Genomic DNA, 144179 nt, shown 5'->3' with positions numbered 1-144179 from the left:
TCATTCAATAGTTGAAAAAGTAACAATATTCATTTTTTTCTCTTTTAACTCATTTGTCCGTTTTATTTTCACTGGAGAATTTAGTCTTAATTTAAATATCTTATGATCAAGAATCTTAATGTTCACATTATCATAGTTCTATGATAATTTTTAAATTAATGTTAAAAACAGTCTATGACCATAAAGTTCTATGTCTTAAGTTTTTTCTTCAGGATTGAGTCATCATTGTGATTAGTATTAGTACATGTTTTAACAAAAGACTGAAAATACATTTCAAATTTTGATAACAAAATGTAACATAAAAGTAAAATTTCATTGTAAATTCAACCTTTAATGAGATATAAGGTACTCTCTTCCAATATAGATCATGTAACCAAGGGTGAATATTTTTTTTGGCCAGAATGAGAAGGGTTTTAATACCAATCAATTCCTGACTTTTTAAAATAATAATCACTGACAAACTTTGTTCACATAAAAATGTAGATGAGATTGGAAGGAGTTTCATAATAGCAATATAACATGACTCTCTGAACTACTTGTGAGTTACATGCCCCAAATTGCAGTAATCCATTATCAAAAATTATGTTCAGTGATCTAAAAGCTGACAACTCAATTAGTTCTCTTTTAATTTTGTTGAAAAGGAGTAATTAGAAAACACTGTACTTGCAGAAAGATTTATTTTCTAGTCATTAGTGACATTTACCTTCTCAACATCAACATTGATATTTTAAATTATCTCTGTATTTGGCATCCTGGGGGATTGCACATGGCAGTGATGCTGGGCCATTGTTAGACAAGGCCTAGTTATGTGAACTAGAAAAAGACCCAGTATAAGTGGGAATGTGGTAAAAGAAAACCAGAATAACCCAAGTACATTTTCAGGCAGATTAGTTTTAGGAATAGCACTCGTGGAAATTGAAAATTTGGAAATTGATTCACTTAGAACTATTTGAGCCCCTACCCTTCTTTGGCAAATCTTTATGTGCCTCCAGAGATATATATACCTTTTTTTTTTTTTAAAGCTCATAACCTTGGATAGTAGCTAAAAATGAACAGGTTTAAAACCTAACCTCAGAGATTATAATTCATAGGTCTACTATGAGGCCAGGAATCTGTTTTTTTATTTTTTTAACAAAGTCACCCCGGTTGATTCAGATGCATGTTATCCATAGAGTGTTTTCCAAAAAATATTGTGTGGAGAAAGTAAATACTTAAACAAGAACAGTAGATAACGTTATTAATTGCTTTGTCCCGAGAACTGTTGTATGTTACATATTACAAATATTTATTCATAAAATCCTTTCAATACTGATGCAGGTATTACTAGTGTTCCCATTTTAAATTTGGATAAATTGAGTTAATGAGAAATTAAATCACTTGTGTAAGATACACATCATGAGAAATGGGAGGGAACATTAATTAACATGAGGCTGGTGAAGACCAGGGCGCAGATAGTCTAGAATTCCAGGCTGAGAAGTAGCAGCGTTGTTGGGAAGCACTGGGAATCTATGGAAGGACTTTATACAGGTAAAGATATACTCAGACTAGTCTGATAGAAAGAGGCCAGGGGCAGAATGCTGGAACACCAATATTTAAGGAACAGAAAAAGGAAGAGAAACCTGGATAGACACAGAAAGGATCGATTAGAGAGAGAGAATGATATAGCCAAAGCAAGCCTTCCAAAAGAATGAAGTAAGTCATAATGTCACATGGTAGAGACTAAGAAACAAAAGAACACAAAATTGTCCACTGAATTTAGCAAAAAAAGAGATCACTGTTGAAAATGATTTAATTGGTGTCATAGAGACAGAAGCTAGATGGCAGCAGTTTGAAGAAAATAGAGAAAGAAGAAAATTGAAGAATGCATACAACTCTTGCAAGAGACTTAACTGTGAAGAAGAAAAAGATTTGTTGCTACTGCAAGGTTGAGGGCATAAGAGTATTTTTATATTTTGAAGAAAAAACACATATGAGGAAATTAATGATAAGGAGTTGATAAATAAGTAATTCAAGAAAATAGAAAGGTAGAAACAGCAGGAAGTTAACCCTATAACTATTAAATTAATATAGGATACAGATTAAGAGTTGGGTTAAAGGAAAAGATGGTTGGTGCTAAAATTTTGCTCAATAGGTAAGTGTCAGCCGGTCAGTAGATGACAGTGATTAAGAGAAATAGAAGGGAAAAAAAAAAGAGAAATAGAAGGTGATGTTTCTGGATTACATAATCCTCAAACGATCAAGGATTTTTACAAGCGTGTTCAAAGAGCATGCTTGAAAAGTAGCACTGAGGAGCTATGACAATGATAAGCCAGAGCTACAAGAAATAACTGAATTAAAAAGTATCCCTTGAGTCAGCCATTTAACAAGTCAACTGAGTGCTTTCTCTTCACTGGGAATTATGCTAAGGACTCAAGTAATAAATAAGGATATTTCAGTACATCTCAACCAATGATACTACTCAAGGGAAAGGTGTTCACAAAAATTGCTAAAGAATTTACAGAAGGCTTAGAATTTTATATATATATATATACATATATATATATATCTACACACACACACACATACACACACACACACACACACACACACACATATATATATATATATATATATATATATCTCCTTTTTGGGAAAAAATAAAGCAGTTTTTGTTGTGTTCATTTTGATAGCACCAGATTTCTTTATGCAAGTGATTAGTGGTAATTAGCTACGAAAGGTTGGAAGAAAGCACAATCTGTCTGATACATGGACAAGATGCCATATCATAAAATAACTACAAAGAAATAAAAATGTCTAATAGAAATCTATAAAAATGCTATCGGAACAGAGAGTGGGCATGTTCACAATGCCTAAATGTAGAGAAGATGGGAAAGTTACATGTAGGAGGAAACATCTATGCTGAGTCTCATCCAATGTACTTTCTAGGTTTAGAAAAGGGGGAGCAGTTCATGTAGGCAACTGTGAAAGTCATGAAGTCACAAAAATTGCTGAATTCATATTTTGGAAGATATTGCATGGATGTTATTTGTACTTATCTGTACAAGAAATTCTGGGAGGTGAGGGTGGAGATTGGGAGATGTTAAACAAAGGAGAAAATGAGATAAAGAATAAAGAAGTTTACCTTTGAATATGGCAACCTCTGCAGCAGTGTAAAGGATCAGTTTTTTGAGGGGAAACTGGAGTGAAGAACACATGTTAATACGTTATTGAAATTATTTAGCGTAGAGCTGAAAAAAGCCAAAATAGAGCAGAGGCCATGGATGTGGGGAGGGGTGCAAGGATTTGGGAATGACTTGGAATATACAGTGTAAATGTTTCAAGTAGGGCAAGAGTCTAGAAGGACTCCATGATCCTTAACATAAACAACTGAACAGATAGAAGGTGGTGACATTGACCAAGGTAAGAGAGTCCAAAGAAGAAATAAATTCTTCAAGGTACCATATGCTAAATCAAACCACATGTATAAAGTAAAATAATGCCAATATAAGAAATTCTATATTTTTTTGGCTACACACTTAGACAATTGAATATTCCACATAAAAGTTAAAGCCATATGCCTGACTTGCTGACAAAGCATGCTGTTTTTGTTTTCAAAGAAGCTAAGCTGCAAAGGAAGTGAGACATTCCCTAGCTCTCTTTCCATACAGTCTAAATCATAAATTGCACAGTCTGTCAGTGGAGTTCTGGAAAATATGGATATAAAAGGACTCTTCCTTCTTCCTTTTTCCCTCTCCACCTCTGTCTGCCTAAGTTATGAAGATGGATCAGACATTCACAGAAGCAACTGTCAAGGTCTTATTCACTGCAGTGTGAGGGTGATTGCCATGCTGCTCCAACAAAAGCAAACTGGCAGCATTTACATCAACTGACACATCAGATCTCCACAGTGGTTCTTTACAAATAATACATTCATCAGGGGATAAACAAGGTATTGTCACCCTGACAAAATTTTAGAGGATTGCATCAGAGAAATTTCCTGAAATTACTCCTCTTGAATACAAACCAGGGCCTGATATTTTCCAAAAGCACAATGATTTCAGAAATCATAGGCTGTTTCTTTTTTAATCCTTCTACAGAAGAACACTTTCTTGATTAGTGATCTGATTCTACAGAATATGTTGAGTCTCATCCAATGTATTTTCTAGGTTTAGAAAGGGGGAGCCGTCCCCGTTATGAGGCTTTCTGGAAATAGGAGTGTTAGGTAATATCTGAAGGCATTTTTCCCCCAGCAGTGACTTTTATGTTGGTGAATTTTTAGAGCATTCTTTAAACATTCTTTATTCTACTTTCACTGCCCTTTTACACTGGGTCCTCATTGTGTTCTACGTTACAGTTTACTAAATGGTTACCTTCGCTCCAATTCTTTCCTTCCTTCATTCTTTCTTGTACAACATGCCCCAATTTAATTTTGTATGTGTCACATGACCATCCAAAAACCTTAGATGACTTTACCTTTCTCTAGCATATATTCTCATCTTTGCTTGGCCTCAACAGTCTCTAAAATCTATTACTAAGCTGACTCACAAGCTTTGTCATCCACTGCTAAATACCCATGTCCTCTAGCTAATGGCATACTTTGTGCCTTCCCATGCCTACATTTTTTAAAAATAAATTTATTTATTTTATTTACTTATTTTTGGCTGTGTTGGGTCTTCATTGCTGCATGCGGGCTTTCTCTAGTTGCGGCGAGCGGGGGCTACTCTTCGTTGTGGTGCGTGGGCTTCCCATTGCGGTGGCTTCTCTTGCTGTGGAGCACAGGCTCTGGGCTCACGGGCTTCAGTAGTTGTGGCACACAGGCTCAGTAGTTGTGGCTCATGTGCTCTAGAGAGCAGGCTCAGTAGTTGTAACACACAGGCTTAGTTGCTCCACAGCACGTGAGATCTTCCTGGACCAGGGATGGAATCCATGTCCCTTGCATTGGCAGGCAGATTCTTAACCACTGTGCCACCAGGGAAGTCCCCATGCCTACATTCTGAATTCTTACCTCTTTTAAAATTCAGTTCCGTTGTTATCTCTTTGATGAATCTGTTCCCATTATTCACCTGAAATTACCTCTGCCTTTAAATATTATTTTTAAAGTATATATTTATTTCATTTTACTTGTAAAATAAATGTATTTCTTGTTCGACCCCCTTGTAGTAGTCCATATTGCCATGTGGAAGTAAGCATGTTGAGGTTGGACTTAATGTATTTTTTTAGAGGCAGAAGGGGTAGTTATTCAGGGGAAAAGGAGGGCTTAACAGATTTGGTGAAGTTTATATTTGACCTGTAAGACAAAGGAGAACTTCAAGAAGAGCTCCTTGTGAGCTTGGAGTGTACGAGGAAATCTGATATTAATTTTCATCAAGTATCTCCGTCTCCGTGTCACCTATCTCACTATTTCTCTGCCCTTCAGTTTTCTACTCTGCCTTTCCCCTGGTGGAGGCGCCTCCTCTGACACAGATACCTCTGTTTGCATTTTGCTGAGCTAGAGATACATTTAACTTTTCATAAATTGTTATTATGAAGAGAAATATGAATCAAACAACAAATGTGAGCTAATCAACATATATCTGCCAATAGCGCCAGATCTTTATGACCCAATATAATTATTTTAAGCTGGAGTTCCATAAACTTGCAAGAATCATCCCAGGATATGGTCAGCAATGAAGATTCTCAGATCCTACCTCAGGCCCAATGAATTAGGTCCTTGTCAGCATAGTAAGACCAGGAAGAAAAATCAAGATTGCAAAGAAAGAAATACACTTTCATTATTCACAAGTATTATTGTCACTTTAGAATACTGTAAAAGAATTTTTAGATTAGTACTTGGCATTTAACAAGGGAGATTAGTAAGATTTATTGACACAAGGTCAAATACAGAGATCAGTTTCATTTTTCTGTAACAAACAGAAAAATGAAATGTTTAAGTAGATTAGCATCAAAAGTATGAAGTGCCCAGGAATCTACTTTCTCTCTGTGGAGAACATTGAGCACTATTGTTTTAGTCTACTTGCTGCCTAACTAAATACCACAGACTAGGTGGCTTCAACAATAGAAATTTATTCTTTCCAGTTCTGGAGGCTGGGAGGTCCAAGATAAAGGTGGCAGGAGGTAGATTTCATTCTGAGGGTTCACAAGTTAGGTTTCACTCTTCTCTTGGCATATTGACCCCTGTCTTGCTATGTACTCACATGACCTATGCTTTTTATGCTTTCAGAGAGAGAAAGATACGGCTCTATTTTCCTCTTTATATAAGGTCCCCAGTGCTACTGATTTAGGGACCCACTGTTATGACCTCATTTAAACTTAATTGTCTCCTAAAGGCCCTATCTCCAAATACAGTCACACTGAGAGTCAGAATTTTAACATATGATATTGGAGGGGACACAATTCAACCCATAGCAAATATTAAAACAGATCTACATAAAAATGAGAGAAATGCCCTGTTGGAAGACAGTAATGTAAAATGTAAATTGTCTCTGAACTGATCAATTGATCACTTGTAATCCAAATCAAAATCCCAATGTGGTTGCTCTTGGATTGGAAGAATTAATATTGTTAAAATTGCCATACAACCCAAAGTAATCTACAGATTTAACGTGATCCCTATCAAATTACCCATGACATTTTTCAAAGAACTAGAACAAATAATCCTAAATTTAAATGGAACCATAAAAGACCCAGAATTGACAAAGCAATCCTGAGGGAAAAGAATAAAGCAAGAGGCATAACACTTCCAGACTTCAGACAATACTACAAAGCTACAGTAATCAAAATGGTGTGGTATTGGCACAAAAACAGACATGTGGATCAGTGAAACAGAATAGAGAGCCCAGAAATAAATCCACACACTATGGTCAATAAATCTTTGACAAAGGCGGCAAGAATATACAATGGGAAAACAACAGTCTCTTCTGCAAGGTGTGTTGGGAAAGTTGGACAGCTGCATGTAAATCAATGAAGTTAGAACACACTGTTACACCATACACAAAAATAAACTCAAAATGGCTAAAAGACTTAAACAAGACAAGACACCATAACACTCCTAGAAGAGAACATAGGCAAAACATTCCCAGACATAAATAGTACCAATGTTTTCTTAGGTCAGTCTCCCGAGGCAATAGAAATATTGATAAAAGCAAAAATAAACAAATTGGACCTAATTAAACTTACAAGCTTTTGCACAGCAAAGGAAACCATAAACAAAATGAAAAGACAACCTATAGAATGGGAGAAAATATTTGCAAACAATGCAACCAACAGGGGCTTAATTTCCAAAATACACAAACAGCTTATACAACTCAACAACAACAACAAAAAGTAATCCAATTGAAAAATAGGCAGGAGACCTAAACAGACATTTCTCCAAAGAAGACATACACACAGTCCACAGGCACATGAAAAGATGCTCAACATCTCTCATTATCAGAGAAATGAAATCAAAACTACAATGCGTTGCCATCTCACATCTCACATTTATTGATTGCCATCAATAAAAAGTCTACAAATAACAAATGCTGGAGAGGGTGTGGAGAAAAGGGAAACTTCCTACATTGTTGGTGGGAATGTAAGTTGATGCAGCCACATGGAAAACAGAGTCTTTAAAAAGTTAAAAATAGAGTTACCATACGATCCAGCAATCCTACTCCTGGGCATATATCTGGAGAAGACTCTAATTCAAAAGATACATGTAGGGCTTCCCTGGTGGCGCAGTGGTTGAGAGTCCGCCTGCTGATGCAGGGGACATGGGTTCGTGCCCCGGTCCGGGAGGATCCCACATGCTGCAGAGCGGCTGGGCCCATGAGCCATGTCTGCTGAGCCTGCACGTCCGGAGCCTGTGCTTCGCGGCGGGAGAGGCCACAACAGTGAGAGGCCCAAATACGGCCAAAAACAAAAAACAAAAAACATACATGTACCTCTATTTTCATAGCAGCACTACTCACAATACCCAAGACATGGAAACAACCTAAATGTCCATTGACAGATGAATGGAGAAAGAAGATATGGTACATATATATAAAGGAATACTACTCAGCCATAAAAAAGAATGAAATAATGCCATTTGCAGAACATGGATGGACCTAGAGACTATCATACTAAGTTAAGTAAGTCAGAAAGAGAAAGACAAATACCATATGATATCACTTATACGTGGAATCTAAAATATGACACAAATGAACTTATCTATGAAACAGAAACACAGACATAGAGAACAGACTTGTGGTTGCCAAGGGGGAGTGGATTGGGGCAGGGAAGGACTGGGAGTTTGGGGTTAGCAGATGTAAACTATTATATATAGAATGGATAAACAACAAGGTCCTACTGTATAGCACTGGGAAATATATTCAATATCCTCTGATAAACCATAATGGAAAAGAATATATGGATAACTGAATCACTTTGCTGTACAGCAGAACTGAACACAGCATTGTAAATCAACTATACTTCAATTTAAAAAAAATCCCAATGAGGTTTTTGTGTGTGCTTCCATGTGGACTTGAAAAACTGATTCTATAATTCTATAGTTTATAGAATTATATTTCTTATAGTATATAGTTATATTATATAATTCTATAATTTATTTGAAAACAGAAAGGGCCAAGAATATTCTTGACACTATTAATAAACAACATGATGGTTATTTTTCTTCAGATTTCAAGCATATATAAAGTTATATTCTTTGAACAGTACGATATTATATAGGGATAGCCAAATAGCCCAATGGAACGGAATAAATAGCCCAGAAACAGATCTAATAAAATGGATGTTTTTTATAAAACCAAAATGATTATACACATCAACAAAGTAAAGGGCACCTTTTCATTAAATGGTGCCAGGACAACTGGGTAACCATAAGGGAAAAAAATTGGAAAGAAAAAGGATCCTATCTCAAAAAATACACAAAACTACATTCCAATGGGATTAAAGATCTAAATGTGAAAAGGAAATTTCTAAAAAATTTAGAAGATAAAATAAGAATGTATCTTCATCATCTTTATAAGGATAGGATTTCTTAAAACACAGAAAGTACTTATTAAAAATAAAAAGACTATAAATCAAGGGCATTAAATTGAATTGTATGTATGAAATGTAAATTGAATTGTGTGTATAATTGAAATGTGTTTAATTGAAAATTTGTGATTCAGGAAAAGTCGAAGAGAATAAAGACAAATTACCAGGTGGGATACTTTTTCACAACATATAATTAACAAAGGACTAGTATTTAGAATATATATTAAACTCTTTTAAATTGGCAAGAAAAAGACAAACAAGCTAAACTAAAAATGGGCAAATTATTTGAACAGCCATATCAGAAAAAAGAAAATCCAAAAAAGTTAATAAACATAAGGAAAGGTGATCAATTTCATTGATGATCAAAGAACTTTGTTAAACTATAATACATTTTGTATCTACTAATTGACAAAAATCAAAAAGGCAGATAATAATCAGTGTTGGTGAACACATAAAACAACAGGAAATTTCATGCAGTGTTGCGAGGGGGTCTAAACTGGTAAACTTCTAGTAAAGAAATGCATATTCTCTGACTCTGAGTTTGTATAAGAAATATAATCCCTAGAGACACATACAAGAATGTTCATAGCAACATCAATTCTAAAAGAAAAAAAATGCTGGAAATAAATATTTATCAAGAATAAAAAAGATAAATAAATCTTGGCAAAACTAAAGAAAAAATTAGAAAAGTCTGAAAATGTTATATTTCTTAACTCGGGTAGTGGTTACATAGTGTTTGTTTTATAATTATTAACTTCACATATATGATATATATGTCACATATATGGTTTATACACTCTTCTGGATATGTAGGATATTTCACAATTGAAAAAAAATATTATTCAGCCACTTGTAGACCTAACAACTGTCTTAATTCAGTAATGAACATGTGCATTAAGCTTAATAATCAAAGATTTTTGTCTGAATTTAAAGTTTAGTCTTCTTTCCCCAGTTCTATGCCCCTTCAATAGGAATCTCTAACAACCTCAATATGGAAGACAGGGAGCTACTGACCTTCTTCTCTATTTCCCAGGCCTGCCCAGCTCCTTCTCCTCCCTTCCACCAGCTGCCTGCCCCTTGTTCTTTATTCCTCCAGAGTTGGGATAATAGAAGAGTAAGTGAGGAGGGAAAAGAAAGGTCTTATTTAACAGGTTCTGTCACCATCAGGTTTTCATGTTATTTGGAAAGTTGAAAGTTGACTCTTTTCCTCCTGAGGTTAGTTAGTTAGTTAGTTCTTGTGAGATCCCCCCGAGGGAACATCTGACTGCAGCTGCCTCAATGAGGCAGTGCCTTTCCTCTGGCTGGACATTTAACAATACATTCAAATAGAAGATGATGAAAACAAACAAAATCTTAAGCTTCTGTCTCTATGGGTACAAGTGCAGTCTCTTTGTAGTACTGTCCATAGCAAGAAGCAATCTTGATGGAGGTTCCCTATTAAATGATCCAGGGTGGGTCTTGCTCACCCAGGAGGTCCACATCTGAACATGGAAAGAAACTCCTGTCTCCAGTTGCCCCCAATGCAGCAAGGTTTAAACTTTTCCAGAATGAGCCCAACTTTAGTGCACGTGACTCTGGGACCAAACTAAAGTTCTTAATTCAAATTCAGCCTCATGGAGGGCTAGAGTAGAGAGGAGAAATATTACAGCACGCTGTCTCCAAAGCTCTTGTAACTCCCTTAAAAAAAAAAAAAAAGTTCCGTCTTGGTCCCTTCATGATTAATACTTTTGTGTCTATTAGATGGGTGCTTTGCTACAACCTCATTGTTGTCATCACTGTCATTTTTGGTTTATCTTTTGGAAGGCAAGAATTCTTCCAGCTTTATGGTTTTCTCTCCATCTGTTGAGACCTTAGCAGAAAACGAGTCCCATTTTAACAACTTGCTACAACACTTTCAATCAATCCACACCACACCTCGACATATGGGTCCTTCACTTCCTAAACCTGTCCCGAGTTCTGCATTTTGCTGTTTTGTTGGTTTTCCTTTCTGCTGGCCCTTAGCAGAGCAGAATAACAGAAAACGAAGACAGTCACTATTCATCCTTCTGGGTTTTTTTCCTTCATAAGTTGATCTACACCTCTTATCTATTATGTTGCCTCTCCAAGTCTCTTTGCCTTTATGGGACCATACTTTTATGATCCATTTACTGCATATTAGAAGATTTCAGAAGAGAGAAGTATTAGCTTTGTAAATAATGTAATCAGAATACAGGAACTAGTCCTTATCCTGTCCCCATGGTACCTAGAAAGGGCTTTATTCAAGACTATTTCATAAATGAATTAAATAATAAATGAAACAAAAAATTTCTCCCAACAGTTAAAGAAGAAAAGAGGCTTCTTGTATCATATATGTATACTATTGGAATAGTAGGCTCTGACAAATATTTATGTGACAGCTAAGTAATAATCTAAGCAATGAAAGAAAAACTCGATAATTTTTCTTGCTTAGATTTTATGATCGCCAGGGAATGTGTTTGTGTGTATATTTGATGAGCACCTGGTATTATCAGAAATTTTCAATTATTGTGAAGCTGCAGCTAGTATAGCTTACTGAAACAACTTCTCTCAACATTCAATTCTGTCTTAGGAAAGAATTTAAACATTTGATAGCTTGCTTTGCTTCTGTTTGATTTTATTCTTTTATATTGGCAATTGTGTAAGTCTCATTATAATCATTGTGGGCATAAAAGTATAATAAATACCCGTTTACTTTACCAATTATACTTTTAATTACTACCCAGAATGAGCTTGGTGGAAAAGAAAGAAAAATCAAAAAGCCTCAGATCTTTCTTTCTTACCTTGAAAGAACAAAATTTGTCACCAGAGACAAAAATATAGTTTTTGCTTGAAAACAATCAACTATACTTTTGGATAAGCTCATGACATATTTCAACACATGAGATCGTTGTTTTTGAGTGTATGGGGATTTTCATGTACTAAACTGAATGTAAATCTAAAATAATTTACAAGGTACAAAAAATACAAAAATACACTCTAAAGATATGTATAGATTATATACAAATAAATCAACACTTTTTTCTTTTTTCCATAAGGAATCCCTCCCCCTCCCTTCTTTTTTTTTAATTAACCTTTTTTAAACTTAATAAATACTTGAAATTTTTATTTCCTGGGTATTTATCAAAGTGCTATCAGAAGACTTTCCTACTAGGTACAGCTTGGTGGTAACACAAAATAGTGACTTATTAATGACCTTCAATATTTAAGGGGTTAAAATCCAGTAGTTTGTAATCACCTGGATAAAGAAGAACAAATAAAGTAGATTTTAAATGTTCTCACCACAAAAAAGAAATAGTAATTATGTGAGATGATGGAGTGTTAGCTAATACTACCGTGGTAATCAAATTGCAATATATAAATATATCAAATCAACATTGTACACCTTAAAATTATACCATGTTATATGTCAATTATATCTCAAAAGAGCTGGGAAAAGCTTTTACAAGAAGAGAACAAAAAAGCATGTGAAAACCAGGTGAAGTAGAAATGTGATTGACTGCTTCATTGCAGATAATTTTTCTATCACGGTAATCTCATCATGATTGCCAGAAATTGCTTCAGGCATGGGTATGTTGCCCAATTTTTGCTAATGAGACATGAAACCTGCTGAGGGGTCTGGAAAAATATATCTCTTTCTTAAGAGAGATGTGTAAGAAAAGATAATCTCTCATCTTTATCTTGTCTGATAAGTGAAAAGAAGCTATCTTCCAACCAGCCTAAAGATGAAGATACCACTAAGAATTACTAAGGAGAGAAAGAAAAAAGAGAGAAAGAAAAACTTGGAGTCTTTGATGCCATCTTTGAATAGATAAATCAACCAGCACTGGAGTCCACCCTACCTCTTAACTGTAATGTGAGGTAATAATTTTCCATATTGTTTAAGTTTATTTGCACGAGGGTTTGTTATTTCTTATAGCAGAATGCATACTAACCAATATATGAAGGGAGATGAGGAAGAATTAAACAATCTAAAGAAGAAAAGCCAAATGGCAACACTGTTTTCAAAAGGATGGGTAGAGTGAATGATTTTGTTGTCTGTAGAAGTCACAGAGAGATGAATTTCAGCTTACTATAAAACTTGCTGTCAGGGCTGTCTGAACAGGTATATCTGCCCTAGGAAGTAGTAAATTCCCTCTCACCAGAGATTGGCCAACCGTTTCTTAGTTAGCTGTAAATTAAAGAAATTAGACTACACACCTCATGATATTTATGTTTCTGTGAAAACTGGAAGAAAGAGTTCCCAAGCTGATGCAAAGTGTAATATTAAAGCTTAACTATAAAACAATCTTCCTTTTCATGTTTATTTTGGGGAAGCAGCACTTACATTTCCAGTTCTCTAAACTAAGCATTAGTTTGCTGAGTTTCCAGATTGTGTTAGTAATGGTGAGTATAAAAACACTATATGATTACTATATTAAAGAGTTTAATTTCTAATTGGGACATGTTTTCAATCAATGAAAAATCCTGGCATATAATTGAGAATCAGAATTTGTGATAGAGCTAATAAAGGGTTTGGTATAACAAGAAGTAGAAGAATCAATATGGGCTAAAATAGCTGACCTTGAACTTGACTTTAAGAGAAGGTGAAAACTAACCAAGTGCTGATCTTGACAGCATATGCATAAGTGTTATACAATAGTGTCTATAAAAATAGAGTCAAATGGACACAATGTCATTTTGAGTTAGTACTATGCAATTGTCAATAATAGATCCCACTATGTGGAGGTATTAAATGAAATGTTAGAACTAGGCCAGGGTTAAGATTAAGATACAAATATAATTTTGTCTCATCATTCTGAAGAAAGATACATTTTTAACAATAGGGTTAGGATTAATATCATTATTCATAGAGTAAAACTAGGAACTGTTAAAGTTATTTCAAAAGAAACATTTTTCCTGTTGAAATTATTTAGGAGAAATAAAATTTCTAGCAACGTTCTTCTTACTCACCTTTCTGCCATTTTATTTGTGGGTTATGAAGAGAATTTTGATTGTTTAATGTAATCGTTTTATAACATGACATCTCTCTATCTTACCTGATTGTCTTTACACAGGACCTAAAAAAGCTAGATATTGCAAAAGCTCTTACAAATAACAACAGCAACAGTCATGGATTTTAGAATTGTTGGAAAGTGTATCAAAATTAACTAGGAGAATACAGTAGAGATATTCAATAAATTAAAACAGTATGAGAAAACTACATGGAAACTCCAGCAGGAGTTGTTTATCTAGCATCAAATCTAATAAATCACATTAATTAAAAAGAAAAAGATTCCATTTGTTATTGATATAAGTTCTCTGATTTTCCTGGTGCCAGGTACCTTAGTCTACTTTTCATGTGTGGAGTCGTTAAGAAGGAATAAATGAAGAAAGCACCACATAAAAAGGCAGAAAGAAAAAGGGAGGGCCAATCCTAATCACACAGGGTTACTAACAATTCCATAAATCATCTGATCCAAAAGGACCTCGTGCTGTTACCAGTAGAAATATTACTCTCATTTGCCTTTTTAAAAATTTCTCTCTTAAAAATAGTGAGGGAAAGATGAGTTCAGCTAAGAGTTCAGTATCTCCCCCCTACCCCTAATGCACATGGGCTTCAGTGAAAGAAAGTATTTGCAAAATATGTTCTTAGTATGCTGTGCTCCCTTTGCCTTCCATGCACTACAATTGATCTCAAACTATTCCACTTTCTAACATAAAATCACATCCCATGAGAATGGACCTAATGCCATAAAATCTAAAAGCCTGGATTCCTCCAGTACACACTTCTAACTGACCTGTTCCAAGTCCACTGCTTCAAGCAGAGGGCAAGAAATATAAAACAATCATGTATTTTCTTTGAATCTCAAGCATATACAGTTTATTTGTAATAAGGAAATTCAAAGGTTATCTAAAGCTTCACTGAGCAAGGATTTGTTGATTGATAAATTTGGTTTGCCTTTTAAACTTTCAAGAAAATTATAAACTCACCAAAACTTTTCCCTGCAATTTAGATATCTTTCTGGAAGATTACACCACTATGTCTGGATGATATTTCCTGCATGAAAAGATGTCTTATTGGGCATAACATTGTGAATTTTCCATTCCGTATTTTTTAAATTGTTTTCATGAGTTGTTAAAACATAAGCAGTATTAACAAACTTTACATTTGAAGGTGACATGACATGAAGGCAGATAACAAAATGTCTATCCAGGTCCTTTGTCCGTTTTAAAAATCAGGCTTATTTGACTTTTTGCTATTGGGCTGTATGAATTCCTTATATATTTTGTATATTTATCCCTTATCAGGTATACGGTTTACAAATATTTTCTCTTATCCTGTAGGTTGCCTTTTCCTTTTGTTGGCTGTCTCCTTTGCTGTGCAAAACCTTTTTATTTTGATGTAGTCCCATTTGTTTTTGTTTTGTTTTGTTTTTGTTTGGTTTACTGTGCTTTTGGTGTTATATCCAAAATATCATTGCCAGACCAATGTCAAGAGACTTTTTCCCTATGTTTTCTTCTAGGAGAGTTATGGTCACAAGTCTTACACTTAACTCTTTAATCCATTTTAAAGTTAATTTTTCGGTATGCAATAAAATAAGGGTTCAATTTTATTCTTTTGCATGAAGACATTTTTTCCCCAATACCATTTATTAAAGAGACTATCCGTTCCCAATTGTGTATTCTTGACATGCTTGTTAAAGATTAGTTGACCATGTATATACAGAATTATTTCTGGGGTCTCTATTCTGTTTCATTGGTCCCTGTGTCTGTTTTTAATGCTTGCGCCATACTGTTTTGATTTCTATAGCTTTGTAATATAGTTTAAAATAAGGTAACCATCTAAAAGCAAATTTTCTGGATCAAAGTGTATAGATATCTAAAAATTTAAAAGATAGTTGTTAATAACCAAAATGACGGTATTGTATTTATATCCCACTAAAATTAGCTGGGCACTTCTGTTTCTCATCACTCATGCAAACATTTAGTAATTTTTTTTTTAACTTTCACTAATCTGATTGGTGAAAAAAATGGTGCCTCATTTTGCTGTGAATTTTTTTATTATTAAAGAAGACTGATGTAAAGCAACTATACCCCAATAAGAAAATTAATTGATTAATAAAAAAGAAGATTGAGTAACATAACTTATTCACTGTCAATTCATATTTCTTATTCTGGAAACTAATTACTCATATCACTTATTAATTTCCCTTAATTATTTTAAGAGATATATACTTGTAGAATAAAATCAAATCATGAACTATATAGGTAAAAGGAACAGACTATGGAACTCCAATCCTAAAATTATCTCAAAAATGTCAAATTTTAAAACTCAAACAAAATAATTTTAGTATTATTGAAAGGAATTACTACTGTTTAATTTTCAAAATAAATAAAGTTAGGAAATTTATTGGTACAATATTAAGTTAGGTAGAAAATATGAAACAAAGTGTTTTCCAATTGTTAGATATTTTGTTACATATAAAGAATATTCTGTATGAAATTTGGGGAAAAGGTAACATTTAAGGTTGAAATTTGAAAAGGTTGCAATATATTCTCATGTCATTGTCTCTGCAGCAGATTTTGGCAAAAGTACTGAATTGAATTGACTGTGTGAGAGACTTAGTAAGAAATGGGGAAAATTGGCCCATTGTGGCCCATGAATGAAAACAGAGAAGAATTATGATCAGAGCGTCAGAAAACAGAAGCTAGCTAATGCATAGAAATTAAACATAATGATATTTCACAAGTAATTAACTCTTTTAAAATGTATTGTTCTATCAGGTTCCTTAAAAATAAGTATTCTAGGGCTTCCCTGGTGGCGCAGTGGTTGAGAGTCCGCCTGCCGATGCAGGGGACACGGGTTCGTGCCCCGGTCCGGGAGGATCCCACATGCCGCGGAGCAGTTGGGCCCGTGGGCCATGGCCGCTGGGCCTGCGCGTCCGGAGCCTGTGCTCCGCAACGGGAGAGGCCACAACAGTGAGAGGCCCGTGTACAGCAAAAAAAAAAAAAAAAAACAGAAAAAAAAAAAAAAAAAGTATTCTATATTAGAAATCTCAGTATAGCAGCAAAACATTAAACTTTAACATTTTCTTGATGTTTTCAATAAATTCTTATAGGAAATTTGTCATTTTACATAATTTACCCCAAAGATAAACTGAAACCAAATGCAGGCTTTGAATTCATTTTAATTTATTATGGATGGAGTTCATGCTTTATAGTACTTTCTAGATATTATCCTATACATATTAGAAATGCTCCAAGCAGAAATCAGATTATTTTAGATTTTGTGGAAATTGACACCCTAATATTTTTTCTCAGAAGATTAGATCTGTGCCTTTAAAAGAAGCTGTAAAAATGTGAAACAGGATTTAGATTTAGATCTCTGACCCTCAATATTTAAATGAACCTATGAGGAACCAGGCCACAAAATAGTACTTTCCACCGTGCTTTTCCCTATCCTGATTCTTCTAACAATTATTAAAGGCTTTATCATTATATTTCATTGTTTAGGTTCTTACTGCAATGATCAATTGGTCTTCTTCTTTCTCTGCAACATAAGAAAAGCGAAGATGAATTATGTCCTTGAAACTACACAGATAAATGCAATCTAGTGCTGAAATAAGACTGAATGGATAAAGTTGTGGCTCTCAAACATAGTAAATCTTAGATGCCTTTGAGCAATTCACATTTTTCCTGCTACCCTTAAAACATAAGATGTGTAAAATATATATAAAACCTGCAAAAGTATTTATTTTGTTCATTTCCTTCATTATTAGATCTCCCTTCAGGTGTGACCCTCACAGGAATGTACTTCTGTGCAGGAGAGCTGGGGTTAATACATTACAGAAAGTTCATAACGATTTTGAAAATGTAGAGGAACTATGTGTTCAAGGAATCAGGTTAAAGATAGCCAAATACTTTGCCAAAACTACGCCCATCCACTATGCTGGAAACCACACACTGTTAAATTTCAGTATCTCTCACGTTGTTGAATACAATGGTAAGTTGAAAAAACGAGGAAATTTGTTTAATTTTTCTCATCCAATCTTTCAGTTCTCCTTTAGGGTAGAAGGACCAAATTTATAGGCTAAGAAGAAAGTTAATCAGTATATCATTAAAACAGCAAGACATATGGGTAAAACATGAACACTTCTGCCAGTCACCTGGAAGCTTCCAAGTGTCCACATGTTTGGTATGATGTTAACTAAATATTTGAATTACTAATTGAATATTTTTATTTGGGAGTTTTGGTATTATATAGTTTTTTTTAACATGTCTGTATTATACCAGGATGTTGGTGTGGTAGAAAAATAAAGTAGTTCATTGTGGGAAAAATTACTGTTATGATTGGCTTGAAGGAACATGTTAAGATTCATCAGATACCAATATGTTGGTCGATAAAGTAAAGGTAATTATGTCAATTGTGCACAATTAGTAGGCACAACTCTATTCATCAGTCATTTCTTCATAATGATTTTGCTTGAATCATGATAAAACAAAACTTTATTTACTAGGAACTATATTTTTGTCTTTGTAGGATAATATAAATTGGTAAGGAAAAAAAGTAGCTGACATAAAACAATGCCAGCTAGCCAAAGGGCACATTGAGGATCTTGTTTTTTATAAGGTTTTTGGCACTTTTCTCTGCTGTCGTAATATGCTCAGGCACTCCAAGACTCTAGTTAGTGAATAGAGGTTTTCACTTATTGACAAAATCAGGGATAGTGCCTCATACTCATTTGACAAGTCCCACTTATGCATGAAAACGAGCATTAACTGAGTATCTACAGTGAACACTTAGAGAATGAAATAGAAATGAAAATAAAACACGATGTATGGTCTTAAGTTCTAGCATTTTATGACCTAATGCTAATAGACAACACTCTAAGACAACTAGTTAAACTAGGAGATTCCCTTTAAGTTCCCATATTTTTCCATTACTTTCCTTTGGTTGGTTATTTCTTTTCATTGTGGGTGTCCTTAAGAAAGGCAAGGTGGAGTCAAAGGGATAAGTCATGTGACAGAAGATGTAGATGCATAAATTTCATTAGATAGAAAATACTTGCAAACCCAAACGTGAGATGCCATAGGCTATGAAGGCCTTAGGTAAGGCACAGTTAATAAGAAACAAATAAAAGGAAGGAGAGAGGTGTGTGTGTATGTGTCAGAGAGAAAGAGAAAGAAAGAGAGATAACCATGAAAACTAAAATTATAATTAAAGTTTATTTAGCTCTAAATAAGCAATCTTTATACAGAAATTGGACATGTTGGAGAATTCCACATGACAAAGAACTGATGGCTGGGTCTGGATAATAGCCGGTAAGAAACAGAGTCCCTCAATCTGATAATTTTCAGGGAACTGAATGCTGCCAACACCATGTGAGTTTGTAAGCAGATCCTTCCTCAGTTGGATCTTCAGATGAGAACCCTGCCCTGGCTGACACCTTCACTGCAGCCTGTGAAAGACTCTAGAGGACCCAGTTAAGTTCTGCCCAGACTCCTGATCCTCAGAAACTGAGATTATAAATGTACATTGTTTCCAGACAAATTGTTACACAGCACTAGATAATACTCCTTATAATCAGTAAATAGTTTAACAAAACTAATATCAACTTCACACAAATAAAATTAAGGTTTTAAGTCCTTGCCTTGCACACAAATGGAATTTTAGACTACCTTTTAATGCCCAGTTTCTAGAAGTATATTCCTGTGATATAAGACATCCAATCCTATTTGCTGCTTTTAAAAGTAAAATAGGAATTCAGTAGATTTGATGAACAATAAAGGCTGCTATGGAAAATATTTCTTCATTCTAAGTCGTTTTGCAGAAGTTTTGTTACTTTCAGGTTTTTTTTTTTTTTTTTTTTTTTTTTTTAACATATAACCATACACCACCGCTTGTTTATGTATTCACTACCAAAGTCAAACAGAATTCCCACTGACTGAGATTTAAATCATTTAAAAGATGATTTTTAAAGACAATACTCAGTGAACAAGAAAATCTTTTCCTCTGTAGCTTCTGGAACCAAAAACCTCATTCCTACACCCTGCTCTTTTTTCTTCTAAAAATGTATTTATTTCTTGTAATAGTAGGTCTGGTTTTAAAGAAAAGAGCCTTTATTTTGGCAGATGAAAGAAAGGGAGAAATCTGCAAGCAACTGCAGGTAAGCAAAGAGAAGTGTTTAGTTGTCCAAATATTTCAGCAGAACAAAAATGAGCAGAAGGAAAAAGGAGGGGATTACACCATGTAATCAACCCTTACATGGTGTTTGCATTTCAAAAACATCACACAACCGTTAATTCGCAGAGACACGCAATTCTTAGGAGGCAGTTGTGTATTACGGACAGTTTTACCAAATGCCTTAGTCGGGCAAATTTCGTGGGCTGGTCTAACACAAATATCAATCTAGATTGACTTGGAAATTGTGCTTAAGACCAGCAGCCATTCAGCCCAGTGCTTTACACTTGGAGAACTTACCTTGTTTGTTTCAAAAAATATTAATGCAAGAGCCATGTAACGATTCTGGCTTCATATTTGCCAACATGGCATCAGGACACTTAAGTGTTATTCTAATCCTAATACTGCCAGAGAATTATAACCAAAGGGAAAGAAATGCCCCCAGATCGCTGAAAACAACAACTTACTGTCCCTTTGAAGGGAGTGAGGATGCCTGGCATAGTTTTAATAACTCCTCCAATAGTCAACTCATTCTCCTTAACTCAAATGTCATATTATCTAAAACAAATAATTTTATAATCCGTGTCAAGGATTTTAAGAAGGTTTTAAAGATTTTTTTAACCATCAGTGTATACTTTCAAATATAGAAAAATTACTGCAGAGACTAAAACTCCTCTAACTACAAATAAATATGAAATTTTGTTTGACAATGTTATGGTGTAACATCACACTTTTATTTTAAAAACATTTTCTTTCATCTTGAAATATTAAAAAAAAGGTTTTTACATTGTTCTTGATTTTGTTGACATCTAAAGAGATGCTCTTTTATTCGACAAAGAGCAATTTTTCAATTAACAATCAAATATTTATCTCTCTGGAATTTCAATGGTTATAAGAAGGAGAAATGAGATTACATATTCATATTTCAGTTTATATACAAAAGTTTCAAACATACTCTAAGGCATTCTCCCTTTCATTCAACTCTTTAGAAGGGGAGAATTTAAGCAGTGGAACCATCATCAGTTTAATTAACATAGGAAATGTCTAAGGCAAAGTAAGCCATCTGGGACCTAATAAAAATGCCATAACTGAGTGAAATGAAAAACAACCCTCAACTTGCTTTGGCATAATCAGGTGTGAATTTTTCCGAGTATATATTGTGCACAATGAAGCCTTGATTAGAACTGTCTATAATGACTAGCAGAACTCTCCAATATTCTCACAGTAGGAAAAGCAAACAAAAGAGCTTCCGGGAAAGTTTGGAAGTAAATGAAACTCTAAATAATAAGCTAATATGTCTTCCATTATAGAAAAGAGATAGAAAGGTATGGTTTAGTTAGGAAGAGGCTTGAGCTAAAATGCACGTGTGTTCAATACCATGACTAAAATTACAAAGATTTATCTTCTTTAAAATCAAATTTATGTACTTAGCGGGAACACATACTAACTAATGATTCCTCTCAGATTGCCTCATCAAAACCTTCCTAAAATTAGACTTGGATAAGCTATGAAATGCACTCAATAAATACTTATTGACCGATCTGTCATAAGTGTATATAAGTGAAGTAGCTATTACCCACAGAATGACCATTGGTGGCTGTGAAGACTTTCATGACCCCTATTATCTCCTGCACTCAGCCCATCTTATAAGTAAAATGGGGATAAGTACACATGCCTATTTCATGGGGTTGGAATAATGAATACTTGAGTTAATATGTATAAAGTGTTTAGAACTGTTCCTGAAACAATCTATGCTCGATCTATGGGAAACTTTAGACGTATGGGAGAACAGAGGGAGAAGACATTAAGTTAGCCTTGGGGATAACAAAAAGCTTCACAAAAGAGGATGCATTTGAAATATGAATAGAATATCCTTAGGAAGGGAAAGAAAGTGAAGAAATTCTAACCACACTACTCTCCTGCTATTTAAATCCTTTAATAGCTTCCCAAAAGTATATGTGTGTGTATGTGATGTTTGTGTATGGGATATCACACACACACACATATATGATAATATGTAAATGCCCTAATTTGGCTTAAAAGACCCATCCTGGCCTGGTTGGTTACATTTTGCTAATTATGCACGCTCATCTGTCACTCTTCTCACCCCGGTAACCCACTGATCTTAGCTCCATTCCATGTGCCTTTATTTCTCTCTTTAGTCCTCTGCATCTCTCTCAACCTAAGCCCCTCTTCCCACTGCTTCTTCCTTGCTAACTCTTACTCATCATTTCAGGTCTCAACTTCATATCATTGCCTCTAAGAAGCCTTATGGATCTTTCTAGACTAAGTTGGATGAGCCTACTATACGCTTTCATAGGACCCTGTATCTTTCTTTTTCTATTGATATGAAGCCAATTACCACAAAGTTAGAAACTTAAAATAACAGCCACTGATTGTCTCACAGTCTATGGGGCAGAAGTCTGAGCAGGCTTGACCGTGTTCTCTGTTTAGGGGCTCACAAGGCTGAGTCAAGGTGTTGGCCAACTTGGCTGGGCTCTTCTCTGGAGGCCCTGTGGAGAATCAGCTTCTGAGTTCATTCAGGTTGCTGGCAGAATTAGGTTTTTGTGCTTTTGAAACTGAAGCCCCCATTTCCTTTCTCGCTGTCAACCAGGTACCACTTTTACCAGCCAGAGGACTCCTGCTTTGTGGCCTCCACCAATGGTATAGCAAATCCTTCTCATGCTTTCAATGTCTCTGACTTCCCCTGTTGCCACAGCCAGAGAAAACTCTCTGCTTTTAAAGTGCCTATGTGATTAGATTGGGCTTATCAGATACAGTTCCTTTTAATTAACTCCAAAATAACTGATTAGAAACCTTAGCTAGATACACAAAAATTCCTCTCACCATAACATAATCACAAGAAGAATGATATCTCAACATATTCACAGACTCCACCTAAGCTTAAGGGGAGGAGACTATACAAGGATTAGGATCACTGAAGATTATTCTTAGAACTGTCTACTACAGACCTCATACTCCCCTTTATATTACCCATAGTTACTTGTGACTGCTTGTTTGTTTCTTACTGTATTTATCAAGTCCTAATTTAGCACTCATTATGTACTAGGCACTGTCCTAACATTTTAGAAGGATACTATTCTTATGTCCATTTTTCCAATGAGGAAAATTGAGGCACATAGAGCTTGGGTAACCTGACCAAGATCACACAGCTATAAAATAGAAGTGGGTTTCAAATCCAGGCAGGCTGGTTCTGGAGTCTATGCTCTTAACATTAACTATGCTCTCTGCACAGCTAGAGTGCAACCTTTATGACTGCATCTCTCTCTTGTTCACTGTAATCCCTATGCTTACTTCAGTCCATAGCACGTATGTATTTATGGTATAAATCAATATCAAATGAAACTTTAAGAATTTTTTTTCAAACAATGTTATTGAGCAACCATAGCTCAATTTGTCCCATATTAAAGAATGATAGTTCCATATATGCCACTCATATGTACCAAGCATGATTCTAGACGTCAGGGAAACAATACTGAGTAAGCCAAAGGTATTACCTTCTCTTGGAATTTGCCTGGATGTCAAGACATACAAGTAAGTATCCAAATACAATATGATGTGGTAAGCATTACAATAAAATTAAATTTCATTATCAGATGAATTAAAGGAATATGTGCTGGAAATATGATGTCTATCAGCTTTCCTATATTTGAACATTCCAGATCAGATCATGTAAAATAATAATTTGGGAAATGACTTGAATAAAAGTAAAACCCTAAGAGCTGAAACATTAACTAAACAAGAAGTTAAATTTGAAGTTCCCTCAGCATCCAATTCTTTGTGTTACACTTTGAAATTACTCATATTCCCATAGGCAGAAAAACTAATATAAGTAAGATCAGCCACAGGGATTTGCCCCAATTGCTACTGTTTGTGAATTCATTACTCTCCCTAGGTGGAGTTTGAGTGGAAGCACTTCAAATCACATCAGCACCAAAATTAGACTTCTCGATTACTGTCATGTTTTATAACAAGCATTTGTAAAGCAGTCAGCCTTTGCCACTGTAAAATGGGGCATCTGTTAATGTGTGTTTATATCTGCTCATCAATTAAACTTAATTATCTTTCCCTGTGGTTTTCAACCAAAGAAGATCTACATGTAAATATATGGCTTCTTTTGAGATTAATAGAAATTCTACATAAAGAGTAAAGGAGAAGGGAGCAAGTTAGGAGAAGTTAGCATTTATTAAGCAACTATTATGTACCGGGTACCTTCTAATATATTATCCCATTTAAATCTCTCAACAACTGCATGACATTTCTAGTATAATTCCATGTTACAAACAAAAACCCCAAGGCTTGGTGAGACTAAGAATTGTTTAAGACCATGCAATTCACATATAGCCATTTTATACTTAGCATTAACCACCTGTGGGCATCTAAAAAGAGTCTATGTCAACAGATTTTGGAATAAAAAGCAATTCCCAGGCTGCTACTTCCAAAGAGCATTTTAAGTTTGTTTTGCTTTTCAAGTTCTCACTTTAGTGTGACTCACAAAACTTTGTATGATGTGGTTCTCCAGCTGGTACTTCTAGTCTAGAAAAGCAAATGTTCCCACAATTTTCCCTTTGATATTAGCATGGTGTCAACCACGTCTCTTCTGTTTTGATAATATTCTGGTGACATCTCGGCTCCGCCCCCACAATCCTCTATTCTTTAGGATTCTATTTCCAGCTGTCTGATAAAAATGGAAAAAATGAACAAATGGTTCAAGTCTAGAGGGATGTTTTATTCTGGGATTCAACTGAGGACCAAACCTTATGCCCACCCCCCAAAATTATAAATAAGTTGAAGCCATGATCCAAATGGTCCAGTAATCATTAAGGATACAGTTTCACAACCAAAATATAATTTGAAAATAAGCAGATGTGCACTTGCATTTCTCAAGTAATATGAAAATGATGCTTAGATTACAGCAAGGCTTTTTATTTTAACATCTTTGTTGGAGTATAATTGCTTTACAATGGTGTGTTAGTTTCTGCTTTATAACAAAGTGAATCAGCTATACGTATATTTATACCCCCATATCCCTTCCCTCTTGTGTCTCCCTCCCACCCTCCTTATGCCACCCCCTAGGTAGTCACAAAGCACTGAGCTGATCTCCCTGTGCCATGGGGCTGCTTCCCACCAGCTATCTATTTTCCATATGGTAGTGTATATATGTCAATACCACTCTCTTACTTCGTCCCAGCTTACCCTTCCCCCGCCCTGTGTCCTCAAGTCCATTCTCTACGTCTGCGTCTTTATTCTTGTCCTGCCCCTAGGTTCTTCAGAAACTTTTTTTTTTTTTTAGATTCCATATATGTGTTAACATATGGTATTTTTCTCTTTCTGACTTACTTCACTCTGTATGACAGACTCTAGGTCCACCCACCTCACTACAAATAACTCAATTTCATTTCTTTTTATGGCTGAGTAATATTCCATTGTATATCTGTGCCACATCTTCTTTATCCATTCATCTGTCAATGGACACTTAGGTTGCTTCCATGTCCTGGCTACTGTAAATAGAGCTGCAGTGAACATTGTGGTGCATGACTCTTTTTGAATTATGGTATTCTCAGGGTATATACCCAGTAGTGGGATTGCTGGGTCATATAGTAGTTCTATTTTTAGTTGTTTAAGGAACCTCCATACTGTTCTCCACAGTGGCTGTATCAATTTACATTCCCACCAACAGTGCAAGAGGCTTCCCTTTTCTCCACACCCTCTCCAGCATTTATTGTTTGTAGACTTTTTGATGATGGCCATTCTGACCAGTGTGAGGTGATACCTCATTGTAGTTTTGATTTGTATTTCTCTAATGATTAGTGATGTTGAGCATCCTTTCATGTGTTTGTTGGCAATCTGTATATCTTCTTTGGAGAAATATCTGTTTAGGTCTTCTGCCCATTTTTGGATTGGGTTGTTTGTTTTTTTGATATTGAGCTGCATGAGCTGTTTGTATATTTTGGAGATTAATCCTTTGTCAGTTGCTTCATTTGCAAATATTTTCTCCCATTCTGGGGGTTGTCTTTTTGTCTTGTTTATGGTTTCCTTTGCTGTGCAAAAGCTCTTAAGTTTCATTAGGTCCCATTTGTTTGTTTTTATTTCCTTTTCTCTAGCAGGTGGGTCAAAAAGGGTCTTTCTGTGACAGCAATGCTTAACAATAACCCTTTCCTATAATAATATAAATGCCTCTTTTCAAATTATCTGAAAAATTCCTACTGAAACCTTAGACTATGCATGCCTTATTTTTATAGCACTCCCTTTTCTTTTCAAAACCTGTATGAGGGATAAAAGAGGAAGAATTTTTCTCACAGCTTTAACTCTCAGAAGAAGACGTGAAGGGAACAAAATTGCAAGCAAAGCAAGAACCCATTTACTAGGGAGGAAAAAGGAAATGTTAGAAAGGTTCTAATAATTTACAGGCTTCCAGACTCTATGAGTATAGACTTACCCAAAAATCTGAACAATGTAAGCACCCAAACAATGAAACTCCTAACAAAATACTTTAACTGCTTGATTAATATTTAGCTCCCATACCATACAATTCACTCATTAGTGTACAACTCAATGTTTTTTAGTATATTCACAGATGTTCAAATACCAGCACAATCTAATTTTCAAGATTTTTCTCATCCCATAAGGAAATCCAATAGACAGAGCACAGAGGATTATCAGGGCAGTGAAGCTACTCTGCATGATACTATGGGTGGCTACATGTCGTTATACGTTTGTCAAAGCCAGAAAATGTAGAACACTAAGAAAGAACCCTAATGTAAACTATGGACTTTGGGTGATGATGTGTCAATGTAGGTTCATCAATTGTAACAAATGCACCATTCTAATGGGGGGGATGTTGATAGTAGGGCAGGCTGTACTTGTGTAGGGGCAAAGGGTATATAGGAAACCTCTATACCTTCCACTCAATTTTTCTGTGAAGCTGATACTGCTTTTTAAAATAAATTCTATTAGGAAAGAAAAGAAAGGAAAAAAAAAAAAAGGAAAGGAGAGGAGAGGAGAGGAGAGAAAAGAAAAGGATACTCTATATCTATTAGCAGAAAGTTTCCATCCCCCAAGCCCCCCATCCCTCCTCAGCTCTTAGCAACCACAAATCGACTTTCTGTCTCTATAGATTTTGCCTTTTATGGCAATTTCATATATGGTTATTTTAAATAGATAACAATCACTCCAATGTAAATAGTAGAAAATTATTTGCTAAATCAGTGGGATGTACTTCGGGTTACTCTAGGATAATGTCAGCTTCTTAGACTAAAATCTCTCAATACTTCCTCCAAAAAGCAAACTGATCAACAAGGAGAGCCAAGGAAAACACACAAAACTGCCTTCTTTGGCATCACTTGGACACCAAGAGTGCCACAGTCCTCATACTAAATATAAGGAAAGAAATGAAGACCAAATTCCAGCAGACATAAATGTGACCTCACCCCATAAGCCTGTGTGGAAATGAGGTGGTGTCTGAAGAGGCTGGGTAGAAGGAGGATAATGGAGCTCATATAAAATAAGACCCAGAATGGCAAGGCCCAATCAAACTACAGAAATTCTGAAACAGGTCTGAGACTTGGTAGACCTGAGCTCTGGCTACAGAAAGGTGCACAGAATCTGAAGAGGCAAATTCAAAACATGCTCTCTTCTGGAAAATCATGAAACAAATAGGATTGGTAGGGCATCTTTTACAGATTTGGTGATAAAGAAAAGAAGAAAGTAAGAGGAGAATTTAAGAATCTCACAGAAACAAAAGAGAACAAAATCCAAAGACATGCCCATCAATTTCCCCAAAGAAACATTTATTCCTGTATGTCCCCCAAACACTTGATTGCTGTATACATAAATTGTTATTGTAGACCCGGGTATAAACAGTAAAAATCCAGTCTACTTGCATAAAAACTTCTCTATAAAGGAAACAGAAAACTAAAATCAAAGCAATACAGTTGATGAAAAACCTTCCCCACCCTCAAAGAAAAACAACCACGAGGAAGGAGAAAATTATAAAACAGCATCCAGGCTGGATAAAACATACGTATACAAGCATTTGCATATATTTAATGAAACCTAGATCAGAAATTCAGAAACTCAGAATACAAATAGGCAAAAACACAGAAAAAAAAATTTTTTTAATATTTTGATCAAACTAAGAAACTAAAGAAAATACAAAACAATTTTATAAAAACTAAACACCAATTATGTGGTGTACTAGATTCAAGTAAAAATTCTGTTACGTAATAAGAGAAATTTAAGAAAGGCTTGAAAACAACAAAATAAACAAAAATAAGAATGAAGTTAAAATTATAGGAGAAAAAAACGGTGGAAATGAAAGACAGGCAAAGATTCAAACATGGCATAATTTGAGTACCTGGATTAGAAACCAAACAACAAATATATTTAAAACAATAACACAAGACAAACTTTTCAGATTGTTTGAAAAGTAAAATCATATCTCTGTCTCAGAAATGTATATGCCTTTTATTTTTCTCTGTTGCCAAACTGCTCTGTAAAGTATATCCAGAACAATGCTGAATAAAAGTGGTCAAAGCAGACATTGCCTTGTTCCCAATCTTAGTGGGAAAGCATTCAATATTATGTTAGCTGTTGGGTTTTTGTTGATGCCCTTAATTAGCTTGAGAAGTTGTTTTATTCCTGGGTTATTGTGATTTTAATCATGAGTGAGATTGAATATAAACATATTTTTTCACCATCTACTGATATAATCATATATATCTCTCCTTTATTCTGTTAACATGGTGAATATTTTTATTGATTTTCCAATGTTAAACCAACCTTGCAACCCTAGAATAAACGACACAGTCATAATGGATTATTTGCTAATTGAAAAAATATGTACATATATTTATATATTTTGTTTTAAGTATATATGTTATTTAAGTGTGTATATATATATATGTATATATATCCACACATATATATTTAAATATGTCTGCTTATTGACAAGCTCATGTGTGAAAAAAACTTCACTGACAAACTCAGCTGAAATTGTAAAGAAGATGTACAGCCAAAAGTTATTAATCTCATGCAAACCAGGCAGACTGTTCCCTAGCTAAAAGTATAATTGTAGGAAATTGGCCTGCCATTAATTTTTAATATGCTGTATAATTTAGGCAGTATATCAAGGATCCTTGTTGAATCACAAAGTAATATCTCTCCCTGAAACTTGTTAGAGATTGCTAAATATTATGCTGTTGAGGCTAGTAAAGTGATTTGATATAAATCCCTAAAGAGCAGTTCTTATAAATGATGTATTATTTATTCCATTAGCATTATTTGCTCTCCAACTCCCCAGTGCTAATAATTCCAACATGCTCCTTTTCTTTTACAAACAACAGATCTCAAACAATGAGGAAGAGAATGTCTGTGACCCAAATCAGAATCAACAGGCATAGTCAAATAAAGATTGCTTGCCTCATTCTAATGAATTCCTCATCATTTCTTCTTCTGTTAAGAAACAGAGAAGAGGGCTTCCCTGGTGGCGCAGTGGTTGAGAGTCCGCCTGCCGATGCAGGGGACACGGATTCGTGCCCTGGTCTGGGAGGATCCCACATGCCGTGGAGCGGCTGGGCCCGTGAGCCATGGCCGCTGAGCCTGCACGTCCGGAGCCTGTGCTCCGCAACGGGAGAGGGCACAGCAGTGAGAGGACCCCCCCCCCAAAAAAAAGAAACAGAGAAGGAAAGTTGAAAATAGTTTATTCTCAGCTCTAACTCTAATTATTATGTTCCACCAAGTGTCATCAAGCATTTAAATAAATAATGTCATTTCAGCATAAAGTTCCACTCATGTGTTTAAATTCTCAAATGCATTAAGAATGTGTCTCTTCACAGGAAAGGAGAGGGAGAATTAGTATGTACCGTGCCTTAACTCTATGGCAGTGCCTTTCACAAGCATGGCCTCTCATTGACTTTGTTTTCTATTCTAATTCCAGAGGCTGTGGGAAGAGAGAAGGGATGATGTCATCAGTCCCTGTGGGCTACATTAACACCTTGGCATTCTGGGGCTAAGGTAAAGGCACATTGCCAAAGACCAGTTTAATGTTGTCTCATTTCACCACCACTTTCATGGCTTCAGCTGAGTCTAATGACAGGGCATGTGTTGCCAGATTTATAGATAGTTTTACATACATTTAGTCCATGATATAGCAGTAGAGATAGTAGTCTGTTTAAAGATAACTGTCAATATATATATTAGATATGCATCTGAACAATAGCACAAACAGAAACTTTACCAGTAGGAAATAGGTGCTCTCTAATAGAAAGATTGGGAGACACAAGCTTTTGGATCTGTTAAGGGGCGGTAGAGGACAGGGGTGGAATTATTCCCTAAGATGTTTCCTTTTTTGGGCATAGAACTCATTAGCATTATACTCTCTATTCCCTTTCTCACTCCTCCCTGGGGAGAAGGAAAGCAACGAATGCTAAATTTGTAACAAACAAATTGGGCATTTTCAAAAGCTGAGCTCTGCCCTTCTTCCTCTTGGGAGCTGGAAGCAAGTGCCTACAGTCACTCTAACAGCCTGTAGCAGGAGGCCTACCAGTCCAGGGCCACCTGTCCACATGGCTACTTCTAACTCTAACATGCAGTATTAGGAAGCTTACCTGCTCATGTATAAGCCATGTACTCCAACCTGAAGTTTACCAAAAATAAGCTCCATCTGTATGTCTTTGTTTTATTTCTGAATTTATTCAGAACCTAGTTATGGAAGAGGAGTGTCTTGTTCTATCTCCCTTAAACATTCCCAGCATTTCCTGCGTGGGCCAGGAACCCTGAGAAATGAAACCAAAGTGTCAAATGGGAGACCAAATGTACATGTGGGGAGGCTTTGGGAGGGACCAAGACATAAGATGTTAGGCTTGGGGTTTACTCTTTTGGCTGGGTGTTTTGAACTTGTGTTTTTCTTTTCTTTTCTTTATTTTGTATATTTAGAGATGTGTATGGAGCTAGATTTTAATTGCTGGGACATAAGGAAGAGATGTTAAGCCTTGGGCAACATTGTATTTTGACCTTGGTGGATGAAAATAGCTTATGGTAGTTTTATCTACAGGAAAATGATTGAGGTTGAGGTTAGCCTTGGACTTATGAGGCTCGGCACAAACTCATTTTGGTTCTAAATGGTTTAATTATAATTACAGTAACAAACAATCTCAGGTAAACAATTTTGGGGAGCCCAAATATGACTTTAAATGAAAGGGCATGGTAGTAATAACAGTGGCTCAGGAACTGCTCACACACACACACACACACACACACACAAAGATGCTATGGCTCTAGATAGAGTCCATACACAGTACTAGAAGCAGTAGAAACCAAGAGGTTTTTCATGCACTACTAGGGGGCTAGAAAGGCACCTTAGTTATGTCCTGATGTTTAGAACTGTAAACAATGCAAATTTCTCAACTTTAAGTTCAGACAGCAGTGGCTTTTTGTCACTCTCCAAGAGAAGAAGCAGTATGCACAAGGGGCTCCTTCCTCCCCCCAGATCTGCAAGTCGATGGTGCCTCCGTTAGCCTTTTGCTGGAAGATTTATCCCAGTGGAGTTTCAATTTCTAGGTAGTGGAGTGCAGACAACTGGTAGGAACCAACCAGGATCCTTTTACCCTTCTCTCAGAGAGCACTGAGTCTCTGCAGTGGTCTTCTGGCAACCTAATTTTATGTAGGATGTTAACGCGAGGGACTAGGAATGAGCTTGTTTTCTAAATTTGGTGGGTGTGGAGCCAATGCTGTAATAATTTTGTTTCTTATTACTCCTTTGGATTTTTTAAAAATGAGGTGTATCAGAGATAGACTTGACATTACAAATTCTGAAGCCCTAGATGAAGGAACTATGCCTATTCCTCTGAGATGTATCTCAGAAGGCAGCTGTTGAAAGAAGACCAACTCTACCCAGGCAACCAGAATCCCTTGGATGAGACTGAGCTGAATAATAAATCTGGGAGGGTAGTTTGGATCTTAATTATAACTTAGAAATTTTAAACTTCAAATATATAATTCCACAGGGGAAAATAATTTGATATCAGACTTTAATTCATTTGGAATTTAATATATTTTGACTTTAACTTGAAAGGAGATTTAATCTTTGAACTTCAGTTTTGCCCTGGGACTTTAAAGTAGTGGGGGTCTTTATATTCAGATTCAGGGTATTTCTCTGATGTTGGCATCTCCTTACTAGGAGAAATTTCATGCTTTCTATCTTTTGGTTGGCGTTAAATCTCATTGAAGAACCTCTGACACACTGTGGGAAAATGTGGCTAGACATAATTTGGAAATAGAAATAGAACAGAGAATGAACTTTCAACTTTGGATTGAGACTGGCCTTAAAGTTGATTTACTTAATGCGATGTACATATCCATTTCAGGGCATTCTAGAGTCATATTCTACAGTGGTCCAAGGTTCCCAGGAGAACCCAAAAGGGCAGGCAGTAAGAATTTGGAGAAGAACCTCATGCAGATTAAGAGTGAAACTGTCTGATGGCTTGTGCATTTCCTCTTCTGAGGGCTAAGCATGACATTACTGTTTGAATGTAATGGGTTAAGAGAAAGTTTAATCTGAGGAATTTGGGGGTGAATGCTTGTTTCCCACTCCTGATGTTTCCTTCCCTGTGGATGCAGAACTATTTGGTTTATCCTATAGCCTCTCTCTCATCTTTCACTTACTCTACCCGGGGAAGCTGAGCAACTTATCTGATTGGCAAACTGGGGAAGACTAAACTTAGTGCGCTCATCCCTCCTCTGAGATTCTAACTCTGAAAGCAAGCTACTTCATGGAGCAAGCTTTCTCCTTCATTTCTCTAGAGTCGAGACTAGTTAATAGTTAGGCTCCATCCTTGCTGGGGGTTGGGGGAGAAAGGAAGAAAGGGAGGCAAGAGGAGTGGGGGCAGAAGGTCTGTCCCAGTCCTATGTGGGCAAATTTGCCTAATTCTGGGGTTCGGTATTAGCAAGCACTTGAGCTTCAACTTAACTCTTCATATAAATATTGTTGATTCTTGTCCTCTATCTGCCACTTTTCGATTTATTTCAAAATTTCCCAGAACTGGGTTCAGGGAAAGGGGTAATATACTCTTTAATGGACCCTCTTGAAGACTCCCAGTTAGAATTGGGACTGACATTTATAATTTGCTAGTAACATGATCTGGCCATGTCTCTGAAACCTAGTCTGTTCAACCATAAAACTAAAAATACAAAATCCACTTTACTGCATGGGTTGTGAATAGTAAATAAAATTTACAGGATTACTAAATATGACATAATTTTAGACCTGTAGACAAATGGGTCTGCAAATGAATCATCACAAAAAAGAGAAAGACAGATTCATCTGGTCTCGAGCAGTTGGTCATTTGCAGGCTCCCCTATGGAAGATAACAGCGGCTCAGAGTTGACTGTGTGGGCAGGCTGATGGACCAGAGTGAGGGGGAAGGGGCCAGACAAGAAAGTTCACCTACTTTTTGCAAACTCATCAGTCAAGGAAGAGACTCGTTCCTCTTAGGAGTGAGTGAGAGGGGCAAGGAGCACAAGGAGCCTGAGTGTAAAGGAAATTCTTTCACATGGAAACAGGAATGGAGGGTAAATATCACCCTCAATGATATACAGACACTGCAAGTGCATATTAAATAAGTGATTTTTTAAGACTACTCTATATAGATGTTTAAAACACTAGTACTAGAAGATTCAGACTGAAATTGAAACTGTGATTTAAAATCTTCCAACAAACAATCACCCAGGACCAGATGGATTTACAGGCAAATTCTATCAATCATTTAGGGAAGAGCTAACACCTATCATTCTCAAACTCTTCCAAAATGTAGCAGAGGGAGGAACACTCCCAAACTCATTCTACGAGACCACCCTCACCCTGATACCAAAACCAGACAAAGATGTCACAAAGAAAGAAAACTACAGGCCAATATCACCGATGAACATAGATGCAAAAATCCTCAACCAAATACTAGCCCCCAGAATCCAACAGCACATTAAAAGGATCATACACCATGATCAAGTGGGGTTTATCCCAGGAATGTTAGGATTCTTCAATGTAGGCAAATCAATCAATGTGATAAACCATATTAAGAAACTGAAGGAGAAAAACCATATGATCAACTCAATAGATGCAGAAAGAGCTTTCAAAAACATTCAATACCGATTTATGATAAAAAACCCTCCAGAAAGTAGGCATAGAGGGAACTTACCTCAACATAATAAAGGCCATACAGGACAAACCCACAGCCAACATCGTTCTCAATGGTGAAAAACTGAAATCATTTCCTCTAAGATCAGGAACAAGACAAGGTTGTCCACTCTCACCACTATTATTCAATATAGTTTTGGAAGTTTTAGACACAGAAATCAGAGAAGAAAAATAAATAAAAGGAATCCAAATCAGAGAAGAAGAAGTAAAGCTGTCACTGATTGCAGATGACATGATACTATACATAGAGAATCCTAAAGATGCTACTAGAAAACTAATAGAGGTAATCAACGAAATTGGTAAAGTAGCAGGATATAAAATTAATGCACAGAAATCTCTTGCATTCCTATACACTAATGATGAAAATCTGAAAGAGAAATAAAGGAAACACTCCCATTTACCACTGAACAAAAACAATAAAATACCTAGGAATAAACTTACCTAAGGAGACAAAAGACATGTATGCAGAAAACTATAAGACACTGATGAAAGAAATTAAAGATGATACAAACAGATGTAGAGATATACCATATTCTTGGATTGGAAGAATCAACATTGTGAAAATGACTATACTACCCAAAGCAAACTACATACTCAGTGCAATCCCTATCAAGCTACCAATGGCATTTTTCACTAAAGTAGAACAAAAAATTTCACAATTTGTATGGAAACACAAAAGACCCCGAATAGCCAAAGCAATCTTGAGGGAAAAAAATGGAGCTGGAGGAATCAGACTCCCTGACTTCAGACTATACTACAAAGCTACAGTAGTCAAGACAGTATGGTACTGGCACAAAAAGAGAAATACAGATCAGTGGAACAGGATGGAAAGCCCAGAGATAAACCCACGCATATATGGTCACGTTATTTTTGATAAAGGAGGCAAGAATATACAATGGAGAAAAGACAGCCTCTTCAATAAGTGGTGCTAGGAAAACTGGACAGCTACATGTAAAAGAATGAAATTAGAACACTCCCTAACACCATAAACAAAAATAAACTCAAAATGGATTAAAGACTTAAATGTAAGGCCAGACACTATAAAACTCTTGGAGGAAAACATAGGCAGAACACTCTGACATAAATCACAGCAAGATCCTTTTTGACCCACCTCCTAGAGAAATGGAAATAAAACCAAAAATAAACAAATGGGACCTAATGAAACTTAGAAGCTTTTGCACAACAAAGGAAACCATAAATAAGAGAAAAAGGCAACCCTCAGAATGGAAGAAAGTATTTGCAATTGAAGCAACTGATGAAGGATTAATCTCCAAAATTTACATGCAGCTCAATATCAAAAAAAGAAACAACCCAATCCAAAAATGGGCAGAAGACCTACATAGACATTTCTCCAAAGAAGATATACAGATCACCAACAAACACATGAAAGGATGTTCAACATTACTAATCATTAGAGAAATGCAAATCAAAACTACAGTGAGGTATCACCTCACATCAGTTAGAATGGCCATCATCAAAAAATCTACAAACAATAAATGCTGGAGTGGGTGTGGGGAAAAGGGAACCCTCTTGTACTGTTGGTGGGAATGTAAATTGATACAGCCACTAGGGAGAACAGTATGGAGGTTCCTTTAAAAAATAAAACCAGCAATCCACTACTGGGCATATACCCTGAGAAAACCATAATTCAGAAAGAGTCATGTACCACAATGTTTATTGCAGGTCTATTTACAGTAGCCAGGACATGGAAGCAAACTAAGTGTCCATTGACAGATGAATGGATAAAGATGTGGCATATATATATACAATGGAATATTACTCAGCCATAGAAAGAAACGAAACTGAGTTATTTGTAGTGAGGTGGATGGACCTAGAGTTTGTCATACAGAGTGAAATAAGTCAGAAAGAGAAAAACAAATACCATATGCTAACACATATATATGGAATCTAAAAAAAAGAAAAAGGGTTCTGAAGAACCTAGGGGCAGGACAGGAATAAAGACGCAGATGTAGAGAATGGACTTGAGGACACAGGGAGGGGGAAGGGTAAGCTGGGACAAAGTGAGAGAGTGGCATGGACTTATATATATACTACCAAATGTAAAATAGATAGCTAGTGGGAAGCAGCCACATAGCACAGGGAGACCAGCTGGGTGCTTTGTGACCACCTAGAAGGGTGGGAGGGAGACGCAAGAGGGAGGGGATATGGGGATATGTGTATACATATAGCTGATTCACCTTATTATACAGCAGAAACTAACACAACATTGTAAAGCAATTATACTCCAATAAAGATGTTAAGAAAAACATTTACAATGGGAAAGTCCAAACATGTACAAAAGGAGAATAATATGAAAAACTCTCATATTCCCATCACTCAGTTTGTACCATTAGCAAAACACAGCCCAATCTTATTTTATCTATGCCTTGCCTTAGGTTACTTTGAAGCAAATCTCAGGTATCAAAGCACTTTAATACGTATCTAAAAGATAAGGATATTTCTTAAATTTTAAACACAATCACAATATCATTATCACACGAGAATGTTAACAATAATTGCTTTAAATCATCAAATTACCTGATTACCTCATACATTTTTTAAATGATTTTTTTTTAGTTTAATCAGCATCAAAATAGTATCTATTACAATTTGTTATCTCTCTTCTAAACTACTGGTTTTCCGCTCTCTCTCTTTCTTCTCTTGAAATACATTTATTTAAAAGATCAGGTCAGGGACTTTCCTGGCGGTCCAATGGTTAAGACTCCACGCTTCCACTGCAGGGGCACAGGTTTAATCCCTGGTTGGGGAACTACAGATCCTGCATGCCACGTGGCATGACCAAATAATAATAATAATTATAATAAAAATTAAAAAATAAAAAATCAGGTCACTTGCTGACCAATGCATATGCCTCCCTTTCTTTAATCGTGCCCTTAAAATCTTGCCTTAATCATCCTCCTGGGTGAGAAGCTGATTTATGAACTAAATTCCTGCTTCTCCATTTTCTGCCCATTGAATAAAACTTGCATTGCTTCAATTTTAGCTTCAGTTTTGTGTTTGGCTGTGCAAACCCAAATGGAAAAAGAACCTTCGCTGCCAGGCTAGGGCCTAAGTGGGGGCTTCACATGACCTAATTCGGTAACAAAAGCATATCCTCACTCACATGTATGGTGGATAATGGTGACTAACCACTGGGACCTCAGATGGGTCTGTTAGCTGGAACACCTATACATGTCCACTCCACGTGGCCTGGGCTTTCTCTACCATGGTAGTTGATTTCTAAGAGTGAGAGCTGTGTCATCTTTTATGACCTAGCCTCGGGAATCACAGACCATAGTCACAGGCCCATCATACTGAGGGGAAGAAACATGGACTCCACATCTCAACAGGAGGAATGTCCATGTCATTTTGTAAGAAAATCACATGGGATGAGAGATGTTGTTGCCATCATCTTGGAAAATACATTTTTGTTATATTTTATTTATCATTTTTTGCTATAATTTTTACAACATCTGCCAAAGTTGATCCAATTAGTTATTATTTTATTACAATTATGAACTCATGAAAATAAATACATTTGATGTATTCTAATCCATTGCAATTCTGTTTGATTCATGTATAAATGAATTAGTCTTTGGCAGGTGAGTCTCTTTAAACGGACACCTTCATTCCTTTGATACAACTCCATTAGGTTTTGAAAGTCTCTTTGTTTTCAGGTATGACATGACATACCAGACTTATCTTGAACATTTCTCATCCCAGAACTGGAATCAGCCATTTCATTTCTTTTTTACTTTCTTTTTTTTTAGGTAAAATACAATATAAGTTCCTTCTGGTATTTTGAATTCAAATTCAAAACTAGAGTTTTCACTAACCTCTTTGATCTTATACCTCTATCTCCTTTCTCCCATGCCCCAAATCCTAATTCTCAATAATACCAATGTAATTATGTATGTTTTATTCCACAACTGTGAAAGAGGAGGGAAGGGGGCAGGGCACAACCTTTAAAAGAATAACATAGCCCGAGGACACGACATAAATTGATTAGAACCAAATAGGACCAAGATGGAGGACGAGTCGACATCCACTAGACCTTGAGCCTCAGTATATGTTCACTTTAATACATCAGCAAGCTAAATGACACACCTAACAGGCGCCATGACAGTTCCAAGGCCAACCATAAGGTCAAAAAGTGGGCACTCGCCCAATTCCTGGAAATCCCCACTCCTTCCCCCAAATAGCTGGAATTCTCCCCCTACTCAGCCTATGAAATTACCCACCTCTATAAAAACTGACAACCCCCGTGCCCTGGTGCCGTGCTCCCCTTCTGAGATGGCCCACACTCCATCTATGGAGTGTGTTTCTCTCTAAATAAATTCACTTCTTACCTATCACCTTGTCTCTCACTGAATTCTTTCTGTGATGAGACATCAAGAAACTGAGCTTCACTGAGTCCTGAGACCAGCTGTGTGATCTCAGTTAAAAGAACGTGGGTTCAAGTGCCAGCCCACGGGTTCGAGTCCCAATCCGAGCTGCTTGGTTTCAACTGCACCAAACAACCTCAGAATAAATGTCAACAACATAATTACTGAAAATCATTTTTATACCCAAATTTCTTATACTAAAAATTTTATTTTTGGAGTATGTCTCATAATGGATACATAATCAAACTCTTGTGTTTTATTAACGTCACTTGAAATAACTCTGTGTGATTATGTCATCACCTCAATATAGACTTAGGTTCATAGGCTTTCTCTTTTTAGGGACTGCAGTTTTAAGTTTAATTTAATTAGTTGTACAAAATATTTATATAGTGCCAAAATCAAATCTACAAAAGACAGTATATTCAGGGAATATAGTAATTTTTATTCCTGTCCCTCTACTGCCTCCTCCTTCCTCCCACTGACACTTTTTTTTTTCAATATTGGCTTATGTTTTTAATACAAGGAAATGCATGTGTATTTTTAATCTTACCCTCCTCTTTCTTAGATAAATAGATGTACACAATACAGATTTTTTTCCTCTTTTTCACTTAACGATAAGTTCAGAGATCATTGTATAGCAATACATAAAAACACTTCTCCTTTTCTTTTACAACTGCCTACCCCTTTGACTATACCATTGTTTTTTTCAACTGGTACACCTCTGAAGACATTGGGTTGTTTCCAGTTTTTTTCTATCACAAAATAAGTCTACAGTGAATAGCCTGATGATAATGAATTTTTTTTTTTTTTGGCCAGTGTTTTTTAAGGATAGACCTCTAGAAATGGAAGCTTGTATTCGTAGGTAATTTTTTTGGATGGTGTCTAATTCCCTTCCATAGATGATGTAACATGTAACATTTTGCTTTCCCACCAGTAATGTGTGAAACTGTTCATTTCCCACAGCCTTACCAAACATATTACATTGTCAAACTTTTTCATTTTTGCCAATCTGATAGTTTTTTTTAATTGTACAAAGAGACACATTTAAATATCAAACATGAAAATAAGTTACCGAAGGGAATTCAATATCCTGTGTTTTAAAAAAGACAATTTTCTTCTTCATAGGACTATTCTGCATCAGGTACTTTGTTGTGTTTCGTTGCACATTATCTAGTTAAACACACACCCACGGTTCTAGTTCCGTTAACAGAACAGAAAAAGAACTTGTTTCTGGGATGCACTTGACTGGAATTTATCCTCTTATACACACCTTGTCAGACAACTCCTAGTTTGAGATATTACTTAGTAAAACTAGGCTGACCCTGGGCTGGTGGCTAAATCGCCTGATTGTCATTCAGCCTCAGGGGGTGTGACCTCCTCCTCACCTGGCACACCTCTGAGTTGGTGTGCAGCGTCCCCACGAAGGGCCCCTAACAACCTGTGCCAGCCAGCCTCATAGCCTTATCCTGACAAGTCAATTTTCTCCCATTTGACTACTTAACCTTCCCATAACCCCAATCTGTGCTAGGTTTGATGATCAGGACCTGGTTCACCTCATATGATACAGCTTCTCTACCTAGTTTGTCTTCTATTTATAATGAATGAAGAGAGTGAAGAATGAGGAGAGGTAGAAAAAAAACAAATATTTTTATGGTATTTTTAGTTACTTAGCCAGTCCTGCACCTTTTGCACAGTGATACTACAGAGTCCTGATTTGAACTCTATTTTAAATTAAGCCTAAAGTTGACAAATAAAATGTTTTTCCTTCCCATTCTCTACCCTTGCTTTCTGTCCAGAATTAATTATTCCCCCTTTCTCTACTCTTCTGTTCCCAAATAATCAGGCAAGAATCCCCTTTTTATTTTGTACCTTATTCTATTTTTTTAGCTATCGAATAGTATACTAGCTGAATGAGGGTAAGCTGAGTCATGTCTTTAACTGTCTGCTTAAAACAATAGAGGACATTTGTTCAGGTATGAGCTATTTCAGGTTAATCTTTTAGGATAGAAACTTCCTTTAAACAAACTTTCAGGAGATATGGATGTACACTGTAGTAAGAAATTTGAATTGGGGATGAAAAACACATTTTCAAGGCTTACAGATCACTCATGATTTTTACTGGATTCTAGTCTCAGAATTGACTGCTAGTATTTCCAGGATTTCGGTCTCTCTATATCATAGGGCATCTAACTTTTTGTTTCAATTATACCAGTTCTAAATGAATCCAAATAAGAGAAATATGAAGTATCCCAAATCTTGTTTTACAGAACTTTGTTGGTATAGAAAAGAGTTGGCTATAAAGTCTTGCAAACTCGCCTTATGAAATCTTTGTTAATGACAAAAAACATCTCCCCTGTTCTGAAATTCTCAAGTCAATCAAACAAACAAAAAATGTAACCTTCCATATGGTTTCACTGCCAAACATTGCTCAACCAGTCACTTTCGAGAAATACCATCTACTGTCATCTTATTAAAAAACAAAGAAACAAACCTGACACTTCAACCCAGGTGCCTTTGAGGATGGCATAAAGTAGAGTTGGGTTTTACTGCTGGTTTTTTCCAGGATTTGAAAGTATATTTACAGCTTGATTGAGGAGAATGAGCTTTATTTAGCCAGATAGAAGTCACGGAGAACACTATCAATCAGCTGTCAGTTGTGTGCCCTACAGATTCTTGCCTCTATAGTCAGGAAGAGTATTTTATCTGTTCAAATCCCTCTCCTCACGTGTTCAGATGAGAGCTATGATGTGGATTAAGCTGGTCATTTAGTTTGTAACTTATCTGTTTTCCCACACATCTGAAAATGCTCGTGAATTATAACTCATTTCAGAATAAACTACATACGTTGGCTCCTTTTCTACCCTCTCCTCTGCCCCAGCAAACATACATACACACACAGACAAAATATCATTGAGGCTAGAAGCAGTGTCCTTGAAATAAATTGCAAGCTAAGAGTTTTATGCTGTAAAGAAGGTGAGGGAAGCAAAAGAAAGGGAAAAAAAGTCACTTTGGTCTCTGAGGAAATAGAAAATGTTCACAAAGACAAAGATAAGAAGCAATAAAGAATGGGAACATCTCAGTCAGATAACACAGTGCTTGACTTTACATGCCTCAAAACAGGGACCTTGTCTCATTCAACGCTTTAAAAAGTAAAAAATAAAGAACGGGAACACTCAAGCTCTTGAACCGGGGTTTTATCAACTCATCACGTTGAGGATTTGTCTAACACACTCTTAGGCACATGTTCAAATCTGTCCAGCTACTATATCAGTTATGACAAATTAAGGGACTAGAGCAGCCTCACTTGCAAAATGACCTTCCCAAAATACTGACAATCTCAACTTGACATCGTTACCATGTGAATAGTTGAAAATGCAGAAACGATTTCTCTTAGAAAATCTGTATCTCAAAAATCTTTACCTTTTTCCTATCTACTTTTCTGTATCCTAAAGTTAACAGACATTTAGAACGAATTTACACTTTAAATTTTTCAAAGGGAAAAGTGAAATTCTGTGACAATACTCAAATAGAAATTAACACTTGTAGAAAACAATTATATTTAGATGAAATTCATTCTGTGTGTATTTTATCATATAGATTTGCATTTAGACACAATCAAACGGTACTTGCTTGGTGTGGTAATGAGATAGCCATCTCTCTTTTATTTTATGTGTTATGACAATTGCAATTACAAGCCCCCTACCATACTCTCCAACCCCATTTTCATCTGCCAAGACACACACACATATATATACTTCTTCACTGGCTTACATTTAATTTTGTTATTGTTGCCCTCTAATGGCTTAGGAATAGATTTTCTTCTCTGTCACACATATATGCTCTGATGTTGTATATATAAATTTATTAAAATAAGTAGAAGCCATTCTGATTTCCATACTCATAGACTTTCTGTGGGTTTTTTGTGTGTGTGTGTGTGTGTTTTGTTTTGTTTTCAGCTTTTTTTTAGCTTGTGGTACAAAAGGAAAAAAAGGCAAACATTACGGCAATATTCTTCCTGTCAATATATGCATAAAATGATACAGAAGATGTAACACCTCAGGAGGAAGAAATGAGGTATTTAGTGCACGACTTCCATGGAGAGCTCTCAGTTGACAGCGTAAAAATAAGTGAATTACTGAAAGCATTTAAATTCAAACACACACATTCAAATGTACAGATTCCTCTAATAAATATTCGTAAGATTTAATTTCATATTATTTCAATGCTTTTTAAATGGCCTCTTAGAACACAAGTTAATGATGTTCCTAAGTATGAATTCATTTTGTCTAATCATGAATAATAATAACTCGTATTTTTGAGGATTCCAATGTGTTCTGCAAAGTGCTCATTTCTTCACATGAATTATCTCAAACACTTTTATTCAGCTGCTTTTTGTTTCTTTCTCTTTCACCCCTCTTCTTCCTAAGATCATAATATATGATTGCTCTCCAGGTGAAAGATTATTCTCTGTACACGTCAGAGTAAATCTGGCAGATTTGCAGCTCAGAAAAGATTAAATCACTTAAATGCAAAGATTATTTAAAGCCTGGTATGGTTCAGGGTATTGAAACGAAGAAAGTCAGGGGATGGATGGAAGAGGTGGCAATGCCTAAAGCAATAGCATAAGGATCATCTTAACCCCAAAAGTCACTATTGTAACTTTTATTTGGACCAAATAATCTTGTTATTTTGTATCCAAATCCTTGATTTATAACATGATGTTTTATAGTTTTGATCTTTTGCTTTATACAACATTGTAATATTGTCCTTGTACATTGTGATAATTTGTTATATTAGGTGTCTAAGGATTTTCTCACGTGAGTGAAAATTTATGTTATGTGACATCTATACTTTTGATGAGTAACTTTCCATTTAATTCTCTGCAAGCATTTTATCAAAATATTTAAGATTTTTTTAATGGAAAATTTCTTTAGTTTGCCTACCTATTCTTCTCGATTATCCAGCAGATTGTAACAAGCAGTTCTCTCACCATGGGGTATAAATAAATTAGTAATTTATATTAACACTAGTTTTTATTTAAAAACTAATAAAACTGATCTTGAAATACATGTTAAAATTGACTCACTCTTGTTTTCTATACCTAGAGAGTTAGACGTTTTTAACATGGGAATATCTGCCATTAACATTGGATCATCTAATCTTCACAATCTCACCTTATATTAACATTCGTGAGACAGAAAAGTAGTTTTTCATCTCACAGTCTGTGCTGTTCATAAAATCCTAAGGATAGAATTCAATGGAGCATGTCACAGATGAGTATTTCTGTAAAGTAATGATCCTCTGATTCCTCTTTTGTTATAGAAAGGTCATGTTGATTTGCAGAGGGAATTATTTTATATTCATTATATCATTAAATATGTTTGAAAAATAAGAGGCTGTTAATGTTCCTAAATGCCTCCAAAATTCAATGGAATAACCATCTTGTTCAATACTTTCCACTAGGCATGATACAAGCAGTTAAATATAGTATTGGACTTTGCTCTAAAATGGCAGTCTACAGCCTGAGAACTTTAAGTGCCAAGGTAGGCAAAGCATAGTTTATGCTGCTCAAGAACGTATTTATTGGATTTGATTAAGTTGGAATCTCATTTGTACAATTTAATCAAATATTTTAAAGAAGGATTAATTTTTCTCAAGTCAGCAGTTATATTACTAAACTGGCCCCTGAATGTTTGGTTTGTTGACTTTCCAATAATGATCCAGCTAGACAGTCTTTATCCTTGTCTTTCAATTTAGTGTACCTTTATCTATTTCAGGAGACTACGTTATATTTTCAACAGTAAATATTTCAAATATTTTCAAACAGTAAATATTCACTTTTAATGTATTGACTAATAGGCTCTATTTCTCTCTTTATCGTTCCAATCGCTATGTATACTACTTTTCCCAGTCAGAATTAACATAGTTTTTTATTGTAATGTATTTTCTTCTATCCTCTCAGGTAAAGAATTAAACAAAAAATAAAAACTATTTAAAAATTCCAACAACCCTAACAAACAAAAACACTCTTCCTCTAAAAATATTTTCTATTCAGGAAAGTAGTGGCAAGCTTATCTTGGTCTAATTCCAAAATAAATTCTTAACCTATTTAAATGTACCCTAATGTAATGGACGACTTATCAATCCATCACTTGGTGCATCTGCTTTGAAATGGGCAGGTGGTCCCCTTCAGAAGTACCATTAGACAATGATGATGATTGCAATTAGATGATAATGATATCAGTCATTTACAACATGCAGAGTCGTTTGTATAAATGATTGTTTTGTAAGTATAGCATGGAGTTGGTAAGGAATCAAAAGATACTTCCTTAGGTTACAATTCCTCTAAGTAGATGAGGTTAGTCCTATGGGTTTGGAAGAGTTTCTTGCATAAAAATTTCTTGCATTTTCCTATTTAATAAGGCAAATTATGTAATTATTTTCAGTTCTGGTGTGTATGTGTGTGTGTGTGTGTATTATACCAAATCCGGTATACATGTCCACCTCCCATCCGGGGCTCTGCCATGTGCCCTGTTTCCTGTTTGGCTGAAGAGCTCTGGTGACTGCTCAAGCTGTTCTGGTGGTCAAAAACCACAATCACTTCATCTCCTGAAAACACTACAGCCTCAGCCTTCTCAGGGATGAGATCAGATCATCTACACCACACAGTTTCAGGTTTTCCAGCAGCTGCCCTGAGATCAATGTACAATAACCTAGCTGTGCAGAGGCTTTAACATCTTGTGGGTCAGACTTTGATCAATGAGAGACAAGAGACAGAAAAGGAGGCGGAGCCAGCAAGTAAATTTGACTCAGTCTTCTCCGGAGACTTCACATGTGACCTAGAATCGATTCTGTTTTCTTGGGAAGCTGTAACCAGCTTGGCAATGCCCCACTGTGTCTTTGTTTTCCCTTCTTTCTTTACTCATTTCCCTTTTCCCTCACTCTGTTTCCCTGGAATAACATCCCCAATAAAATTTTAGCATATAATAAGCTCTATTTCTAAGGAACTTAGGCTGGGATAGAGCTCTTTAAGTAATCGTCCACATGTGTTCCCATTTGCTTATCCTAGAAATTGTGACATTTACTGTTTTCCTAAAATAACCAATCCCAAACTTCCCATGGGAGAAAAACTGATTGACTGACAGTTCAGTAATTGGCAGTTGCCTAGTCACCGCACTTTCCAAAATGAACTCCTAGGAAAATTGTGCCAGACAAAAGGGTTGTTTTTAATTTCTCATATATTATGATTTATAGCATAGCTAGATTACCCAGGCTACCCTCAATCTTTAAAAATACAGTATCAATTTTTAAATGAGCTATAACATTCTCATATGAAGTCTGAAAGATTCAGGGCATTCTGACTAAATAAGCATGCAGCTTTTCCTCACGTGAATCAATCCCACAGCACGTACTTTAGAAATATATTGGTGTTTCTTTATTAAATATGTTTTTCATTTTCCAAAGGATTTTCACATACGAGATCCACACAGTTATCCTGAGACTTGGACAATATACATATTAATGTTGTTACTCTTACAATTTACATAAGGATAAACTGAGGCTCAGAGAGGTTAACTCGGTGTCCAGAGTTGGCAAGTAGAAAAAATGGAAGATAAAATTTAGTTTTTCCTGGACCCTTTGCTCTTTATATCCTGTCATGCTGCTTTAGCTCACTAAATAGAGAGGAGTAGACCTTTATTAAGAGTAATTTGGGGCTTCCCTGGTGGCGCAGTGGTTGAGAGTCCGCCTGCCGATGCAGGGGACACGGGTTCGTACCCCCGTCCGGGAGGATCCCGCGTGCCGCGGAGCGGCTGGGCCCGTGAGCCATGGCCACTGAGCCTGCGCGTCCGGAGCCTGTGCTCCACAACGGGAGAGGCCACAACAGTGAGAGGCCCGCGTACCGCAAAAAAAAAAAAAAAAAAGAGTAATTTGGACATAACAAGATTCCTGAATAGAAATAAATCATATACCTGCAAAGAAATGAGATTTTCTCGCAAGTTACATGGCAATAGACAACATTATTTTAGACTCATGCAAATCTATGCAAATTTAATTTCTATACACCCCCCCAATATATGAGAAAATTTAACTATTTAAAGAAAATATGTGGTGAACTCTTTGGTAATGTCTTCTTTGTTAATGTCAACTAGCAGACAATACTGTCTAAAGGTAAAATGGTTTGCCTCAGAGAGAAGTCCTTTAGGTTTTCCTATATTTCAGCTGAATCTAATCATTAGGCAGATAGAGAAACAAATGACTTCTAAGGCCCTAAGATCAAATTGATTCTACTTGGAGAAAAACGTATATTCTGGGGTAAACATTTGTTGTATCTGAAAACTGACAAGAAATTGAAACAAACAGGCACTTTTCTGAACAGAGAAAAGTTAATGATGGGAAATCTCAATGCCAAAATAATTATTTAACTTTTTTGATGATCTAAAAAGGAATTACATGGAGAAATTTATGTGTTTTCAGATTCACACAAAGCCCTTAAAACAGTAAAATGTGAATCAGTAGGGGAGAATTCAGGAAGCCATGAGGGCATGTGAGCGTCACTGTAGGCAAAACTAAAATAATACTTTTTTTTGGCAAACTGACCCAAGGGATTAGAAGGACTGGTTTTGTACCATCAGTTATGTTTCATAGTGAAAATTCATTGTAAACTATTCTCTGAAGATATGAGACAAATGTGCTTCTGGAACAAAGCATAAAAACCAAACACTAGGTTTTATCAAGAAGGAAAACAAGAAACACAGATGCAAGAAATGTCAGATCCTTAGGGGGAAAACATCCATAGACACCTGTGCGGACTTCTTGAAATGTTGCTCCTGTTTCTTAGCACAATCTAGTTTACATGTTCAGAAAATCAACTTTAAGTTGTCAGAGGGACAGATAAATGTTCAATGTAAAGAATGAAAACTGAGTGATATGATGATATGTATTAAATGCCAAAGGATATTACTTTGCAGAAGATAGATTTTGATCAAGATAGATTTTAACTCAGAAGTTAAAAGTATCCATTAGAGAAGCAGTTTTATGATCAATGAATGGTGATTCTACTTTAAATGGTTGTAATCATCAAAAATGATGTAAGCCAGAACTTTAAAAAGAGATATATAAAGAGATATATAAAAAGAGATAAAAAAGAGATATATAAAGATTATCATTAGGCTCTAGACATTGTCAGAACCTTTCCCACATAACTGCAAGGATCATCTAGCCTTCATAACAATAACAATACGTCAGGCACCACAAACAGTTTCCTCCTACAGATGGCCACATGGCTTTCTGATCTAGAAAAGTAGAGACATGCAGGTATTATATAGCAGATTTATACTCATCCACACTGAGTACTGGTGACTCAGAGGCTGATTTATTTTTGAAGACATCTTAACTTCTTATAAAGACTGTCATACAGAGTGAAGTAAGTCAGAAAGAGAAAAACAAATATCGTATATTAACGCATGTGGAACCTAGAAAAATGGTACAGATGAACCGGTTTGCAGGGCAGAAGTTGAGAAACAGATGTAGAGAAAAAACGTATGGACACCAAGCGGGGAAAGCCACGGGGAGGTGGGGATGGTGGTGTGCTGAACTGGGCGATTGGGATTGATATGTATACACTGATGTGTATAAAATTGATGACTAATAAGAACCTGCTGTATAAAAAATAAATTAAATAAAATTCAAAAATTAAAAAGTCTACTATAGACAAAGACATCGAGACCTGTTGGGTTCCCAGCATATTCTTAATCTTAAAAAAAAAAACATAGTTCTAATAATATTAAACCATAGAAAAATAAAAAAATAGAATTGCATAGCTTTGGCATTAGGCTTCAAATAGTACCTTGAATAGAGTGCACTGAAGTTATCTGGGGTAGAATCTAAAAGAAAAGGGAGAAAGTTACTCAATCTGCTGACTGAGTATCAAACACGTTCCAGAAACTGCACTAGATCAATGCAATTATTTCTCCTCACAACTCTAAGAGCTGCAATCTTACTTTCAAAGTGAAGGTAAAGTAACAGCCAAGGTTACACATGAAGTTGACACAACATTCCAATTGTTTGCCATTCTACAGACCAAGTAAACCCTAGGATTTGCAGGTTCTACTAATCTCACAGATGGCCCAAGCTCCCTGTGGGCAGAATTTGAGTCAATCTCAAACTTCAGTGCCCAGTAGAGTAGAAACATAAAGGCATAAAAAATATTTTTATACTGGTTGAAAGGGAAACATACATGTTTATGTCATTCAAATTAAAGATTCTCACATAAGGAGCTAACAAAATAACTGCATAGTTTCTTTCCTGAAACTTTCTCTAGGTGTAAGTTTCATGTTGATAACATTTTTACATTTAAAATTTTTCAGCTCTGTGTAGACAGGAAAGCTGTCAAAAACATAAGCACCAGACAAGGAATTTTTCCAAGCTTAGAACTTGAGACTTGTGGTTATATACAGATCTGTCTTAAATTTTAGGCAAATTAATTTTTTAAAAATTTTTACTGGAGTATAGTTGCTTTACAATAAATTTTTTTTTAAACTTCCACTTTTTTGGCAGAAAAACTGCAGTTGCCTCTCTTTTGGAAACAAATGCTTTATTAAAGTTGTTTTTGTAAAAAGACGATTAAGTAAATATAAAATATTTGGATGATATTCAATTCTGGTCATGAGCTGTTACTTAATAATAAAATTTCAATACATTTGTGTTGTCGGGCACAACAAACCATTGAGATTAGCATTTTTAGTTATTCCAATTTGACACAGGAAGAAACTGAAGCACAGAATTGTTAGACAATTTCTCCAGCGTCATTCAAAGGGTCAATGGCAGATGCAATTCAAACCCAAAAGGGCTGACTCCAGAATCCTCATTCTTAAGCAGTATGTTGTGCTGCCTCACATGATAGCTAAAATACCTTAACTCTTTCCTTACTAAATATATATTGAATGCATAGAGGGATGTATCTCAAATCACCGCTAGTAATGCTACATTTGCTTCTATAAGAATGGCTAAAATTTCAGAGAGGGAAAAACTATTACCACACATTTCTTATCTACAGCAGGCTTAGGAGCAGATATGGTTAGTGTATTAAACTGTACTTTGAAGGGCTTCCAACGACTTCAATTCTCCCTTCCAACAATGCTCATTTTTTTTAAATCATTTATGCATCTTTAGTTTTATGATTTTCACCATATGGTCCAGTTACTGAGTTACTTTGCCCTGCATAACAAAGTTTCTTCAAAATGTGTATGTGCAACTGCATTCTTTTGCGTGGAGCAAATTGAGTTCCCCTCTTGGAGTGAACAATCACTTGGCACTATAAATTATTTTAATGGACATTTCTTTACACTGAGCCTTTGCAATCTGTTTCACCCTCTAATTACAAATGCAGGAAGAGCACAATTTACAATCGTGTCTATAAAGGAAAATATAAAGGACTTAAATGCAGGTTTATATCACTGCATCTGTTCAGTGATTTGAAATCCAGGAGGAACAAAAGGGCAGGAAACTTTTCTTTCCTTTCTCATCCCAATTAGCATAGACAAGTAAGAATTCATAGCACAAAATTACCAAGATCGGTTCAACCAGCAGAAATTGGAGAACTACCGTATTAATCTCGATCTGTGTTTTACTTACATTCCACTTTTTTCAGATTCCAATAATGGTACAGAAATTAGCATTTTTTAGAAGATAGGCAGAAAATTCACACGATTTTATCTAACAGAACAGCTCAATGACAAGTGTGACTCAGAAACAAAATCTTTGTCATTTAGATGTAATTAATTTAGTTGAGAGAAAAGGCAAAAGTGTTTCCTTACCTATTCATAATGTCCTGTTTGATAAAGTCCACAAACTTATGAGTGGATGGGAATCTTAAATCCAGGCCATTTGGCAACTGAGTAATAATGCTTCCTCAGCCCGGTGCCTAAGGCTAGATTCACACCCGAACAAGAAGAGATATTAAATAAAACAAGACTGCATGTGCATAACTGGGCCACTCCACATTTTGCAGGTTCAATTTATCACAGCAGTATCTTGTATCTATAGTGGCTTAAATGTCTTTTCTTCTTAACTCTGACAGCTGCATTCGCTTGATATATCAATTAGTCCCTGAAACACAAAATTTGCTCATACCCCTAACCAGCCCAGCTATTACCAATGTCAAATCAGTTCAAAACATCCTGAGCTACATAAAAACAATTTAAGTTACCCAACCACCCAGACACTAATCACTAAGGCACTAGGATATCAAATCTTTGGACTAGAGCAATATTATAGAACACTGTGACTTAGTGGCAATCCCACCAAGAAAGCTTAAATAAACACCAGGAGACTCTAAGTAAAACATAGAGAGGCATAGCAATGTTACGGTTTTGCTCACTCTTACACTAAAATTAAAACCTATAAAACCACCAAAGATTAGGGAAATAAACAACAGTGAACCATAACTTGTACCCATAAACACAAATTTTAATTGGCCACCCAATTAATGTCCTGCATGAAAATAAAGAGAAAATGTAAAATTCAGGTTTTTTAATCTAAATTTTCATAATTTTTCCCTCTTTTTCTCATGCATATAAATGTATTTTCCTTCTAAATCCCTCGCATGTAAGAGGGTCACTCTACCTATAAACCAATAATGTAGGCATTACTACCCCATGTTCCCTGGCTATTATCTAGTGCACTAACCCTATGCAGTGGAGACAGAAACAGTGCATCCACTTACCCTGTTAAAGTTTATAACCCAATGATTTACAAGACGTGACACATCTGAAGTCCACTGAATTCATTGTCTCATTAAACAATGCAGACAGGGTTGAAAATATTATCCTCCGGTGCTTTGAACTTGCATCTGCTCCATTACATTTGCATTTATGGGGCTTCAAAAAAGTCATACACAGGTAGCTAATTGATATCCTTAAAAGATTTCAACCCTTAGTTTTGATAATATTAGTGAGATAGGATGAGAAATCAGTTGAGCACATTTCATTTACTTGAAGGAATTTTACACGTGATCATTTTTATTTTCTCATTCCAATTTTTGCTAAATTAGCACACCTGACCCCAGTAAATGCAACATGTTCTTCCACTCTTAATTCACCATCCCAGTCCCCAGTCTACTCTCTCCATACACCAAGATCCCTGCCCAAAACAGTCCACCAAGTGGACTGGAAAAAGAGTCTATTACTAGAGACTATAATGCAGAAATTCCTTTCCTCCTACCCTGGAAATGAACAAAGAAATAAACAATGATGAAGAAGCAGCATGCTTTCAAAACTCAGTTGATGAGTCACTTCTATAAAATTTGTCCTGCTATCTCTTATTTTATTCATGATATTTTTATAAGTATATATTAGACAATGCTACTACTCTTCTGTTTAAAATTCTTCAGTAGCTTCTTGCTGCAACTAAAAGAAAACCCAAACTCTTAGGCCAATATCTCCGATTTCATCTCCCTCTACTCTTATTCCTTTCACTAATCTCCAGTCACACTGGCCGTCTGTCTGTACCTTAAACATGTTGAGTATTTTCTGTCTTGAGCCTCTGTACTTATTGTTGTATCTGTAAACACTCAAGATTTTTGCATGTTATTGCCTTGTTACCATTCAACTGATGATTCAGAGAGCCTTGACTTATAAATCTACCTATTAAGCAGCCCTCTAGTCACTACAATATTATCCTATTTTATCCTTGTCATTAAATACCAATACCTAAAGGGTTCTTTTCTGTTCTTAAATGTTCTTTTTCTTTTTTTAAACTAGGTTACATGTTTATTCTGTCTTTTCCCAGACTAGAGATAGCTCCTTAGGACAGGGGCTATGTCCCCTCATAATGCCTATGATGACAATAGTGTCTGACACACAGTAGGTGTCCAACACAGTAGCCCTTAGCACGTGTGGTTATAGAGCGCTTGAAATGTAGCTAGTATGACTGAGGAACTGAATTTTTTAATTTATTTAATGTAATTAATTTAAATTTCAAGAGCCACATTCGGCTAATAGCTACTGTATTCCACAGTACAGTTCTAGATAATCAGTTCCAGTGTCCCAAAACGAAATAGCTTCTACCTTAGATGGTGTTGGTAATGCACAAAAAAATTTTTTTCTCCTTGAATATCTTTTTCTTTCCCCATGAATTCATACAAACCACTGCCCTTTTTGTAGGAAATCATCAGCCTGTAAATGTTACAAATTGATTTGATTAATGATGGACATTTTTAAACATAGACTTACGGCACTATGGAAGAATAAATAGACATTGTGACGTCACTAACTATAAGTCACGAAATTAAAAAAAAAATTAACACTTTATGCACTCAAAGAAAGTAAATGCCACATGTGCTAGAAATGAAAGAAAGGGAAAAAAAGGATACTGATAAATGAGCAACCCTTAAGAGTTCAGACTTTGATATAAGGGCTTAAGAGCAGGGTTTAGGATATTAAATCCAATATTTGGCAGGGGAGCTTCATAAATCCCAGAGTCTGAAGCGAGTTTATAGTCTGTGGAACAGGGATAGAAAATATTTATGCTTCAAGAGAGTTTGCCACTGGTTTGGAGTCTTGAGTCGAAGGTAAAAAAAATAAAAGTAAAAACAGTAAAAACAAAAATCCCCACCAGAAATTAAACTCCAAGCTCTCAACACAGATTGGTGAAGATTCCAAGTTTATACAACTGTGGGTTATGGGCACCACTAGCTCATAAATTCACATATGAAATCAGATTCAGGATCATTCAAAACCTAAGTTCCTGAAGAAAGACCTTTAATGGAGACTCACAAAGTATACTCTATTGTCATGGTCCTTGTTATAGAAAACAGAATCTCCTTCAGCTGGGTTAATGAGAAAAGAAATTAGTTCAAAAGTATTAAGATAACTTAAAGAATTTCTGCAAGGGCCAGGGAGCCAAGCTTGGTTGTTACAAAGCCAAGGAAGAGGCCTACACCCTGGAGAAATGTACAACCACACCACGGGAATGTTCCAATGTAAAGCCCACTGCAACCAATGTCCACTGCTCAGTTCCTGTGTTGCTGGAGATCATACAGTAGACCTTGCATAGTAACTGCCACAGCTATGATTTCCCCAGGTGTTACCTCAGATTGCCCACTTTTGCCTTTCTAGTATCATTTGGGTTCTTCTCCAGATGCAGTCTAGCTTCTACAGGGGAATATCAGGTCTAAAAAATCTTTAAAATGTAGATTTTTACCTTTGCAGATGGTAGAGTAAAAAAAAGGAAGTCTAAAAGGAGTTATGAGTGGATACTGAATGAGCCAATCTGAAAAAGAAGCCTCTTACGTCTGATCTCCCTAAATGTGACCTCTAGATTATGGATATATAGCATATGATTATACACTATGTTTTGATAATTATTGAACAATGTCCTAAAAATTCTCCACTAAACTGTGAATTCCGTCAGAGCAGATCATTCTGTGTGTTGATTATTGCTTCTTATCACCCAACATAAAATACACACAGTACATGTTAAGTGAATAAATTCTAAATAATAGATTATGAAATTCTAGAACTCAAGAGACTACAACTCCTTATTTTAACACAAACAGAAAAAAAGGGGGGGTTATGATAATATAACTTCCATGGTAGATTAAGGCATGAATCTGACTTTTAGGGAAAGCCTACCGTATTTATATACCTAGAGTTTATATTTCATGACTAGCTGGTATTCCAAGGTATTTGGGTATAGAGAGACCCAATAGGCATAAATATTAGAGCATCTGAAAGCAAAGGGGACTAATGATTATATTTTTAAAGTTAATTAGGATTCTATGGAGTAAATAATAGAGACTCAAAGAAAGCAATATAGAGAACCAGCCGTTTAAACCTTATATGCTGACTTCAGCTGATGAAAATCATTGACCATATTTAGATCAGGAGAGCTTCTTTCTTCTCCTCAACTTTGACCCCCTTTAATTACTAGAATCCAGGTTTTGAGAGTTTTTAGTCTTTCGATAACCTGAGTTTTCCATATTATAGGATTAGACTGTCAAGAAAATTAGCCTTCTTTACATAGACAACATAAGAAGATATTGAATTATTCTATATTATTAGGTAAAAGGTAAACAATTTTTTAAATGTATAAGACAGACGCCCAGTTCCCAGTTTTGCATGTAAGGATCTTGTAAGCTACCACTCTGTTAGAACAGCAAGTAAAAAGCTGAAAATACTGAAAAATCAACAACCCTTCTAGGATCCATAAGAAAGGTGAGAATACAGGGCAAACTGCTGCCCCCAAAATCAGAAAGATACACAAGCGAACACAGAAAATAACTCACTGGGGCAGAGATTCATGAGCTAAAACCACCACAGGAACGAGCGCCAGTGTAGGGAAACCAGAACTGTAACTGACGAATTGATGAAAGCTCAGTGAGGACAACTCTGAGAGCTAAAAACTCTCGGGGTACCCGGTCACGGGGGAGCACTTACAGTTTGGAGAGATTTACGTCCAGGAGCTCAACCAGGTTTCCACAGCATCCTGCAGAAAACGCTCTCACGCTTCTGAAGGGAAGGTGAAAGGAACCATTTTGAAACTCGCCAGAGCACTCCGCTCTTTATAAGAAGGCCTGACCTCAGGGGAAACTAATTAACCACAGCCTAACCTGCTGGGGTTTTATCAGAACCTTATTCACCTGGGAGAAATGAAATACTCAACTCCAACCCACTCTAAGCCACACCCTTCCACCTAAGGGTGGGATAAGAAAAATTAAAAACACCTGTGAAGGATACTGTCCAGAGGCATAGGCTCCCTAAAAGACTGTCATAGGACTATAGAACTCTTCCCCTCCCCCACCTCACAACCACATTACCAAAGGCCTATTTACAGCAGTTCATTTTTCCTGTTGCATCATGTCTGGCTATTTAAAAAAATTACAAGACATATCAAAAAGCAAAACACACAATTTGAAGAGACAGAGCAAGCACCCAAAGCGGACATGGTAAGGATGCTGGAATTATCAGACCAGGAATTTAAAACAATTATGATTATTACGCTAAGGGCTCCAATAGGTAAAATAGACAAAAGGCAGGAACAGATGGGCAACATAAGCTGAGAGATGGAAATCCTAAGAAAGAACCAAAAAGAAATGCTAGAGATAAAAACAAAAACACTGTAACAGAAGTAAAGAATGCGTTTGTCGGGCTTACTAGTAGACTAGATACAGCTGAGGAAAGAATCTTTGAATTTAGAGGCATCTCAGTAGAAACCTCCAAAACTGAAAAGCAAAGAGAACAAAGACTGAAAATCACAGAACTTAGTATCCAAGGACTGTGGGACAATTTAAAAACGTGTGACATACATTTTATGAGCACACCAGGAGAAGAAAGAAAAGAATAGAAAAAATATTTGAAACAATAATGGCTGGTAATCTCCCCCAAGTTAATGTCGGACACCAAACTACAGATCTAGGAAGCTCTGAGAACAACAAACAGAATAAACGGAAAAAAAAAAAAAAGAAAAAAACCCCTATACCTAGGCATATCATTTTCAAATTACAGAAAATCAAAGATGAAAATTTTTTGAAGGAAGCCAGAGTGGGGGGAAATGTCTTACCTATACAGGAACAAAGATAAAAGTTACATACAAATTCTCTTCAGAAACCATGCAAGAAAGAAGAGAATACAGTCAAACATTTAAAGTGCTGAGAGAAAAATACCACCAATCTAAAATTCTCTACTCTGTGAAATTATTCTTCAAAAGTGAAAGAGAATTAAAGACTTTCTCAGACAAACAAAAATTAAGAGAATGTGTTGCCAGCAGACCTGCCTTGCAAAAAATTAAAAGTTCTTTAGAGAGAAGGAAAATAATACAGGTCAGAAACTCAATCAAGCTAGTGGGAAGCTGCCGCATAGCACAGGGAGATCAGCTTGGTGCTTTGTGACTAGAGGGGTGGGATAGGGAGGGTGGGAGGGAGGGAGACGCAAGAGGGAGGAGATATGGGGATATATGTATACATATAACTGAGGCACTTTGTTATAAAGCAGAAACTAACACACCACTGTAAAGCAATTATACTCCAATAAAGATGTTTTTAAAAAAAAAGAAAAAAGAAACTCAACCTACCTAAAAAAAAGCAAGAGCATCGGGGCCTCCCTGGTGGCGCAGTGGTTGAGAGTCCACCTGCTGATGCAGGGGACGCGGGTTCGTGCCCCAGGCCGGGAAGATCTCACATGCCGCGGAGCGGCTGGGCCCGTGAGCCATGGCCGCTGAGCCTGCGCATCCGGAGCCTGTGCTCCGCAACGGGAGAGGCCACAACAGCGAGAGACCCGCATACCGCAAAAAAAAAAAAAAAAAAAAAAAACCAAGAGCATCAAAGAAGGATTAAGTGATGATTAAATCAAAACTTTTATTTTTCTTATTCTTAATTGATCTAACACATAAGAGTTTTTTCAAAATAATAATAGTAACAATGGATTTGATAATGTATGCTTATGTATATATCATATATACATATCTATGCTTATGTATGCTTATATATTAGTGAAATAAATGACAATGATACAAGTGATGGAAGGGAGGAATTAGGAATATTTTGTTATTATAAGGTACTCACACTATCAGTGAAGTGGTATTGTGTCATTTAAAAGTAGACTTGTATTCGTTGTAAATGTATATTGTAAACTCTAGAATAACCACTAAAATATTAAAGAATAAAGTATAACTGATATGCTAAAAAAAGGAGAGAAAATGGAATCATTTAAAATGCTCAATTAAAACCACAAAAGGCAGAAAAAGAGTAGAAGACAAAAACAGGAACAAAGAAGGGCAACAAATAGAACACAGAAACAAATATGGTAGATATTAATCCAAATGTAAAAATAACCACTTTGAAGGTCAATGGTCCATATGTGCCAATTAAAAGACAGAGATTGCCAGAGTGGATCAAAAGACATGACCCAACTGTACGTTGTCCACAAGAAACTCACTTTAAATGTAAAGATACATAAAGATTAAAAGTAAGTGGCTGGAGAAAACATACCATGCTGACACTAATCAAAATAAAGCAGGAATAACTATATTAATTATAGACAAAGCAGGCTTCAAAATAAGGAAAGTTATCAGGGGTAAACAGAGGCATGCCTAAAGAGGTCATCTAGGTTTTCTCCTATAACTCTCCATTCTGTTCCATCCATTTGTCTATTATTTTGCTAATAGCACGGTGTCTTGATTACCATAGCTTTATACTAAGTCTTGAAGTTGGATAGTATCAATCCTCCAAATTTGTACTGCTCCTCCAATGCTGTGTTGGCTATTCTTGGTCTTTTACCTCTCCGTATAAACTTAAGAATCAATTTGTCAATAGACACAAAATAACTTGCTGGGATTTTGACTGGGATTGTATTCAATCTATAGATCAAGTTGGGAAGAACTGACTTCTTGACAATATTGAGTCTTCCTATCCACGAACATGGAATCTCTCCATTTATTTAGTTCTTCTTAAATTTTGTCTATCAGAGATTTGTAGTTTTCCTCATACAGATCTTGTATATATTTTGTTAGATTTATACCTAAGTATAAACACTTCCATTTTGGAAGATAATTTGGCAGTTTCTTATAAAACTAAACATACTCTCACTATACAATCCATCAATCAGTTGGTAAATACCAACTCCTTGGTATTTACCCAAAGGAGTTGAAAATTTTATCTGCACAAAAGCTGCACACAAATGTTTACAGTATCTTGATTCATAATTGCCAAAACTTGGAAGCAACCAATATATCTGTCAGTAGGTGAATGAATAAATAAACTTGCATGTCCAGACAACAGAATATTATACAGTGCTAAAAAGAAAGGAGCTATGGAGTCATGAAAAGACATAAAGGAAACTTAAATATTACTAAGGGCAAGAAGCCAATCTGAAAAGGCTACATACTGTATGTTTCCAATTATATTACATTTTGGAAAAGGCAAAATATGGAGACAGTAAAAAGATCCGTGGCTGCCACAAGGGAGGGGGAGTGGGATGAATAAGTGGAGCACAGAGAAATTTCAGGGCAGTAAAAACACTCTGTATAATATTATAATTATGGATACATGGCATTATACATTTGTCCTAACCTGCAGAATGTACAACACCAAGAATGAACCCTAATGTAAACCGTGGACTTTAGTTTATTGTAATTGGTAAATGCAGATTCGTCAACTGTAACAAATGTACGACTCTGGTGAGTGATGTTGATAATGGGGGAGGCTATGCAGGTATAGGGGTAGGTTATATAAGAAATCTTTGTACCTTCCTCTTAATTTTGCAGTGAACCTTAAAACTGCTCTAAATTTTAAAAATTTCCTTTGAAAAATAAGGTATAAGAAAACAAGAGGAATCTTTATTTCTAAATATTTAGATGGAAATTCTAAAATAATTTCCATTCAGTGTTTATTGATAATAAAAGCATTTAAGCACATTTATGTAATTATTATTAGTGAAATGAGACATTCTTTGAAATTTTTCCTTACACAATTACTTTGAATCTGCCTTTCATAAGACAGTACATTTTTACGTTCATATGCTCTTCCTATCCCACATCCAGGAGGTGGCACTCTTTCTTTTGCACTAAGAACCAAATAGAATAAAAGTAAGGATGGATGAATGAATGAAGGCGAACTCCATCACCCTAAAGTGCACTGTACATTTTCAGCTAGATGGTAAAATGAATCTGAGTCTGCAAACCCAGAAGATATTTTAAACCTAAAGCTGAAGCAATGCTTGTTGTTGACAATAATACAGGTCACCAGGACACCCGGGAAAATGGAATAACGGGGTTGTCTGATCAGACAGGAAATTATTGCAGGGCTCTGTGGTGTTTCAATGCCTCAGGCCATAGGACATATTTGTAGCTGCTCTGGGAGTAAGTTCGACAGTCAACATGGCGCCAGAATACAAATGTTTTCATCAAACCTCTATTGAAGCTGTAAGAAAATACGGTGACTTAAGCTTTTCATCTTTAATGTCAAGGAGATTTCATAATAAGAAGCAAAATGATAAAAAATGTACATAAAGAGATAAAATATAGCAAAGAGTAAGTGCCACATATTGCCTCTTGAAGTGTTTAAAGCACATTTATAAATATCATCTCATACTGAGAGATGATATTTAATTTTTCAAAGCATTAGCAAGTAACTTTAACAATATTTGAAACACATGCATTTTGTTCTATTCTTTCGATCTGAAAGAAGTCAACATTCCACTCATCATCTTCTCCTTTCTCAGTGTTTTCTTTGTTTATCCCCACTTCAAACTTGGTTGGGTTACAGTTTATCCTTTGGAAAAAGATGTATATTTATTTCCACCTTTGTAACGGTTATTTTTTCTTTTTTCCTTAACACCCCAGATTTCATATTTGTTTCATTGTGTCTATCTCATTCCTAAAACATTCTTTCTAGAATAAGATAAGGTAAAAATCAATAAATCAACCATTGTGGATACATGGCCTACCAGACTTTAATTCCCAACACATTGATCACACAAATCCTTCTCTTCGTGTACTTAGTTTTTTATTATCGTTCACTAGACCATGACTGTGAATGCCCCCAGGCAAGAGACATGTTTTATTCATCTTTATTCTTTCTGCAAGGCCCAGCACAAGACTAACACATGATAGGAATTCATGCACGTTTATTTAATGGTTGAGCGAAATAATGAATAAATTAAAATATATTTCACTTTCCTTTAAGTTTATGCCACATAGACCTTCTAACATTTATTCCCATAACATACAGGAATTTATTTGTGAATGTCAGTACCAACATTCCTAGTACTTCTAGTTTTATTTACTCTCAAATTTTCTGGGTAACAATAAAACACTGTTGTCTTAACTTTTTTTTAATAGTTCATCCCTACAACTATTTTAAAAAATCCGACAAGTAAATGTATGCTTCCTATTTAATTTATCACACCTCATGTTCTCTTTGTTCATATACTGGCCCCAAGTGGTTGCCAGGAAAAGAAGGGAGCGCCGGCAGAGTAAACAGGGAGCTAGTCTATTGTATATACCAATAGCCATACTCTGTAGGGCATTTCATGATTCCAGCTCAAATCCCCAAATTATGCAGTAAGTTAGAAGTTCAGAGAAAAAGTCTATAAGTACAAAACTGAATTTTTAAAGCTGCTTTCTAAATGTTCACAGAAAATTGATGTTATTATTATGAGTTCAAGAACCAACTACCCTTCTGATTATGTTATTGCATTTCTCACTAAGTTTTCACTGATAAATAGAATTAATCCGTCTGCTTTAACCTTGAAAACTGCCTTTCTGTAAGTTTAGTATTAAAAGTTATTACCATTAGAAAACTTACATTTTTGCCACCTATATTCAGTCTTCACATGGTAATTGAGTAGTTCAGTCAGTGTAAAAATACCAATTGTAAAAGTATGGCTTCATTTTCTAATATTCACAATTTTTTCAAAAATATTCTGGTATTATTGTAAAGTGTAGCCCATTGGAAATCTAACTTACAGTGTGGTTTGCATTTTAGAATTTTAATTACAATTGGTAGAAATAGACTTCAATCTTTTTTTAAGTCAGTGTGCCCCAAATTGAGGCAAAGACAGCAGAAACAATCCCAACTATTATGACATAGCCACATAGATTAGATTTTAAAACTCAACTTTGAATTATTTCAAGCACAAAGGTGTGTTTATAGAAAACTGTAACACAAAATGTCACTTTCAGGTAGTTAAGGCAAGTCTCAGTACTATCATAGACACTTCTTTCTGGGACTTTCCTTCATAATCAACCCTAAGAGCTGGTTTACATGCAACACCCAACACCCTCTCTGGTCACTTTTCCAGGCATGATGACATCCTTCAACAATCTCCTTATCAATATCATAACAATAGCTATATTTTTTCAGCAACTGTATTCATTATTTAGAGCACAATTAAAGGTGTAATTGGGAGACTTTATTAGTATGTTTTATTTTAAATAAATATTTGGGGATCCTGCTGAACAATAATTTAAATAGTAGAAAAGATCTGAAACTATGCCAGTCAAACTTATAAATTTTTCCTATTGTTCATTCTAACCCATTGCTTTTGCTTGTAGAGAATTCCCATTCCAAGCATAAGGATGTAGATGATGTTAAGAAATATTAATTCGATAGCTTTTGCCTGGTTTTATAGAAAATATTGGTTCTAAATGTGCAGTTTTTACCCACTGCTGCCTAAATGATCGGATAAGAAAATGTTTTGACGTTTAGGAAAATAATTTAATAAGAGTGTTGGTTAAGAGGTGAGGCTTAAATAAAAAAAGTTTATCTTTGTTCTTCCTATAACCCGACTAATATAAAAGTAAATATATTTTTAAAGGAGTACAAATCCAGAAGGACAAGGAAAATGAGATAATATATAACAGTAGAAGGTAAATGTCAGCAATCTTTTGTCAATGAGAAAGTAGATGATTTAGTGGAATGGAGGAAACTTAGAAAACTTAGACCATGACAGGCAGACCTTTTTTTATTGGGTTTCCCCTTATTGCACTTTGCAGATATTGTGGGGTTTCTTAAAAATTGAATGTCTGTGGCAACCCCATCTTGAGAAAGTCTATTGACACCTTTTTTCCAACAGCACTTGCTCACTTCATGTCTCTGTTCCACATTTTGGTAATTATTGCAATATTTCAAACTTTTTCATTATTAATATATTTGTTGTGATCTGTGATCAGTGGTCTTTGATGTTACTATCATACTTGTTTTGGGGCTCCATGAACCACACCCATATATAAGACAGCAAACCTAACAGACAAATGTGTGTGTTCTAGCTGCTCCACAAACTAGCCATTTCCCCATCTCTCTCCCTCTTCTTGAGCTTCCATATTCCCTGAGACACAATATTGAAATTAGACCACTTAATAACCCTACAATGGCCTCTAAGTGTTCAAGTGAAGGAAGGAGTCACATGCCTCTTACTTTATATCAAAAGCTAGAAATGATTAAGCTTAGCGAGGAAGACATGTCAAAAGTCAAGACAGGCTGAAAGCCAGGCCTCTTGCACCAACACTTAGCCAAGTTCTCAGTGCAAAGGAAAAGTTCTTGGAGGAAATTAAAAGTGCTCCTTCAGTGAATGCCCGAATGATAAGAAAGCAAAACAATCTTACTGCCAGTATGGAGAGCTGTGGTTGTCTGGATAGAAGATCAAACCAGCCACAAAATTCCCTTAAGCCGAAGCCAAAGCCAGAGCAAGGCCCCAACCTTCTTCAATTCTACAAAGGCTGAGAGAGGTGGGGACGTTACAGAAGAAAAGTTTGAAACTAGCAGACGTTGGTTCATGAGATTTGGGAAAAGAAGCCGTCTTCATGACATAAAAGTGCAAGGTGAAGTAGCAAGTGCTGGTGTAGAAGCTACAGCAAGTTATCCAGATGATCTAGCTAAGATAATAAATGATGGTGGCTACACCAAACAACAGTTTATCAGTGTAGATGAGGCAGCCTTGTATTAGAAGATGTCATCTAGGACTTTCATAGCTAGAGAGAAGTCAGTGCCTGGCATCAAAGCCTCAAAGGACAGGCTGACTCTCTTGTAAAAGGCTAAGGCAGCTGATACCTTGAAGTTGAAGCCAGTGCTCATTTACCATTCCAAAAATTCTAGGACTCTTAAGAATTATGCTAAATCTACTTGGTCTGTGCACCATCAATGGAACAACAAAACCTGGATGACAGCGCATCTGTTTACAACACGGTTTCCTGAATATTTTAAGCCCACTGTTGAGACCTACTGCTCAGGAAAAAAAGATTCCTTTCAAAATATTTTTGCTCATTGACAATGCACCTGGTCATCCAAGAGCTCTGGTGGAGATTAATGTGTTTTCACACCTGGAAACGCAGCATCCATTCTGCAGCCCATGCATCGAGTAATTTCAACTTTCAAGTCTTGTTCTTTAAGAAATCAATTTTGTAAGGCTATAGCTGCCTTATAATGATTCCTCTGATGCATGTGAGAAAAGTAAATTGAAAACCTTCCGGAAAGGATTCACCATTCTAGACGCCATTAAGAACATTCACGATTCATGGGAAGAGGTTAACATATCAACATTAACAGGAGTTTGGAAGAAGTTAATTCCAGCCATGGATGACTTTGAAGGGTTCAAGACTTCAGTAGAGGAAGTAACTGCAGTTGTGGTGGAAACAGCAAGAGAACTAGAGCTAGAAGTGGAGTCTTAGGATGTGACTGAATTGCTGCAATCTCACGATAAAATTTGAATGGATGGGGAGTTGCTTTTCCTGGATGAGCCAAAAACAAAAAAACAAAAAAAAAAAAAACAGGGGGTTTCTTGGGATGGAATCTATTCCTGGTGAAGATGCTGCGAAGATTGTTAAAATGACAACCAAGGGTTTAGAATATTACATAAACTTAGTTGACAGAGAAGCAGCAGGGCTTAAGAGGATTGACTCCAATTTTGAAAGAAGTTCTACTATAGGGAAAATGCTATCAAACAGCACTACATGCTACAGAAAAATTGTTTGTGAAAAGAAGAGTCAACCAATGCAGCACACTTTATTGCTGTGTTATATTTAGAAACTGCCACGGCCACCCCAGCCTTCAGCAACCAGCACCCTGATCGGTCAGCGGCCATGAACATCGAGGCAAGACCCTCCACCAGCTAAAAGATTATGACTCACTGAAGGCTCACATGATGGTCAGCATTTTTCAGCAATAAAGTATTTTTACATTAATACTTGTGCATTGGTTTTTTAGACATAATGCTATTGCACAATTAATAGACTACAGTATAGTATAAACATAACTTTTATATGTACTGGGGAACCAAAAAATTCATGTCACTCAATTTATTGCAGTGGTCTGGAACTGAACTTGCAGTATCTCCAAGGTATGCCTGTATAAGGAAACCATTAAGTCCTGAAGAGGTCTGGATCGGCTCTTAGGAGCACAGTTTCCTTAGAAGACAAGGTTGCAGTCTTAATGTACTTTATAAAAAAGTAGACGACAGGCAGTGTGATATGGTATGTGTGCTACTTAGCTTAGGCTGTAACCCAGGTACTAACCAAGAATGTCCAAGCTAGGGTTGGTCAGTTAAAACACAAATCAATAATGTACAACTGAGTTGTGATCGGACGGCATTTGAAGGAAGGCCCTACTCTAGCTGTAGCTAATGTATTTGTTTCTGTTATCCATATCTTAATTAGCATCCAAAGCTGGTTGGTTAATATTACTAAATGTTGGTAAAATATGTTGCCTCATTTGATGAATACTGGATATGAATTCTCATTAGTAAAATTTAAATTATTCAAAATAGGGTCACTGTATAAAATATTTTAGAGACTCTCCCATGCTTGTGTAACCATGTATGAGAAGCCAGCTAGGTCTATTCCCTTTACCTTGAAAGATGAACTGGGCTGAATTCCTAAGTGGAATTGTGGTCCTATATCAAGCTGTGAACTCTGGGGTGTTCTTTTGCAGAATTCCACCTATATGACTTATAGAATCCTGCCCTGAAATTTTAGCATTTGACAAATCTACCACTTCAGAAAGTGGTAATAAAAACATCTAAAGGAACCAAGAGCTTGGGATTTCCTTGATTCAACAGGAAAGATCACATGAACTGCTTCTTTTGTGTGTGTAGACAGGGGCAACCCTTGGTTTGAGAATTACCTTTTTTATAACCTGGTAGCAAGGTTAGAGTGGCACCTGGTAGTGAGTGGAGCAGCTAGTGTCATTCACCTCAAAGTTTTTAGTGGGCATCTATTATCTACCAAAAAGGACTTAAGAATTGTGCATAACCTAATTGTATTAGGTCAGTTTACAATGGTAGTTATTAAGGATGGAGACAGAAACAAAAGGATCAGCAGAATTGTGCCTAGGAGTAGACAGAGCCCAGATTCCCTCCTTCACAACTGAAATAGCCTCCTTCCCTATTTACAAAAGAGAAAGCTTTACTCTGGAGAAACTGAACCAAAGAGTCTCCAGATTTGGGGCAAGGAGGAGTGTAGTGTAAGGCCCATCCTTAGAAACTGAGTAAGTGAATGTCTTCATGCTGAAAGGAGAGATCCACCATGTCTTCCTAGGATTTTACAGTGCTTAGATACCCAGTGCTGGGCCCTGGAGGCCACAGACTGGCTTATAACCCAAGGGTTTCTTTGCATATACCTCCTGTCCCAAGAGAAAAGACCTCCAGACTTTGATATTTGGGGTCTCCTGGTCAGGTTCTTATCCCAGTAACACTAATGTAAAGCCCAACAGGAGTCTATAAGCCAACAGAGCTTACTCTCCATTTCTTAGAGCCTCATTCTCAGAAATTACTGGACAAACATCTCCAGACAAGTTATGAAAATAAAAGTTTCCAACATGAGTGAGCAGACCAACACAAACAGATAAAAATGAGACTCAGAAGAAATAGAGAAACTCAGAAAAAATGCAGGGGGGTACATAGAAGATATTTTCAAAAATATAACTTTTAGATAAGAGAAAATTTTACAACTGTAAAATAAGAACAGGATTCTTTTTTAAAAAGTAATGATCAGAGTGTAACAAATAACTATTAGTATTAAAATGGTGATGCATTTTAAACATCAAAAAATATTGAGAAATCATCTAGAAAGTAGAATAAGGGACAAGACATATTAAAAATATACATATTTTAAGGACCCAGGTTCAACATGTAGCTAATAGAAGTTCTTGGAAATAGATCAAGAAACAGAGAAAATGTAAGGAAAATATTAAAAAGAAATAATAAAATAAAATTTCTCAGAACTGAATGGCTGGGTTGAGACACTGTCCTGAAACATAATGGTGAAAAAGTACACCTTTTTTCAAGGGACATCATCATGAAATTTCAAAAGTATATAGATGAAAAGATCTTAAATGCTTCCAGAGAGTTAAAAGAAATAGGGGTCCAGGGTGTAATGCATGTGGTGTCAGGAATCAGAAAGGTATGGGACTTCATAGATAAACATCGGAGATTAGGAGACAGTGGTATAATGATTTTTAAAATCTGAAGGAAAACTATTTCTAACTTCAGAGTGTTATGCCCTGACACAGTTCAATCACAGATGAGGGTAGAAAAATATTTCTAACATGCCAAGTAATCAAAAATGTAGTTTTCAAAACCTGCTTCTCAGGAAGCTAAAGGATAACGTGCTCCAACAAAACCAAGGGATCAAACCAGGAAAGAAGAAAGCATGGGGTCCAAAAGAGGGGGTGGAACATTCAACACAGGAGAAACATCAAGGGAATGTACTAAAAGCAAAGGGCATGCTACTGAAGACGAGTGCCTGATGCCCAGTGTTGTAGCAGGCTGCAGAGCTATCAGTTAAGACGGGCCTAAGATGAAAGTAACCTTCACTGTGCCCAGTGCATAGTGATGATATGATCGGCCAGGATGCAAATGACCAACCAAGGCTTCCAGAAAGGCACAATTCCTGTGACGCAGACATCTCAGGTGGGATCAAGATGGATCCTCACAGAGGCATCATAGTGGTCGCTTCGTTTAAGCACTAGGTATAATGGTCTCAGTCATTTGGATGTTTGAGGGGCATATATTTTAAAACATTGAATATCAAGTTATGCAATCTATGCTAGAAATCTTGTGACTAGGTAAGGGTAGAGAAATAGAAAAAAGGTAATTCCCTGGTGGTCCAGTGGTTAGGGCTCTGCGCTTCCACTGCAGGGGGCACAGGTTCAATCCCTAGTCTGGAAACTAAGATCCCACATGCCATGCAGCCAAAAAATAAATAAATGAATATATGAATAAATAAATAAATAAATAAATAAATATGCTGTCTCATTTAACATCACAAATAACCTTCTGAAATAGGTACCATAAAAAAAAAGAAATAGAAGAAACAGAATTAACATTATTCTGAAAATATTAAATCCAAATTAGGTTAATTCCAGTACATTCCAGGTACATAATTGCCTTTTTTTGTTGAACTTCAGCTTAAAAAGTCCATAAGCCACATGTAAGTCCTACTGAGTCTGAAGAAAAAAATATAGGTAACAGTAACTTCCTTTCAGTTTCTAATATACTAAAGGCTGGTTATTGTGTTTAAAATACAATAAAGAAAAATATTCTTCTGTGTTTTTTTTTTACAAGTTTAAACAACTTTACTATATATTACGTCATTGGCTCCATTTTCTGGGGTTTTAGATGTGAAAAAATATCTGAGTAAAATAGAATAATTTCTAAAATGTATTACAGTTGAAATAATTGAGTAAGTATGATAATGTAATTTTCAGGAAATGATTCACTGTCAATTTATCTAAACTTGTGTCTTCCTGATATTTCTATCCTCTTTTAAATAATTTTTGCTTATGAATAACTGTTTCAAACTAACGTATAAGGAAGATCTATTTTATACCACTTAATTTAATTTTAATTTCAACTTTATTTCCATTTTTTTACTTTTTTAAAAAATAATTCGTTGTTAGCAGTTTGGGGGGAAATATCAGGTGTGAGAGATTCATATAAGCTATTGGCCAAAATGAAGCTTTTGGATTACCTTTGAATACAGCCATCCTTTCTTTCTCTGCATTCTTTTCCTTTTTCTTTTCACCCTCATAACTCTCAAATTGGGAATTTACTATAATAGGTATTGATGTTTATACAGCATCTTCCATCCTTATAAGAGTATGAGGATATATATTCTCTTTATAGAGATGGATTGAATTCATCTTTTTTAATTATAAAGCAAAGGCTGTTCCAAAACCATAGGCTCTTTGCAGACTTCTTACAATAACCCTTATTATTCATGGAATCACAAGTCTCAAAACCCAGGAGAACTCACATGGACCTTGTTATTACCTCTAGAAGGAAACAGTGGTCTTTTGCAATGAGATATACCCCCCCAAAAGAAGGCATCATAAAACAAAGACAAATACACAGTTTGCCTAACAGATTAGAAAAAGCTAAAATGGGCTTCGATACCCTGGTTTAGCCTGAGTGTGCAAAAGAAAGGAAGATTCTAATTTACTGTGGGTAGGAGGATAAGTTGGTCTCAAGAGAGTTTGGCAACATGTATAAGACCCAATATATATGCATAAACTTTATATTATACTGCTGTTTATAAAAGCAAAAAAATGGAAACAAAATGTTTATTTAGACAGTTATAAGTAAACTGTAGTACATTCAAACAGTGGAATAATATGTTAAAATTAAAAGGTAGATCTATATTCACTCTTGTGAAAGGACATCCATAATATACTAATAAATAAAGAAGTCAAGGGATATAGTATTTTATTCTGAAAGTACATACACCAAAATCTTAGCATTGGTACACTGGGTATAGATATTTCATATAATTTTAGTTGTATCTAATTTTTAAAAATTTATGTCTAAAATTATCATTTTTCATTTAAATAATTTAACAAAGAAAAATTATATGCTATAAAAATGAAAAAAAACTTGAAATTTCTCGAAGTCCTGATAATTGTGATACTTTTCGTGAAGCCATGATAACTTTATGCAAAATAATAGGCTTTCTAAAAATTGCTCAAGATTTTACAACGGTTTTTGTAAATAATGCTGATGTATTTATCAGTGAGTGAAGGCAAAAATCACACTGATTTGATCCCATCCTTTGTTATTGAAAAGCTTACAAGTGTGGTGATTAAACACAGAGCACAGAGAGAATTCCCTGTATTATTTTGTTCATCCCACTTCTTAGAGATAACAAGCCTCTAGTTCCCATCATTTAGAATGTACTGAATTTATTGCTTTATTTTACTAACTGACTTCTTTATATTTATGGGTATGGACATGAACAGGTTTATAATAAGTTTAAATCGAGCTCTTTAAAATCTGTACCCTATTTAAATATCTGCAGTATCATGGTATTTAAATGACTTTGATTGTATAAATACAATCAAAGTATTTTACTGTATAAATACCAAAAATAAAAATGGATTATAGCTACCCTTGGATATTTGAAGAACTGCCAGAAATTAAAGGAAGCCAGCTTTCTCTGTACTGTTTTGAGACTAGAGACTTTTGGTCTTTTGTTTGTTTGTTATAGATTAAGTTGAGAACATAATGAAACCTATGGACCCTCTTCCCAGAAAAGTGTTCTTATGCACATCTAAAAATTATTTTTATATACAATTTCAAGTGTTCACAGAGTCCCCTGAAGTACATGTTTTTAATGGATAGATTAGAATTAGTGGGTGAAACTAAAAGAGAAGCCGAATTCATTTCTTTGTTAGTTTCTAACAAAGTCGAAATTTTCCAACAATGTGCATTGCTTCATTAAGTACTCAGTGAGCATGACTAAGTATATTTTGGAAGCAGATTGAGTGAAATGGTATAGAAGGAATTCCAACCTCCAAATTGAAGTTTGGCAAGATGACCTCAGAGAGCAGTTTAATTCTAGTATTTTATTATGGGATTTAAATAAGGATAGTGTATTTAATCCAATAGATAGGCTTTAAGAACATGACAGGCCTTAACATATGTCTTCCTGAACTGCTCTCTGTCACTCTCTATTTTCTCATCACCAGGGCAGTACAAGTGTTTGGTGTTCTCTCTCTTGGTCCTTCTTAGGACTTCCGTTTCAAAATGGTGGCCTGACCCCAGGCATATATCTCTTTTCATCCCTGCATCTTAAATTGATAGTATAGAAAATAAAGAGGTATAAATTTTACAACAATGAAGAAAATGATGAAGATGCTATTAACTGACAAATAACTCATGCATTTTAGAAGAAGACAAAAGGAAAAAGGATGAGAAGTGGCAGAACACTATAGACTAGGATGAGTGGGAAGAACTCCTCAGGCAACAAGGTCAAGAAGAGATTTAACCTGCTCCAGGAGACACTTGAGTGACTTTGACTCAGGGACCCTGAGGTTAGCAGAGAGCAGAAGTCTCCCACCACCACAGGCAGTACCCCTGCTACCAGGCCTCTTAGCAATGGACGAAAGCAAAGGGTTATTCTCTCTAAAAGAAAAAGTGGCATCATTTATCTCTGGATCATCAGCACAGCCCTCTGAATGAAAAACTATAGAGTAAAGCTCTCGGTATTCAGAGGTTTTCTCATTTAATGGTTATTCCTATCCACTCCTGTAATTTGAAGTCTGCTGAACTTTACACACACACACACACACACACACACACACACACACACACAGCTTCCTATTTTTTCCTTGTTAAATATGAGCATAAAACCAGTCTTCAACACAGACTGGAGGATATCTGCATCATGATAGAGGAAAACCAATAGAAACATATAATTTGTATATCATGATGAAGAGAATTTGTTGAAAAGCAAATTGCTTTTCAGAGAGACTAAATAAGATATAGTATCCTTAAAACATTATAAGAATGGTATGCTATGAGAAAAATCCATGCACAAGAAATAGCTTCTAGAAATTAAAAAAAAGTTGGAAGATTAATTAATTGAAAGATGAAAGAATATTTTTAAAAATCTAGAATGTATAGAAAGATAGAACATATGAGACAAGAGATAAAATGCAAAAGGTCTTAGTTAGAATATATAACATCTGACTAAAATACGATCTCCCAAAAGAATGAAAAGGTAAAAATTTTGAAGTGCAAGATAAGTTTAACAATTATTTTTAAATTAAAAACCAATGTTCATAGCTAAAGTTCCCAGCGCTCAGGAATTATGCTAGACAATGAGAAGTACCTTAATAGGGTTTCTTACAAAGTACACAAATGCAGTCGCGATCAACTCTATCCTAGAGTTTTTAGAATAACAAATATGAAGAGTTCTAGGTCTAATATGGCTGAGAATTCAGTATTAGAGAAAGTAAAAGTGAGTAGAAGGAGGGAGCGGCACATGCAAGGTTCTGGTGTGGACAAATGAAAACCTCCTGTTGCCCTATGGGGATCATTAAAATATGTAATAAGCACCAGCTCATCAGAACATATACAGCAATCAACCAGGATAGATACCAGCTCTACACAACCTGTATGACTTACCTGGCTGAATGTCACTCCTGCTGGTACAGACAGCAAATGGCAAGTTCCTTGGCCTAATTATTTCCAATTTCAGGTGTCTGGTGTCCAAACCACACTTTTAAAAAGGAGCAAATATGATCTGGGAAAAATGAAAAGAATGAACACTAGATTTAAAAAAAAAACAAAACAACAGATGAGGTAGCTTTGCTTTTTAAGGCATATGGTCTTATAAAGTGAGAAGACAAAATTTTTTTTTTTCCTAAAGAAAGAACATAAATACCTACATGGTAATCTCTTTCACTGGGCTAGAAATAGCCACCCTTTCTCCTCCAGAATCTATCCTTTATCTATTTATGTGTATGTGTATACGTATATACAAAGCTTTTATATATGTACATATATAGGCATCTATTCTATATATAGGTGTGTGTATATATACACCTGTAAGTCCTCAATTTTATATTTTACTTATTTTTTAAAATTTTATTTATTTTTCGGTTGTGTTGGGTCTTAGTTTCTGTGCACGGGCTTTCTCTGGTTCCTGGGAGCGGCAGCGGGGCTCTTCTTCATTGCGGTGTGCGGGCTTCTCATTGCAGTGGCTTCTCTTGTTGCAGAGCACGGGCTCTAGGCATGCGGGCTTCAGTAGTTGCATCACGTGGGCTCAGTAGTTGTGGCACACGGGCTTAGTTGCTCCGCGGCATGTGGGATCTTCCCGGACAAGGGCTCGAACCCGCGTCCCCTGCATTAGCAGGTGGTTTCTTAACCACTGCGCCACTAGGGAAGTCCAGTCCTCAATTTTAAGCTCAAGAAAAGGCTTTGTATGTTTTTACTCCTGGACAAATAAATTATTGACTTTATTTTAAGGCAATGATGCCTGATTTACCTTTCAGTGGAGGTTTTGATGATAGGGACTCAGGGTTTCTTGGACACCAGAGGGAGCAAGAGAAGAGGTAAGGCTTAGAAGAGGTGTTGGAAAAAGCGATTTATTAAAGGTCCACCATGGTTCATGTACTATACTCTACCCTGGAGATTCAGAGATGAATTACTGAGCTGATAAACAAGAGCCATGAGAGTGGTAAATTTAGGGTAATAGAACAAATGGAAAAAATTAATCTATTCTTAGAAACAAGACTCAGCCCTGCCAGCATCTTCAAATCTGATTACTGTAGGCTAAAAGAGCAAGAATCTTATTTATTTCATGTTCACCTGAGAGCTGGAAAAAATAGGTTATGCTCAATTGACTTTGAATTAATTAAATGATAAATTATGAAGTTTATGTTTCAACTAAGTTTAAAGGGTAGTAAATTTACAATAGGCAACTTGGCTTTCATATTTTAAGTCACAAATGTTTTTTTCTTCAAAAATGAGTGTTTTTTAAAAATTAAAAATCTCTGCTGCTTGCCTCTGCTTCAGTTGGTAGAATCTCAGTCATAGTGAATACAATTCATTCCACTTCAGGAAATTTCATTTTCAAAAAATGACCTATTAGAAGTTTCTGGTTAAATAAGTGATAAATTGAGTTATGTATCAAAAGTAACCATAAATTTCACATTCCTTATAAAACACATTCATTTAATTTAACTTAATGATCCTATTGATTTATCCATAAAGGAAATTTGAGGCACAGTCAGGGTGAGTTCTTACATTTTAAATTATAGTTATTATTAAATCAGGCTTTTGGTTGAATTTTGTGAAAATACCAATTATTTGCGAAGAAATGACTGATCCTTCAGGTAGTGTTCCCCAATGTCCTCATTACTATCTTCTGCACAAACCACTAGAGGGCAAGACAGTCTAACATATTAGAGCAGATCTAATTTCATCCAACAGAGGGCAGTCATACATACACCAGGCAAAGAAATCAGTATATTACATTATGTTTCAGCTATTACAATCTGCCATTACCTTTTGGGATTATAAGAGGGAGGAGAAGAGAGAAAGAAAGGAAGAAGGAAAGAACACAACCCTCTCAATAAACAATTCATTGGCCGACTTCTCTGAAATTGTTAAGCATATGAGTTTAATAAACAATTTGCTTTTTTCTGGATTTAAATAGTTTAAATTTGAAGTGGAAAAAAAAACACCAGTTAGAAGATAAATCTTAACAAGTGAAATGAGAAAACACGTGAAAGCTGTTTCCAATCAAAGGGACCAAGTGTTAGCAGCTTTATTTTTATGTACAAACACAATGTCTAGTTACCTTCAAAGGCTAAGGAGTGAATTAGCAGCATAAATAATTTTTCATTAAACAAAAACTAGATAAAAACTATAAGTGAAGTGAGAGACAGGATTAGCCATTTCTCACAGAACATCTTGAAGAAGCCTGGGTTAATGGGAAAAGTCAAGAATCAGGAAGCCTGGGTTTTATCCCTGACTCCTATCCATTGGCTGTATGACAACTGGTAGGTTGGCCAATCCACATAGACTTCAGTTGCCTCATATGCAAAATTATGGAAGTTGTAACATAAATGACTTCCAAACCTGGATGGTCATCAGAAACCTTGCTTTGCTAGTCTCTAGACCTACTAAATTAGAACTGAATCTCCAGAAATGAAGCCAAACAACATACACATATATATATATGTACACCATAAATACAAATATATATATACACACACACACATATATGTGTGTGTGTGTATGTGCAATTCTAGGTAATTCTGATGATCTGTCATTATTGTAAACATTGGGCTAAATGAAGGCTAAGTTTCCTTTTTCACTTTAAAATTCATGACTTTATGCTTATTTGTACATCACTAAGTTGGTATTTTAAGATATAAGATATTTTTCTGGCCCAACACCAAAAAAAAATAAGCTCCATCACATTAAAAAATTTGAACTCAGAAGAAATCAATTTGGAAACCGTTTCCAAGAGTCCCACTGATACCTTGGTATTTTTTCACTTTTCCTCAGAACTTTCACTTTTTAACTGAATATTTGTCATTAGTACTTTTGATATTATGTGGCTGCACTTGATTATGTGCATAATGATGTTAATTTATTGTTGGTGGTGTCGACTTAAAATAATGCACAACCTGAGAATTGTGAGTCAAGTTTTATTTGGGGCAGAATGAGGACTATAGCCTGGGAGACAGCATTTCAGATAGCTCTGAGAAACTGCTCCAAAGAGGTAGGGGGGATGGTCTGTATATATGTGATTTTGGTGAAGGGGGAGCACATACAATCAAGCACAAATTTTTTGCAGAAAGCACAAAAATTTCTGCAAAATTTTTTGCAGAAGGTTTCCTCTAGTCATGAGGACCAGTCGTCCCCGTGAAGGATTTTAGTGCTTTTCTAGATATGAGGGAAGAATTGGGCTCATAAAATCGGCTTCTGAAAATAAAACTATCTAACTATCTGAAGACCTGTTCTGCCAGTTTTCTCAGAGCACAGAGTGCCTCATTTCTGCTCTCCACTCTGAACTCCTTTCAGGGGGTGTTGAAAATCAGCGGCTGCAGCAGCTCATGATGTAATCCTTGTAGAGGCAGATGGCAAGTGCCGACGGCAGGTGCCAATTTGTAGACAGTGGTGGTGCTGTTATATCTTGAATCTGTAATGGCTAATTGCCACCGGAATGATCTTAGTGTATATGTTCTGACTCTGGGGAATGTGGAGGAATTATGAATTATGATGTCATCATCTTATGAATTACGATATCATCAGCACAACTGAAATTCTACTTTAGGATAAGGCAAGAGAAACCAGGCTGAACCCAATAGCAATATCTGAAGAAAGAGAAATGGATTCTAGAAGTGATTAGTCAATTACTTTCTGTGTAAAGCTTATCTTTCACAATCTCATTCTAAGTAGGAGGATTCACAACAAGTTTAACTTTACTTGACATACACCAAGAAAATCCTTTTAAGTCACCTAACTACCTAATTAAGTCTAGTGACAGAAGATGGAAAATGGCTTCACTTTCGGCAAATATATTATTTTTCTGGTACACGACTTGATTACAAACACGTCAATCTTTGGGTTACGTTAGTGCTCTGGGGAGCAGTAGAGATTCTTATGGGATTTTAACAAAGCAATTGATATTGGAGATGAGATGCCTCACTACATGTGAGTGACTAATAACCTTGGAATTAGAGGTGATAACAAAGGACAATCAAAGGCAATGATAGTCTCTGCTAATCTCCTGCTTCGCTCACTGCATTATTCTTTGATCAGATTCAACATAATTTTCCCTCAAGAAGCTATGAGAATGTATTATTTTAGTAATTTCATGTGACATAGCACTTCCTGTTTCTATGGAAGAACACAAGAAGAGTAATTCAGAAATCAGATGCTACATAAATAGTTTCCCTTGCTTATCACATTTATCTAATATTCAGTCTCTATCCCTTCCCCTTCGCCCCTTCACAGCCTCTCTCTCTCTCCCTCCCTCCCTCCCTCTGATAGTGTTAAAAAAATACTCTTCTTTTAATTTTGGGCTAGCACTTAAAATACATATTTCTATATCAAGATAACGCTTTAAAAATGATTCTCATATAATGGCAGTAAAAATAATTCTGCAATTCCAAAAGAGCTAAGCTGAAACCAATAGTAATTCAATTAATTCAGTTATTCTCATGTTTTATTTTACTTTAGCCATTTTAAAATAAAAACAACTTCTAAGCAGTCCTTTTGCCATCTGTTTAGGTTCATTTTAAATATATACACATTTTTGTTTTGGGGGGGAGCAAGCTACAATATTTTATTCCATGCACTTTTCTGAAAGCATTCTCTAAGTCAACCAGTCCTACAAAGTAAAGTACTCAACCAGTTCAGAAGATGAGCAAAAAAACCCCTGAATTAATAGTAGTCCCACGTAACATTCAGTTTACGCCATATTCTGCAGCAGCTGGAAATACAATTAAATTTTTTAGAATTAATTTTATAATCAGAGATTAAGAATGTGGACATTTTACCACTACCAGGTAAACTTGTGAGGCAGGTTCATTGTATGCTAACTTGATTCCCCTGAATTATCTACTTAGTAAACTAGTCACTATTAATTTGACCATTAGGGAAATCAAACCTGCAGAAAAGAACTTCAATATTCAGAAGATTATGTCTGAACAAAATACTGCATATCATAACTGCTCAAATTATTTTCTACACAATATAGACCCTCAATATAAGGCATCTGATTAAATCAAGCACCATCCCGAGCCAATGATGGTATTCTTTCTTCTTAGATTTAAGTTTTTTCTTTGTTCCTGTGTGATGGAATATTTCACATACCCTTAGGCTGCCGCACCCATCTGTCACAGGTGTATGGAGCTGTTGATGTTTCCCTTGCTCTTTAACTTCTACTTAACCAATGAACTATAATTGCTATGAAATCTGGCTTTCCAACTGGGACAAATGGTGCCTCTTTCGTTTTTCAGTTAGAGTTAGATCCCTAATCTTCATCACATGGATAAAGAGTAATAACTGGTTCAAAATCTCCATGGCACATCTGGATTCCCCACCCTGCTACCATCTTCTCTAATTGCCCGTGAATATTTTATGTAAGTATGATGCTAAGGAAAGGAAACTAATCAAATATTAAAATTTTAGACTATATATATTCTAAAAATAATCTTAAAACAGATAGTTTGAAAGTCCATTCTAAGTGTCACAGTGGGCGTTTTGTTTTTTGGTTCCATGTAGCGAATAAGAACCAGAGCATTTGCTGCACTAAACGGCTGACTTCTTCACAGAAAGTCTTCTCATCACTAATTTTTAGGATTGTGTGATATACCACACCAAACATATACCACCTATACCACACCAAACACATATACCACACCGAACTGAGTCATCAATCAAAAAACTGGCATGCTTATTCTCAGGCTCCTGGAATTTACATTCTCTCTTACTTTTCTTCTCTCTCCCACCTTTTCTCCTCTTTTTCCTAAATGCTCTTGAGAGAAAATCCCAGAAGCCCTTCTAGGATAGAGAAATACAAACAAATTTGAATCTGTTGGATAGATTCGCCTGTTTCCTAGCCAAATAGAGGAGGTGAACCAAAGAAATGGGAACAAAGCATTACTATGTTTTGGGGAAAGCACTTCTTTGACAGTGTGGACAGGAAGGATGTAAGGGCATCTAACACACTTGTATACACTTGCTTTTAAGGCGTAAAGCCATCATTAATATACAAATTGTCATGCGTAAATACGAAACTGTTACATCATCCTATGTTTTTTAGAAGAACAGATGTAAAGTGGTAAATTGGGAAAAAGCAGAGTGTAGGTGTCCCAATACCCTATCTTTTCTACTTTCTCTTCAGGTTTATACAGTAAAATAATCTTATATTTTTAAAAGTCTGGAAAGGATCTCCAGATAGTTTGAATCATCTATTTCATTAATTCTTGAACTACCATAGGGTGGACTAAACTTGTGACTTATCAGGTATCAGAACATAGTGGTGAGCTCTGGAACCAGACTGCCAAGACTAAACCCAAGCTCTTCTATATACTAACTATGCAACTTTGAGCAAGTTACTTCATTACTCTGAGATTCAGTTTGCTTATCTGTAAAATGGAAACAAAGTAGCTGCGTCATAAGATTTTTGTGAACTAAATCACTCAAGTGCCAATGCCATGCCTTGTATAATTCTTTTATGTTCCTCTAATATTTGCAATCAAAAGCAAAAGCAAATTCCTTAGCATCTGGGTCAACTAAAATCAAATTGGTTAATCAGGCGTGAGCTGAATTTAAGTCATGAAGTATTATGTCTATGAAGCCAAAATACCATCAAATAGAGGCAGTATGTTGGTGAAAAAAGCAGAATTGGTGCCACGGGAGTATTTTTAGCTCCAGTTTCTCCAATTACCAGTTAAGTGACCTTGAGTAAGTCACTTAATCTCTGAAGTTCAACTTTCTGATAAGTAAAAAGGAATAACACACACACTGTGGCATTTGTTACGGGAATTAAAAGACATCATTGATGTAAAATTAAAACTATTAATGTTAAATTGAGTAAGGAAAATTTCCTTCACTTTATAAGACAATAAGAAACAGGAACAAATAAATAAAAAACATCACATGTTCCACTCGAACCGCTTCCTCTGTGGAGCCTTTCCTGCTTCCCGTTTTCTCTCCCCCAGAGCAATGTTGTTTACTCTTGCCTCTTTGTTACCTTTAGGCATACCTCCCTCATCTGTCTCATTAATAACTGTTTATGGGTCTATAGCCTATAGAAATGAAACATGTATTATTTGTTTCCGTATCCCCAGCACCTACCACAGAGACAAACACAGTGAGTGGTGCTCAGCAAATGAGTTTTTAATAACTGATTGAACGCATAAATGAAAGTATTCTCCTGATGTTAAAGATAGGATACAGCTGCATATCATTTCTTAGAATGGATGGCCAAGAAAAAAAATCCACTCTTTACCTAACAGTATTGTCTTCTGCATATATAACTGCAGTTGCATAAATCTTGGTATTGTCATCATTAGAAATGCCATGCTAACATTCCAGAGTGAAGCAGACATCTCTTTTGTTGGATGGATGAAGACTCCAGCCTGCTGGTGGGGCTGAAGCTGCACAGCCATCTGGGAAGAACACTTGGAATTCTGCAGCAGGGCCAGAAAAGGGTCATTAGCTTCATGAATGTGGCTCTCATACAACTGTGTTGGAACAAAGCTGGCTATGAATCAAACCCTGTGCTTGTCTGACTGTCCTCCTGGAAGAGTGTATGTGTTACATCGGCTACAGGGGACAGGCAAGGGTTTTAAGAGACAAGCAGAAGAGAAGATAGAATGTCATTTAAAACACATTTCCAGACTCCTTCTCAAGTGAAAACCCAGTAACTTTGAGTGGATCCATGCCAACAATGTTTCAGCATTTCTATACATGATCAGACCACTCTCATCTCATCTTGGCTCCAGTCACATGTGAACATGGAAACCTGTACTGTCTAGGATACTGTAAGCAGAGAACCAGCCCTTAACACTCAAGCAGAACAGATTTGGTTGGAGAGTCCTGGTTAACTCATAAACAATTTATAAACTCAAGCACTTAGCAAGTCTTGATTAAAGGTTTAAATCCTTAGAGCTCTTTCCCAATAAAATATAGGGTTTCATCGTTTTCAGTAACCAGGCTTTGGAAATCTTGGGAAAAAATCCTACTTCACAGCTAGGAAAAATTTTAATATTTAATCAGCTAACCTAAAAAATGTTTATGAGGAAAAACCTAAATACTGATATGCGTATGAAATGCTTTATATAAATCTCTTCAAAATATTATCCCTCTAAACTGAGACAGGTCATTTGTAGTGATAGTGGCTAGAAAATTCAAACCAATTTTGAAAAAAGAAAAACTAAGAATTTAATCTAGTCAGATAGAACGTCAGAAAATGAGTTGTGATTTTTCTTTAATACATAGTTAATTATGGCTCTCCAAATTTGACAAAACTGTATCAGTGTAAGCGATCAATTCTTCTTTAAGATCGCTTTTATTACCCAAGAAGGCTTAGTGGTCTAACCCATCCCTTCCCTTCCAATTTAATGTAACAAATGAAATTCCATTGTATGGACTGTCAGAGTCACAGAGTGATGGTTAAATCAAAGACCTATTAAACATTCTGCAAAAAATCTGCAAATTGGGCAAAAATAAATATGCCAATGTACTCAACTGGAAGATTTTCTCAACTCAAGGATTCTCAAGATCAAGGACTGGGTCTTAATCATTTTTTAATTCCCAATATTGGAGAGACCTCTACACTTGGTAAAAATCTCAAAAGATTTTGGTCAAGAGCCTGAAGAAACTGATTAAAAACGTCATTAAAATAATTTTCTCAGCTCAATATATGCTTATAAAGGCAGAATTAATACTGGAAGATTGTTAAGTACATTACTCTGTTCTTTAAATTTTTACTTTTAAATACCCCACCCCAAGATTGAAATGCACCTTCACAGAAAGCCTATTTTAAGTGAGCACAAAAGAGATTAAAGGGTAGAAAGAATGAGCAAAAGCTACTTGGGGTAACAGGTGTATAGATGAAGTGAAAGTAGACATGGAGAGGGAGAAAGTTCCAAGCACTCCAAGTGAGGAAAACAACAAGTAGCAGAATGTAGTTTAATCACAAAATCAACCTTATTCATTTATAAAGAATTTCCTAAGGGATTTTTAAAAATAACAATCAATGAAAAGATCTTTAAAGAAGAAAAAAGAAGTGAATCACTTTAATTCAATCCAGTAAAAACTTTTCTGTATTTTCTGGGTAATAGATCCCCTTTTCAGGCCCTCCAAGGCCAAGTCTCTGCAGTCAGCATAAAATGAAGTTGAGCAATTATTTGTTGAATTTTAATTTAAACAGCTGTAGATCAAAATAATTTAGGTCATTTATGATCAAGGATTCATGTCAGTGTGATAGCCTCCAGTATTTGAGTTAATGATCCCCTCCCTCAGTGTGGTAGTGAAAAGAACATTTGATAAGAGGTTAGAAGAACTGGATGCTTTTTTTCAAATGCACCATTGAACTAGCAACTGTTAATCTCTCCGGGACATAGTGTTATCATCTGATCACAGTAGATAATATTTGCACAATTAAGTTATTTGATGAGCAATGAAACACTATATATAAATAACTTTGCAAATATAAAGTGTTTTGTAAATGTAATGAATTCATTGCAAAAATTCCCCCCTTGTCATGCCATCACACTTTGTATAGGTTGCATGAACTTTTCTTTAGTAAGACATTATAAGAAATATGGCTGAAAAGCAAAGTACTTTGATAAAAATATAAAAGCAAATGTATTGGAGAGAAAAAACATGCTCCGATGTACATTATGCATTAATATAAAACAAAGCACCTTTTGGAAAACTCATTTCCTCAACAGTATTCACATTCTCTTTAGGTGTCTGATACATGTATGATTTAACAATTCATGATAATAATGCATAATTTTTCATTGATCCATAATAAGTGACCTTATATTTTCAATGGAACAAAATTAAGTTTGTTTCCATTTTACTGATGCTAAAATCTTATAAAACCAACCTTTCAGCTCAGTATACTTAAATAAAAGCAGCTCTTTCCAAAGTTAAAAATGTCAATCCACCAGAGGGCAGACAGCAGAAGCAAGAAGAACTACAATCCTGCAGCCATATTCACAGAAAGATAGACAAGATGCAAAGGCAGAGGACTATGTACCAGATGAAGAAACAAGATAAAACCCCAGAAAAACAACTAAATGAAGAGGAGATAGGCAACCTTCCAGAAAAAGAATTCAGAATACTGATAGTGAAGATGATCCAGGACCTCAGAAAAAGAATGGAGGCAAAGATTGAGAAGATGCAAGAAATGTTTAACAAAGACCTAGAAGAATTAAAGAACAGAAATGAACAATACAATAACTGAAATGAAAAATACACTAGAAGGAATCAATAGCAGAATAACTGAGGCAGAAGAACAGATAAGTGACCTGGAAGACAGAATGGTGGAAATCACTGCCACGGAACAGAATAAAGAAAAAAGAATGAAAAGAAATGAAGAAAGCCTAAGAGGTCTCTGGGACAACATAAAACGCACCAACATTTGCATTATGGGGGTCCCAGAAGGAGAAGAGAGAGAGAAAGCACCCAAGAAAATATTTGAAGAGATTATAGTTGAAAACTTGCCTAACATGGGAAGGGAAATAGCCACCCAAGTCCAGGAGTCACAGAGAGTCCCAGGAAAGATAAACCCAAGGAGAAACATGCTGAAACACATAGTTATCAAATTGATAAAAATTAAAGACAAAGAAAAATTATTGAAAGCAATGAGGGAAAAATGACAAATAACATACAAGGGAACTCCCATAAGGTTAACAGCTGATTTCTCAGCAGAAACTCTACAAGCCAGAGGGAGTGGCACAATATATTTAAAGTCTTGAAAGGGAAGAACCTACAACCAAGATTACTCTACCTGGCAAGGATCTTATTCAGATTTGATGGAGAAACCAAAAGCTTATAGACAAGAAAAAACTAAGAGAATTCAGCACCACCAAACCAGCTCTACAACAAATGCTAAAGCAACTTTTCTAAGTGAGAAACACAAGAGAAGAAATGGACCTACAAAAACAAACCCAAAACGATTAAGAAAATTGTAATAGGAACATACATATCGATAATTACCTTAAATGTGAATGGATTAAATGCTCCAGCCAAAAGACATAGGCTCGCTGAATGGACACAAAAACAAGACCCATATATATGCTGTCTACAAGAGACCCACTTCAGACCTAGGGACACATACAGACTGAAAGTGAGAGGATGGAAAAAGATATTCCATGCAAATGGAAATCAAAAGAAAGCTGGAGTAGCAATACTCATATCAGGTAAAATAGACTTTAAAATAAAGAATGTTATAAGAGACAAGGAAGGACACTACATAATGATCAGGGGATCAATCCAAGAAGAAGATATAATAATTATAGATATATATGCACCCAACATAGGAGCACCTCAATACATAAGGCAAATGCTAATAGCTATAAAAGGGGAAATCGACAGTAACCCAATAATAGTGGGGGATTTTAAGACCTCAGTTACACCAAAAGACAGATCATCGAGACGGAAAATTTATTAGGAAACACAAGCTTTAAATGACATAACAGACCCGATAGATTTAATTGATATTTATAGGACATTCCATCTGAATACAGCAGATTACATTTTCTTCTCAAGTGAACACGGAACATTCTCCAGTATAGATCACACTTAGCTCACAAATCAAGCCTTGGTAAATTAAAGAAAATTGAAATCATATCAAGCATCTTTTCACTTATAGGGAAAAAACCGTAAAAAACACGAACACATGGAGGCTAAACAATACTTTATTAAATAACCAAGAGATGACTGAAGAAATCAAAGAAGAAATTAAAAAATGCCTGGAGACAAATGACAATGAAAACATGATGATCCAAAACCTATGGGATGCAACAAAAGCAGTAGTAAGAGGGAAGTTTATAGCAATACAATGCTACCTCAAGAAACAAGAAAAATCTCAAATAAACAATGTAACCTTAAACTAAAGGAACTAGGGAAAGAACAACAAACAAAATCCAAAGTTAGTAGATGGAAAGAAATCATAAAGATCAGGGCAGAAATAAATGAAATAGAAATAAAGAAAACAATGGCAAAGATCAATAAAACTAAAATCTGCTAATTGATAAACCTTTAGCCAGACTCCTCAAGAAAAAGAGGGAGAGGACTCAAATCAATAAAATTAGAAATGAAAAAGGAGAAGTTACAATGGACACCACAGAAATACAAAGCATCATAGGAGACTACTACAAGCAACTCTATGTCAATCAAATGGACAACCTGGAAGAAATGGACAAATTCTTAGAAAGGTATAACCTTCCAAGACTGAACCAGGAAGAAATAGAAAATATGAACAGACCAATCACAAGTAACGAAATGGAAACTGTGATTAAAAATCTTCCCACAAACAAAAGTCCAGGACCAGATGACTTCACAGGTGAATTCTATCAAACATTTAGAGAAGAGCTAACACTCATCCTTCTCAAACTCTTCCAAACAATTGCAGAGGAAGGAATATTCCCAAACTCATTCTATGAGGCCACCATCACCCTGATACCAAAAAGAGACAAAGATACTACAAAAAAAGAAAATTACAGACCAATATCGCTGATGAATATAGATGCAAAATTCCTCAACAAAATACTAGCAAACAGAATCCAACAACACATGAAAAGAATCATACACCACGATCAAGTGGGATTTATCCCAGGGATGCAAGGATTCTTCAAAATATGCAAATCAATCAATGTGATACACCATATTAACAAACTGAAGGAGAAAAACCATATGATCATCTCAATAAATGCAGAAAAAGCTTTTGACAAATTCAACACCAAATTATGATAAAAACTCTCCAGAAAGTGGGCATAGAGGGAACCTATCTCAACATAATAAAGGCCATATATGACAAACCCACAGCAAACATCATTCTCAATGGTGAAGAACTGAAAGCATTTCCACTAAGATCAGGAACAAGACAAGGATGTCCACACTCACCACTCTTATTCAACATAGTTTTGGAAGTCCTAGCTCCAGCAATCAGAGATGAAAAAGAAATAAAAGGAATCCAAATCAGAAGAGAAGTAAAACTGTCACTGTTTGCAGATGACATGATACTACCCATAGAGAATCCTAAAGATGCCACCAGAAAACTACTAGAGCTAATCAATGAATTTGGTAAAGTTGCAGGATACAAAGTTAATGCACAGAAATCTCTTGCATTCCTATACACTAACAGCAAAAATCAGAAAGAGAAATTAAGGAAACAATCCCACTCACCATTGCAACAAAAAGAATAAAATACCTAGGAATAAACCTACCTAAGTAGGTAAAAGACCTGTACTCAGAAAACTATAAGACACTGATGAAAGAAATCAAAGATAAGACAAACAGATGGAGAGATATACAATGTACTTGGCTTGGAAGAATCAATATTGTGAAACTGACTCTACTACCCAAAGCAATCTACAGATTCAGTGCAATCCCTATCAAATTACCAATGGCATTTTTTATAGAATTAGAACAAAAAGTCTTAAAATTTGTATGGAAACACAAAAGACCCCAAATAGCCAAAGCAATCTAGAGGGAAAAAAATGGAGGTGGAGGAATAACACTCCCTGACTTCAGACTATACTATAAAGATACAGTAATCAAGACAATATGGTACTGGCACAAAAACAGAAATATAGATCAATGGAACAGGATAGAAAGCCCAGAGACAAACCCACACACCTATGGTCAACTAATCTATGACAAAGGAGGCAAGGATATACAATGGAGAAAAGACAGTCTCTTCAATGAGTGGTGCTGGGAAAACTGGACAGCTACATGTAAAAGAATGAAATTAGAACACTCTCTAACACCATACACAAAAATAAACTCAAAATGGATTAAAGACCTAAATGTAAGGTCAGATCCTATAAAACTCTTAGAGGAAACATAGGAAAAACACTCTTTGACACAAATCACAGCAAGATCTTTTTTGACCCATCTCCTATAGTAATGGAAATAAAAACAAAAATAAACAAATGGGACCTAATGAAACTTCAAAGCTTTTGCACAGCAGAGCAAACTATAAACAAGATGAAAAGACAACCCTCAGAATGGGAGAAATATTTGCAAATGAACTAACAGACAAAGAATTAATCTCCAAAATACATAAACAGCACATGCAGCTCAATATTTAAAAAAAACAAACAACCCAACCAAAAATTGGGCAGAAGACCTAAATGGACATTTCTCCAAAGCAGACATACAGATGGCCAAGAGGCACATGAAAATCTGCGCAACATCACTAATTACTAGAGAAATGCAAATCAAAATTACAATGAGGTATCACCTCACACTGGTTAGAATGGACATCATCAGAAAATCTACAAACAACAAATGCTGGAGAGGGTGTGGAGAAAAGGGCACCCTCTTGCACTGTTGGTGGGAATGTAAACTGGTACAGCCACTATGGAGAAAAGTATGCAGGTTCCTTACAATACTAAAAATAGAACTACCATATGACCCAGCAATCCCACTAATGGGCATATACCCAGGGAAAACCATGATTCAAAAAGATACATGCACCCCAATGTTCACTGCAGTTCTATTTACAATAGCCAGGTCTTGGAAGCAACCTAAATGCCCATCAACAGACGAATGGATAAAGAAAATGTGGTACATATATGCAATGGAATATTACTCAGCCATAGAAAGGAACGAAATTGGGTCATTTGTAGAGACATGGATGGACCTAGAGACTGTCACACAGAGTGAAGTAAGTCAGAAAAAGAAAAACAAATATCGTATATTAATGCATATATGTGGAATCTAGAAAAATGGTACAGATGAACCAGTTTGCAAGGCAGAAATAGAGACACAGATGTAGAGAACAACATATCAACACCAAGGGGGGAAACCCGGGTGGGGGGCAGGTAGTGGGTGGTGGGATGAATTGGGAGATTGTGATTGACATATATACACTAATATGTATAAAACAGATAACTAGTAAGAACCTGCTGTATAAAAATAAATAAAATAAATTTCATATAAAAAAAGTTGAAAATGTCATTAGGCATTCTGTGTGCAATGAGTACTTAGAAATACATAATGCTCACTTTTGTTATCAATGGGGATAATGATAGTTTTCACTCTAAGCCATGCGAATATTGGCAGTAATATCAAGTCCTGTTTAGAAACCTGGTTTCATCTGAAACCTAACCTAAATACAACTGGAGTGGGTGAATCCACATGAACCAAAACTCCAAACCCTGTGAACTTTCCCCCCAAATTTACATTACTTTGAAACCTCCCCACATGCGTGTGACTTAAACAACAAAACCATAATCAGAGATGCCAAGAAACTGAAACAGAATATTTTCCTAGTTCCTTTAGTGAGAGGCAGCTATTTTATTGTTATCCTTATTGCTGCTGCTGCTTTTTGTGTTTGCTTTTAGTCAGGGATCTATTTAAATTTTCTTTAGATTTAACCACTAAACATAGTAACAAAATGGGAATACATGAAAAATAAACCTGACATTGTCCACAGGCAGTAAAAATTTCTTTTTATAACTGAGGTGTAGGAATATTTTTGGACAATAAAAATCATTTCATAATGAAGATGAAAAATTATTTAAGATTAAATATTTATGATTATGATGAAAAAGTATTTTCTACTTGGCTTTTTAAATGATAGAAGTCTTTTGTTTTTTCTCCTCCTATATTGGAATAGCCAAATAAAAAAAATATGACTTCTGTGGATGCATTAATAAGGCCTATCTTCAGAGCTGGGCTTGGCTTCAAAAATACATTCTAATATTAAAGATTGACAATTTCTTACTAGAAATTCAATATAGACCCCTTGTTTATAACAAAAACTCATACACATATATTAAAAATATACATATTATTCTATCTTAACCTGGGATTACAGAATTCTACTTTAAGAAAAAAGAAAAGAAAAAGGTAATCCTTTGGATAGAGTGGGAATTTCTCTTTTACTGTGATATTGGAGAAAGATGGAGAGATCCTGTAGATTAGCAACTTAATTTTACTCATGAGGAATTTTTCTAGCTGTTAGCCCTGGGAACCCATGTATGCTGGATCATAAGTTTAGTGCTCTTTAGATTCTATTATGGTTGCTCTTGAGTGCACAGAAACTTAAATTGAATATAAAGAAAAACTGTCCAAAAAACGTCTCAGGTGTACTTAGGAAAAGCATTTAAAAATAATTTTTAATAGTTTTACAAGAAAAGAAAATTTATATTTATACCACCCTTAAAAAAGACACAAAACTATTAAATATTTAATTCTTTCTGCTCTCTGAATGGAAAATGTATATTCTGGTATCTATGAGTATCCCTGGCATACTCATACTCATTTTTATACCTCTTTATATTGTAAAATAATTTGGTTAAAAACGAGTCTTTCTTGTTTTCAATAGTTTCTGCAATAGTAGTTCTGAGTCCCAGAAATAAAACATTATCAGAAAGGTTTAGGAATGTGGACCTGTAATTCTAAGTAACACCTAGAATCATGGACCAATAACAACTAGGACGGTGGCAACTAGAGACCAAGAACAGTGGAGACTAGAGGTCAAAGTGTAGGAGCAAGGAAAGGAAGGACTAAAAAGGCAAGAGATCCCACAGACCTGCCAAAAAGAGGGGAAGATGGCTTATGACCCCCATCTCTCAACTTCCTCTTCCTTCTTTTTCCAAATCACAGCAGCATACACATTCAAAGAGGCAAAAATCTAAGAGTATTCATAGCATCCTCTTCGTGGTAGCCTATCAAATAGAGAACCATACTAAATTCAAATCATTTCCTATTGTTTGGCATTTACGTTTTACACAAGTCTCTGAGTATTTCTATAGGATAATTAATTGAGGTAAGCTAGCTGGTTAACAGATATAAAAATTTTAAGAATGTTAAGTCAAATCACTTGTCAGGAAGATTGCACTAATAGTTCTACTAGTAGTACATAAGCAACACCTTGCTTTGAACTCTTGCTGGCACTGACTGTCAAAATGAAAACACAGGGGCTTCCCTGGTGGCGCAGTGGTTGCGAGTCCGCCTGCCGATGCAGGAGACACGGGTTCGTGCCCCAGTCCGGGAAGATTCCACATGGCGCGGAGCGGCTGGGCCCGTGAGGCATGGCCGCTGAGCCTGCGCATCCGGAGCCTGTGCTCCGCGACGGGAGAGGCCACAACAGTGAGAGGCCCGCGTACAGCAAAAAAAAAAAAAAAAAAAAGAAAACACATGCATATTTTCTAATTTAAGGAACAAAACTTTCATTTTCTCTGACTATAAAAAATTGATACATGCATCTATTAACAAAAATTAAACAATCAAAATATTAAAAAGAGAATCAAAAGCCCCCAAACCTCTCAACCCAGAGATACTTATGATTAACATTTTGGAGAATCTCCTTCAAAACTTTATCTGTCTATCTATCTATGCCAATATACATACTCCAAAATTCTTTAACGCAGTTTTATGATAAAAATTTCCACTCTACAATAAATCATGTACATCTTTTCATACCTATATATATATATATATATATATATATATATACAGTGTAGTTTAATGAGTAAAATAATCTGATTTTTTGTATTCCCACACTTTATTAACAGGTTATCTATTAAGGAAAATCTAAGGTTATTTCCAATCTTTCTCTATTATAAACAATGCTGTGACAAATATCTTTGTGCTTATAGTTTTACATACCTTTTACATACTTGTGTAATGATCCCTTTAAGAAAATATATTTTAGAGGGCTCCCTGGGGTCTAATGGCATTCTATTCTCCAAACCACCATGAACGTGTGCTTCCTTTAGACCATCCGATTTGCAAAAATGGCTGATGAGATTGGGGGTAATATGAACAAATTTAATTTTTTTTTAATATTGGATGTCAAATGTGTCAGCATTTAGAAAATCTGCATATATCCACATAACAATACTTTCTGAATGACTAATGCACGATGTTATATAATCAGACATGGATAAATGATCCATTTAAAGTGCAAGATAGGACAATGAATTTAAAAGGAACTGTTTGAAAAGTTCATTAGTATGGTATCAGATACCACATTGCAACTAACCTTTAAGAAACTATCACTTGTCAACTGTTGGTGTAATATCAAAGAACATCACAATTATATGAAAGGGTTCTTAGAAGTCTCCTCCTTTTCCTAACTACATACCTGTGTGGGACTATTTTTTTAATATATATATATTTCAACCAAAACCACACTGCATACAATTGAAAGCAGAAGCAGACATGAGAATACAGCTGTCTTCTATCAAGCCAGACATTAAAGACACTTGCAAAAATTGTAAAACAACATTGCTCTTCCCCTAAATATTGTATTTTGGAAAATATAATTATTTGTCATAAAAATAAGCCAGTTCTATGGTAACAGGTGATGGATTCGTTATTATTTAAAATAAATTAAGAAATGTGTATTTTAATTTCTTAGCTTTAATTTACAATACAGTAAATATCAATAGATAAAATCCATGTAAACAAAAATTTTGTGGTCAGTGTTTTTTTTTAATTTATTTATTTTATTTATTTTTGTCTGTGTTGGGTTTTCGTTGCTGCGCACGGGCTTTCTCTAGTTGTGGCGAGCAGGGGCTACTCTTCGCTGCAGTGTAAGGGATTCTTATTGCAGTGGCTTCTCGTTGCGGAGCACAGGCTCTAGGCATAAAGGCTTCAGTAGTTGTGGTGCTCGGACTCAGTAGTTGTGGCTTGTGGGCTCTAGAGAGCAGGCTCAGTAGTTGTGGCGCATGGGCTTAGTTGCTTTGCGGCATGCGGAATCTCCCCGGACCAGGGCTTGAACCCGTGTTCCCTGCATTGGCAGGCGGATTCTTAACCACTGCGCCACCAGGGAAGTCCCTGGAGGTCAATTTTTAAGAATATAATGGGATTCTGAGACCATGATGTTTTCAAACACCTGACCTAATCAATACAAAGTTACTCAGGTGCACATCTCCTAAGAAGTGAATAATCACTAAAGAATCTTATAGGCAACACTTGGCTTTCCATCTGAGGGATGTCCAGTAATCTCCTTCTTCCATTTCCAAATCTTGGACAATTTTTCCTGACACTATTTACTATATAAAAGATCACATTTTATTATTTAAATTCAGTACTTAAAATGTGAAGATTTAAAATGTGTGGAAGAGCTCAGCCCTTAAAAAAAAAGGATCTTGCTTGCTTTAGACTATAAATTTATTTTATAGGACTACATAGGCAAGACGAGGATCCTGATATAAATTTTTTACACAATAAACTATAGAACCACAGAGGAACAGCAAGCTTTTGGTTTTTTTCCCCTGAAGTCCCAAGTACAAAAAGCAGTAGGTTATCAATTATGAGGTTTTTAGAGCAGGACATGAAGAAGAATTGCAAGGAGGGCCAGTGAAGGCACAAAACGTATCCATGATAGACTTTTAGAAGCAAATAATCAGGAAAGACCAAAAAAAAAAAAAACAAAAAAACAATTCCCCATCCCCCCTGACAAATGTAGGACATCTGGTCACTTTAATGAAGCATATGGATACTAAACATTAGCTGAGTGTTCCTTCTGTTCTTCTTACAGAAACTCTAGAACTCAAGAGACTACAATTTCTTATTTTAAAACAAATATTTGAAAAAGGAATCTATTTGGACTATAAATTCTGTGGTACACTGAAGGTACAAATCTGACTTTAGGGCGAAACTACCATATTTACATGCCTAGAGTTTATATGTCATGACAGGCCTGTAGTCCAAGTAATTAGGGTATGAATCCACATAGGCATAAATATGAGGGCATCTGAAAACGAAGGGGACTAATGCATATTCTTTCAGGATAACTAGTCAGTCCATGGAGTAAATAATGAGATAAAGAATGCAACAGAGTGAGTTAAGGAGCCAGGCATTTAAATCTTAAAATTAAATCTGAAGTTGAACAATCAGTCTTTGATAGACTTTATAGTCAAATGAAGGCTGCATATAGTTAAAGGGAAAAAAATTACTTACTTGACACATAGTTTGGGGGAAACTTCAGGAGTTATTGAATAATTAAGGTGTTCCCCCCTTCCTATGAGCAACAAACCACTTGAAAAGTCACATCTGGAAAATCAATAGAGACCCCTGGGGATGTTTAGGATTGCTTCAGTTCCTCCACTGGTGAGCCAAAAAGTGCCTCAGGGGAAGTAGTTCAAGACATAGAAAAATAACTAAAAATGTCATTTTATTCAAGAAAGCCATCTCTGTCTTGTCTCCTTTACTAAATGTCTCTTCCTTCAGAGCAATCTCCTCCATTTGTGTTTTACACATACCTTGAATTATAAATAGTGGCCTCATTCTACATTGCCTCGGCTGAGGTGGTGGGCAGCTATCACAGATGAATAAAGCTCTGTCTAAAGAGAACCAAAACAAAGGCCAAGTGCAGGTTTGCCAGAGGGATGAAAATAATTTCAATTCAGTGGGTGTTTTCTCAGGTGCTAAAAGTTAAATGGAAAGTTCTCATTTCTCTCTCTCTTCTCTCTCCTTCTCCCTTCTTCTCTCTCTCTTTCTTCTAGTCTAGGCAGAATGAGAAAGCAGATGAGAAAGAGCCTATTTTCCCAGGGCGGGTTCTGTCTTGCCGCCTCTAACACCACCAGCACAAAGAGAGAATTATTGTAAACCAAGGAGTCTGCAGTCCTTGTCTGACTTGTGTGAGCTGTTTTAAAATGTGAGAGTAGGGAGAAAAATCCCATTCCTACCAAGCAGTTCAGTCTTAGAATGATCCTGAGGGACACACATATGCACACCATATACACGCACACTTTGGGGGGGACAACATTTTAATCTAGTCAGTTTAAGTGCTAAGTTAGGAAGTTTATCCTTACAAGTGAAAATTACAGTTCCAGAGAAAAACATTCTTTTTTTACACGTATGCTGCATACACTTTGGTATTTTTGGCACAGCCTCCAATGGACAGACGTTCCTTTAATCATTGACAACTGTTCTATGAGTGATATCAATTCTTCTATCTTTCTCTCCTCAAACTCCTTCCTATCTTCCACTGTCTCTTAAGAAACGATTTAAATTGTCTAATAACAAGTTGATCTTTAAAACATGGCAATGGCAGGACTTTCTCCTAAAATAATTGGAAATACCATTTTAGTTTACCTTAAAATATAATTGCTTACAATAAAAATTTAAAGTGTACTGCTATTTCTGTGCCTGTTCTTTCCTTTTAAACTTTCTTAATTTTACTAAATCTAAGAAAATCCAAAGGTTATATCTGTAATATCAAATTAGGCCAAACTAAGCCAGCTACCCTCTGCACCTACCCATTTCCAGACTAAATACAAGACATCTAAACTAACTGATGTCATTTTTTAAAATGTAATAGAAAAACTACATATATATGTAAAAAAAAGAAAAGAAAAGAAAAGAATTTGATATAATGACACATGTTAAAAACAAGACAAAGACCCAAAATAGAGTTGCTTATGCTAAGCCCCACGTCACGAAATCGAGACTTAATTACAGCTTCAGCTCTCCCAGACATGGAATTCTTAAACCATTTAATCAAGAATCACCTGATGAGCCCTGGTTAGGTAATCTCCCTTACCATTCCCCAAAAGGACAGTAATCTTGCACCAACCAACCCATTTTTAAAATTTTTGCCTAGTTCAACTTCCTTGTTTCTGCTTATAAAATCTCCCTCAAGGAGCTCAAGGCAGAGTATTTATTAAAGGAGCTTGGATAAAAACAAGACACTAATAGTGTTGGAAGCCTCTTCTCCCCCTTTAAATGTCCCATGCCCCTAGATTATCCAATCTCATTATGTCCATAGCTAGGTTCCATGGTTAATAACCTGGGAAGTTGGGTTAGACTAGATTGACTATTTTCTCTTTGCTCAACACTGAATATGCATATTAATGTTGGTAGTGAATATATGGAGACTAACAGTAAGATAGTGAATAACACCAATTAAATTCTCTTTTAGATTCATTTTTATGTGCCACCATTCCACACTTTCAGCTTCTGGGCAGTAATACATTTGGTGAAAAACTTTTCATATGGATTAATATATTTGTCTTCAGAATAATGGAAATGGGGAACAACCTCCTTATGCTCCAGAAGTTCAAGGTAGGATCGGATATGGTCCAAGATTACCAATCACCAATACTGACTTTTCAGTCCCCAAGGAAAATTAAATTTTGCTGTGAGAAAAGACTAGCATGTGTGTTAACAGAGAATATAAACATATTCTCCGTTATAAATATAACGGAGAATATGTTATAAATTCTTTATGTTATAAATATGTTATAAAAATATAACATAAATATGTTATAAAAATATAACAGAATATGTTATAAATTATAAACATATAAATGTTTTATATGTTTTATATATAAAATATATTTTATAACATATAAACATAAATAACATATAAACATATAAATAACATATACATATAACACGTTATAAAATATGTAAATAACATATAATATATGCATATAACATATTTTATAACAAATAACATATAACATATAAATATGTTATATATAATATGTTATATGTTATGTATAAAATATATAAAACATATTTTATAACATATAAATATGTTATAAAAATATAAGAGAATATGTTATAAATTATAAACATATAAATATGTTATAAATATAACAGAGAATATAAACATATTAAAACAAAATGTTGTTGAAGTATATAATTGAAGAATGATAAAGTCCACATAATTAGAGTACAGTTTGATAAGCTTTGGCATATGAAATCATTCATGAAACTATTGCCATACCAATATTACAAATCTTTCCATCACCTTCAAATTTCCTCCTGCCCTTTGCAGCCCCTCCCTCCTGCCCTAACCTGCTACCCCTCACCAGGCATCTGCTAATTTACTTTCTATTACTGCAGCTTAATTTGCAATTTCTATAATTTTGTATAAATGCAATAATATCGCATACTCTGCTTTATTGCTTGCATCTTTCTCTCAGAATGATTTTTAGATTCATCTGTGTTACTAATGTATTAATAATTGAATAATGAATTAATAATTGAATTGAATTAATAATTGAAATGAATAATGTTTCATTGTATGGACACACTGCATTTTGTTTATTCATCACCAAGTGAGACATTTGAGTTGTTTTCAGTTTGTGGCTATTACAAATAAAGCTACCATGAACATTCACATTGCAAGTCTTCTTGTTCACATATGCTTCACTTTGTTTTGGCAAATGCCTAAGAGTGAAATGGCTGAGTCACATAGCAAATGGATGTTTAACATTATTTTTTAAAATGTCCGATTTTACCAAAGTGATTTACCATTTTGCATTTTCACCAGAAAGGTATATAAGCTGCAATTCCTCCAAAACACTTGGTATGGGCACCTATTTTTATAATTTTTAGCCAAACTAATTTAGCAGCAGCTAAAATCTCTCTTCAATATTTTCAGCCATGCAGCTATTGCTTTCCATGAGCTCCTCAGAGTCTGCACAGTGCCTTTGCAAGTGGTCAGAAGATTATATAAAGATTAGTGGGTGGGCTTCCCTGGTGGCTCAGTGGTTGAGAATCTGCCTGCCAATGCGGGGGACACGGGTTCGAGCCCTGGTCTGGGAAGATCCCACATGCCATGGAGCAACTAGGCCCGTGAGCCACAACTACTGAGCCTGCACGTCAGGAGCCTGTGCTCCGCAACAAGAGAGGCCGCGATAGTGAGAGGCCCACGCACCGCGATGAAGAGTGGCCCCCACTCACCGCAACTAGAGAAAGCCCTCGCACAGAAACGAAGACCCACACAGCCAAAAATAAATTAATAAATAAATTTTAAAAAATAAAAAAGATTAGGGGGTTCCCCACCTGTGTATTTATCCTTTTCAGATTTTCCTCCTCAATCCTCAGGCACTCTGGAAGCCTTAAACCCTCTCCTTTGATACCACAAGCTAATAAGACTGTGGTTTTCTGCTTGACTTCTACCCATCCCATATCATAGACTGACCCTTAAGCAAATCTGAACATGGCTCATTCATATTTCAAGGGTTGAATTCCCACCAGATTCTGCCTGCTTTTGGTTGCTCTCTAGCACCTTTTTATAAATAATCATAAAGAAAAATAATTTCATTTGACCATGATGCCCTCCTACCCCATTGGTTAGCATCTTTTTTTCTCTTCCAAGTTTGTTAAAATAAGTTTCAACCACAGTGGAATTTTCTTGCCATCCATTACCTTCTTCATCTACTATAGAATGGCTTAAATTTGTTTAAACTTTATTAAAAAATGCTCATATAAAAGTTACTAACAAGTAATTCCTCACCCGGCTGAAAGGCCTATTCCATCCAGGTTACATGTGACATTGTTGACCTTGCTTGTCTTTCATTACGTGGGTCAACTTCAGATTCCTAACCTCAGCCTTTACCTTTAAACTTTTTATTTTTTAGTATTAATAAAGCTAAAAGTTTGTGATGTTATTTTTTCCAAAGGATGGTTCTTTTAATGACTGTATAAGACTTAAAGTTTTGTATTCAGATATTAATACTTAAAACCATGTCAAGTAAGCCATAGGTATTAATCTGCATTTAAAAAGTAGAATTTTGGTAAAATTTTGATCAGTGCTGAAAAAATCAGTCAGAGGTTGTAAAGGAGTAAAGATAACATTTTCTGTGTATTTCTCTAAATTATAGCTCAACTACCCCCCAAAATATTTTTTTTCTGCTCAATTTTCTGATATTATTTAAAGAGATGCTATTAGAGGAAAAACAAGAAAAGTTCTAGCTAAGAGAATGTAACTGGGGAATTGCTCTACATCTGGCCTCATCTCTGGAAAAGTAATCCTTGTGCCAATTAGATCGTGGAATTTACGGTGTTTTTATAAGGCAAAGTGGTCAAGTTGGCTCAAATGAAAACTGTAGCCAAATTTATAGGAAAATGTGTCGCATAGGCTTTCCAAGTACATATCAGAAGACATAACATGAAGTCAAGTTACTGGTGAGCAAAATTTTTTTCAAGGAAACAGATGTTTCTCAGGAAATAGATGTGTTGCTTTTATGGGCAGTTGGTGAAGAACTAGTTCAAAAATCCATAATATGAACAATTGTCCAATGCTTCTCAACACATAGAAGAAGAAGCCTGGATGTGTCTCTATACCTTAGAGTGATCATACATTTTACTGCTTTATTTAGTCATCAATACACTAAAATTGATAAAGAATCATATCTCAGATATAATTTCTTACACTAAGAAATATGAAAATCACATTTTCCTGGTCCTTTAATTTTCAGTGATTTCTGAATTTACCAAGAAGAAGTTAAAAATTGAGGACACTTATGTAGTTCAAGTAAAAATCACTGAAAGGCTTGCAACTCAACACAATATTCAGTGACTACCCATTATGAGCAAGGCACTGTACCCAGGGCTGAAAGAGACACATACAAAAATATTAAGTCTGACACAATGGAATAAGTGCTACAATAGAGGCAACTACCTAGCATGGTGACTAAGGAGAAGAAAAGGATTAACTCTTCCTGAAGGTATTGAGGAGAACAGACATTTGATAAGAGTTTGAAGAATGAGTAGGAGTTTGCTCGGACACAGTCAGAGAGGGCTCTCCCTATATCCAGAGAACGTTGCAGTAACTAGGAGATAAGCGAACGCAGGAAAGTAGCCTGAGATGAAGCCATGAAAAGGTCAGTGGGAGCCACATCAGGTAGAATTATCTACAGCAGACTAAGAAAGGACATAGTTGCACTGGAATTTTAAATTCGTTACTCGGGCCATTTTTTCAGAATGACTTTGAAGGGACAATACTGGCGGTAGAGAGACTTGTTATGGATTGTAGTATTCTGGGTAAAACGTATGAATCTAAACAGGGAGACAAAGGAGGTCCTCACTAAAAGTTCATGGAAGGAAGAAGGGAGGGAAGGAGAAAGAGAGGTTGGCAAGAAGGGAGGGAGAGAGGAAGTCAAGTCTTAAGCTCTCATCCTCAGACAAGGAAACTGAAGTCCTGAGCGATAAAAGTGCCTGGTCCACTCTACAGATACAGCATGTTAAGAGTCTCCAGGCCACAGCATCTTAGATAGGGGAGGGGAATTTGACTTAGAGCATTAGTAAGAAACTTAAAAAGTAAAAGAATCTGCAGAAATTTTACTGTCTTTGCTGACTTATTTAAAATAGTAATTTTAACCTCATGAAAAGCATGTGTTACTGATTGGAATGTAATGTTACTGGCAATGTCTTTGTACATTTTTTCCAAGACTTCATGGACTTGGCTTAGATTTTTCTTTCCTTAGACCAAAGCTGATGTTTGCTGAAATTCCGTTGCAGTACAATATGAAGTTCCTCTTTTCATATGTCTATGTTTCTATATATGTCTTGATTATCACCAAACTTTTTAGGGTTACAGTTAAATTTTTATCTCTACACCACCTCTAAAGCTTCCCAAAAGTTAGGATACTACAGGTAGCCTGTAAGATAATAAAACTAAGTGTTTATTCACATTTTCCAGTACACATTTATGTCTAAGAAGAACCAAATGGGGATATATTTCCTTAGTCTTTACTCATTTAAATATCAACCTATTTGAGTTAAATATCTTGAGTTCAATGAGGTTAACTCTTAAAAACAAATGTTATAATGTTTTATAACCATGCCACACAAATAATTTAGAACTGAATCAAAAAAGTATAGTTGACTCATCACAACCCATATCAATTATGAAATTGATGCAAAATTAATATTATCATAATTTCCAGGCTTCTATTTCTGTCAGTGCCAGCACCATTATTCCAGTCTCCTGGACTAAAAGCTTTGACATCAGTTTTGATCCTGCCCTGATTTTGCCCATTATGAGTAATTTATTAGCAAGTCCATTTGTAACCTCATATAAAACTTCCTTGATCCTCTTAATAGCAATTAATCTCGCTCTCATTTATATTCTCTTAATTCTTTTACCTTTGTTATAGCACTTATTAAAGTATAGCTTGTATCATGGCTTTAAAATATCTGTCTTCTCTACTGAGAGAAAGGGCAACATCTTATTCAAGTTTTTAACCCCCTCAATGTCTGATTTTCCACTTATGTAAGTATAACTACCAAGCACAGTGTTTGGCACATAATAGGCATATAGTAGGCAGTCAAAACATGTTTTTCAAATTCTAAAGATTTTAACTGACTGTCATCATAAGACAGATCTTCATAAATCAGTATTTTCAATGTGATTTTGTACAAGCTCTCTACTGCCTATTCCATCACATATAAACTTCTCTGTCATTCTTTTAATGTCTTTGACAATATTTCTCCACTGCACATTTATAACATGTTTATTACCAATTCCTAATCAAATCCTCTACCCAGGTATACTAGAATCCCAACTGACTTCTATCCCCACCATTCCACAATCCTTATTCTAGTAGTTTTTACCCAAATTAGGATGTCCTGTTCTGCTCCTTTCCAAATCCCACCCACAATTCTAGATCCATCTTTGGCCCCAACTTGTCTATGATACCATAAGATACCACTTTGACCTCCAATGATTACTTCCTTCTCTAGACTTTATTTCTTTATTTATAAGATGTAGTAGCCTTAGCTTTAAATGAGACTATAGGTACATAATATCTGGAAAATAGAAGGCACTCAATTAATGAGGTGCATGGAAATACAAGAATTGCTAACTGTGAATTGAAGCTCTTTATGAAATAGAATTGCTGAAAAGACAGTGTATCAACAAATTACTCTCTAATAATGGTTATCTACCATTTTTCAATTTCCTACAACAATGACAGATTTTTATTGCCCAATAAAGGAAAAGAAAACACTATTGAGACAATACCATCCTAGCTACCATTAGAGAACTTCCACACATTCTTTATCTTGTGATAATATAATATATATCAGACAGCTCTTGTTTGTTAGAAGTCCTTAATCCACCTAAGTAGCCGAAGGTGTGGGCTGCATAACAAACCTCTTCAAAACTCAGTGACACACAACAGCATTTATTCTCACAAGTCTTCAGGTCAACTGTGATTCTTCCAATGTAGGATGGACTCACTGGGCTGCTCTGTTCCAGGTTGTAGACACTATCAGGTCCACTAACATTCTATCAGCCAAAGTCTGTCAGCCAGCCAAACCCAACATCAATGGGGAGTAAATATTTGCTGAACAATCAGTCAAACTATCAAAAATAGCTAAAATGCTAATGGATTCCTAGACACTGGGGATGAGTAGGTAGAGTGGTTATTCACTGAAAACAGAAGTACAAGGAAACAGAGAATGAAGAAAGATAATTTCTAAGAGAATCCTGGAGGTAAAACTTAGAGAAAACACATCTGACTTCAAGGACAGGAGGCAGTAAAGCTACTGTGGCTAAGAGCTTAGTTTTTTAAAATGGAAACATCCAGATTTGAATTATGATTCCACCACATACTGTGCCACATACTCGGACATTCAAACTACCTCTTATACTTCAGTTTCTTCATATGTTAAGTAAAAGTAGTAATATCTGCTTCATTAGATGATTGTAATATGGAATGGTATCATGTGTATAGATCACTAAACACAGCTTCTACTATATACATAATCAATATATGTAGCTATTTTTATTTTATTGGACATATTTTCCTATTGTTATGTAACACCCCTCTCTTCCAGAAACAGCACTCTCCTAAACTTATTGCAAATAGGAGGGCTGCTAATTATTGTACCCAGACCCCTAGCCATATTAATGGTCCAAAGGACACTTGACCTAAATAGAACCAGCCGTAGCAGTATGGATTCTAGTTTATTTCATTATTAATCTTCTTAAGTCTCCCAGGAGATTACGGCCACACCATCTTGAAATGAGGATGGAGCGAGGACATCTTTTTATGACAAAAAAGTATGGCCCCACCTTGTAGAATGGGTACCAGATACAAAAGGAGGGTAGAAGTAGATTTGAATGGGTCAAGGTGTGGATTGTATCAAAAATGTCTTATATCACATCTCCCCTCAAACTTATCTGCTTCCTGGATCTTCAGCTACTTGTTCTACTTCAGCTTCTGCTGTGGTTGACCAATTGTTTGACCAAAGGCTTGAACAGCACTTGCATGTTTGGGCTTGCTCATTTGTATCCCTGCCATTGCCATGGAAAAAACAAGCCCAGGGAAGCCGACTGGTCCCAGGAGGAGGGTGAGAGATACTTAGAGGAGAGCCAGACAACTCTAGCAGAGACTAGCCCAGTTCTGGTGGTTCCAGATAACCCTCAGATGTATGAGTCCGCAGAGCTGCTCAGCTGAGCAAGGCCTAGATCAGCAACTGACCAACACAAGTCTCTTAAGAATAAGTGATATCCTCTGAGTTTAGGCTATTTGTTTTGCAGCACTTGTTTTTAGCAGTAACTATCAGACACCTTTACTTATCAATTCCTGTCCCTCCTTCTGATGGTTATAGAGCCACAGAAAATATGGAGGACAGAGAATCTCATTAGCTGTACCAGTGTTTGAACTCAAGAAAAACATCACACAGAATCTCTAGTTGTTCCCTATATATGTGATCTAGAACAGGGGTCAGCAAGCCATGGCCCTCAAGCTTAATCCAGTCTGTGACCTGTTCTTGTTAGGTCCACAAGCTAAGAATGGTTTTTTGCACTTTAAGGGGTTGTAAAAAACAAACAAAGACAAATATGTGACAGTGATCTGCAAATCCTAAAATATTTACCATGCATACCTTTACAGAAAAAGTTTGTCAACCCTGATCTAGAACACAAATCTCTGAAAGAACATAATATATCAAACCTCACAGGAACTAAGCTTCCTGTTATATCCCTAATCCTTCCAGGCCATATGATCAAAATTCATGCAGGGTTTCCTACGTCATGACCCTACAAAAACTAGTCTCTCATCCTGGTATTGTGTAGGGCGCGGTCAGCTAACTGCCACGCAGCAGGAAGCTGAAGTAAGCTGAATCATCCTTCCTGTGGCCACTGCGCTTGCGCTAAGTATACTAATGAGGTTTTAAAGTAGCGACCTATCCGATGCTGGCTCACAAGTCGCACCATCGGCAAAAGCCAATCACAGAGCGACACATGTTCTTAATCCCTATATAAGCAGACTGCTATAGGATTGCGGGGTCTTCCTTCCATCTTTCTTCAACCAAGCTGTGCTCCAATAAAGTGTGATACGAGAAGAATCTTGCGTGTGGCGGCTCGTTATTCTGCTGGTCGGAAACGGCTCGCCGCAGTATTGGAGAATTTAAGAATGGGAGAGGTCAGAGTAACTTAATCAGGGAATTATTCTTATTATAATAATAATAATTAAAGAATTTTAATAATGCTCAGTTTTGAAATTATGAGAAAATACATGCTCGTTTTAGATATTTTTTGAAAACTGACAGAGGTATAAAGAAATAAAAGGTCATGTGTAATTGTAGTAAATAGAGGCAACCACATTTAACTCCTTAGTGTTCATTCCAACTTTGTTCTGTGCATAATGTTGCCTAGCTTAGATAATTCTGAATATTAAATTATGCAACCTGGATGTCACACAATATTAAAACTTAAACATTATCCAATTCTTTTTAAAAACCTTTATAAACATACTTTTAATAGATTCATTAAAATGACAAATTCATAAGATATTAAATTCAATATAAGTTTAAAGAATGTTATAAAATTCTTTAGAACATTAAGCTTTTAAAATATCCTCACAAGTTTAGGCATTAGCTTGTTTCCAGTGGTTTAAAAATTTTTAACAATAAAGTTTGAATATTTAGGGGAATAAAGTCTTTCATGAATTTCAAATTATAATCAGGATAGATCCTAAAAACTGTTACAAGGTTCAAGATATGTGCCTTTTAACTATTACAAAATAGTCCGGTTTTCTTTTCTTTTTTGCCAAAAGGGTTCCATGATTTTATACTATACCTTGCATACTGCTCTTGTCAAATTCTGTGATTCGTGCTAATTTGATAGGCAACGTTTTCCTATGAGTTCATTAATCACATGTATTTTTCCTTTCATAAATAATTTTGATCATTCATTTATCTTTTGGGAGTTTTGATGTTTTTCTTATGAATCTATATATACTCATTACTTATTAAAGACAAAAAATTTATATTTTCTGCAGGTTTTTCCCAATGTATTGTTTTTGTTCATGTATTTTGTTTACATAAAATATTTTTATTTTAATGCTATTAAAATAATACATCTATTTTTTGTTACTTTATTATTTGTATTATTATTAATGTAATATATTGTAAGAAACAGAACATATAGCAATAGGGAGAGGAGAAAATAAGAAGTCAACAATAATGCTTGTAGTAAAGTATTAAATGAAAAGATGATATCTCAATAATTATACCATAAATGCGTTTTGTCCATAAATTGCATTGTAAATACAATTTTAATGATTTTGTAAAATTAAATAATAGATATACTCCTTAATGTATTTAACATTTCTTATTTGGGTCATTAAGATTTTTATTAGTATGAACAACATCTTAGTAAATATTTTAAACACACATCTTACATCATAACTTTCATTGTGTCTTTGGGATAAATTTCTGAAAGCAAAGCGATTGAGTCAAAGGTTATAAACACTTCAGGACTTGCAACTTCCTTTCCCGGATGTTAATTTACACATCCAACAATAATGTATAAGAATGCATGCTCGGACTCCGGGAGGGCTCATGCCAAGGAGTACTTCCCAAAACTTCTGCTGTCAGTGTCCTTGACCCTGTGGTGAGCCAGAGCCACCGCCCACCTCTGCAGGAGACCTACCAACACTAGGAACCGTGTGGCTGATGGGGTCTTGGAGCTCCAGCCAGGTGTCAGGCCTAGCCTCTGAGGTGGGAGAGCTGAGTTCAGGACATTGGACCACCAGAGACCTCCTGGCCTCATGTAATATCAATTGGCAATCTCAACACTATGACCCAGCTCCACTCAATGACCAGCAAGCTCCAGTGTTGGACATCCCATGCCAAACAACTAGCAAGACAAGAACACAACCACCCATTAGCAGAAAGGCTGCCTAAAATCATACTAAGTTCACAGACACTCCAAAACACACCACCGGCCGTGGTATTGCCCAGCAGAAAGGCAAGATCCAGCCTCATCCACCAGAACACAGGCACTAGTCCCCTCCACCAGGAAGCCTACACAACCCACTGAACCAACCTTACCCACTGGAGGCACACACCAAAAACAATGGGAACTATGAACCTGCAGCCTGAGAAAAGGACACCCCAAACACAATAAGTTAAGCAAAATGAGAAGACAGAGAAATACGCAACAAGTGAAGGAGCAAGGTAAAAACACACCAGACCTAACAAATGAAGAGGAAATAGGCAGTCTACCTGAAATAGAATTCAGAGTAATGATAGTAAACATGATCCAAAATCTTGAAAATAGAAAGGAGAAAATACAAGAAACGTTTAACAAGGACCTAGAAGAATTAAAGAGCAAACAAACAATGATGAACAACACAATAAATGAAGCTAAATATTCTCTAGGAAGAATCAATAGCAGAATAACTCAGGCAGAAGAACGGATAAGTGACCTGGAAGATAAAATAGTGGAAATAACTACTGCAGAGCAGAATAAAGAAAAAAGAATGAAAAGAATTGAGGACAGTCTCAGAGACCTCTGGGACAACATTAAACGCACCAACATTTGAATTATAGGGGTCCCAGAAGAAGAAAAGAAACAGAAAGGGGCTGAGGAAATATTTGAAGACATTATAGTTGAAAACTTCCCTAATATGGGAAAGGAAACAGTCAATCAAGTCCAAGAAGAGCAGAGAGTCCCATACAGGATAAACCAAAGGAGAACCATGGCAAGACACATATCAATCAAACTATCAAAAATTAAATAAAAAGAAAAAATATTAAAAGCAGCAAGGGAAAAACAACAAATAACATACAAGGGAATCCCCATAAGGTTAACAGCTGATCTTTCAGCAGAAATTCTGCAAGCCAGAAGGGAGTGGCAGGACATATTTAAAGTGATGAAAGGGAAAAACCGACAACCAAGATTACTCTACCCAGCAAGGATATCATTCAGATTCGACAGAGAAATTAAAACCTTTACAGACAAGTAAAAACTAAGAGAATTCAGCACCACCAAACTAGCTTTACAAAAATGCTAAAGGAAATTCTCTAGGCAGGAAACACAAGAGAAGGAAAAGACCTACAACAACAAACCAAAAACAATTAAGAAAATGGTAATACGAACATACATATGAATAATTACCTTAAATGTAAATGGATTAATGTTCCAACCAAAAGACACAGATGGGCTGAACAGACACAAAAACAAGACCTGTATACATGCTGTCTACAACAGATCCACTTCAGACCTAGGGACACATACAAACTGAAAGTGAGGGGATGGAAAAATATATTCCACACAAATGGAAATCAAAAGAAAGCTGGAGTAGCAATTCTCATATCCGACAAAATAGACTTTAAAATAAAAACCATTACAAGAGACAAAGAAGGACATATACATAATGATCAAGGGATCAATCCAAGAAGGAAATATAACAATTGTAAATATTTATGCATCCAACATAGGAACACCTCATACATAAGGCAAATACTAATAGCCATAAAAACGGAAATCAACAGTAATACAATCATAGTAGGGGACATTAACACCCCACTTTCACCAATGGACAGGTCAACCAAATTGAAAATAAGTAAGGAAACACAAGCTTTAAATGATACATTAAACAAGATGGACTTAATTGATATTTATAGGACATTCCATCCAAAAACAACAGAATATACTTTCTTCTCAAGTGCTCATGGAACATTCTCCAGGACAGGTCATATCTTGGGTCACAAATCAGGCCTTGGTAAATTTAAGAAAATTGAAATTTTAGCAAGTATCTTTTCCAACCACAACACTACAAGAATAGATGTCAATTACAGGAAAAAAAAAACTGTAAAAAATACAAACACATGGACGCTAAACAATATGCTACTAAATAACCAAGATCACTGAAGAGATCAAAGAGGAAATCAAAAAATACCTAGAAACAAATGACAATAAAAACACCAAGGCCCAAAACCTATGGGATGCAGCAAAAGCAGTTCCAAGAGGGAAGTTTATAGCAATACAATCCTACCTCAAGAAACAAGAAACATCTCAAATAAACAACCTAACCTTACAACTAAAGCAATTAGAGAAAGAAGGACAAAACCCCAAAGTTAGCAGAAGGAAGGAAATCATAAAGATCAGATCAGAAATAAATGAAAAAGAAATGAAATGATAGCAAAGGTCAGTAAAACTAAAAGCTGGTTCTTTGAGAAGATAAGCAAAATTGATAAACCATTAGCCAGACTCATCAAGAAAAAAAGGGAGAAGACTCAAATCAATAGAATTAGAAATAAAAAAGAAGTAACAGCTGACACTGCAGAAATACCAAGGATCATGAGAGATTACAAAAGATCATGAGTAATTACTACAAGCAACTCTATGCCAATAAAATGAACAACCTGGAAGAAATGGACAAATTTTTAGAAAAGCACAACCTTCTGAAACTGAAGCAGGAAGAAACAGAAAATATAAACAGGGCTTCCCTGGTGGCGCAGTGGTTGAGAGTCTGCCTGCTGATGCAGGGAACACGGGTTCGTGCCCCGGTCCGGGAAGATCCCCCATGCCACAGAGTGGCTGGGCCCGTGAGCCATGGCTGCTGAGCCTGCATGTCCGGAGCCTGTGCTCTGCAACGGGAGAAGCCACAACAGTGAGAGGCCTGCGTACCACAAAAAAAAAAAAAAAAAAATGAAAAAGAAAATATAAACAGACCAATCACAAGAAATGAAATTGAAGCTGTGATTAAAAATCTTCCAACAAAAAGAGGCCAGGACCAGATGGATTCACAGGCGAATTCTATCAAATGTTTATAGAAGAGCTAATACCTATCCTTCTCAAACTCTTCCAAAATATAGCAAAGGGAGGAACACTCCAAACTCATTCATTCTACAAGGCCACCATCACCCTGATTCCAAAACCAGACAAAGATGTTACAAAAAAAGAAAACTAAAGGCCAATATCACTGATGAACATAGATGCAAAAATCCTCAACAAAATACTAGCTAACAGAATCCAGCAGCACATTAAAAGTATCATATACCAGGATCAAGTGGGGTTTATCCCAGGAATGCAAGGATTCTTCAATATATGCAAATCAATGTGATACAGCATATTAACAAATTGAAGGATAAAAACCATATGATTATCTCAATAGATGCAGAAAAAGCTTTTGACAAAATTCAACACCGATTTATCATAAAAACTCTCCAGAAAGTAGGCATAGAGGGAACTTACCTCAACATAATAAAGGCCATATATGACAAACCCACAGCCAACATCGTTCTCAATGGTGAAAAACTGAAACCATTTCTACTAAGATCAGGAACAAGACAAGGATGTCCACACTCCCCACTCTTATTCAACATAGTTTTGGAAGTTTTAGCCACAGCAATCAGAGAAGAAAAGGAAATAAAAGGAATCCAAATCGGAAAAGAAGAAGTAAAACTGTCACTGCAGATGACATGATACTACCCATAGAGAATCCTAAAGATGCTATCAGAAAACTACTAGAGCTAATCAATGAATTTGGTAAAGTAGCAGGATACAAAATTAACGCACAGAAATCTCTTGCATTCCTATATACTAATGATGAAAAAACTGAAAGAGAAATTAAGGAAACACTCCCATTTACCATTGCAACAAAAAGAACAAAATACCTAGGAATAAACCTACCTAAGGAGACAAAAGACCTGTATGCAGAAAATTGTAAGACTCTGATGAAAGAAATTAATGATGATACAAACAGATGAAGAGATATACCATGTTCCTGGATTGGAAGAATCAGCATTGTGAAAATGACTATATTATCCAAAGCAATCTGCAGATTCAATGGAATCCCTATCAAACTACCACTGGCATTTTTCACAGAACTAGAACAAAAAATTTCACAATTTGTATGGAAACACAAAAGACCCTGAATAGCCAAAGCAATCCTGAGAAAGAAAAACAGAGCTGGAGGAGTCAGGCTCCCTGACTTCAGACTATACTAAAAAGTCACAGTAATCAAGACAGTATGGTACTGGCACAAAAAGAGAAATATAGATCAACAGAACAGGATAGAAAGCCCAGAGATAAACCCATGCACATATGCTCACCTTATCTTTGATAAGGGAGGCAAGAATATACAATGGAGAAGAGACAGATGCTTCAATAAGTGGTTCTGGGAAAACTGGACAGCTACATGTAAAAGAATGAAATTAGAACACTTCCTAACACCATACACAAAAATAAACTCAAAATGGATTACAGAACTAAATGTAAGGCCAGACACTATCAAACTCTTAGAGGAAAACATAGGCAGAACACTCTATGACATAAATCACAGCAAGATCCTTTTTGACCCACCTCCTAGAGAAATGGAAATAAAAACAAAAATAAACAAATGGGACCTAGCAAAATTTAAAAGCTTTTGTACAGCAAAGGAAACCATAAACAAGACAAAAAGACAACCCTCAGAATGGGGGAAAATATTTGCAAATGAAGCAACTGACAAAGGATTAATCTCCAAAATTTACAAGCAGCTCATGCAGCTCAATATCAAAAAAACAAACAACCCCACCCAAAAATGGGCAGAAGACCTAAAGAGACATTTCTCCAAAGAAGATATACAGATTGCCAAGAATCACATGAAAGAATGCTGAACACCATTAATCATTAGAGAAATGCAAATCAAAACTACAATGAGATATCATCTCACAGCAGTCAGAATGGCCATCATCAAAAAATCTACAAACAATAAATGCTGGAGAGGGTATGGAGAAAAGGGAACCCTCCTGCAGTGTTGGTGGGAATGTTAATTGATACAGCCACTATGGAGAACGGTATGCAGGTTCCTTAAAAAACGAAAAACAGAACTACCATATGACCCAGCAATCCCGCTACTGGGCATATACCCTGAGCAAACCATAATTCAAAAAGAGTCATGTACCACAATGTTCACTGCAGCTCTATTTACAGTAGCCAGGACGTGGAAGCAACCTAAGTGTCCATCGACAGATGAATGGATAAAGAAGATGTGGCACATATATACAATGGAATATTACTCAGCCATAAAAAGAAATGAAATTGATTTATTTGTAGTGAGGTGGATGGACCTAAAGACTGTAATACAGAGTGAAATAAATCAGAATGAAAAATAAATACCATATGCTAACACATATATATGGATGCTAAAAAAAAAAAAAGAAACGGTTCTGAAGAACCTAGGGGCAGGACAGGAATAAAGACGCAGACGTAGAGAATGGACTTGAGGACACGGGGAGGGGAATGGGTAAGCTGGGACAGAGTGAGAGAGTGGCATGGACATATATACACTACCAAACGTAAAATAGCTAGCTAGTGGGAAGCAGCCACCTAGCACAGGGAGATCAGCTCAGTGCTTTGTGATCACCTAGAGGGGTGGGATAGGGAGGGTGGGAGGGAGATGCAAGAGGGAGGGGATATGGGGATATATGTATATGTACAGCTGATTCACTTTGTTATACAGCAGCAAATAACACAACAATGTAAAGTAATTATACTCTAATTAAGATGTTAAAAAAAAGAAGAATGCATGCTAACAGAACCTGTAATAATACTGTTTTTAAAATCTATGTTAATTGGATATGTAAAAATATTTGTTAAATGTTCACTTCTTTGGTTACAGTGATGTTGGGCATTAAATATTGTTTTTTAGCTACAAGTTCACTCCTCAGTACCCAGCTTGAAGATGCTGATTGGGGCTAGGACTCTGCAAACTGTTTCCCTTTGGCCAGCTCTTTCCTTGTTAGGTCCTGTTACTAGGGCGCATCAGAGTGAGACTGCCAAGCAGGAGACAATGACAAAGACCTTCCTCTTGTTGGTCTGTTCCATCTTCTCAGCATTGGCTCTTCTCCCTGGCAGCAGCAGCGGATTCTAATAGCAGTTGATTCTGTCTTTTTTCCATTCACTCCCAGAATGATGCATTCCACTCAGTGGTACCAGCACCAATGGGACAATGCCGTCTTCTCTGAGGTCTGGATCTCAGTTCTTTCGGGTCCTCTTACAAGCTTCCTGATTGTGAAAACACCAACCTCTTCCCTTTGTTTTCCTTCTCTCAGGGTAGTTAACACTCCCTGCAGTTGTTATTTCTATCACTTCAGGAAGTCCTATTGGGCAGCACTACTCTAGTCCTTGAATTTAAAGGTGAACCTAGGGCAGTGGTTCCCAAACTTGGAAACTTCCAAAGTCAAATTCCAAAGCTCAGGCCATACCCCAGACCAATTAAATCACAGTCTCCAGGGGTGGATACAAGCATCCTCCTCCCCTTCTCCTCCTCCTGTTCTTCTTCTTCTTATTATTTGAAGCTTCTACAGGTGATTACGATGTGCAAACAGGTTTGAGATCCAGGGCTGGTTTAAACAAAATGACAGGATAATTAACATTTTCTATTTCTTATAAGATTGCTATTAGGGAATAATCACCTCTCTCCCCTTCTATCAAGTTCCTACTGATGATAACAGTATGAACTACTTTTATCTTTTGAATGTTGGGCTATCTACGTTTCTTTCTGTCATGTCTAGAGAGAAAATGCATTCCTTGAATTCATTTGGTGCATTAAAGACAACTCTTCATTCTTCATGGAAAGAAAGTGCTAACAGGTATTTTGGTTTCCCAGTAGGCAGGCTGGTTTGTTTAGAATGGCTTATAAGGGGCATTTAAAGGTACTGAGACAGCTGCAGTGCTCAAAACAAGTGTGAAATTCTTTTCTGCTTTTGTAAACAGTAGAGAAAATATCACCAGCATCTGAAGCTTTTCACTGACTGCCCAGCAATCAGCTAAAGAGAAGGCAGAGCGAACCATCTGCCAAGTGGTCTGTGAACAGCCAGGGAGATGCGATAAACGTGGCAAAACACTCACTTGACGAGGGTAAAATCAAATGTACATTTTTCTTCGAATTACCTGGCAAAGGCTAATTTCTGCCAACAAAAAGGTTTGCATGCTTTGGAAACAAAAAATCAGAATGTAAGGTGCATTGATTTGATGTTTGTGCTTCACATTGCTCCAAATGAAAGAAGAATAAAGGCAAAGGGAAGGAAGGGAGATAAAAGCAAAAGGGCAAACTGTAGCCTTCTTCCATGTAAATGAGTTATTCTTCTTAATGCATACTGTTCCTGGAAGTAATTAGCTGAATATGGAATCTGAATGAATGAAAAATGCTAAATAAAATAAGAATTGACCCCAGTCCACGGCTGTTTATTGAAGTGAAGCCAGTATGAACCCCTCTATGGCTGCAGCCTCACAAGCAAAGTCAAATTAATAACTGGTTCAGCTCAGCTAATTCAAACCAAAAATGCAGTGCTTGTCTCAATTATCCAAGTGTTTCAGGAGAAAATTATTTTTTGTGTGTTTTCCACTTCATTTGTATATATGGCTTAAGATAATGTATTCATGGTCACATCTTCTTTCTTTATATATTCTCCATAATTTTCATACAGTCAGAGTAAATATTTGGGGAAACATTACCTGTCACTTATCTACACTTTATTATTTGTCACTTCTTTGCATTGAAAGGAAAACACTGCCTGTGGTGTGTTTTTGGTATTTCTTATATCATTCATACACTCAATTCATTCAAAATCATTTAGTAAACTCTTACTATGTGCTAGGCATCTGGATTGCTTTTAAGTGTAACAAATGTATAAGGTATGAATGCGGTGAGGCAATTTATCGATATAACTAACTTATGATTGTTCTCCCTATTTTTTTCTTTCCCACTTCGCAAGGAGTAGCAAGGTCCACAGCATTTCCTTGCCTTGGGGTTTTTGCTGGTCATGGGTAAAGTAGTAGATGCTTCTTTCCCAAATTGAACCAGTACCAATTCCATGGGCTATAATCCCTAAGGGTGCACAGCTATGTAGTACATGTATCAGAAAGGTCCAATTAGGAGACGGAAACCACATAGTAATTTGAACAAGGACATTTAACATAAAGAATTATTAACTGTAACAATGGAATAACTATAAAAGAGAACAGAGAACTCTAAGGCAGGAGTCGGCAAACTTTTTCTGTTAAACTGCCAGACAGTAAATATTTCAGGCTTTGCAAACTATCAGATCTCTGTTCCAACCAGTATTCAATTCTGCTGTGGCAGCATCAAAGCAGCCAGAGAGACAAAATAGAAATGAATGAGTGTGGCTGTGTTTTGATAAATCTTTATTTACAAAAACCAACAGCAGGTCGCAGTTGCTGACCCCTGTTCTAAAGAATACCTTAGGGCTAGGGAAGGGAACCGAAGAAAGGAGGAGCCTAGAAAGGGGGCTGGTTTCCTAAAGCAGGGATTCAGACCTCCTGCAGAAGGCGAACTTGGGGCCTATCAGATGGTGAAGTTTATTGCATTGCCCCAGCCAGAGCTGGTTCACAGTCCCTGTGCAAGCAGGAGCAGCCTCCTGGGTGGGGCGCTGGGATCCCACTTAATGGCAGGACAGTGAGAGGCCTAGAGCACGTGGGGTCTGCATCAGGAGGGTTACAGTCAGCGAGGCTGAGGCTATGAGTTTGCCGGGAGGCTGTGCTTGCTGGGTGCACAGATGGGACAGCAGCAATGCACAAGGAGCAAGAGGCAAAAACACTGACAGCACAGGGGAACCAGAAGGACCAATTCCTTCCTCCAGTAATGTCCCTCCAGCGCCCCCTACTGACAAGTGTAGCATTGTACTTGCTGCGAAGCAGGAAACGAAAGGGTAGATTGAGGGCTGAGAGGTAATAAACGGATCATTGTCACAGAGCATAAGAATTTTTAATAATACCAGACAAGTCCTACAATGGAACAGGGATGCATCTCAGGCCATAATTTCAGGTAGCCTTTCTACAGTTGTACACATTTTGGTTAATTCGCTGCTCCCCCATTCCTCCTGGGCTGGCAAGAAACTCGAACCTCATTGTAATCCAACCTCATGAGTTTATCCAATCTCTCTGAATTTGTGTCAAGCATCCAGAGACCAAAGTATTAGGAAGGGAGAAATCATCTGATCTTCCAGGTGTCTGTCCATATAGGTTTCCAGGGGAAATGTCCAGTATCTCTATCTGCTAAGACATTCAGCTCTGGTGGTAACTGCTTGATACTATCTTTGCCAAACCTCCGCTGCCGCCAGGACTGGTTCCACATTTTGTTACAAATTTGAAGTTTTGGATCTATGCTTTAAATAAATGTAAGCAAAGTTTATAGAATGAGATTCCTTTGCATAAATATATCTATTTTCATAGATATTTTTTAAAGTAAACACATGTTTCAGTAGGCTGTGCACTCGGGGAAAATGGCAAGGCGAAATCTCATTCTGGAATCATTAGGGTGTTGCATTACCTGCTTCCAGGCCCAAAGTATGGCCTCCGCATGCCTCCCCTTTCCCCCTCTTCCACGGCCACGGCACTCCCCCCACAGCACACAACCAATAGGAGTACTGCCCTAACAGCTGCAGCAACATGCACGACTTTTCCTCTCCATTTAGCCCTCTATTCACAGTGCCAGACTAGGTAAACTATGCTCCCCCTAGGAAAAAATCCATACTGAGCATCAGACCAGAACCCCTGGAAACAAAGATCCAAGTTACCTGTTCATGGGAGAGCGGTAGCAAGCACTATATGAGGGCATGCTTTCTATGTGCCAGGCCCTGCCCTAAGGGCTTTACATACACTAATTCATTTAATCCTCACAGCATCCCTATGAGGAAGATACAGTTACTATCCTTATGTAACAGATGAGCTAACTGAGGTACAGAGAGGTTAGGCAACTCGCCCACAGTATGTGGCAGAGATGCATGGAACTGAAGCCTCTAGGCTTTAATAACCTTCATAGACGATTCTTTTTTTCAGCTTTGTCAGGGTATAACTGGCAGATAAAACTGTATATATTTAAAGTACACAGTGCTTCACAGATGATTCTGATATTCAAATAGGAATGGAAGCCAATTATAAAAAATATGTTTGGGCTTCCCTGGTGGCGCAGTGGTTGAGAGTCCGCCTGCCGATGCAGGGCCCACGGGTTCGTGCCCCGGTCTGGGAAGATCCCACACGCCGCAGAGCAACTAGGCCTGTGAGCCATGGCCGCTGAGCCTGCGCGTCCGGAGCCTGTGCTCCGCAACGGGAGAGGCCACAACAGTGAGAGGCCCGCGTACCGCAAAAAAAAAAAAAAAAAATGTTTGAGCTATACATTTAATTTTATTACATGAACTTCTATTCCGTTCTAACAATATTATAGATTTAATTGATTTTTTTAGTTCTACGAAATCATACAGATGGAAAAAAAAAAGGCCCATTTGAGATTTCACAGAAATCTTACCTTTAGTAACCATTTTGCTTCTAGGTTAAAAATAATGACTGTGATGGGTTTCTTCTTACTTCTTATGTTTGGTATCCTCTTAGGTCCCCATGTTATTCCATGGAGTTGCCTGAAGCAGAATATCTGGGAGGAGTTAGGACTAAAGTTGCTGTGGGCATTCTTGCAGCCAATGCCAATCAACAGCACCATTCCAGGTGCCATAATAGGTGTCCTAGGATGCTGTACCAAATATATATGTATATATGGAGAAGATTATAATTTATCCCCCAAGAGTAAAGTTCCTAGTTTCTGCAATTTCCGACTAACTCCAAAAAATGAGCAATAATTGTGTCACTGTTAATCAGTGGTTAATTTTTTTTTTTTTTTTTTTTTTTTTTTTTTTTTTTTGCGGTACGCGGGCCTGTCACTGTTGTGGCCTCTCCCGTTGCGGAGCACAGGCTCCGGACGCGCAGGCTCAGTGGCCATGGCCCACGGGCCCAGCCTCTCCGCGGCATGTGGGATCTTCCCGGACCGGGGCACGAACCCGTGTCCCCTGCAACGGCAGGCGGACTCTCAACCACTGCGCCACCAGGGAAGCCCCAGTGGTTAATTTTTTAAAACATTAACTCAACACCATATTGCTTCAGATGTTAATGATGATTTTCTTTCTACTTCTAAACCAAAGCGTTACAAATAATATATAACTAGTAGAGCTTCTAATAGTTCACAATGCCTAGTTAAAGATGTTATGAGTTTAAGAAATACTATAGATGCTTCAGAAGGAAATTTGGAATAGTTTTACTTTCCAAAGACGTATTTTTTCTCTAACAGAGGTATTCAGGGCAAAATAATCACAGACTGATTTTTTAAATGTGCATATTTTATCCTCAATTTTTTATCAGACCGCATCTGCATACAACCTCAAATCAAACCACAAGCAAGTCTAACACGGTCACATCTTTGTGTCTGCTACTTAAGATACACAGCCCAGAAGGGGACAAATATAAAATTGAAACTGTGATCAAACAGCATAACTAACAACATTGATATGCCCCAACCAGTAAACCATCCATAAATTAGTAAATGGTCAAAAAATCCTGTTTTTATGGGAACTGTAACAAATGAAATAGATAATTGTGACCTGTTCATCAAAGTGACATCAGCAACATGATGGAATAGGAGGTCCCTCACTCACATCCCTACTCAGCAGCAAGAATTTGGCAACCATCCACAGACAAAAGTGCCTTTGTGGATGTATGGGATCCAAGCAGGAGACTGTGAAACGCTGGTGGAGCCCAAGACTAAGCAGGGCCATTTTGAGAATGCAGGTCCGTGCCCAGGTGGTAGGCTCAACTGTGGTCCTGTCCTGGCTACAGACCCCTCTGGACTCACAATCCACCAAGGCACCTGGGAAGAGTCACATCCACCTGTGCTTACCGACCTCAGCCCGAGATGTGGACCCTGAAGTGGTACCTGACCCCGCTCCAGTCCCTCTTAGCTGCCGGTCGTAACTGCCCAGGAACCCAGACGGAGACATGCCCATCCGTGCCCCTGAGGCAAGTTCATTGACTTTGCTCTAACTGGATCTTGGAGCAACTCCACAAGCCAACTCCACCCCTCAAAGCCATGGTCCAGAAGCAGTCCTGCCACCCAGGGACCTGCGGGGAGACGTGCTCATCTGTATCCCTGAGGCAGGCCTACCAGCATTGGTCTGACTGCGGATCCTGAAGTGGCCCCGTGACACAGTACAAGCCCCTCTCAGCTGCAGCCCCGGGGGCAGTCCAGTCTGCCCAGGAATCTGGTGGGAGACTCACAGGTCTGTGCCTCTGAAGGCAGGCCTACCGACCACCATCAGCTGCAGATTCTGAAGTAGCCCTGTGGTTCTGTTCTAGCCCTTCTCAGCTGCAGTCCGCGGCCAATCTTGCCCAACCAAGGACCTGCCCAGTGAACTGCCAGAAGCCCTCCTGCAGACCCACAGCGAGGCACACTCATCCCTGCAGCACGCCTGGATGCACACAGATGCCTCAAATTTAATTTCTTCCAAAACTTTAGCTTCCTAGAATCTTTAATCCTCCACCAAGTCTCCCGACGAGAAGCCCAGATAGGCTCATTCACCTGTCTTTCTCATCGCCTTCCTATCCAGATGGGCACCAAATCTAAGTTATGGCTCAGAAATGACTCTTAAAGAATGTATTCTTTTTTGACCTCTGCTGCCACTGCTTTTCGATTCAAACCTGTACCACGTCTCCCCAGAACTGTTGCAATCGTCTCCTGATTTTTTTCCTCTTACATTTCCCATGTTGCTTCCAGAGAAATCTTTATTTAATTCTGGTTTTTTTGGAATTTAGAAAATAAAGCTGATTACTTCACTCTCAAATTGTTTTTAAGTTTTTGGTTTCTACCCCAAAACTCTTGTTTCCATTTGTTATTGAAGAAAGATTCCAACTTTTTGGTTTGGCAAAGCTCTTCACAATTTAGCCCACCGGACCTTTCAAACCATCTCTTCCTTTTACACTTGGCAATACATTGCTAAATTTTCAGATTTTAGCCACCATAAACCAAGAAATTTTAAAGGGGAATTTATTATGACAATGTGAGATAGGATGAATTAAGGAAAAATTACTGGGTTAAAAGAAAAAAGCCTTCAGCCTGGTCCCAGTTTCACTATTAATTATGATCTTGTATAAAACTTTTAGCTTAATTCCTAAAATGATGGAGGAAAGGGAATCGGATTATTTAGGTTCTAAGATTTCTTTGTAAGTTTTTATGACTAAACAGATACCTACGTTGCTTATGTGCAATCGTCCCTTGGGCTTTTATATTCTTCTTCTTTTTCTTTAATTAACATTTACTCTAAAATCAACTTACACCTAAATGTAAACATAAAATATAAAATAGTGCACAAAGGCAATACTCAGTAAGGTCATTCAACTAAAAATGGAAATTGTAAGTACACGATGTTTACAAAATCACATGTCATACTTAGTGAAAATGGTACTAATGCTCTTCAAGTTACAAAAAACTTGACATGGTTTATTCATTCATTCATTTATTCATAATATATTTACTAAGCAGTTGATTATTATGTTACAGGAACTATTCTAAGTGCTATATATGGTGGTACAACAGACATGGTTCCTGCCACTGTGGCGTTTATAACCTAATTGTGGTGACAGTTAAGGGAAATTATTTAAATATTGAAGTATAAACTTTGACAAAAGTTATAAAGAATCAAAGAGAGCTCTGAGAGAAATTTACAGGGTGAGGCTGAGGGGTTAGCTCAGATCAATTGGAGCTTAGACATAATAAATTACCATATGGAACCACCTTGCAACTGAGACCACCTTGTAAGAGGTAGTTCTTTGCTGGTGGTCCAGGTGCTCTCCAGGGACATGACTTTAGGTGGTTTACAGAATGCAAAGGAGAGACAGGCAGCTGAATGCTGCCTTGTCAATATCCCCTACCTACACAGTCCTCGACATTATACTTATGGTTTCCCTGACAGTAGATACCCTTCCACCACCTCCCGCCAAATCATCAGTCTTGGTTATCCTGAGGCTTCAACTGCTCAGCCATTCTGCTTCTCTTCAGAAACACTGCAGACCTCTGATCTAGAGTACTATATTCTAGACAAGGGCCACTCAGCTCTTTCTGTTGGGATTCCAGTCATATCAAAAGACAAATATCACTGACTTTTTAGATTCTGAAAAGAATAGAAGGCGGAGTCAGATCTTCAAGATGGCTATGATATCTATCCAATAGATTAAGAAGATAAATGAAAACACATTTTTGAAACTGTACAGTGCTGTATAACTGTTTGTCTTGTTTTTTCTCCTTCTCAAGTAATCTCAATAATCTCCTTCCTTCCTTCCTTCTCTTTCTTGCTCTCCCTCCATCTCTCTCATCTCCCTTCCTTCCCTTCCTCCTTCCTTCCTCTCCTTTTCCCCTCTATCTCCCTTCCTTCTTTCATTCTTTCCTCCTTCAAGACTTTTTTTTAAGTTTCTACAATGTATCAGGTACTTTGCTAGTAAGTGAAGCACAAAGACAAATAAAAATGGTGAAAAGCATGGAATCTAGAATCAAACTACGTCCAAAACATATTGATCCATGCTAAGTGTTTAGCACAGTTCCCAGTACACTGTCAGTGCTCAAAAACATTCAGAATTTACAACAGTGGAATGAAAGTTGAAGTAATTAGCTTTACTTAGGAATATTGTGGACTTTGTCACAGAAAAGAGGTCCTTGGGATGGGTTTTGAGAGATAAAGAGGAGCAGCAATAACCTGGAAGTAGTAATATTGTGTTCCTGGATTAATAAATTGCATACATTTATTGAGCAATACTGTGTGGGGACCAGGCTGAGCACTGAAGATATAAAAATGAATACGAAGTTATTAAGGAAGTCTCAATAACGTGTTACGTACTATAATGACATAATTATAATGCTGATAGGTGTGTGTGTGTGGTATATTTACATACTTATCTTTTAGATCTACATACTATCTAGACGGGTGGGATGTGCTTCAACATAACCTAGACTTTGAGGTGGCTGCGTGGGCATGAGTGTGTATAGCAGAAACAAGATTGAACATGACTCGATAAGCTGGGTAATTGGTACGTGGGAGTCCTCCAAACTAATTTTCTGTGCTTTATGTATGTTTTAAACTTTCCTCAATAATAACATTTTTTTTCTCCTTGGGAGATTTTGTGTATTCTTTCTTCCCGTTTTATTGAGATCTAATTGACAGCACTGTATGTGTTTAAAGTGCATGACATGATGATTTGACTTCCATACCTCATGAAATGATACCACAGTAAGTTCAGTGAACATCCATCATCTCACATAGATACAAAATGAAAGAAAAAGAAAAAATATATTCTCCTTGTGATGAGAGCTTTCAGGATTACTCTCTTAACAACTTTCAAGTATAACCTACAGCAGTGTTCATTATATTGATCTTGTTGTCCCTTACATCCCTAGTACTTATTTATCTTACCACTGGAAGTTTGTATCTTTTGACTGCCTTCAATAATTTTTATAAAGTGAATATGGGACAGTCAGTACCCCCTTTACAGTCAAGTAGGCAACACAGACACTGGATACCAATACCTGCCTTGCAATGTTATGTTTGCATAAGACCATTCTTAACTACATTGCGGATGAGAACCCCACAATTAATAAAGGATGTTGAGGTTTGCATGACTCTGTATATGAATGCTTTTCTAATTCATCACACTAGCAGTTCCCTTGATAGAGAGCTTGGTATGCTTCCTTTTTTGTGTGAAAGAAATGGGAGAAGCAGGTGGAGAGCTTGTAATAAAACACTAGGCACTTGCCTCATTCTGGTAATTATATAGCACTTGCACTGAAGCTTCTGGAATTCTAAAGTTCTTTCAAGAGATACATAATCTATCACTTTTCTGTAGAGGGATTCGAAATTAGAGACACAAAAGTGAATTAGTCATTATGTTGCCGCTACGTAATGAAATAGCTGATGTGCTATAACCTCACCATTGTTTTCTCACAGCCTTTACCTGCCTCCTGAATGTCTGCACTTAATACCTCTCTCCAGATGTCTTCATCTGTATTTAACTCCTGCTTGAATCTACTTTTCTCTTTTGCTCAGATTCCTAAGTTCTCTAGGCTCATTCATGTAGTTTCTCTGTTCCTAGAGTTGCTTGCCAAGACACCACGTTTAATATCATTAAAATTTTCATTGCATTGTTACTATCTTTCTTTTCCAGACCATTAAATAGAGGCAAATGTGTTGGAGGGAACCATAAATAGTATTCCATTAATTAATCAACTAAAATATAAACTTTTTGAAAAGGCATAGATATCTCTCTAGCTGATGATATAACCATTTATCTGAGTTTATTCATGTATTTACTTTTTATATCCCATCTCTCTTCAAAAGAGATATGAGTTAGGGTATATTAACCATATAGTTTATTAAAATACATAAAAAGACAGAATCAAGGTGATTAAAAGAAGCAGCAGTAAATATTAACAGGGGACAATTCAGTTGCTTTGATGATTAAGCATAAAATTTGAGTAGCCTAAAGTTGCACATTGATGTTTCACAATCTTCTTTTCTTATCACTAGTTAACAAAAGAACATTAATTTTTATATGTGAAAAGATTGAGATTTTTTACCTTTGCAGTTTACTACACTGGTATCCTAATTAAAATTAAACGCTGATGCCAATTTAATTGTTGTATACTGAAATAGTTACATAAAAAAATTCTGTCTATTTTGCACTATTAAATTCAATTGAGATAAAATATATATTGAGTAGCTTCTAGGTTCTAGACTGAAAATGATAAAAGGGGAAATTGTATGGTAATATTTGCTTTATAAATTCTATTCAATAAATAGAATTGCATTCTATTTATAAAATACAATCAATATGATGAATCTATAATAAAAAGATATATAAAATATTCATGGGAACCAAGATTAAAGGAGATATTCATTGTTCCCTGTGCATGTAATTATGAGGAAGGCAAGCAAGGGGCCATTTTGGATACCCCTGCCCCAGCAGATAAAGCAAGGCCCCAGACAGGGGGGCCAGGGGAGACATACATCCATCTCTCACTGAGAGTCCAGTCCTCAAGCAGCAGAGACAATCCAGCCCCCATGCCCTGTACAAATCCCTGACTCACCAAAACTGCAATAGAATAGTTGCTGTTTTAACCACTAAGTTATTTTATTCTAGGCGAGGGAGGGAGAATTGTTATGCAACAATGGATAACCAAGACACTGAACTAAATTCAGGTCACCATTCTTTCTGCCTAGATTTCTGTAAGATCTTCCCAAACACTCTCCCTGCCCTTTGTCGGTTTCCGTTCTACTCTCTGCAGGACACAGGAATCTTTCCAAACGTCTCTCCGGTTACATAACTTCCTTGGTTAGCAGCCTTCAGGGGGTCCCCACTGCTTTCAAAATGAACTCGAAATCTCTTCCCACGACTCTGAATCTTTTCAAGGGTTGTTCACTGTATCACCTTGTTCACGTCTCTATCCTCATCTCTGTGTCCTCCCTCAGTTGTCCGTCCGTTCTGCCGAACGTGCCACACACTCCCAACCTGTAAACACTCTCTTGCCTCTGCCTGTAATGTTCTTCTCCACTCACCTCAGATTCCCCATGTTCCCTTTAATCTGGTTAACTCCTACTTACTTTTCAGATTTCAGTTTAAATATCTTTTTCCAGATACTGCTTCCCCAGAGGTAACACCTGTAATACCCTATGTTGTGAACATCCCTAAAATCCTCAGGCACCATGGATGCTCCTGAAATACCATCACCAATGAATTTAATCTTCAATTTGTCCCCATCCCATGGGTGAGACTAAATTCTGCTAGTGGTTAACACCCATAAGAGAAAGCATGCTCCAACCATTATGTCAACTTCTGCCGTAATCTTGGTAAAAACCTCATAGAAGTCTAAAGAACCTGATTTCCAACCACGATTAAGAGTTTATCTACTATTTGGGGAAGACACTACTCAAAAATATTCAAGTTCATGTAGCAATTCTATAGGATGTATTATGCACTAGGAATTAGGGGTAAGAGATGATTCTGAGTTGTCATGCAGAAAAGATGTCCAAAATCTGTGTCAGATAAGAAACTTTGGATACTTAGATAGCCATTCCATTCAAAGCTACCAATGCCACCTCTTTATGTGAAGATGGTAGCTCATAATTTCTCCTCAAACCTACAACTGCACATCACTGAGGAGGAAGAAATGGAGGCAGTGAGAACCTGCGATGGGAAAGGGTGATGACTGAAGCAGAGGGGATGGCAGATCACATGACTTTTAGCAGTCCTATGTACCTGACCCGGATAAAGGCACCAGGTCCAGTCTGGCCTAAAGCAACCTTAGGAAAAGACATGGACAGAATCAGGGAGAATCTCTGAGAAACGGCACCAGGTCATGATTTGTTTGGCTGGATATCTTTCCTGTAGGGCTCCTACTGACAGAATCTCCATCTGCAACCCGCCCCACTAAAAGGCCTAACTACTTTGATCTTGAGAGGTTAATTCTATACTTTTGTGATTATCCTAAGACCTCAATGAATAAAACTACACAGTTGTCATGGTTAGTCTTTATTTTTCTTAGTCTTAAGGCAAAGCTTATTTACATTTAGGTCTTTCTCTGGCTCTCCAAATGTTTCTCTTTCGCCCATCATTTAGTCTTGTTCTCCTCTCCCCACCACTGACGTTCCCTCCTGGACTATGTTCCCAATCTCTCTTTAACCATTTTTCCCCAGATAACATTCTCAGCTTTGACAACTTTCCATGAAGTCCCGGGGCTCTCGAGGGAGTCTTGGACTCCACTCTGGAAGGGACTGCTTTAGGGATGTGGCCTCATGGTCTCTTGCTGTATTGCATTTTAAAACAAGATTACTTGCTGTGACACAGTGTGAGGCAAAAGAAGAAAATGCATCATAAATAAAGAATAAGGCTATTGGGAAACTTGCTATGCCAGTATCAATGAGGAGTAACCAATGAGAACAAATTTCTACACATTGCATTCAACTGTTTCAGAATTTCTGAAAAACAAATTTATTTTTCTTATTACTGTATTACTTTGCAGTTGATGGGGCCTCAGCAGGGAGAGAAACTGTATACATAAACATCTCTCTGCAATCATGTAGCAATCTGAATCATAAAATAATGTCATGCATTTTATTCTATTGTGTCATAGCAATCAACAGTAGCTAAATTTTCTTTGAACTTGCAAAAATATCAACTGATATATTGAGAAGTAGGACCAGAATAGTTTTAAATGATGGTAGAAATTAACTTTCCAGTTGCTTTCTCAAAAGAAATAGTTACATTTAATACATTTTCATGGATTCCCTACTTTTCTATTACATGCACATTCAGTAACACTAAGTATTGCTCATCTACCATAAGTAAATATTATATCAAATACTTTGAAGATTCCAGACACATGTTAGACATGATCCCTACTTCAATGCCCTTAGTTCTTGATAAATTAGCCTGTAAAAGATATTCTCAGGAAAGAAAAAGAGAAAACTATAAGATTAATGCTAAAGGATAATCAAAGATTACATGTCTGATGTGCATGTCTGCAATTATACACAGAAGATAATTTGAGATTCATACCTCTAAAATTAAATGAATTAAATAACTATCATTTCTGCCATTCTACAAATATTTGTTGATTGCTTCCCATATACTTGGTACAGAGTAAATATCAAGAAAAAGAGAAACAACAGCTAAGTTGGAGATTAACAGGTGGCGCCATGGGGAAGTCTCCCTGAGAAGACATTTACATGAGACCTCGCAGGTGAGGAGGGGCTGTTAGGGAGATGGGAGAGAGGAAAAGAAAGACCAGTGTAGTTTGGAGAGGGCATCAGGGGAGACTAATACAGAGTTTCCACAATGCCAAGTTGGTCCCTAACATGCACCACGTGTTCTCACCTTAATGCCTGAAATTTTCCCTTCCTTTTGCATATCTTTTATGCATCCTTTTCTTGTACGTTCAGATGCCCCTTCCTCCAAGAAGACCTCTCCACTTCTCTCAGGCTGAGTTTCAGTGCCACTCCTTGCTCCCTGTGAGTATCTCTGTAATTCCACATGGCCTATAAGACTGTCTCCTCTAATTAACTGTGAGTGACGTAAGAATGGGAGCAGTGTTTGGAGTGGATTTGTACCCCAGGGGCCCAGCAGAGCTCAATGACTGCAGCAGAAAATCGAGTTGATCCCCAATATCCATCTTTAATTCATTCACCAGTTCTATGCTAGACAGCCTCCTCTTTTTCCTTACGAATCGAATCCTGTTTTGTTCTGAACAGCAATTCCCGCCTTAAACTTTTCATGTTAAATTGACAAAAAACACTGAACTGATTTCCCAGTCCCTCTTGTAGCTAGATGACAGCATTCTGACTATATTATTAACAGAAGATTGCTAGGAATTTGAGAGAAGTTTTGCTTTCCTGATATTTGTGACACCTTTTCTTCTTTTTTTTTTAACATCTTTATTAGAGTATAATTGCTTTACAAAGGTGTGTTAGTTTCTGCTTTATAACAAAGTGAATCAGTTATACATATACATATGTTCCCATATCACTTCCCTCTTGTGTCTCCCTCCCTCCCACCCTCCCTATCCCACCCCTCTAGGTGGTCACAAAGCACTGAGCTGATCTCCCTGTGCTATGCGGCTGCTTCCCACTAGCTATCTATTTTACATTTGGTAGTGTATGTATGTCCTTGCCACTCTCTCACTTCGTCCCAGCTTACCTTCCCCTTCCCCATATCCTAAAGTCTATTCTCTAGTAGGTCTGTGTCTTTATTCCCGCCTTCTCCCTAGGTTCTTCATGACCATTTTTTTTTCTTTCTTGTTAGAGTCCATATAAATGTGTTACCATACGGTATTTGTTTTTCTCTTTCTGACTTACTTCACTCTGTATGACAGACTCTAGGTCCATCCACCTCACTACAGATAACTCAATTTCATTTCTTTTTATGCCTGAGTAATGTTCCATTGTATATATGTGCCACATCTTCTTTATCCATTCATCTGTTGATGGACACTTAGGTTGCTTCCATGTCCTGGCTATTGTAAATAGAGCTTCAATGAATATTTTGGTACATGACTCTTTTTGAATTATGGTTTGCTCAGGGTATATGCCCAGTAGTGGGATTGCTGGGTCATATCGTAGTTCTATTTTTAGTTTTTTAAGGAACATCCATACTGTTCTCCATAGTGGCTGTATCAATTAACATTCCCATCAACACTGCAAGAGGGTTCCCTTTTCTCCATACCCTCTCCAGCATTTATTGTTTGTAGATTTTTTGATGATGGCCATTCTGACTGCTGTGAGATGATATCTCATTGTAGTTCTGATTTACATTTCTCTAATGATTAATGATGTTCAGCATCCTTTCATGTGTTTCTTGGCAATCAGTATATCTTCTTTGGAGATATGTCTATTTAGGTCTTCGGCCCAGTTTTGGATTGGGTGGTTTGTTTTTTTGATATTGAGCTGCATGAGCTGCTTGTAAATTTTGGAGATTAATCCTTTGTCAGTTGCTTCATTTGCAAATATTTTCTCCTATTCTGAGGGTTGTCTTTTCGTCTTGTTTATGTTTCCTTTGCTGTGCAAAAGCTTTGAAGTTTCATTAGGTCCCATTTGTTTATTTTTGTTTTTATTTCCATTTCTCTAGGTGGGTCAAAAAGGATCTTGCTGTGATTTATGTCATAGAGTGTTCTGCCTATGTTTTCCTCTAAGAGTTTGATAGTGTCTGGCCTTACATTAAGGACTTTAATCCATTTTGAGTTTACTTTTGTGTATGGTGTCAGTGAGTGTTCTAATTTCATACTTTTACATGTAGCTGTCCAGTTTTCCCAGCACCACTTATTGAAGAGGCTGTATTTTCTCCACTGTATATCCTTGCCTCCTTTATCAAAGATAAGGTGACCATATGTGTGTGAGTTTATCTCTGGGCTTTCTATCCTGTTCCATTGATCTGTATTTCTGTTTTTCTGCCAGTACCGTACTGTCTTCAGTACTGTGGCTTTGTAGTATAGTCTGAAGTCAGGGAGCCTATTCCCCCAGCTCTGTTTTTCTTTCTCAAGATTACTTTGGCTATTCAGGGTCTTTTGTGTTTCCATACAAATTGTGAAATTTTTTGTTCTGCTTCTGTGAAAAATGCCAGTGGTAGTTTGATAGGGATTGCATTGAATCTGTAGATTGCTTTGGGTAGTAGAGTCATTTTCACAATGTTGATTATTCCAATCCAAGAACATGGTATATCTCTCCATCTATCTGTATCATCTTTAATTTCTTTCAACAGTGTCTTATAATTTTCTGCATACAGGTCTTTTGTCTCCTTAGGTACGTTTATTCCTAGATATTTTATTCTTTTTGTTGCAATGGTAAATGCAAGTGTTTTCTTAATTTCACTTTCAGATTTTTCATCATTAGTGTAAAGGAATGCAAGAGATTTCTGTGCATTAATTTTGTATCCTGTTACTTTACCAAATTCATTGATTAGCTCTACTAGTTTTCTGGTAGCATCTTTAGGATTCTCTATGTATAGTATCATGTCATCTGCAAACAGTGACAGCTTTACTTCTTCTTTTCTGATTTCAATACCTTTTATTTCTTTTTCTTCTCTGATTGCTGTGGCTAAAACTTCCAAAACTATGTTGAATAATAGTGGTGAGAGTGGGCAACCTTGTCTTGTTCCTGATCTTAGTGGAAATGGTTTCAGTTTTTCACCATTGAGGATGATGTTGGTTATGGGTTTGTCATATCTGGCCTGTATTATGTTGAGGAAAGTTCCCTCTATGCCTACTTTCTGGAGGGTTTTTTATCATAAATGGGTGTTGATTTTTGTAGAAAGCTTTCTCTGCATCTATTGAGATGATCATATGTTTTTTCTCTTTCAATTTGTTAATATCGTGTATCACATTGATTGATCTGCATATATTGAAGAATCCTTGCATTCCTCGGATAAGCCCCACTTGATCATGGTGTATGATCCTTTTAATGTGCTGTTGGATTCTGTTTTCTAATATTTTGTTGAGCATTTTTGCATCTATGTTCATCAGTGATATTGGCCTGTAGTTTTCTTTCCTTGTGACATCTTCGTCTGGTTTTGGTATCAGGGTGATGGTGACCTCGTAGAATGAGTTTGGGAGTGTTCCTCCCTTTGCTATATTTTGGAAGAGTTTGAGAAGGATAGGTGTTAGTTCTTCTCTAAATGTTTCATAGAATTTGCCTGTGAAGCCATCTGATCCTGGGCTTTTGTTTGTTGGAAGACTTTTAATCACCATGTCAATTTCAGTCCTTGTGATTGGTCTGTTCATATTTTCTATTTCTTCCTGGTTAAGTCTCAGAAGGTTGTGCATTTCTAAGAATTAGTCCATTTCTTCCAGGTTGTCCATTTTATTGGCATATAGTTGCTTGTAGTAATCTCTCAGTATCCTTTGCATTTCTGCAGTGTCAGTTGTTACTTCTCTTTTTTCATTTCTAATTCTATAGATATGAGTCTTCTCCCTTTTTTTCTTGATGAGTCTGGCTAATGGTTTATCAATTTTGCTTACCTTCTCAAAGAACCAGCTTTTAGTTTTATTGATCTTTGCTATAGTTTCCTTCATTTCTTTTTCATTTATTTCTGATCTGATCTTTTTGATTTCTTTCCTTCTGCTAACCGGGGTTTTTTTGTTCTTCTTTCTCTAATTGCTTTAGGTGTAAGGTTAGGTTGTTTGTTTGACATGTTTCTTGCTTCTTACGGTAGGATTGTATCACTATAAACTTCCCTCTTAGAACTGCTTTTGCTGCATCCCATAGGTTTTGGCTTGTTGTGTTTTCATTGTCATTTTTTTCTAGGTATTTTTAAATTTCCTCTTTGATTTCTTCAGTGATCTCTTGGTTTTTAAGTAGTGTATTGTTTAGCCTCCATGTGTTTGTACTTTTTACAAATTTTTTCCTGTAATTGATATCTACTCTCATAGCGTTGTGGTCAGAAAAGATACTTGATATGATTTCAATTTTCTTAAATTTACCAAGGCTTGATTTGTGACACAAGATATGATCTATCTTGGAGAATGTTCCATGAGCACTTGAGAAGAATGTGTATTCTGTTGTTTTGGGATGGAATGTCCTATAAATATCAATTAAGTCCCTCTTGTTTAATTTATCATTTAAAGCTTGTGTTTCCTTATTTATTTTCATTTTGGATAATCTGTCCATTGGTGAAAGTGGGGTGTTAAAGTCCCCTACTATGATTGTGTTACCGTCGATTTACCCTTTTATGGCTGTTAGTATTTGCCTTATGTATTGACATGATCCTATGTTGGGTGCCTAAATATTTACAATTGTCATATATTCTTCTTGGATTGATCCCTTGATGATTATGTAGTGTCTTTCTTTGTCTCTTGTAATAGTCTTTATTTTAAAGTCTATTTTGTCTGATATGAGAATTGCTACTCCAGCTTCCTTTTAATTTCCATTTGCATGGAATATCTTTTTCAATCCCCTCACTTTCAGTCTGTATGTGTCCCTAGGTCTGAAGTGAGTCTCTTGTAGACAGCATATATACGAATCTTGTTTTTGTATCCATTCAGCCAGTCTATGTCTTTTAGTGGGAGCATTTAATCCATTTACATTTAAGGTAATTATCAATATGTATGTTCCTATTACCATTTTCTTAATTGTTTTCGGTTTGTTATTGTAGGTCTTTTTCTTCTCTTGTGTTTCCTGCCTAGAGAAGTTCCTTTAGCATTTGTTGTAAAGCTGGTTCGGTGGTGCTAAATTCTCTTGGTTTTTGCTTGTCTGTAAAGGTTTTAATTTCTCTGTCAAATCTGAATGAGATCCTTGCTGGGTAGAGTATTCTTGGTTGTAGGTTTTTGTCCTTCATCACTTTAAATATGTCCTGCCACTCCCTTCTTGCTTGCAGAGTTTCTGCAGAAAGATCAGCTGTTAACCTTATGGGGATTCCCTTGTGTGTCATTTTTTGTTTTTCCCTTGTTGCTTTTAATATTTTTTCTTTGTATTTAATTTTTGATTGTTTGATTGGTATGTGTCTTGGCATGGTTCTCCTTGGATTTATTCTGTATAGGACTCTCTGTGCTTCTTGGACTTGATTAACTATTTCCTTTCCCATATTAGGGAAGTTTTCAACTATAATGTCTTCAAATATTTTCTCAGTCCCTTTCTCTTTCTCTTCTTCTTCTGGGACCCTTATAATTTGAATGTTGTTAGTGCATTTAATGATGTCCCTGAGGTCTCTTGAGTCCTCAATTCTTTTCATTCCTTTTTCTTTATTCTGCTCTGCAGTAGTCATTTCCACTATTTTATCTTCCAGATCACTTATCTGTTCTTCTGCCTCATTTATTCTGCTATCGATCCCTTCTAGAGAATTTTTAATTTCATTTATTGTGCTGTTCATCACTGTTTGTTTGTTCTTTAGTTCTTCTAGGTCCTTGTTAAATATTTCTTGTATTTTCTCCATTCTATTTCCAAGATTTTGTATCATCTTTACCATCATTATTCTGAATTCTTTTTCAGGTAGACTGCCTATTTCCTCTTCATTTGTTAGGTCTGGTGGGTTCTTGCCTTGTTCCTTCATCTGCTGTGTGTTTCTCTGTCTTCTCACCTTGCTTAACTTACTGTGTTTGGGGTCTCCTTTTCGCAGGCTGCAGGTTTGTAGTTCCCGTTGTTTTTGGTGTCTGTCCCCAGTGGCTAAGGTTGGTTCAGTGGGTTGTGTAGGCTTCCTGTTGGAGGGGACTAGTGCCTGTGTTCTGGTGGATGAGGTTTTATCTTGTCTTTCTGGTGGGCAGTTCCTCGTCTGGTGGTGTGTTTTGGGGTGTCTGTGACCTTATTATGATTTTAGGTAGCCTCTCTGCTAATGGATGGGGTTGTGTTCCTGTCTTCCTAGTTGTTTGGCATAGGGTGTTCAGCACTGTAGTTTGCTGGTCGTTGAGTGGAGCTGGGTCTTGGTGTTGAGATGGAGATCTCTGGGAGATATTCTCCGTTTGATATTATGTAGAGCTGGGAGGTCTCTTGTGGACCAGTGTCCTGAACTTGGCTCTCTCACCTCCGAGGCACAGCCCTGACGCCTGGCTGGAGCACCAAGAGCCTGTCATCCACATGGCTGGCACAAGGTGGCCATCCCTGGTTTCACATCAACATGATCTCAGGCACAAACCTCCTTGTTTTTCCACTTTGTCTTTAAGTTACTTGTTGAAACAACTGGCCCGCAGTCCCCAGGACTGTTGCAGCTTCGGCTGCTGGGGCCTTTCCAGAGCCGGCAGCTTCAGTGAGGCCGCCCTCCCCTTGGGATCCAGGGCAGTTCAGTGACGATGGAGGGAAGAGACCCTGAGTCAGGAGTTCCAGCTCTGTGGAAACGCGGGCTCCATTCTTACCTTTTCTTCCTTATGACTTCCTTCTTTTATCCCAGAATAATCCATGAGGCTAAATTATAAGAGGGAGAGCCATACACTCAGGATGAAGGAGGAGAAATCCAGGAGTCTGAGCCCTTGATTATTTCCTAGATCAGCCACAGAAGCCTGATCTTTTTCACATGAGAAAAATACACCCCAGCATTTATAGTTGGGCTTCTGTTATATGCATCTGAATGCAACCTTTCCTGATAAACTGTCTAATAGCACAGAGACCATGGACAGGCTGCTACAGTCACACCCTGGCTCTACAATTTAGCCAAATAACCTTTGACAAGTTATTAGCTCCTCCAAGCCTCAGTTTCCTCATCTGTAAAATAGGGCAGTAACAATAACTAGTTCAAAATGTTGGTGTTTAAGTACTGAATAAGATGATGTAAGCCAAGATTTTAGCACATTGTCTGGCAAATAATAAATACTTAACAAGTTAGCTAGTATTAGTATTATTAAAAATATGCTTGTTGAAAGAATAAACAAATAAGCAAATTTTCCCCTCAGACTGTCTAATGAAGTTGGGAAAGAAATTAAACAAATACATGACTATACACATTCCAAAATCAACAGATGATTAAATGAGTGTTAAGATTTTTCCCAGCACTGTTTAGAAACACTTTATTTTAGAACAGTTTTAGGTTTTTACAGAAAAAAAATTGCAAAGGCAGTAGAGAGATTTCCTATATACCCCAAACCCAGTTTCTCCTATTATTAACTTTTTACATTAGTGTGATCTATTTGTCACAATTAATTAACCAATATTGATATATTATTATTAAAGTCCATAGTTTATTCAGATTTCCTTAGTTTTTACCTAATGTCCTTTTCTGCCCCAGGATCCCATCTAGGATAACACTTATGTTTTTGTCTTTATGTCTCCTTAGGCTCCTCTTGGCTGTGACAGTTTTTCAGACTTTCCTTATTTTTGATGACCTTGGCAGTTTTGAGGAATACTTGTCAGGTATTTGTAAAATGTCCCTCAACTGGGATTTTTCTGATGTACTTCCCATGATTATACAGGGGTAACATGCTTTTCAGAAGAGAAACACTGAGGTAACATGCCATTTTCCTCATATCATATCAATGGAACATACCATCAACATGACATCACTGTGGCTGTTGACCTTGATCACCTGTCCGAGCTGTTATCTATGAGCTTCCTCCACTGCAAAGCTACACTTTCTCCCTCCCTTTCTATACTATGCTCTTTGGAAGGAATTCACTAAATGCAGCCACACTTGAGTAGGGTTATGTCCCACCTCCATGAATTGCCCCCAAAAGTGGGAAACTTGAATTTATTGTGCTCGTGAAAAATGTCATACGATGAATATAATCACTAAAGTTCCATTCCCTTCATCAAGACTATGGGAGAGGGGCTTCCCTGATGGTGCAGTGGTTGGGAGTCCGCCTGCCGATGCAGGGGGCACGGGTTCGTGTCCCGGTCCGGGAGGATCCCACGTGCCGCGGAGTGGCTGGGCCCGTGAGCCATGGCCGCTGAGCCTGCGCGTCCAGAGCCTGTGCTCCGCAACGGGAGAGGCCACAGCAGTGAGAGGTCCGCGTACCAAAAAAAAAAAAAAAAAAAGACTATGGGAGAAAAGTGAACAACCAAGAAAGGAAAAAGTGGATCATCAATAACTGTTGTGGACTGACTAACCAAATGACCAAGGATCCAAAATGAGATAACTGGAAGTTACTGGTTGGTTCAACAAAGAATTCAGAACAAATAATGAGCTGGAATATTTTTTTCTTTCTTTTTTTTAGTCTCCCAAAGATGACCTCATCAAAGTCAGAAACAGTCACTGTATTTGAATCCTTTGCCTCATATCACCAAATGATTTCTAGGGCAGCAAAGCCTGTGAGTTAGGACTTTGATCTCTGCCACTGGACACACATATTCAAATCCAAGGTCCCCCTCTTTTTGGTTCAGTATTTCATCTCTAATAAAATAGCAGCACCTACCTCCTGGGAAAGCTGTGAGGACTGAATACGTGAACACTTGGAAAGCTCTTAGCATACTTCCCAGGACCCCGTAATTACTATAAAACATTCAGTTTTCACCATTTCTGCACATAATTACAATATTTTTGGATTTTTTATTACAAAAATTAAAATTCAAAATGTCCAGGAGGGGATAATATCTTAACTGCATGCCGTTTTTGAAAAGCAGTTAATTAGAAGTGAAAATATCTTTTGAAGAATGACAAATATCTTAAAAGAAAGTAGTCTATTGTTTCTCCTGTGGGAACAGCTTATTTTGACTTGAGTACAGCTGGCATAATTTGCATCTGAACTCCTTCTTTTCTAATTAGTTTTCCTCTTGAGATATTTCATCCCTCCCTTTCTGCAGAACTTTCCTAATGGATCTCCATTGATTAAGATCTTTATATATGACAGAGTGGTACATTCACTGGTACACTCTCTATTCAGTTCAAAGTGTCACTTTTCCCATTTTGTACCTAAAGTATTCCAAATTCGATTGCCTGAGAGCTACCCCCAAATAGTAGATAACAGTGTGGGTAGAGACTTTTCCCATTTAGGAACACTATAAAACTAGGGCAAGCTAAAGGTTTCTTTCTTCTAAAGGCAACATTCTCGTGGAGTCAGATTGCGGTTTAAATATTTATCAATCTCTCCCACTTAGAATTTCAAATTTGGGTTCAGCCTCATCGCGAGTCATGAAAAGTTGTAACTTTCTGGGCTAAGGTTCAGATACTGAGGTATCTTAAGGAATTCTACCACCAGATGCTAAAAAAAAACACAAAAAAACAGGTCACTGTTTCTGACTGAGCACTAGTTGGAAGGCCCAGAGGGAAAATTTGACAGGAATGAATGTCTTTTCCAAGGATCCTGTAGCCAGCTAGAGATATAGCTGACTCATCAGTGGTATCAGAACACAGGCATCCCGATATTAAAGGCCTCCTCCTAAGCCCTGTGTACCAAAGGCCTTTTATGGACATGGACTGGGCCAAAGAAGAGTATTTGCTGCTTCATGTCTAGGTTATAATCATTTCAGAGACGTCAATAAAGAGGGGAGCTAAAGAAAACAGGGTATCAATAGGTCACCTCTTTCTATTTGCAATCTTTTCAATTTGAGTCTCAGCTACCTGCCAGGTGACATGAAGATTTACTAATATTATAGACGCCCCAAAACATGTGAGAAGGAAACGAACTACAAAGCATACCTGACCTCCTGTGCACTGACCTCCACACACGGCACGTTCTTCTGTACCCAGAGCAGAGCTTTAAGGCCTCTCCCCAGCAACTAAATCTAGGATTTGGAGACTCTAAGCCTAACTTCATTTGAAAACAATCTATAAAAGAATCTATTAGCTCATTTTTTAGGTTAAAAGTGGGTCAATCTTATAAGTATTGTCATGAACACAATTAAAGACAAATAAAAATGTAAGGAGAAATTAGTATTGATGTGTAGGAAGTTTCAGCATTCATTATTCTTAGGTCATGGGGAAGAATTTTTTTAGGTTATGCCTCACAGAAAAAGCTTTTCTCTTCCCAACACAAAGCCCACATTTGTAAACTCTTTCTGTCATTGAGACACAATTGACATCTAGACACAGGCACACCACATCCAAACACATACCCATGTATATGTGCACACACACACACCCCTGCAGTTCACAAGATTTATCATACCTCATTTCTGCATAAAAACTTGAGCTAGTTTCCAGAATATATTAGAAACATGAAAACATGCTTTAAAAATAAACTTAATGAAGACTCCATGGAAAATCTGAACTTTGAACAAATGCAGTGAGAGGTCCTGAGAATCTTCTACAATATTTATTAAAACCTTGCGCAGGGAAACAACTGCTGCATGCAGACCTTGTGGGAGCATGAATGATAGGGAAGACAGAAAAGCAGACAAGGAAACACCAGCCACACTGATGGTGAAAAAAGAGAATACAGACCAAAGCAGGGATATTTTTTTCCTTTGTTTAGTCCTGCTTAATGGTCTCACCAATTCCTTTTTGAGAAGTTATTAGGAGTTACAACATGATCTACACTGAATATATTTTATAAGTTATTGCATGGGTTTTATAAGATAAAGAATAAATAAAGTCCTATTGAAAATAGATACAGAGGTCAGGCAACTCCAATCAATCATTTCCATCAAGATTCTAGTGGTTGAAAAAGATATGTTGCTATTAGGGTATATAGTATGTTAAGATTACTTATGTATCAGAATAAACAAGATGTTACTAACCATCTTCCTCATCACAAAGATAATTGGGCATAATTGAGTACTTTTATAAAAATGGCAGCAACCTTTAGTGTTGTGTGTTTATTTCCTAGAGATTATAGAAGGCCAAGTGAGAAAACGGAATAGAATTTGCATGATCAGTTTCGCTACTAGGAGATCTGGCTTTTACAGCCCTTCATGGGTATAGGAGAATGGTGATAGAGAAAAGACAGACACAGTTTTCACTTGTCAAGTTGACTCCCTTAAACCCAGGTGAGTTTCTCCACCCCAGGCAGAGCAGACAGGAGGGGGCATTGCAGCCCTGTAGAATACACCATGGATTTTTGGTTTTTTTTTTTTTAATTTAGATGCACTGAGCTATCACCAATTGCAAATTTGAGAGGGGCTGTGGTTTAACTCCAGCCCTAACAAAAATATGAAACTCCATATGCTACAGAATGAATTTAGTGAAAGCAGAAGTGATTCAAGAGCTATAGCCAAGACACCTTTTCTTTAAGGGTTTAAGACCACAACCAACAGAGCTTTGGTGACTTAAATTTGATTCGGAGGTATACAAACTCCATCCTTTCTGCATATTTGGTACCAGTGTTCACTCCTCCTGTGAAAGGTGAAGGCACAGTTTCTGCCTCGGGCAATTTGAAACCATAATGATTTCATTTTATTCTTCTTGGATAGTATTCATTGGGGTGAGAGTCGCAGGCGAGGAGAACAAGAGTAAAATATCCTGAGACAGGCGGTTTCAATGATGTGGTTCCAACAACGAACATTCCAGAGATCTCACAGCAAGTCCTATTATTGGGATACTTCCTGCTCAATACAAAGTCTGCAAAGTCAATATACGCACCGAAACTATTGGCTGGGGAACTCAACCGAAGTTTCCTCCATCTCTCTGACCTTCGGTTGAGCAGTTTAATCAAACGTATCAGAACAGACAGCTGCAGTTCCCTTTTCATTCTGAAAATAATGAGCCCAAGAGTCTGTGAGTTTCTCCAACAGACATCTCCTTCCTTGACAGACATGCCCATCCAGCTGCTTTTTAACAATTTGAAATTGATTGGACCTGCAGCCTTTGAGGCTGAACATTATGAGAGATGCACAACTTGCAAGCTCATGGTATTTCATGTCAGTGTTTTGCTCTTCATCTAACCATCCAGGAAGTGTAAACAGGACACTGCTTCACACTCCTGAGAGCTGGTAATGTTCACCTATTTGCATGACACTCGCTGAATAGCCTAATTAATTACCTGTGGGTGGCAGATTACACGCGGTCACGTTAGTCATTAAGTACGCATTGCCTGTGTTGACATGTACTCTGAAAATGTGATTTTTTGGAGGTGAAGGTTAAGGTGGCTGTCTTGCCCTTCAACATTTGGATGTTTTGTATTTATGTTTTATTTGACTGATAAAATTTCAAACTTTCTAATAGCAAAAGTAAACATAAAATGTGGTACCTGAAGAACAATTTAAATCAGAGTCATGTGCTAATTGTCACAAATTTCTGAAAGGCAAAGGGTATTATTAGGTTCGAATTTTTCAAAGGCAGTTTCAGGATCCATGTTCATCATTCAGACTTCTGAAATCATCAGTGGCTCTGGCATGGCTACCTGCCAAGGGATATTCTTTGTTCGTTATCAGTTCTTTAGACAAGGTTTCCTAAGGGCTGCCTACGATCTGAGAATTATTATGGGGTTATTATGGGGTTTCAGTTCATGAAGTGTCATTATAATGCCCAGTTTCTCTTACTACCTTATATTTATTTCTAATTCCATCTCAAAGATTAACTGGTTAAATGTTTTTACACTCACCACCCCCCCAAATAGATTCTTTAGTATTAGATTTCATAGGCAGGGAACCCATTAAACCTTTGGGACACAAATGCACAAAGAAACAAGCAAAAGACCATCAAACTTTCCCCCAGCCCCAGATCCCTGCTAATAATTTTATAATAAGGGCATATGTGCTTCAGACGACAGGAGCCTCGTGGAAGAAAAGGCTTCATAGATAGAATGCTGCCCTGATTCTGATAATTAGGCAAAGAGAGAGACCACAGCTATACTAGCATAAATGACTCTCATGAGAATTATGAAAAACCTTTTTTTAAAAAAAATCTTCCAATTGCACATGCATTTCTGAATTTTTAGAAAGGTTAGAGCTATATGAGATTTGGAATCAAAACCTGATGTGACCTACATAAAAGAAAGGCTGATTCCTTAATTAAACCAAGCTGTGGCTGCAGGCTTTGCAAAGAGCGGCCAGAAAATCATCCAATCAATCTTTCGACTATCCTCCAGGAATGTGGCACGGAGGGTGGAGAGGTGAAAGACGGCTGCGAGGATGCGGAGGCCGGGGAACGTTCTTCTTATACACGCTCCATGCTAAGGTCCTGCTTTCCCAGCACAGAAGCCAGAGGATGGAAAGGATCACGTGGAGGTGGATGCTGGGAAGCAAGGGGACCGGCAGGGGTTGAGGAGAAAAACAGACTAAATGTTTTAACAGCTGCCCTTTTTTTCTTCACCTATTTTGCCCTAGGATCTGATTTCCTTCTGAAGGGGTGGGCTTTCTAGGGGCCCAGGGCTCTGCTCAGCAGGGGCTGTTTACTCTGAGAAACAGAGTCTCTCCCCCTCTGTAAGTGCTTGCTTTCAAGGAGAGGGGAGGGGTGGTGAGAAGAAAATGGAATATTTTACAGAGTTTATATGGAAGCAAAACCAGTCAGAGAAAATTCAGTTCATCTGAGTTTAAGTAGACACTGGCTAGAGATAAATAAAAAAAAAATCTCACATTCTTCCTCTTGGATTTTTGACAGGAAAATTGTTCTTTAGGAAAGATGGAATGTCATTCCCATGTAACTTCCTCTATTCATTTCAGTTCCTCGATGATGCAGAAGGCATGTTAATTGAGAAGGATTAGAAAAATAATTCAGCAGCTAAAATTGGAGGCAAATAACTTGCAGAGAAGCAATAAAACAAATGGCAAGGGTGTTTCCTGTAAACCAAACATTCAGGGCTGCCAATATCAGATAAAGGGCAAATTCTATGTGAAAAGAGCAGTTATTTGTTTTCTTTGCAGAACCTTCTTTAATCTAGCATTTTGGTCTCGCGATAGAGTATTTCACCACACAAAACACTTCATGATAGATGTTGTCTCTCTCTGACTTACTGCCCAGCGATCATTCCATTGAAACACGGATGGGGCTCAGTAACACATATGTTGGTTTATTCCGCGAGACCCATAAATTCTCCTTTTGAGGAAGTGAAGCCACCAAATGTAAATCTTAATTGCAGCCAAGTCTCAATGATTCAAGCAAATGCTGGAAGGCCAGACGAAAGTTACTCCAAACTGCACATACTTGTCAGACTTCATTTCCGCTTGTATTCACGACCTGCATTTCTGCACCACCCCAGCTCACCCCCTCCAGGCCCAGGCCAGGCTGCTGCATTTCTGTTTCATTTTCACACTTTGTCTTTTCTCCGTGTACCTCTCACCCCCTCCTCCTGAGCTTCTAAGCTTCTGTCCTGTCTGAGGCTTCCCTCTCTAGGCTCACTTTTGCCAAGAAGGTGTCTCTTCATCATCATTCTCCCACTACCAGCTCTGAAACATCGCAGCATCCCTTATATTCCGCACCACACACACTTAGGCTTGATTTCTTTCTCTCTTGAATTGTCCTGTATTTGGTTTCCTGCATCCTATTTCCTCCAGAGATTGCAAACACCTTATGGAAAAGAACAGTAGCTTACGTTTTTCTCTGAAAAAGCCTTTAGCACGGTGCTGAATTTTCCAGTTTCCCAAAACGATCCCAGTTTCAACATTGAAAGTCCCGTGTTCCAGGAAACCTCTCATTCCCCTGGCAAACTGGGCTGGCTGGTCACCCTATCAGATAATACAGAGAAAATCTGTGATTGATTGTAGAAACACTGAATAATTATAGTTTTCATTAAATGGAGAAACCAAAGGTGGTCATCAAATGAATTAAAATATGGCAGAGAAACATACTAGTCAGGACACATCATTTGCATAGATCTATTACACATGAAACATATATAAACAAGAAAAAGAAAGAGAGTTGATTAATACAAGCTCTAGAGGCAGATGGAATATTGGTTTATGTGAAGCTCAGAATTCAGTCCTCTTCTCTATTTATTCTATTTCTCTAGTTGCCAGTAGGAATGGTGGGAAGGAAGGGAATATTGTCCTGCAGGCTTCCGTAGGCCAGAATAAACACACCTGAAGTTTCAGCAACTAGCCGAAAGTCAGCCGTACTCTTGAGTCCTGGGCACTTCAGCCTGCATCTCACCACGTGCCTTTTGTCTTTTCTTCTGCTGCCTTAATCTTAGTGTTTCTAAGAGTGTTGTACTGCTGCTGTGAGCTTGCTGGGTATACTTTAGTGCCCAGGGTCTGTTCAGAGCTTTTATGAAAGCTCCCAAGATATGAATAAAAATTCATGGTATTACTCTGGGAAGTTACTTACACTTGGTGGACTTGATTAATTTTTCTAGTTATGTGATCAATAATAATAGGATAACCATCTTATATACATCAGTGTTTTATAGTTTTAGCAATACAATGAATTTTTAAAATAATATATCCATTAAATGTTTTGAATGTTTCCTTTTCAAGAAAGCCTGCTAGGCTCTCAGAAAAGAGTGGTGGAGGTGGGCAAGTGTAGACGAAGATAAGAAAGACCCTTCCCCTGCCCTTGAGGGCCTCGTAATCAGTTGGAGGAGGTGGATGCAAACACCGACGTGGGATGGAACCCAAGGCAGGCTGGAAAGATCACTGAGAAGGTAGGACAAGGGCAATGAGTGGGAGGTTGGAGGTTAATTTTGATGGGCAATCTTGGGGAAAAATAAACGAAGAGCTGGTTAGACACTAAGAAAAAGGTATTTATGGCCACATAAATATATAGATGAATAAAACCATAGAAGCTAGGGAGTAGAAGACATATGCATACAGTGATAGTACAGAAGGAAAAGAGACCAGGGCATGTGGAAGACAGAGGGATGGTGCTGTGAGAGATGGAATTGGAAACGTAGGTCAGGTCTAGGATCAGAGCATCAGAGAAGGTGACTAATCTTAGCTGAGCTTCTACTGGGAGCCAGATATTATACTAGGTAATGTGCAGAAGTTATTTCATTTAATGCTTATTAGACCCTAAGGTAGTTATTTTTATCCTCATTTTACAGATGATAAAACAGGCTTAGAGAAGAAAATAATAGATGCACATTCACACAGCTAAAAGCCAAAAAGCCACAAAGCCAGGTCAAACCCCAGATCTGTCTGCCTCCAAATTCAAGCAAACTGAGCTCTTTGCATCTGCCCCCACATGACTGGGACTTTATTAGAGATGCAGGGAGTTATTAAAGGTTTGTGAAAGGAGCAAGAGAGTTATCTGGATTCACTGTATGGGATGCATGGGCAAGTGCAGAGACCAAAGGTAAAGGTAATAAAGATTAGAACAACGCTAGTAACTGAAAAGTGTAAAACACTGGAGAGTTGGTTCAGGGGTAGAGCCTACATAGCTAAACCACTGGGTTTACTGGGCACAAGTCATGAATGATTCCAAAAAGCAGCCTGTGAGAACATTGGTGTCATCTGTCACAGACATAGTGTACCTGACTTGCTAGAATATGGAAAAAATGGTCTTAACCATTCTCCTTGAAACATCTGTAGATTTTTTAAGTACACAAATCATTGTTAGGAAAATCATTTTGCTTCTGTTTAACGGTAGAGCATTGCCTTTCAATTTAACAGTGACATGAACATTTATTGTGTATAAGACTGTTCATAAATCAGGTGAGTCTCATCCGAACTTTGTATCCTTGTACTTTTACATTTTAATGATGAGTTAATCCAGGCTGCAACTCTATAGCTAATGAACTGCCTGGTTTTCATAAAGGAGGGTAGAATCCGTGGCAAAGAATTCAAGAGGCAGTTATTATTCAAAGACCAAAAACATGGTACAGCTTCTTACGTATTTTGAAGGGAGTACTGAGAAAAATTGATTTTTGATCTTGCCAAAGAGAGATGAAGAGAAGTCCACAATAGAATAATACAAATACTTTAAGATTTTCAGCATATTGGAAGGATACAACTAAAAGAATAGTAGAACCAATATTAAAATGAATAAACTAAATCTAAATGTTGAAGGAAGCATCTGAACATTGAGAATGTTTTACCCTTTAGCAGAAATATGTCTGGATATTTCTAGACATATTTATATGTCTGGAATATAAAGATGGATACATTTATATTCTAGACATATAAATATGTCTAGAAATATCCAATGGTTAAAAGGATAGTTTTAACCATTGCAGCACTGGGATTCAAAATTAGATTGGATAAAGGAGGAAAAATAATCGTAGTACAATATTCTATCTGACAAGGAGCAGATGGCCGCAGCGGTCTCCGGTGGGTGCCTGCTCTTCTCTATGACTAAGCAAAGTTTGCATACAGACATGACGGCCTTTTCCAAGCCTAATAATGATGGTAATAGTGATCATAACTCTAATTTATTAAACACCAATTATATGCTAGGCACTGTACTAGCTACAGTACATACATTTTCTCACTTTATCTTTAAAACAATCCTCTAATGAAGGCACACTGTTTCCATTTTACAAGATAAGCACATGAGTTTATGAAGCTTCAAAAACCTTCCCAATGTCACACAGCACAAAGAGTGGCATATCTGGAGTTCCAACACAGACCTAGCAGACTCTAAAACCTACAGTCCTTGTTCGAATCTAGGAACCCTCCGTCCTAGCTCCATGTTAGAAACATCTGGGGAGGTTTTACAAAACTTTCAGTGCCCAAGGCTCCCTCCTAGAGATTCTGATTTAATTGGTTTGGGGTGGGACCAAGTCTAAGTGTTTTTTGGTTGTTTTTTTTTTTTTTTAATTTCCCTGGGTAATTATAATGGGCAGTCCACGTGATAGTAACTGTAGTGTAACTGTGTACTACCACCCAAAGCATTATGAATCTCTGGGAACAGAATCTGAAGAAACAATATAACCTTATGCTCACTCCTTTCATCCACCCCCACCCCCCAACCACACACGTCATTTTCAGATCGCTGTTCTCAACAGAAAAGTTTTAACTATTAGGTTTAGATGGAGTAGACCGAAAGGTCACAGATAATATTCAAGCTAAGTCTTGGTCTCCAAAGAGAGGACCAGAGTACTAGGAATCAATACTTCACTGATGAAGCTTCTTCAGTATTTTTCAACACAGATTCCTAGGCAAACTTTCTTCTGTGTAGGAAAAGCGGTTAGCAGCTACATACCATTTTTTAAAAATCTTACCCCAGAAAATGTGCCTTATGTATGTCTGAACCACCTCTCAGGCTTACCCTACAAGAGACGCAAAACCAGGAACCAAAGGCTGAGGAGTCAAGGACACAGCAATGGGGTGTGGGGTGACAAGTAGCTGGGACAAGGCCAGGACCCGAGGTTCTAGGAAGACCTGACCGTACTTCTCGTTGCCAGCCTTGTGGTGCACTTTTCTCCTGTTCTAGACAGAGAGTAACCATTATGGATAAGTCCGTTTTAGTGTTTGCTTTTTATAAAGGCAAATTAAATAAAGCTATTCTTCCCTAGTGTTGCAGGCACTCATAGTCTTTACTTACCTTGTTTTTTTTTTCAGCCCTCTAATCTTTTCTCAGTCCCCTTTAAACCCAGACCACAAACACACGCTGTTCAAACCTGTGCATTTCTAACATACAAGACACGCCCAGGCAGTTGAAATTGAGAGACAGAGCTACGAGAGGTTTCTCAATGCTTCACAATGAGTCTGGTTCTTTCTTCTACATACGTGCTTCCCCGCCCTTCAGGTGTTTGAGGGGAAACTCCGGAGTGATGACCTCTCTCACAGACTTCTGACAGGCAGACAGGTGGTCAAGAAAGTGAGGCATCACAGGAACTCCATGAAAGTATGAAAGTACGACTTTGTCTCATGACAGATACAACTGGAATTCTAGGGACCATGACCAATCCCATCTCTCCTCACTGGGAACTTCCTTTACCCAGAAGAGGGCCCAATATTTTATTCAGGTGGACTCAGACTTTATGTGGAAATGCCCAGGAGAAGAGCATGAACCAGAACATGAAGTTTGGAGATAGAGTCCTATACTGGGACCCAGGTTTTATAATTTATCTGCTATATGGCCTTGAGAAATGTATTTAAATTCTCAAAGCCTCATTTTCCTCATCAGTAAAACAGAAATGGAAGCATAACACACATTAATGATTTAATGCTTGAATGGGCTGATATGAAGATTCAAAAAGATATGCCTATAAAACCCTTAGCATATTCCCTGTTCGTTTGTATGAAATACATTTATTGAAAGCCTAACTAAGCCAGGCATGACTGTAAGTGCTTCGGACCCAGCAGTGGGTGAGATAGACAAAAGTCCCTTCCCCTCTGATGCTTACACTCTAGTAAAGGGAGACAGCAATAAACAAAACAAAGAGATACAAGGTACTGAATGTTAACAGACTCACAGACTTCGAAAATTTTTGGTTACCAAAGGGGAAAGGTTGGGGGATTAACATGTTAATCCCAAAGTTTGGGATTAACATATACACAACTATTATATATAAAATAGATAAGCAACAAGGACCTACTGTATAGCACAGGGAACTCTACTCAATATTCTGTAATAACCTATATGGGAAAAGAATCTGAAAAAGAATGGATATATGTATATGTATAACTGAATCACTTTGCTGTACACCTGAAACTAACACAACATTGTAAATCAGCTATACTCCAATATAAAATTAAAATTAAATTAAAAAAGGTACTGAATGTTAAGTATAGAGTAAAATATATCCTGTGTCTAATATATAGAAAACTTTCAGCAACTGTTATTGATAAAAAATAGATATAATATCTCATTATATCAACACACTTGTTAGGTAAATACGTGAAGTATTTTTCACAGAACCCCATACATTATAGAAGCTTGAGTAACAAACAAATTAAGCTAGGGATAAAGGAATGTTGCATCTTCTGAACTTTTAGAGAAATGATTGAGCCCCAAATCTGAAGTTCAGTAATGTGGAATCAGCTCTTCAACTGACGTCACAAAAAGGAACCACATGTGCAGTTGCACTGAAGCTATTCCCCAAAGCTTATATAACTCTTTGGAGTGAGGCCATTGGGAAGCAATCCCTTGCTCTAAGAGACTCCATCACTATTTCTGCTCGAGCTACAGACAGATGTGAGCAGCTAATACTGTGTGTGTTGTGCTCAGTGGAGTTCCTTACCCACAGACCTCTCACATTTCTAAGGCTTTTAAAGTTTTATCTCATCAGCGAGTGTTACCTTGTCTCCATCACTTCCATAAATGGATGACCGTTGCACCAAACACTGCCCTAATCTTTTGCATGACTCTGAAAAGTCCTTTTGGTAAGTTAATAATAAACAATATATTTTCCACTTAAAAATCAAATGTCATTGTTTTCATAAGCACGGCCGTATGAATGTAACTGATTCCCTATAGAGTCAGAACAATGTTTATGATATGAAATAACCCCCAAAAAGCCATGGTTCAAGGCATCATGAAAACATAAGCTTGTCATATACAAACAAGCTGGGAACTTTTCCTTCTCAGAAAGGCTCTACAGGAAACACTAAATCTGCTGCTAGGTTTCAGCAGCTACATCTGGCAGGCTGCAGCACGCACTGCCTCGCTGTTGCTGGCAGCATCGCTCACTTTCTGGCTGGCAGAGCCCTAAGGAGGATGCTAGCAGGCAAGCAGGTTTGAGCTATGAAACTATGAGTTCATGTTAAACATAGAATTTACATGAAATGAACCGAGTCACAGTAAATGGAAAGGATTTATCACTTGGGAAGGAACTGTACATCTTAGTCTTATTTTTTTCCAATATTAGCTCCCTAAAATGTTTATAACTTGATTCTTTTCCCATGTACCATACACCTACTCCCTCTCTCTCATTTCCCCAGTTCTACACTATCTCAGCTGAATTCTTCACTCCTTTTGTTGGGCAGGCAATATCTCTGTATTTTTATCAATAAAACTAATTAGA

General features: G+C 36.7%; 1 long non-coding RNA gene across 1 annotated transcript; it reads right to left on the bottom strand.

The window, feature by feature from the left end:
- Positions 1-70177: 70177 nt before the first annotated feature.
- LOC132433838 (uncharacterized) lies at positions 70178-137975 on the bottom strand. Its single transcript, XR_009521217.1, has 3 exons — positions 137868-137975; positions 71662-71779; positions 70178-70322 (listed from the first exon to the last, which is right to left on the bottom strand). It is a non-coding gene; the product is annotated as an uncharacterized lncRNA (long non-coding RNA).
- Positions 137976-144179: the final 6204 nt, after the last annotated feature.

This window comes from Delphinus delphis, chromosome 11 (assembly GCF_949987515.2).
Source record: "Delphinus delphis chromosome 11, mDelDel1.2, whole genome shotgun sequence".
Classification (NCBI taxonomy): Eukaryota; Metazoa; Chordata; class Mammalia; order Artiodactyla; family Delphinidae; genus Delphinus; species Delphinus delphis.
This window is presented reverse-complemented; position numbering and strand designations above follow the sequence as displayed.